The 127,728-nt window shown below is 49.9% G+C and overlaps 3 protein-coding genes and 1 long non-coding RNA gene across 14 annotated transcripts; 2 read left to right on the top strand and 2 right to left on the bottom strand.

Annotated features, from left to right (window-relative positions):
- The first annotated feature begins 65,805 nt into the window (after positions 1–65,805).
- PLEKHG6 (pleckstrin homology and RhoGEF domain containing G6) lies at positions 65,806–83,522 on the top strand. 7 transcript variants are annotated; one of them, XM_024992690.2, is made up of 16 exons: positions 66,274–66,428; positions 67,734–67,939; positions 69,099–69,254; positions 70,491–70,655; positions 71,916–72,011; positions 72,254–72,304; positions 72,566–72,715; positions 73,566–73,676; positions 73,776–73,925; positions 74,124–74,261; positions 74,524–74,643; positions 75,970–76,102; positions 76,212–76,327; positions 81,368–81,513; positions 82,171–82,866; positions 83,311–83,522. In XM_024992690.2, the coding sequence occupies exons 2-16, from the start codon at positions 67,802–67,804 to the stop codon at positions 83,318–83,320; spliced, it is 2,376 nt and encodes a 791-aa protein (XP_024848458.1). In that variant the 5' UTR covers positions 66,274–66,428; positions 67,734–67,801; the 3' UTR covers positions 83,321–83,522. The 7 variants fall into 7 exon arrangements, 6 of the variants coding, with proteins under 6 accessions (XP_059743075.1, XP_059743077.1, XP_059743079.1 ...); XM_059887092.1 differs by lacking the exon at positions 66,274–66,428 and adding an exon at positions 65,806–66,031 and having other exon boundaries at positions 73,566–73,925; XM_059887091.1 differs by having other exon boundaries at positions 66,272–66,428; positions 73,566–73,925.
- Positions 83,523–83,689: 167 nt separating this feature from the next.
- On the bottom strand, positions 83,690–96,509 carry TNFRSF1A (TNF receptor superfamily member 1A; the record flags this gene model as incomplete). The annotated part of the gene is given in 10 exon segments (NM_174674.2): positions 83,690–84,710; positions 84,849–85,191; positions 85,393–85,421; positions 85,705–85,818; positions 85,935–86,005; positions 88,173–88,251; positions 88,404–88,553; positions 88,778–88,906; positions 89,131–89,284; positions 96,220–96,509. Coding segments are annotated over 10 exon segments (1,416 nt in total). The 3' UTR covers positions 83,690–84,402.
- Positions 96,405–100,353, top strand: LOC100847453 (uncharacterized). 3 transcript variants are annotated; one of them, XR_009494642.1, is made up of 3 exons: positions 96,405–96,492; positions 96,820–96,884; positions 97,059–100,353. It is a non-coding gene; the product is annotated as an uncharacterized lncRNA (long non-coding RNA). The 3 variants fall into 3 exon arrangements; XR_139312.6 differs by having other exon boundaries at positions 96,441–96,884; positions 97,084–97,217; positions 97,952–99,091; XR_234722.5 differs by having other exon boundaries at positions 96,441–96,884; positions 97,059–97,217; positions 97,952–99,091.
- A 1,281-nt stretch (positions 100,354–101,634) lies between these two features.
- Positions 101,635–126,948, bottom strand: SCNN1A (sodium channel epithelial 1 subunit alpha). Of its 3 annotated transcripts, none has more exons than XM_024991373.2 (13): positions 126,110–126,208; positions 125,210–125,570; positions 116,905–117,172; positions 115,181–115,374; positions 109,923–110,026; positions 109,147–109,310; positions 108,630–108,728; positions 108,313–108,430; positions 104,274–104,352; positions 104,093–104,150; positions 103,908–103,963; positions 103,462–103,537; positions 101,635–103,049 (listed from the first exon to the last, which is right to left on the bottom strand). In XM_024991373.2, the coding sequence occupies exons 2-13, from the start codon at positions 125,563–125,565 to the stop codon at positions 102,669–102,671; spliced, it is 1,953 nt and encodes a 650-aa protein (XP_024847141.1). In that variant the 5' UTR covers positions 125,566–125,570; positions 126,110–126,208; the 3' UTR covers positions 101,635–102,668.
- Positions 126,949–127,728: the final 780 nt, after the last annotated feature.

Raw genomic sequence — 127,728 nt, 5'->3', positions numbered from 1 at the left:
TCCATTGAGCCGGTGAAGCCATCCAACCATCTCATCCTCTGTCGTCCCCTTCTCCTCCCACCTTCAATCTTTGCCAGCATCAGGATCTTTTCAAATGAGTCAGTTCCTTGAATTAGGTGGCCATAGTACTGGAGTTTCAGTTTCAGCATCAGTCCTTCCAATGAATATTCAGGACTGATTTCCTTTAGGATGGACTGCTTGGATCTCCTTACAGTCCAAGAGACTCTCAAGAGTCTTCTCCAACACCACAGTTCAAAAGCATCAATTCTTTGGCACTCAGCTTTCTTTATAGTCCAAATCTCACATCCATACATGACCACTGGAAAAACCATGCTGCTGCTGCTGCTGCTGCTGCTAAGTCGCTTCAGTTGTGTCTGACTCTGCGCGACACCATAGACGGCAGCCCGCCTTAGCTTTGACTAGTTGGACCTTTGTTGGCAAAGTAATCTCCCTGCTTTTTAAAATGCTGTCTAGGATGGTCATAACTTTTCTGCCCAGGAGTAAGTGTCTTAATTTCATGGCTGCAGTCATCATCTGCAGTGATTTTGGAGCCCAAAAAAACAAAGTCTCTCACTGTTTCCATTGCTTCCCCATCTATTTGCCGTGAAGTGATGGGACCAGGCAAATTTGGCCTTGGAATACGGAATGAAGCAGGGCAAAGGCTAATAGAGTTTTGCCAAGAGAACACACTGGTCATATCAAAAACCTTTTTCCAACAACACAAAAGAAGACTCTACACATGGACATCACCAGATGGTCAACACTGAAATCAGATTGATTATATTCTTTGCAGCCAAAGATGGAGAAGCTCTATACAGTCAGCAAAAACAAGACTAGGAGCTGACTGTGGCTCAGATCATGAACTCCTTATTGCCAAATTCAGACTTACATTGAAGAAAGTAGGGAAAACCACTAGACTATTCAGTTATGAGAAACAGATTTAACGGACTAGATCTGATAGATAGAGTGCCTGATGAACTATGGACAGAGGTTCATGACATTGTACAGGAGATAGGGATCAAGACCATCTCCATGGAAAAGAAATGCAAAAAAGCAAAATGGCTGTCTGGGGAGGCCTTAACAAATAGCTGTGAAAATAAGAGAAGTGAAAAGCAAAGGAGAAAAGGAAAGATAATACCCATCTGAATGCAGAGTTCCAAAGAATAGCAAGGAGAGATAAGAAACCCTTCCTCAGCGATCAATGCAAAGAATTAGAGGAAAACAACAGAATGGGAAAAACCAGAGATCTCTTCCAGAAAAGAGATACCAAGGGAATATTTCATGAAAAGATGGGCTCGATAAAGGACAGAAATGCTATGGACCTAACAGAAGCAGAAGATATTAAGGAGAGGTGGCAAGAATACACAGAAAAACTGTACAGAAAAGATCTTCATGACCAAGATAATCACGATGGTGTGATCACTCACCTAGAGCCAGAAATCCTGGAAGGTGAAGTCAAGCGGGCCTTAAAAAGCATCACTACAAACAAAGCTAATGGAGGTGATGGAATTCCAGTTGAGCTATTTCAAATCCTGAAGGTGATGCTGTAAAAGTACTGCACTAAATGTGCCAGCAAATTTGGAAAACTCAGCAGTGGCCACAGGACTGGAAAAGGTCAGTTTTCCTTCCAATCCCAAAGAAAGGCAATGCCAAAGAATGCTCAAACTACCACACAATTGCACTCATCTCACACGCTAGTAAAGTAATGCTCAAAATTCTCCAAGCCAGGCTTCAGCAATATGTTAACCATGAACTTCCAGATGTTCAAGCTGGATTTAGAAAAGGCAGAGGAACCAGAGATCAAATTGTCAACATCTGCTGGATCATCAAAAAAGCAAGAGAGTTCCAGAAAAACATCTATTTCTGCTTTATTGACTATGCCAAAGCCTTTGACTGTGTGGATCACAATAAACTGTGGAAAATTCTGAAAGACATGGGAATACCAGACCACCTGACCTGCCTCTTGAGAAACCTTGCAGGTCAGGAAGCAACAGTTAGAACTGGACATGGAGCAACAGACTGGTTTCAAATAGGAAAAGGAGTACCTCAAGGCTGTATATTGTCACTCTGCATAACTTATATGCAGAGTACATCATGAGAAACGCTGTGCTGGAAGAAGCACAAGCTGGAATCAAGATTGCCGGGAGAAATATCAATAACCTCAGATATGCAGATGACACCACTCTTATGGAAGGAAGCAAAGAAGAACTAAAGAGTCTCTTGATGAAAGTGAAAGAGGGAAGTGAAAAAGTTGGCTTAAAGCTCAACATTCAGAAAACGAAGATCATGACATCTGGTCCCATCACTTCATGGGAAATAGATGGGGAAACAGTGGAAACAGTGTCAGGCTTTATTTTGGGGGGCTCCAAAATCACTGCAGATGGTGATTGCACCCATGAAATTAAAAGACGCTTACTCCTTGGAAGGAAAGTTATGACCAACCTAGATAGCATGTTCAAAAGCAGAGACATTACTTTGCCAACAAAGGTCCATCTAGTCAAGGCTGTTTTTCCAGTAGTCATGTATGGATGTGAAAGTTGGACTGTGAAGAAAGCTGAGTGCCAAAGAATTGATGCTTTTGAACTGTGGTGTTGGAGAAGACTCTTGAGAGTCCCTTGGACTGCAAGGAGATCCAACCAGTCCTTCCTAAAGGAGATCAGTCCTGGGTATTCATTGGAAAGACTGATGCTGCACTGAAACTCCAATACTTTGGCCACTTCATGCAAAGAGTTGATTCATTGGAAAAGACTCTGATACTGGGAGGTATTGGGGGCAGGAGGAGAAGGGGACGACAGAGGATGAGATGGCTGGATGGCATGACTGACTCGATGGACGTGAGTCTCAGTGAACTCCAGGAGTTGGTGATGGACAGGGAGGCCTGGTGTGCTGCAATTCATGGGATCACAAAGAGTCAGACACGACTGAGTGACTGAACTGAACTGAACTGAACTGATGGGACCAGAGGCCATGACCTTAGTTTTCTGAATGTTGAGCTTTAAGCCAACTTTTTCACTTTCCTCTTTCACTTTCATCAAAAGATTCTTTAGTTCCTCTTCGCTTCCTGCCATAAGGGTGGTGTCATCTGCATATCTGAGGTTATTGATATTTCTCCCGGCAATCTTGATTCCAGCTTGTGCTTCTTCCAGCCCAGTGTTTCTCATGATGTACTCTGCATGTGAGTTAAATAAGCAGGGTGACAATATACAGCCTTGAGGTACTCCTTTTCCTATTTGAAACCAGTCTGTTGTTCCATGTCCAGTTCTAACTGTTGCTTCCTGACCTGCATACAGGTTTCTCAAGAGGCAGGTCAGGTGGTCTGGTATTCCCATCAATTGAGGAATTTTCCACAGTTTATTGTGATCCACACAGTCAAAGGCTTTGGGATAGTCAATAAAGCAGAAGTAGATGTTTTTCTGGCGCTCTCTTGCTTTTTCGAAGATCCAACAGATGTTGGCAATTTAATCTCTGGTTCCTTTGCCTTTTCTAAATCCAGCTTGAACATCTGGAAGTTCGTGGTTCATGTACTCTTGAAGCCTGGCTTGGAGAATTTTGAGCATTACTTTGCTAGCATGTGAGAAGAATTCAATTGTGCGGTAGTTTGAGCATTCTTTGGCATTGCCTTTCTTAGGGATTGGAATGAAAGCTGACCTTTTCCAGTCCTGTGGCCACTACTGAGTTTTCCAAATTTGCTGGCACATTTAATGCAGCACTTTCACAGCATCATCTCTTAGGATTTGAAATAGCTCAACTGGAATTCCATCACCTCCACTAGCTTTGTTTGTAGTGATGCTTCCCAAGGCCCACTTTACTTCACATTCCAGGATGTCTGGCTCTAGGTGAGTGATCACACCATTATGATTCTCTGGGTCTTGAAGATCTCTTTTGTATAGCTCTTCTGTGTATTCTTGCCAACTCTTCTTAATATCCCTGTTTCTGTTCAGTTCAGTTCAGTTCAATCTCTCAGTCGTGTCTAACTCTGTGACCCCATGAACCACAGCCTGCCAGGCCTCCCTGTCCATCACCAACTCTTGAAGTTTACTCAAACTCATGTTCATTGAGTTGGTGATGCCATTTAACCATTTTATCCTCTGTCATCCCCTTCTCCTCCTGCCTTCAATCTTTCCCAACATTAGGGTCTTTTCAAATGAGTCTGCTCTTTCTTTGCATCAGGTGGCCAAAATATAGGAGTTTCAGCTTCAACATCAGTCCTTCCAATGAACACTCAGGATTGATCTCCTTTAGGATGGACTGTTTGGATCTCCTTGTAGTCCAAGGGACTGCTTCTGTTAGGTCCATACTATTTCTGTCCTTTATTGTGCCCATCTTTGCATGAAATATTCCCTTAGTATCTCTAATTTGCTTGAAGAGATCTCTAGTCTTTCCCATTCTATTGTTTTCCTGTATTTCTTTGCATTGATCCCTGAGAAAGGCCTTCTTATCTCTCCTTGCTATTCTTGGAACTCTGCATTCAAATGGATATATCTTTCCTTTTCTCCTTTGCCTTTCACTTCTCTTATTTTCACAGCTATTTTTAAGGCCTCCTCAGACAACTATTTTGCCTTTTTGCATTTCTTTTTCTTGGAGATGGTCTTGATCACTGCCTCCTGAATGTCACAAAGCTCTATCCATAGTTCTTCAGGCATTCTATCAGATCTAATCCCTTGAATCTATTTCTCACTTCCACTGTATAATCATAAGGGATTTGACTTAGGTCATAACTGAATAGTCTAGTGGTTTTCCCTACTTTCTTCAATTTAAGTCTGAATTTGGCAATAAGGAGTTCCTGATCTGAGCCACAGTCAGCTCCCAGTCTTGTTTTTGCTGACTGTATAGAGCTTCTCCATCTTTGGCTGCAAAGAATAATCAATTGGATATCAGTATTGACCATCTGGTGATGTTTATATGTAGAGTCTTCTCTTGTGTTGTTGGAAGAGGATGTTTGCTATGACCAGTGTGTTCTCTTGGCAAAGCTCTATTAGCCTTTGCCCTGCTTCATTCTGTATTCCAAGGCCAAATTTGCCTGTTACTCCAGGTGTTTCTTGACTTCCTACCTTTGCATTCCAGTCCCCTATAATGAAAAGGCCATCATTTTGGGGTGTTAGTTCTAGAAGGTCTTGTAGGTCTTCATAGAACCGTTCAACCTCAGCTTCTTCAGCATTACTGGTCAAGGCATAGACTTGAATTACTGTGTTATTGAATGGTTTGCCTTGGAAACAAACAGAGATCATTCTGTCGTTTTTAAGATTGCATCTAAGTACTGCATCTCGGACTCTTTTGTTGACTATGATGGCTATTCCATTTCTTCTAAGGGATTCTTGCCCACAGTAGTAGATATAATGGTCATCTGATTAAATTCACCCATTCCAGTCCATTGTGATGACCTAGACAGGTGGGATGAGGGGTGGAGATGGGAGGGAGTTCCAAGAGGGAGGGCATATTTGTATGCAAATAGCTGGTTCACTTCATCTTACAACAGGAACTAACATGACATTGTAAAGCAATTACACAAAAATTAAACAAATAAAATCATAAATGTACTGACTTCCCTGATCTTGGGTGGCCTCAGCCTGCAGTGACTTGAAGCAAGATTTTGATTCCCAACCAGAGATTGAGGTCAGGCCTAGACAGTGAGAGCACCAAATCCTGGCCACTAGACCACCAGGAACCAGTGGTCAAAGACAAGGCCCTGGCCCACTAGCTGTGTACAAATGAATTTCCACACAGAGGCGGAAAGTAGTAAACCAGTAAAGTGTTTATTAGGAAGAAAAGAGTATGTGTAGATACATTCACGGGCTGGCTAAGAGAGCCACGCCCTCGTGGTGGTTTGAATCACTTTTATGGGCCATTTCTTCCACGTTTCCTTTGGCCAGTCCTCTTGCCTTGCCTGGTTCTGAGCCTGCATTTGCTTTATCTCTGGGTCTTACCATGTGTGCACTCGCATCTCTTAGCCAAGATGGATTTTAGCAAAGAGCCTTATGGGTAGGTTGACATCATTTCCCTTTTTGATCTCCAAGGAGCCTTTCTGTGCATGTGTAGTCCGGAAGGTCTCCTTGACTTCAAGAATGAGGAATTTGTGGTCCTTTATCCTAGATAAGATCTTTTATCTTGGAGTTTCTGTCCACAGGGGAGAAAACAGCTGTTTAGCCTGGGGCCATCTTATCTCCTGCCTCATGCCCCCTGCCTCTTCAGAGCAGTTTTGCTGAGCTGTGAGGCTGTCTCCCAGTTATAGTTCTCATCTGGGGCTGTAGATGAAAAATGCTGCCTGCTGTATCAGTAGACAAAGAAAATTGAGGCTAACAAGCCATCAGCCACTGCAGATGCCCCGAACTGTGCACCCTGAGGGAATTCAGGATGGAGAAAGCAGGATCTTGGCCCCAGATAACTGAGGTGCACGTCAAAACAATGATTTCAATAAGCCGAGACTCTTGCATCTTCCCAGACATAGAAAACTCCTAAATTCATTAGCTCGAGATGACTGTTTTTTCTTTAATTAACAATGATCCTTTGATATTCCAACTTTGTTGTTTTTTGGTAGCTAAGTCGTGTCTGACTCTTTGTGACCACATGGACTGTAGCCCTCTAGGCTCTTCCGTCTGTGGGATTTCCCAAGCAAGAATACTGGAGTGGGTTGCCATTTCCTTCTCCAGGGGATCTTCTCAGGCCAGAGCTCAAATCCGCATCTCCTTCATTGGCAAGTGGATTATTTACTACAAGGGAAGCCTGAAGTTCTGACTACCTGGGTTTTTAGTTTTTTGTTTGTTTGTTTGTTTTTGCGAAAGCTTATCATCTATCCTGGCTTCTCACTTACCTCTTCAGAGCAGTTGCTCAGAGATATCTGAGAGGCTGCCTTCCGAGTGTAAGTCCTCAGAAAATCCACTGAATAAAACGTGATTCTCAACTTTTTGGTTGTGCTTTTTTTCCCCTTTATTTATTTTTAACTGAAGGATAATTACAATATTGTGTTGGTTTCTGCCATACATGGATCAGTCATAAGTATACATACATCCCTTCACTCTTGAGCCCGTTGTGGGTTTTTTTTTTTCTTCTCAGTCTACAAGGAGACACATGATTATTCTACATTCTCAACATGGGGAACTCAACTGGCTAAGAAAAGACGTGGACTTGCCCAGGACCACAAAGCCCAGGCAGGCCTAGAGAAGCCCCACAACCATAGGGAGGGGGTGTCAGGGAGGAAAACCTTGTCTCTACCCTCCAGGCTCATCTGGATGATACAAGAATTAAATTTGCATGAGACAGGTTAGCAGGAGAAAATCAAACAAAAGTTTCTAACTTGTCTATGCAGGAGAGACACAGAAAACATAACTAAACTTCGCCTCAAAAACCATCCTTACAGAATGTAAAACAGAGTGCTGAGGGTGAGGAGAGCCAGTTATGGAAGGGGACCAGGGGGAAAAAGCTCAGCAAACAAGGTTAAATGTTGTGATGCAGATTAAAGTCTTTGCTTCTCCAAAGAGTTTCTAGAGATCTGGACATTCTCTTCTTGGAACAATGAGAAAGACACCCTTACAAATGGAGATTTCTCTTACAAATGTCAAGGTTTCTTACAAAAGAATGACCCTTCCTTTCATTTGCAGCATTTCTTTCAGGTCTCCAGTTTCTTAGAAAATAACAAGGTTGAAATAATTAACATGCCAATGAAACACTTTTGGAGGTGGCAAATTCTGGTCCCCCACTGGCCAGAGACATTGAAACAGATCTACATTAAAAAGACCTGACCCTGGCATTTGATTAACATGGCCCTGGGCCTTAGTTTTTTCCTGTGTAAGTTGGAGAAGTCAAAATGTATTTCAGAGAGTAGTTTTGAAAATTAAAAAGAAATGAGAGGCTTCCCTGGTATTCCAGTGGTTAAGACTCTGCCCTCCCAATGCAGTGCCCTGGGTTCAGTCCCAGGTCAGGGAACTAGATCCTACATAACCTCAACTAAAGATCCCACATACTGCAGCTAAACAGCCCAAATGCTGCAATTAAGACAAGGCACAGCCAAATAGAAAGAAAGAAAGGAAGCCTATCAAGCTGCAGAAAGACCTGGAGGGAACTTAAACGCATATTACCAAGTGAAAGAAGCCAATCCAAAAAGGGTTATCAAATATGTGATTCCAACTACATGATGTTCTGGAAAAGAAAACTGCCCCACAAGGGTCAACAGAAACTGGTAACTAAGAGAAATTCTTGAGCTTATCTTACAGAACACCAGTTAAGGGAACAGATAGTTTAAAAAAAAAAAAAAAAAAAAAAGCTCTCAGGCTGTAATTTGCCTTCAGTTACCGTTTTTTGTTTTTTGTTTTGATATTTTATTTGGCCACATTAGGGAACCTGGGCTCTTCGTTGTAGCACACAAACTCCCTAGTTTGGGGTTCTCTAAGATCCCCGTGGCATATAAGAGCTTATTTCCCTGATCAGGGATGGAACCTGTGTCCCCTGCATTGCAAGGTGGATTCTTAACCTCTGGACCACCAGGGAAGTCCCCCGTTCAATTATCTTTTGGCTCTTTAACCATCCCTACAGATGACACTTCTGACCTGTGGGTTGCTTTAGTAACGGGGTGAGAGTGGGGGTGCCTTAGGATGTTTTGATACTTGGAGTCAGCTCTTGCCCAGTAGTAGTTTGGCCCATGAATGACATTCTGGGCACATTTTGGTTTAAGCAAAAGCAGAAAAGGAGGGTCACAGCACTTCAATTAAGTACAAATCTCTCTCCCAGGGAGAGTAGTAGTTTATCCAACCCTGGCTGACATAAGCAAATATTTCATCATTTTCTTCATAAATCGCTGGCTGTTATATTTAGTATATTTTATATCTGCTTTCTTTTACTTATTGCAGCTCTCGGGCTCTAGAGCTCAGGCCTCAGTAGTTGTGGCACATGGGTTTTGTTACCCCACAGCATGTGGAATCTTCCCAGACCAGCGATCGAACCCACATCCCCTGCATTGGCAGGCAGATTCCTTACCACTGAGTCACCAGTACTCTATACCTACAGCCACTACATCTGCTCTCAATTGCGGTGGATTGGAAAGTGTTAAATAACCAATATGCAACACGGTCTGGTCAAGAAGACAGAATCCAAAATAGGTAATTCACCAGAGAGAATTTAATATAGGGAATTGGTTAAACAAGTTTTGGAGGACTGAAAAATCAAAAGAATGAGGAAATGCAGAAATAATAACCACAGGAAACAGCTACCAGTCCTAAGGCTGGGGACAGAGGGCAGAGGTAGGGTTCCCAGGCCCTCGAAGCTCAGAGGAGGGCCCAAGTCCCTACTGCCGCTGGCACCTCTGCCACCTGCCAAGAGGCTGGTTCTGTGAGTACCTTATCCTATGTATCTGACTGTCGGCGTGGCGTCTCTGAACCTTCACTAACTGGGAGCTCAGAACCAGAACTTGAGAGAGCAGAGGTGAGCTGGCCACACACCTTCCCGGGAGCAGACCCCTCGAGGACCAAGGAAAATGGTCGTAACTTCACAGTTGGAAGCCTTGGCTAATATCTGAGACTGAACGTATCCTTCTGGAATGAAGGTCCTTCTGTACCTCGAAGTCACTGTAGACTTTCCCCTGAGAGTCACCAGGGAAGTGTAGGGGCTGCCACACAGCACCACAGGGCCATGGAGAACTGCCCCATGGAGCACAGGTCAGGAATAGAGCCAACAACAGAGGGTCACTTTGTTAGGGGAAGCACACTGCCTGAAACCATCCACCTTGGCCAGGAACCATGGTCACCATTTGCATGAATTATTTTACGACAGGAGGTCTTGATAAGGAACATGGAACTAACAAGCCACCACGAACCGGAAAAATTCAGGAAAGATCAAAAAGAGACACCTCCCAGAATCCTTCTTGCTTTAGTCCATCTTAGCTGAACAATGCTTGCACCACCAGGAAGTACCCCGAGTCAGAATAATTGGCCAGAGACAACCCAGAAACTAACCCCATCATCATAAGACTTGAGGCTGACCCACATGGCAGAACCCAGGTCCTCCTGGGTTCCCTTACCCTACTGCTTGTGTCATGCTTGGGCAGCATGTGTGTCTCCTGGGACAATTCATTTCTGAGTGTTAAGACAAGAGTCCGCTTTCAGGCCCTGGAAGGGGTCTCCCTTCCTGGAACAGCTTTGACACTGCCACCCACAGGCCAGGTTCACCTACTAGGTGGAAACCTAAGGCACCCGCCCCACAGTAGACACACACTAGGTAGAATTGCTATTTTGAACCTGGGCCCCCCTGCACTGGAAGCATGGAGTCCTAGCCACTGGACCACCAGGGAAGACTAGTCATTCAAGAATTTTAAAGTTTATGCTTCAGCACTGTGGGAGAACTGGTGATACTGTGAATTATAGAAAGAGATGTACTTGATTTTCATCCTGTTTCTGTCAGAGAGCTCCGAAAACCCTTGGAATTTCCTCAGTGATAAGAACAATAAAGGTATCACTATCTTAGCCTATTTCTTTCAGCCACACCTGAGGTTAAAATGAGGTGATTTTTGGAAAGTACCTAAAGATGGGGCTGGTTGCCAGGGCAACCAACCTGATGATTGGAAGTTTGAACAGTTCAGCCCCACCCTCTGGGAAGAGGAAATGGGTTAGAGGTTGAATCTACCAATGGCCGATGTTTTAATCAACTATGTTTACATAATGAAAGAAGGAAAGAAAGAAAGTGAAGTCGCTCAGTCGTGTCCGACTCTTTGCGACCCCGTGGACTGTAGCCCACCAGGCTCCTCCATCCATGGGATTCTCCAGGCAAGAATACTGGAGTGGGTTGCCATTTCTTTCTCCAGGGGATCTTCCCGACCCAGGGATCGAAGCCAGGTCTCCCGCATTGCAGGCAGACGCTTTAACCTCTGAGCCATCAGGGAAGCCTCCATAAAAACCCGAAAGAGCGGGGTTTGGAGGGCTTCCAGCCTGGTGAACCATAATAACACATCCATGGGTACTATGCTGGCCTCAAGACTCCCCAGGAACAAAAGCTTCTGCCTTGGAGGCCTCACTTCATGCATCTCTTCATCTGGCTGTTGACTCATATCCTTTCATGCCCTTTGTAATAAACCCATAATCTAGTAAGTAAACTGGTTCCTTGAGTTCTCTGAGCCACTCTAGCAAGTTAATGGCCTACGATGGGATTGTGGGAACCTCTCATGTCTAGTTGGCCAGAGCACAGGTAACAACCTGGACATGCATGGACATCTGAAGTGGGGTGGACAGTCTTGTGGGATTGAGCCACCAACCTGTGAAATATGGTGCCATCTCTGGGCAGGTGGTGTCAGAACAGAGTTAAACTGTAGGACACCCAGCTGCTGCTGGAGAATTGGTGTCAGAGCTATAGAACACAACATCCCTGAAATGAGTGCTTTGTAGTTGTGCTGAAGCATGAAATCTGAACCTCATGCTGTGGAGATGGTCCACGGGAGTGGATCGGTCAGCTGGTAGGGGAGGTTGGAAAGTGCTTGGCAACGGCTACACCTGGGAGTGAGATGGGCCTGAGTACAAACCCTGCCTCTGATGCTAAGTGACCTTGGACAAGCCTCTCAACCTCTGGACTCCTACCCCTCCTCTATAAAACAAGAGGTAATGTGTGCCTTGGGGGGTTGCAAGAGGGGCACACAGAAGGGCTCCAAGGATGGTGACTGACCTTGACACTGTGACCAAAAGTGGGGCCTGCTCACCACTCAAACGCGAAAGGCAAGTTTGCTTTGTTTTGGATGCCAGCAACCAGAGGCAGTTGAGGGAGAGCAGACTCCTGTCTAAAGGTGACTCCCAGCTCTGACAATCAAGGGGCTAGAGCTTTTATAGATAGAGGGAGGGGGCTCCGTGCAGAAACAGCATAGTCAGCTCGACCGTCCTCTTGAAATTGGTCATCAGTGGTCCGACGAGCATCATCCAGATTGTTTTAAGTACAGTTAATCTTTGGTTCCATAGTCAGTTTGTTTTCATTTCCTTGAGGCCAATTCTCAGAATTGTGGCAGCTTATGTCATGGCAACAGCCTGGTCATTGTGTAGTTAAGTTATTTCCACCCCGTGGGGATTTCAGTATCTACAAGACAGCTCACAGGATATGGCTCAGAATATTATCTATAAACCTGGAGGAGGAACTAAGATCCTTTGACTATGCTTAATGACTAATTATTGTTATTTGGTCTCCTTTGATTGTTTTCCTGTGTTTGCATTTTCTCACTTCTCTGATTAAACTTATTGTTTGGCTAAAGTTTTTCCATAGACAAAAGGCAGGCAGAGGATATGGGGTGGCGGGTGGTAAGAGCCATAGGGTCCTACTCCATTTCAACATTGTTCTACTGTTTTCTTGATGAGCATACTTGGAAAAAGTGAGAAGTATGAGTGAGGAAACCCAGCCCAGGACCATGATCCAGCATCAGAGGCAGGTTGCTTGGATACTGAGGCAGGTTGGAATCACTGGTGGGCAAGAAGCCACCAGCCACTCTGGGCTGGAGGACCACTGGAAAGATTTAGAATAAGAAATCTTGGACAAGGAGGAAAGACCACTTTCAGACCCATGGGCATTTCTTGAAGAGTTTTGACCTTGGTAAACTATCCTCTCCAGCACTACCCTCTAGGAAGCATTGATGATTTCAAGATTCACAACAAAATCCTTCTAATCGCCTGGCCCCTGAGCTCTTCCACTTCCTCACCCACACTCAGAACCAGTGGCTTTAAATTTGTTTGTCTATGTGTGACTCAGGACACACATACACCATGTACACAACCTCAGTGAAATAAAGCTTTATCATGACACTTACCCTTCCTACACACATTGAGCTCTGCTATTTCCTCTTCTGTTCTATTTTATTTTAATAGATGTACTAACTTAGTTTGGGACCTTCACCAGAGGTTCAGATGGTAAAGAATCTGCCTGCAGTGCAGGAGGCCCAGGTCCAACCCCTGGTTGGGAAGATCCCCTGGAGAAGGGAATGGCTATCCACTCCAGTACTCTTGCCTGGAGAATTCCAAGGACAGAGGAACCTGGCAGACTGCAGTCTGTGTGGTCGCAAAGAGTCAAACACGACTGAGAAACTAACACTTTCACTAACTTAATTTTACAAGTTTTCATGACTTCACTCCAGGTCTAGAGAGGAGGAACCAGCAAAGTTTCCTGAGAAGAAGCAGCCAATGAGGCAGGAGAACAGAAAGCGTCTTCATCACTCGACCCAGGTATGCACCCTCTCATCCCCTCCTGTCTCTCCTTCCTCTAGAACCCCAAAGCCAACCATCTTCCCACTCTACCCAGGGCCTTCTGTCCCTTGACCCTGCCATCTGCTCCCTGCTTCTCGCCCCTCCTGACGTCACGTCTTCTTTGTCTGGCTTAGGTTACATAGCTCAGAACGTTCATCCGCTCATTGATTCATCCAATAAACAGCCACCCAGGACCCACACTGTGCCAAGCACCATTCTAGGTGCTGGAGATACAAAAGCCCTGCCTGTGAAGCGCTTTTTATTAAGGGAAACAGACAATAAGCACTGAATAAAGCAGAACACTGAAGCTATTTTAGTATAACAACCAGTGCAAAGTCCTGAGGCAGCAGGGTGTCGGCAGGTCCCAGGGACAGAGCAGAGGCCAGCGAGAGCAAGAGAGTCACAGAGAGCGGATCAGACAGGAAACAAGAGACAGATGGTCTCATTGGCCATTCCAAGAACGTTCCAAAGGTTTTCCTCTGAAGGAGGTGCTGCCATCCCAGGGTGTGGAGAGAGGAAGGGTCCTGGCCTGACTTGGGTCTGCAAAAGCTCCCTCTGTAGAGAAACCAAGGAAGAGGATGCAGTTTAAGTCTTCGCTGGTGGTCCTGTGGTGGGAGTCCTACCTGCCCATGCAAGGAACACGGGTTCAACCCCTGCTCTGGGAAGATTCCACAAGCTTTGGGGCAACGAAGCCTGCGTGCCACAGCTCTGGAACCTGTGCTCCAAAACAAGAGAAGCCGCTGCAACGAGAAGACCAAGCACAGCAACCGGAGAGTAGCCCCTGCTCGCCGCAACTAGAGAAAGGCCGCGCACAGCAAAGACCCAGGGCGGCCAAAAATAAATAAAAAAATTTTCAAAGAGTTGTATTTAAAAAGATACTATTGGATTAATCCTGGTGAGAGATGATGGTGCTTTAGACTAGGGTAGTAGGCAAGGAGGATCTAACTAGAAAGGGTAAGGTCAGTCTAATAGGATTCGGTGACAGTTTAGAGTCAGGAGGACACGAAGGTGTTGACCTGAGCAGCAGAAAGTATGGAGTTGCCTTTTACTGATATGTGGAGACTTTAGGACTAGACTTGTTAGTGAGGAAATCAGAAGTCAGATTTTACATCCAGCAGTCAGAAATCCAAGTGGAGGTGGAAATCCAATACGTGGTCAGAAGTTCAAGATGATGTTCATCCCAGTGATTCATCTCGTAAGTACCCCCACCCAATGGAAATGCTCACCCAGGAACACTAGGAGATGTGAAAACTGTGTTCGTAACAGCTGTTAGTAACAGCTTATTATTGCAAAGAGCAGGCCAGGAGCTTATGGAAGGAGAGTGGACAAATAGTTGTTTATTTCCCACACACACACACATATACACACGATGAAGTACTGTATAGCACTGAACACGAATAGGTCTGACTTATGCTTTTAAAAGGGCTTCCCTGGTGGCTCAGATGGTAAAGAATCTGCTTGCAATGCAGGAGACCCAGATTAGATCCCTGGGTTGGGAAAATCCCCTGGGGAAGGGAATGGCAACCCACTCAGTGTTCCTGCCTGGAGAATCCCATGGACAGAGGAGCCTGGTGGGCTATACAGTCCATGGGGCTGTAAAGAGTCAGACATGACTGAGTGACTAACACCTTCACTTTCATCCTTGGAAAAAGGTAAGTCAGATCATGTACTCCTCTGCTCAACCCCCTCAAGGGCTTTGTATCTTCCTTGAATGGAAAACCAGTCTTTTTTTTTAATGTTACTTTAAAATTTTTTATTTATTTATGGCTGTGCTGGATCTTCACTGCTACATGCGGGCTTCAGTTGCGGCGAGGCGGGGCTGCTCTCTAGTTGCGGTGCACAGGCTCTAGAGCACGCAGGCTTCAGTAGCTGTGCCACAGAGGCTTAGTTGCTCTGAGGCATGTGGAATCTTCCTGGACCAGGGATCGAACCCATGTCTCCTGCACTGCCAAGCAGATTCTTAACCACGGGACCACCAGAGAAGTCCCTGAAAGCCAATCTTTACAAGGGCTTGCAAGCTCTCTGCCCGATCTGGTCTCCACGAGCTCTCTGTCCTCATGGTTTTCCTTGTGGCTGAGTCCAAGGCAGGCAGCCACCTTCCTGTTCTCCTGTCTGAGAAACTCTCCCCCATATACACCCAGATGTGTTTCTCACTGCTCTTGAGGTGCCATCCTATCAGTGAGGACTCCCCAGCTGGCCTCCTCATGGCTGTCTACCCCCTTCAGCTGCTTGCCTTCTTTCTCTAGCCAGAGCACCCCAACTTGTCTCCCCCAAAGAGAACACAGGCTCCTGGAGGGCAGTTGTTGTTCAGTTACTCAGTCACGTCTGACTCTTTGCAACCCCATGGACTGCAGCTCGCCAGCTTTCCCTGTCCATTACCAACTCCCGGAACTTGCTCAAACTCACGTCCATTGAATCGATGATACCATCCAACCATTTCATCTTCTGTCATCCCCTTCTCCTCCTGTCTTCGATCTTTCCCAGCATCAGGGTCTTTCCTACTGAGTTGGCCCTTCACATCAGGTGGCCGAACATTGTCCGGTTGTCCTGCCACCAAGGCCACCACCAGGATGGCCAAGCCCCTGCCCAGATATTCTTTTTCTGATCTCCTGTCTAGATAGACAATTACAGTTACATTAAATCAGCATGTCAGTGTCATTCCCACAGCTCAATCTCCCGTGATCCCACATCAGCCAGCAGCACAAGCTGACTCCTGGAACTGAGGCCAGGCCACAGGACCCAGAGCTCCTGAGGTCAAGTTCAGGCAGAGGGCACAGGATCAGAGATCCCACTGAGCGGGGAGTGGGGAAATGGGGACCCAGCCCCGTTCTAAAGGTAGCACTGCCTCATACACAGAAGTTATCAAGAAAAATTGTTGTGAAAATACACTGAGCTTGACCTTTTTTTTTTTTTCCTTTTTCAGTCCTCTCCTGTCCAAGCTCTGGCTAAGACACCACAAGAATTCATTTAAACCAAGGCTGTCCACCTCAGCATGCAATCTACCAGGTCACACAGAAAGGAAGGCTCTGAGAACAGTAGCGGTGTCCCTGAGTGCCCAAGGTTGGGTCATCTGGAGGCATTATTCAGGGAAACAGAGCATCTTGACTTGCATGAATGAGGACCCCCAGGGTTCAGCTGAGCAACAGGGAACTGCTTCAGCATCATAGAACATCTCAGGATTGCAGAGGACTCCAGAGCCTGGGCATCAGAACTCCTTGGGGCTGGATGTCCAGCCTTCAATACCCACCATAGAGAACGGGGTATGTAGATTCCTGTGAGACAGAGGAGGGTCCCTGAATACAAGAGCCTGGAGTATTCCCAGTGAGTTGGGGAGAGGCCAGAGCTGGGGGACATGAATCCTGTGAACACTGTCCTGGGTGTCCACCTGAGCACAGAGTTGTCCAGACACCAGGAAGTCAAGGGCAATTTCCAGACCAGACCCTTCTGCCATCAGCCCAGGGTGCCCACTCACTGTGGACAAGCCACAGGGGTGGACGAATCACAAAGCCATGTGGGTCAGACCCGGGGGGCCTCCAGTTGGGATTGATGGGGACCTGTGCTGGTCTCAACTGGCCGGCCCTGGGAGGGGCAGCACAGGCTCCCGTGGCGGGAGGAGTCAGACCGGGAAGGGAAGAGGCCCGCCTCTCTCATGAAGACTTCTCAGAAGGCCTCTGCCCACTCCCAGGACAGCCAGGGCGAGGCCCAGAGCCAAGACAACCACTCTGGATGACAAAAGATGGAATTTCCCCATCAAGGAAACCTGGAGGAATTTAATGTTCTTTTCTGAGAGAAAGAGGATAGTGATGAGAAGGCAGAGGAAGGAAGGCGAGCAAATAGGGAGGGACAAGCAACTGGGAGCCAGAACTGGGCTGCAGAAAGGCCTCAAGAAGTTCGTTTGGCAAGAACAGGTGGGCTCCTGTCCAGCCTGGAGCCCCACTCTGTGCGTTCCCTCCATCACCCCCGCCAGGCACCTGAAAGCCGGCCACAAGTACGGATGCCTCTCGGCGGGGGCAGAGGAGTGGATTTTGAAATAACGGAAAAGCTTGCTAGGTTGGCAAACAGGAACGTCGCGGGGAGTGGTGATAAGATTGCTGTTGGCCTGAAGTGGGAAGTCAGGGCCAATTGACCAAGAGAAGCACGGGGAGGAAGATGCTAGACTTTCCACAGTAAGGTATGAAGAAATGAGGCAATCTTATCTAGATGGTGAGAGGTGTGCACTCCCAGCTGCCCAGTGTCTCCCTTCTGTTTGTCTTTTTTTTTCTCTTTAGTAACTAACATAACTGTGACTGTCTCTAATATCCACAAGCCAATGAAACCTGGGAAAACTTGTTACGTAAATAAGAAGGATTCATCCTTATTTCCACTAGGAATATTTCCAGCAGTGTAAGTGGTCTTGATGTGCTTAGCTTTTGACACGCAGAGTCCTCCCGATGAAGGATAACATGAAGCCTGTGTGCTCAGTCGTGTTCTACTCTTTGCGACCCCACAGACTATAGCCCGCCAGGCTCCTCTGTCCATGGGATTCTCCAGGCAGGAATACCAGAGTGGGTTGCCATCTCCTTCCCAGGGGAATCTTCCCGACCCAGGGATCGAACCCACATCTCCCACATTGGCAGGCGGATTCTTTACCACTTAGCCAGCAGGGAAGCCTGTAACACAATGAGCTCTTTTCCCCTCTTCACTGTGGATGCTCAGCTTTAATGCATTATGAAGCTGTAACACTATAAGGCATCAAAGCAAAATAAAATGGAGATGTTATTATTATCAATGGGTTGTTTAGTTGATTCATGATTCCCAAGCCCAGACCCTTGTCAATCCTAGAAGGAACAGAGGTATGAAGAAAAACTGAAATGGCTATCCATTTCCATCGGGTCCTGATCATGACCTCATAGGTCCCTGCTTTGGGCCCCTGGGTGCTGGTTTTCGAGTAACACCCAGGGAGCACTCTCTGTGTAGTCGTGGGAGATGCCCCTTGGTGATGGCATGCACTACAGCCCTGAGTCAACCTCATCACTGCTCTGAGCCTCCCTTTCCTAATCATCAGTGGAGACCCTAAGACCTATCTCCCAGGTTGTAGGGATTAAACAAAAAACCCTTGTGATGGTTAATGTGATATGTCACTGTGTCTAGACCCTGGTGCCCAGACATGCAGACGAACATTATTCTGGGTGTTTCTATAGGGTTGTGTTTGGATGAGATCTTAAATCTATGGACTTGAGTGAAGAGACTGCCCTCCATAATGTGGCAGGGACACGGCCCTCATTCAATCAGTTGAAGACCTGAGTGGAAGGCAAGATTGCCCTTCTCTGAGCAAGAAGACATTCTGCAGCAGGCAACCTCTGAACTTGATCCACATCAGCTCTTCCTGGGGCTCCAGGTTGGCAGCCCACCCTCTACTCAAGACTATCCCCCTCCCCACCCAGGGCTGTTGTGAAGCTGAAAGAGATAAGCTTTGCACAAAAACTGTGCGGGTTTTTTTTTTTTTTTTTTTTATCAGCTGTGGGTCTTAGCTCTTCGTGTTCAGGCACCCAGAGTCAGTGTAATTCCCAAGCAGCCCTGTGGTGTGGGCTGTTCCATCTGCATAAACAGCTTCTATAATTGCTCCTCCAGGTGGGAAGGGCTGTGCCATCTTGTGGGTGTAGGACAGTCAGGTGAAATGTCATCACCTCCTTCCTCTGGGAGAAATGTTCGTTGCTGGGTTGAACTTTCAGAGGTAAAATCTAAGTATACACGGAGGTAAGGGGGTTTGAACACGAAAATGCATTTGGAAAGAGTCTGGCCCAGGCTCTCAACTCTAAGTTGGACAACAGAGGCATGGAGATGGGGGCCATTTGCACAAGGACACCTGGGGACAGAGAAAGAGCAGAACCCTGGCCCACTGCCCTGCGGTTGCGGGTGGCTTCTGTCAATAAGAAACAAACAAACCGGTTGAGGAACTCTCTCTAGATCACACTGCAGCAGGTGGTGGGGCAGGACGTGAACACAGATCCTCCCCATTTGAACCTAGGCTCTTCCCGCCACCCTGGGAGGGGAAGATGAGACAAGCGGGGCCCAGACAAGCCTGCCCGGCTATGTGCATTTCCACGCTTCTGTGCTTCTCTTTTTGATTCTTCTCTTTCTTTTTTCAATCTTGCCAAATTGGCACACATATTTTTAGTCATACTTTATTTTCCTACAGTTCAATGAATTTCTATGGACAGCATCTATTTAGATATTTATCTTTTTTTTGCCTTCATTTTATTTTATTCTAATTGAAGGATAGTGGATTTACAATGTGTTGGTTTCAGGTGTTGGAGAAGGCAATGGCACCCCACTCCAGTGCTCTTGCCTGGAAAATCCCATGGGCAGAGGAGCCTGGTAGGCTGCAGTCCATGGGGTCGCTGAGAGTCGGTCACGACTGAGCGATTTCACTTTCACTTTTCACTTTCACGCATTGGAGAAGGAAATGGCAACCCACTCCAGTGTTCTTGCCTGGAGAATCCCGGGGCGGGGGAGCCTGGTGGGCTGCCGTCTATGGGGTCGCACAGAGTCGGACACGACTGAAGCGACTTAGCAGCAGCAGCAGCAGTTTTAGGTGTGTACCACGGAGATTCAGTTATATATATATATATATATATATACACACACATATATATTCACATATATACACACACACATATATATTCACATATATACACACACATATATATACATACATATATATATATATATACACATATATATATTCTTTTTCAAATTCTTTCCCCATTCAGGTTATTCTAGAATACTGAGTAGAGTTTCCTGTGCTATTCAGCAGGTCCTTTGGGTTTTCTCTTTTATGTATAGTATGTGTATACGTTCATTCCAAACTCCTACTTTATTCCTCCTCTCTTTAAATTATCTTTTTTTAACATTTAAATTTATTTATTTTTAATTGAAGGATAATTGCTCTACATTATTTTGCAACTTTCTATTTTCTATCGGGGTATAGCCGACTAGCAGTGTTGGGATAGTTTCAGGTGAACAGAGAAGGGACTCAGCCATCCATATACATGGATCCATTCTCCCCCAAACCCCCTCCCATTCAGGCTGGCACTTGACATTGAGCAGAGTTCTTTGTGCTTAACAATAGGTCTTTGTTGGTTATCCATTTTAAACATAGCTGTGTGGGCATGACTTTCCCAAAGTCCCTAACTTCCTATTAACAATTCTGCGTTGGTTTCTGCCATACATCAACATGAATCAGCCATAGGTATACATATGTCCCCTCCCTCTTGAACCTCCCTCTCTTTGATTTCTCTTGAACCAAACCACCACTTTGCAATTCCTTTCCCTCCCACAGCTCCAGCCAGATCCGCATCATTGAAATGTCACTCAGCACACATTTATGGAGTGCTCTCAACAGGCAAGGCATGGACCCATCAGATCTAAAAGGAAACACACTCCCCAGTCGTGGTGGGGGACAGGAAACCCTCACCCTCAAACCAGGAAATAGACAATTGCAGTCCAGAATAAGAAGCGATCTGACAGTGCCAGATGTGGATGTGAAGAGCATACAGAGAGATGGTCTTTGGAAGCCTCCTGAGAAAGTGACCTGTAGCTGAGATCCCAGGTGGTTAACTGACTGCAGCAAACAGCGCAGGACTGGAGTCTTTGTAAACCCCTAATGGAATCGAGGGGCTTCCCAGGGGGCTAAGTGGTAAAGAATCTGCCTGCTAATGCAGGAGACACGAGTTCGATCTCCGGGTTGGGAAGATCCCCTGGAGGAAGAAATGGCAACACACTCTAGTATTCTTGCCTGGGAAATCCCATGGACAGAGGAGCCTGGCAGATTATAGCTTAGGAGATCAGTGAGCACCCAGCAACCCCTGGAATGGGTGGATTCACCCAAGGAAAGGGAGAAGAAAGGAGAAGAGAAAGAGGAACACCAAGACTGAAGAAATCAAAGTGTTCCAAGCCAAGCCAAGTGTTCCAGTCACTGACAGGTGCCATTGTTTGGACAAAGAGCTGGTTGCTGACCTGGCATGAATCTGCTTCCTGGATCCATGCACATGAGAGCTAGACAGAAAGCCTGATTTTGCAACCACTCACTCCCTGGGTGTGGACTGTACTCAGCGTGACCACACTCAATCTCTCCCTCTTGGTTTCCTCATCTGTCAAATGGACTAGTAACAGTATCTACCTCTTTGACTTGTTGTTCCGGGTATTCAGTGGGTCACTACATACAAGTGCTTAGAAGAGCACCTGACAGGTAGAGCTCCATAAACATTCTATTAAAAAATATGACAGGGGAATTCCCTGGTGGTTCAGTGCTTAGGAGTCCACACTTCCTCTACACAGGGCATGGGTTCTATCCCTAGTCAGGGAACTAAGATCCCACATGTTATGCAGCATGGCCAAAAAAAATTTTTTTAATTGTGAGACTGGCTAAGAAGTGAAGGAAAGAGTAGGGTTCATGGTTTGAGGCTAAGCTCATCTTTCAAGGAATTTGACTTTGCAGTGGGGGAGAAAAACAGCAGTTTAGGGTGATGTGGGGTCAGGGGAGGGTTTGCTATGAGTGAGTGAATGTTAGTCGCTCAGTCGTATCCAACTCTTTGTAACCCCATGGACTGTAGCCTGCCAGGCTCCTCTGTCCATGGCATTTTCCAAGCAAGAATACTGGAGTGGATAGCCATTCCCTTCTCCAGGGGATCCTCCCCACCCAGGGATCGAATGCAGGTCTCCTGCATTGCAGGCAGATTCTTAACCATCTGAGCCCCAAGGGAGCCCAAGGTTACTATACCAGACGGAAAAATCTGAGCATGTTGGAATAGGGGCTGAAGCGAACCAGGAATGAGTGGAAGGTGGGAGACGTGGGGGTAGAGGGCGGAGGTAGAAAGTTTCAGGTTCCAAGAGAGGGCGGGAGAGGTGAGGTGGGGCTAAAGCCAGTCTGTGGGCAGGAAGGTGGGGGTGGGAGGCTGGGGCAAAGGCTTCTGTTGACTCCCGAGGGTGAGATGATGTCGGTTCCGGAGAAGGAGGCAGTGGGCGGGAGGCAGCAGAGAAGGGTCAAGATGCCCTTGCGGGGAAATGGAGAGCCTCTTCCAGTCTGACCAGCTGAGAATAACCCCGCACCTGGCAGGACGGTTTCCCAGCACATCCTGGTCCCACCCTCCCAACAGCCCCAAGGGGCATTCTGTCACTCCCCCTTGTCCGAAGGAAACCCAGTCTGAGGGTTAAGACAGCAGACCTAGAACCAAGTGCAGTGTGGAGCTCTGCACTAGGGCTTTCCCAAGGGCTTCCTGGGGACACGCGCACACACACACCCTCACACACATACACACTCACACACCCTCACACACACACACACTCTCACACACACACCCTCACACACAAATACACACACACCCTCACACACACACACTCACCCTCATACACACATACACACTCTCACACACATACACACACACTCACACACATACACTCTCACACACATACACCCTCACACATACATACATACTCACACACACACACACACATTCACACACCCTCACACCCTCACACACACACACTCACACACATACACACTCTCACACACATACACACTCTCACACACACACTCTCACACACATACACACACTCACCCTCATACACACATACACATTCTCACACACATACACACACACTCACACACATATACTCTCACACACATACACCCTCACACATACATACATACTCACACACACACACACACATACATACACACACTCTCACACACTCACACACCCTCACACACATACACACTCTCACACACCCTCACACACAAATACACACACACACACCCTCACACACACACACACTCACACACATACACACACTCACCCTCATACACACATACACACTCTCACACACATACACACACACTCACACACATACACCCTCACACATACATACATACTCACACACACACACACACATTCACACACCCTCCCACACTCACACACATACACACTCTCACACACCCTCACACACAAATACACACACACACCCTCACACACACACACACTCACACACATACACACACTCACCCTCATACACACATACACACTCTCACACACATACACACACACTCACACACATATACTCTCACACACATACACCCTCACACATACATACATACACACACACACACACACCCTCACACACCCTCACACACTCACACACATACACCCTCACACATACATACATACTCTCACACACACACACATACACATTCACACACCCTCACACACATACACACACACACTCTCTCACACACATACATACATACTCACACACACACACACACCCTCACACACACACACACACTCTCTCTCACATACATACACATTCACACACCCTCACACACATACACACACACACTCTCTCACACACATACATACATACTCACACACACACACACACCCTCACACACACACACACACACTCTCTCTCACATACATACACACTCATACACCCTCACACACATACACACACACTCTCTCACACACATACACACACACACACTCACACACACATACACCCTCACACACATACATGCACACTCATATACACACTCACACAACCTCACACACATACACACACACACTCACACACATACACCCTCACACACATACACATTCACACATACATACATACTCTCACACACATACACACACACATACACACTCAGACACCCTCACACACATACACCCTCACACATACATACATAGTCACACACATACACACTCACACATTCTCACACACATACACAATCACACATCCTCACACACATACACACTCACACGCCCTCACACACATACACACTCACACACCCTCACACACACACACACTCTCACACATACAAAAACATACTCACACACCCTCACACACACACACACACTCACACACGCATACACACTCTCACACACATACACAGTCACTCACACACAACCTCCCTGAGGGCTTGCCCAGAACAGGCTGCCGACCACTGTGTCCACCTTCCAGGCAGACTGCAGCTCTGTTACCTGTTCCAGGATGGCCTCTAATCTCCCCTCACTCAGGAGAACATTAGTCACTTATTCACAATGAAGAAAACCAGGCGCAGGACGATGGGAATCGTGGGCTAACATCTGTGTCATCAGGGCGCCGTGTGAGTGAGTTTGCTTCTGTGTGCGTGGAACTTTCCGGAAGGGTGAGAAAACTCTCCAGTGGTTGTCAGGGGAGGGAAGCTGCCGGCTGGGAAGGAGGGAGACTTTCAGTGCACTCCCTTCTGTGTCTTCTGAATTTTGAAACAGTTAAATGAGTCAGTACACACGTTAAAATACAAACCCGTGCCTTGACCCCATGAGGAACACACTATTTACAACACACCCCGTGGCCGAGCTCCGTGATGATGTCCTGAGTGGAAGCCACGATGCGCCCCTGGTCCCTCTGGCCCTTTCTCTCTCTCTCCTGCTGGGCTTCTAGTCCACATCTTACCCCCTTGTCAGGCTCTGGTCCTGAGGCATTCCTGTGACTCTGAACTGCAGGAACCAGGAACCCAAGTGTGGGCGACGACAGCTTCCCAAGGACGGCCAACAAGGATGTGGTGGGCAGACCACATCAGGGTCTGTGATCCGGGTCTTTCCTCATTGATCTCATTGGGTCACCACAATCTCTCTCACTCCGTTAGGTCTAAAAATGTAACTGTAAGGAATTCACAGCAAGAAGTCTTGAAGGATTCTAGGCCCTGGGAATGACCACCCTACAGGACGCCATGTAACAGGAAGGGGAGAGTGCCCAGGACCCAGGGTGCGATCACCTCTCAGGTGGGCCGCCTTTTTTTCTGCTCTTTCTGGGCCTCTTCCTGCTTCTGCACCTCAGTTATAAGGCCCAGCCCATCCCCAGCGCTCTGATGTAGCCACAGCCCTGACACCAAAGCCCATCATGGGCCCTGGCCAGCCTGTGGTGCTCAGGCTGAACCGACCATTCGTGGCCGAAGGAGGCAAGGCCACGTGGTTTGGGACAAAATCCTGCAGACGAGGTTTCGGGCCTTTGGTCCCATGTTGTTGTTCAGTCGTTCAATTGCGTCCAACTCTTTGCGATCCCATGAACTGCAGCATGCCAGGCTTCCTTGTCCTTCACCATCTTCCAGAGTTTACACAAACTCATGTCCATTGAGTCAGTGATGCCATCCAAACATCTCATCCTCTGTTGCCCCCTTCTCCTGCCTTCAGTCTTTCCCAGCATCAGGGTCTTCTCCAATGAATTGGCTCCACATCAGGTGGCCAAAGGATTGGAGCTTTAGCGTCAACATCAGTTCTTCTGATGAATATTCCTGGTTGATTTCCTTTAAGATTGATTGGTTTGATCTCCTTACTGTCCAAGGGACTCTATGGCACCCCAAGTCCCCAGGGTACCTATAATCTGGGAGCCATAGTTCACCCCCAGCTGTCCTGGCCTCACCTGACCTCTGGGTACTGCCTCTCCTGGAAGTGTTCTTATGAACAGAGGGGAGGAGACCTTGCCTGAATCTGAGAGCCAGAAGAAATACCTCTGATGTTTGTTGTGAGGGAGAAGATCCAGGTTTATAAATACCTGACACAAAGGACCCACACAGGCATACCCCGCCTCCCAGTCTCCTCTGCTGCCACAGCCCCTGGCAGCCACCCCACTGGCTGATGCTGCCAGGACTCCAGCAGTGGTGAAAATATTTGGAGCTTTGGGGCAATCCATGCACATAAAAAGAGAAAAATAAACTCCAGAAGCAGCATGGAATTTTAAATCGAAACGTTCTAGATTTTATTTCTGTATCTGCCGCTTACCAGCTATACAATCGTAGGCAAGTCCCTTAAAGTCACTGAGCCTCAGCTTCTTCATCTGTGAAGTGGGAGTAACAATACCTAATTCACAAGGTTGACAGGAGGATTAAAAGAAAGAATGTGAATGACTAAGCACATAGTAGATGCCTCGCAAAAGACTGCCTCCCCCGCCACTTTCTTCCTACCTTTCCTGCAGTAAATTCCCTCCACTTAAGTCAACCAGAGTCAGTTTCTGTTCGCTAAAACCAAGAACACGCACTGACAGAACCCGGTAGAAGCCAGAAAAGTTGCTTTCCCAGCCTCATTTTAAGCCAGGGAGCAGGCATGTGACCTAAGCTCCACCCACCCAAGGCAACCAACTGAGGTTTAAAACTGTGAGTGAAGAAAGAGTGTGAGGAGGCAGGTACTGCTACCCCAGTAGGGCTACATCTCCTGGCAACAGAGGAGACGGAGGCATGGACGTCTGGGGCTTGAGGACATGAGGTTCCTGTGTCTAGGGGACCCATGTTGGCCATATGAGATGCACTGCCCATGACTAGGGATGGGGGTGCACCTTCGCTGGCCTAGTAATAGGTCTATGTGGCTTGCAAGCTGTTCTCTTTGCTATTCCTGGAAGTTTCCTGGGGATCAAATATCTTAAAATAAATTACTTTTCTGACCAAGAGTTTTATATTTTGCAGCTACAAACACTGATACACACACTCACAGAAGCTACCTGATTTATTGTATTTCAGAGTTAAGGAGGTATAATTGACATACAAAATTGTAAGATATTTAAGGTGTACATTGTGGTTATTTGATGGACATATGCATTATGAAAAGATTACCCCACCCAGTTTATTAACATATCCATCACCTCATATATTTATCTTTTGTTTTAGGGGCTTTTTTTGCAAGAACATTTAAGTTCTATTGTCTTGACAATTACAATTATACAGTACATTGAAGTGAAGTGAAGTGTTAGTTGCTTAGTCGTGTCTGATTCTCTGCGACCCCAAGGACTATAGCCCGCCAGGCTCCACTGTTCATGGAATTCTCCAGGCAAGAATACTGGAGTGGGTTGCCATTCCTTTCTCCAGGAGATCTTCCTGACCCAGGGATCCAACCCAGGTCTCCCACATTGCAGGTGGATTCTTTACCATCTGAGCCACCAAGAAAGCCTTACAATGCATTGTTATCATCTAAAGTCACCATTAAGTCATAGCTTATTAAAAAGCAGAGACATTACTTTGCCAACAAAGGTCCATCTAGTCAAAGCTATGGTTTTTCCAGCAGTCGTGTATGGATGTGAGATTTGGACTATAAAGAAAGCTGAGCACCAAAGAAATTGATGCTTTTGAACTGTGGTGTTGGAGAAGACTCTTGAGAGTCCCTTGGACTGCAAGGAGATCCAACCAGTCCATCCTAAAGGAAATCAGTCCTGAATATTCATTGGAAGGACTGATGCTGAAGCTGAAACTCCAATACTTTGGCCACCTGATGCGAAGAACTGACTCATTTGAAAAGACCCTGATGCTGGGAAAGATTGAAGGTGGGAGGAGAAGTGGATGACAGAGGATGAGATGGTTGGATGGCATCACCAACTCAATGGACATGAGTTTGAATAAACTCTGGGAGTTGGTGATGGACAGGGAGGCCTGGCATGCTGCAGTCCGTGGGGTCGCAAAGAGTCAGACACGACTGAGCGACTGAACTGAACTGAAAGGCACCATGTTTACAGTAGATCCTCAGATCTTATTCATCTGAAAGTTTGCAAGCTTTTATCAACCTCTCCCTATTTCCCCCACCCCACCACACACACCCAGGCCCTGACAATTAATTTTCTACATTCTGTCCCTATGAGTTTAACTTTCTAAAATTCTACCTATAAGAGATAACATGGAATATTTGTCTTTGTCTGTCTTATTTCACTTAGCATAAAGCCCTCGAGTTTTGTCCATGTCATCACAAACCGTAGGATTTCCATCTTTCTCATGGCTGAAGAGTATTTCATTGTGTATATATCTTCTTTATCTATTCATCCGTTGAGGGACATTTAGGCTGTATCTGTATCATGCTGTTGTGAGTATGCTGCAGTGAACATGGGCTGCATATATTACTATTTCTCTGAGATGTTGTTTTCCTTTCCTTTGGATAAACACCCAGAAGTGGGGCTGTTGGATTATATGGTAGTTCTATTTTTAATTTTCTGAGTAAACTTCATACTAATTCTCATAATGACATATTGGGGTTTTTTGGTGGAGGAGGCCGGGTGCATAGTACACAGAACCTCTCCAGCTAGAGATTGAATCCATGACCCCTGCATTGAAAACTCAGAGTCTTCTTTTAAAAAATTTTCTTATTTATTTGGCTCTGTTGGGTCTTAGGTGTGGCATGTGGGCTCACCAGAAAGCACAGGCTCAGCTGTTCAGCACATGGACTTAGTCACTCTGAGACATGTGGGATCTTAGTTCCCTTACCAGGGTTCAAATCCATGTCCTCTGCACTGGCAGATGGATTCTTAACCACTGAACCACCAGGGAAGTCCCAGCCATTACTTTTTTGAATAAACTTTCTGTCCTTTTCTCCCTCTATTCTCCTCATGGAACTCCTATAATGTGAATATGGATCCACTTAATGGCATCTCCCAAGCTATCTTTAGGGTTTCCCTGGTAGCTCAGCTGGTAAAGAATCCACCTGCAATGCAGAAGACCCCAGTCTGATTCTTGGATCTGGAAGATCCACTGGAGAAGGGATAGTCTACCCACTCCAGTATTCTTGTGCTTCCCTGGTGGCTCAACAGGTAAAGAATCCACCTGCAACGTGGGAGGCCTGGATTCTGTCTCTGGATTGGGAAGATCCCCTGGAGAAGAGAATGGCTACCCACTCCAGTATTCTGGCCTGGAGAATTCCATAGACTATAGCCCATGGGGTCCCATGTGATCACAAAGAGTCAGACACAACTGAGCAACTTTCACTTTCACAAGCTATCTTTACCCTTTTTTTTTTTTCTCTTTGCTCCTCTAATTGGATGAATTCCACTATGGTGTCTTCAAGTTCACTAATCCTTTCTCCCACTTGATCTAGTTTGCTATGGATCCCCGTTATTGAATTTTTCAGTTCAGTAACTGAATTCTTCAGCTCTGTGATTTCTGTTTGGTACCTCCTTATATTTTTCTAACTCTGTTGAAACCCTCACTTTGTTCATGCATTGTTCTCCTGACCTCAGTGAGCATCTTTATGACCATTATCTTGAACTCTTTATCTAGTAAGTAATTTTTGTCCATTTCTTTATCTTGTTTTCTTTCTTTTTTGAAGCATATGCTTCTGTTTCTTCTTTTTCCTTTACTTTCCATGTTGTTTTCTGTGCAATAGACAAAAAAGCTACCTGTCCCAATCTTGACAGGCTGGTCTCAAGTAGCAGATGCACTTTATCATTCACCTCAGCTCAGCTCTTGACAGGCTGGTTCTTAATTATCTTTCAAGCCTCTGTGATTGTCCACGCTGCATTCTTTGTTCTCCATGGCTCCCAGTAGTTGAGGATATGCAGAGACCTGTCAGTGTCCCAAAGTCGAAGATATCTGTCTGATCTCAATCTAGATGCAGACAGATTGGAAGCCAGACTCTGAAGCAACAGTTTTTAAGTTATGCACATAGGACTCCTTCAGGAAAAGACTGAGAAAAGAACATTTCTGTCTGCTCCCTCCCCACTAAGCTTGGATGTAGGTAGCTCATTAAGAACTATTTCTTCATTTGCTATAGTCTTGGGGATCCTATGGATGCAAGCCCCATTGACTTTCAGAGCTAGGTGTTTGGGGGGGCTGATCTCAGGTGGCCTCAGCCTGCAGTGGCTTGAAATAGGGTTTCAGTTCCCAGCCAGATATGGACACCAGGTCACAGTGGTGGCCATGTGTCTATCCACGCATACTGTACTCTTCTCCTCCTAATAAGTGTTTCACTTGTTTCACTACTCTCTGTCTTTGTGGTAATTCTTTTCTGCAAAGCTGAGGAGCCAGGGCCTTGTCAGTGACCACTTGTCCAGCCTCAGAGAGGCAGTCGCTGAGTCGCACCCTCATGGAAGTTTGAATCATGTATATAGGACATTTCTTCCTGGTTTCCTCTGGCCAGACATTTTGATTGGCTTGGTTCTGAGTCCATATTTGGTACATCTCAGGGTCCTCCCATGTGTCCATGCTCATCTCTTAGCCAAGATGGAGTCTAGTGAAGAGGCCTAAGGGTAGTTGATATCACGTGGCACTCCCTCCCTTTTAAACCTCCAAGGAGCCTTTCTGGGCATATGCGGCTGAAGAGGTCTCCTTAACTTCAAGAATGAGGAATATGTGGCCTTTTATCTCTTATCTGGGCAGGGCCCAGCCTCCTCCATCATCCTGCACTTATAGAGTATCTGCTATCATGGAGTTTCTGTCCAGAGGGGAGAAACTGTTCAGCCTAGGGCCCATCTATCTCCTGTCTCAGGCCCATCCCCAAAAGTGGAAGTCCTAAAAGCTAGAGCACAAGATATTAGGTCCAAAGCCTTGGCTCCCCAGGGAGACACTGGGAGTTGAGTCCCCTCCTGACTGCATAGCACTGTGTAGGATGGGGTTTGTGTCTCAGCCTTTCTCCTCATTTTGATGTGGATTCAACAAATTCTATACATTCATCCAATGTATAGAATTCACTCAACTGATTTCTGGATTTTTTGATGGAATTTCTCCACATGTTGCTATAGATTTGCTGTGCTCATAGGAGAAGGTGAGTTCAGGAACCTCCTACGTCACCTTCTTGGATCAAGTAGTACTTGATTGCTTTTAATACAGTCATTTACACAGCATTAAGTTTCACCAGGGTGGGGTTTATTATACAACATATAACCGTAAAAACTCCCTAGTAGCCACAAGTATCTCCTTTGTTAGGAGCCTCTGCTTTCCTTGTCAACTGTCTCTGAAATAAGATACACCAAGGAAACTTGAAGAGACTGGTCTGCTTAGCCCAGGTGGTGCTAGTGGTAAAGAACCCACCCACCAAAGCAGGAGACATAAGAGACTCGGGTTCAATCCCTGGGCCAGGAAGATCCCCTGGAGAAAGGAATGGCAACTCACTCCAGTATTCTTGTCTGGAGAATGCCATGGACAGAGGAGCCTGGCAGCTATAGTCCATGGGGTCACAAAGAGCAACTTGGCACAGTCTGCTTATAGCAAAGGGGACAGAGGAAGTCTGGATGGGACTGTGGGGTTCAGTGACGTTCTTCAGAGGAGGTAGCGGGCTTTGGACACACACACACATATACATGTATGTGTGCTAAGTCACTTAAGTCGTGTCCAACTCTGTAACACTATGGACTGTAGCCCACCAGGCTCCTCTGTCTGTGGGATTCTCCAGGCAAGAATACTGGAGTGGGTTGCCATGACCTCCTCCAGTGGATCTTCCTGACCCAAAAATCAAACGTGCATCTCCCACGGCTCCTGCACTGCAGGCAGATTCTTTACCTTTGAGCCACCAAGGAAGCACCACACGTATATATATGTATATAAAATATACTGTTCATCTCTCTGCCTGAAGGGGTTCTTTATCTGTTTATTCATTAATGTATCCCAAGCATCTAGAACACCTGGAACACAGTAGGCTCTCAAGAAACATTTATTGAATGGGGAATGAATCTATTCAGCAGATTGCTTTTAAGCCTACTTTTCACCAGACCCCATGCCACCCATGTCTACACAAAGAAGATAGTCTTCGTATCTTGAAGCTTATGGTCAAGCTTCTTATCTGCTGAAACTATTACAAAATACATTGAGAAATGAATGAAAGTAATGTACTCACCTTCCCAGGGAATGTGGGATCTTTACAGAAAAACTTTTTTTGAAAAAAATTAATTTATTTTAGTTGGAAGCTAATTACTTTACAATATTGCAGTGGTTTTTGCCATACACTGATATGAATCAGCCATGGGTTTACATGTGGTCCCCATCCTGAACCCCACTTCCCACCTCCCTCCCCATCCCATCCCTCTGGGTCATCCCAGTGCACCAGCCCTGAGTACCTGTCTCATGCATCTAACCTGGACTGGCGATCTGTTTCACATATGATAATATACATCTTTCAATGCTATTCTCTCAGATCATCCCACCCTCACCTTTTCCCACAGAGTCCAAAAGACTATTCTATACATCTGTTGGTGGGAATGCAAACTAGTACAGCCACTATGGAGAACAGTGTGGAGATTCCTTAAAAAACTGGAAATAGAACTGCCATATGACCCAGCAATCCCACTGCTGGGCATACACACTGAGGAAACCAGAATTGAAAGAGACACATGTACCCAATGTTCATCGCAGCGCTGTTTATAATAGCCAGGACATGGAAGCAACCTAGATGTCCATCAGCAGATGAATGGATAAGAAAGCTGTGGTACATATACACAATGGAGTATTACTCAGCCATTAAAAAGAATACATTTGAATCAGTTCTAATGAGGTGGATGAAACTGGAGCCTATTATACAGAGTGAAGTAAGCCAGAAAGGAAAACACCAATACAGTATACTAACACATATATATGGAATTTAGAAAGATGGTAACGATAACCCTATATGCAATAGAGAAATACAGAGAAACTCTTTAATCCAGAGAATGACCCTTGGACTTCAGGATTTCAGCCGAGCTATTTCTGGGCAGGGCAGGCTTCTGGGTACAGCTCAGATTACACCTTCAAGGCTACCCCGCCCACTCGGCCAGCCTGCCAGAGCCTGATCAGAGAAAGGAGTCCTGAAGTGCCTGGCCTCTTTCATCCCTCCCTCCTTGTTAACAGGATCCCTCCAGCAGCCAGGATCCCAGCAGCAGATGGAGAGAAAGGGGTGCCCAGGGAGGGGCTAATCACAGAGGGGTAGGTGGGGGTTGAGGGAGACCAGCTAGGGATGGTGAGGCCCCCTGGGCTTGCAGAGAGCAAGAGAGCCCAGGAGGAGGGGCCCACAAAAGTGAGCCAGCTGGGGCACAGAGCGCGTGGAGAAGGCTGGAAGGTCTGCAGGGGCAGATGGAATACTCAGCACATGCTCTTTACCTTCCTTTGGCCAGGCTGGGAACCTGAGGCACAAGAGTTAAATCTGGGGGTCTGGACCCTGTCCCAGGAGGCAGCCTAAAGCTATCAGAGGAGGACAGGAAAGACACACAAGTAGCCTTCAATGCCAAGGACAGGGAACCAGTGGTGGCCTGCTTTTCTGATCATCACCAGGGCAACCGCCCTGCCCTGCCTTCCAGGCTCGCGTCCAGGCAATGGCTGGCAGTCACTTTTTCCATCACGCGCCCCTTCCAGTCCCGTCCCTCCTTCCTTCTTCCTTGGCCCCAAACAGTGATTTCCCGTGATGCACCCACTCCCAAGGAGAACAATGGATGGCAGCTCTGGGTGGAGGGTGGAGCACTCAGGCAGGGACAGAGATCGGGGAGGGGGTGATCTGACTGAGATGGCACAGGGGTGCCAGAGGACCAGGAGTGATGGGGAGAGGATTACAGGCGGTGGTAATATGCCCTGGGGGCACACAGTCCAGAACACAGGTCCCTAGACTCCTAGCCTCACACCTAACATGAGCACCAAGAAACCAGAAGAACTCACAGTAGCCAGATTCACAGGTTGGCTATCAAGCTGGGGGATGATAGATGTAACTTTACTCCAGGGCAGAAGTTGTTATTTTATTGTTGTTGTTTAGTTGCTAAGTCATGTCAGACTCTTTATGACCCCATGGACTATAGCCCACCAGGCTCCTCTGCCCATGGAATTTCCCAGACAAGAATAATGGAGTGGGTTGCCATTTCCTTTTTCAGGGGATCATCCAGACCCAGGGATCCAACTCGAGTCTCCCCGGCATTAGCAAGCGGATACTTTACCACTGAGCCACCTGGGAAGCCCTCAGGGCAGAAGACAACACTGAAAAAAGAGGGCTAAAAACACGTCCCAGAGGAAGGGGGGAGCAGTCCCTAGAGCCAGCTCACTTGTCATGACAACACTGTCTACCGAGACCTGGGGAAAGAAGATGGGCGTGAGGGTCCCTGAGGTCCTTGGGCTGTCAACACGGCTGAGCCCTCGGGGTGCAAGAGTTCCGCCTCCAGGTGACCACCAGCTCAGAGGAGCTCACCACCCTGCCCAGAACTTTTGAGCAATGAAGCTGACAGGATGGGTGAGAATGCTGGTCTGTGGTAAGGAGAGAACTCCTATAAACTAAGGTAGGGGCTTAGGAGAAGCTAAGCAGGGACCCTGCTCCCTTTCTTGCATGGGAGAATTGATGCAAAGTTTCTGAGACAACCAGTGAGGCAGTTCACATGCATAAGGCAGATAGTTCAGTTGTAAGAATCTGGGGCAGTCTTCAAAGACAATTAGAAGAAAATGTGTTCTACATCAGAGGTTGGCAAACCAGGGAGCAACCTGAAAATCACAGGAGCAGTTTCTTAAACATAGAGATTCCTAAGGCCACCTCCACCCTCCGGACTCTACCACTGGAGCAGCCATGCTCAATCTCAGCTGCACTCAAGGATCACCCCAAGACTCAGGGGGATCCCCAGATCTAATTAGAATCTCCAGGTGGGAGGACCTAGGCATAAAGTCCACTGAGCACCAACGTAAAATCAAGGCTGAGAATCACCCCTCTGCCTCTGCCAGGGCCTGGGATCTATGTGTCTAACATCCTCAAGTCGGTCTCTCTCTGTTGGCAGGTATTTGGGAAACTCTGCTAAAGGCAATGTTCCCCCAAGCAGTGAGTGTGGGCCACCAAAGGAGCCAGAAGTGGGGGCCGGAGACCAGGGAGCAGAGGGCTAGCCAGTGACCAGATGAGATGATGCCCAGTGCTTCTCTTCTGTCCTGTGGCACCTGGGAACCTGCAGAACTTGGGCCCTGGTTGGAGGGACAGAGCTCACCAGACCCCCACCCTTAGTATCTAGCTAGCTCTCAGCTTAACACTATTGCTCTTCAGACACCCTGAGAAGCAAACCACCTGCAGCATAGTCCTGCGATGAAATAAAATTCAAATTCTAAGGTAAGTCATAATTCAAACATTAATTTTTTCTTTGTCCTTTTCGGTTCCTTCCTCCCCTCTTTGCATATGTGTGTGTGTGTACATGTGTGATGTCTCTGCATTAACCCAACCTCCTCTTCGATCATGATCTTTCTTAATCTCATAAAGGGTCGCAATTCCATAAGAGATAAACTTCTTTCTTAATCTTGTAAGATGATAATCCATGACTGTGCTTTGCGCCTGTGGATCTGGATCATGTAAACTGTCAATAACCTGTCATTTAATGTGCAGCCCCCTCTCTCAAACCTTGTTACACAACCACGTGTTGACCTCTAACAGGCCAAGTGAAGTGAAGTCGCTCAGTTGTGTCCAACTCTTTGCAGCCCACGGACTAGAGCCTACCAGGTCTCCTGTCCATGGGATTTTCCAGGCAAGAGTACTGGAGAGGGTTGCCATTTGCTTCTCCAGGGGATCTTCTCCACCCAGGAATTGAACCCAGGTCTCCCACATTACATGCAGACTCTTTACCATCTGAGCCACCAGGGAAGCCCCTAACAGGGCAAACAGTTCTCAAAGCTTTCTGAGAGGCTGTTCTCAGGTTATAACCCTGCAGTTTGGCGCCAATAAAAATCTCCCATTTCTTTCTTAGATCGACTAGTTAATTTTTGTGTTAACACCTGCACCTCACCAATATTTGAAGTCAGTCTCATGCACACAGCCTCTGAATTCAAGAGGTCTGGATTTAACTCCCACACACTACTTCCTAGCTGTGTGATCTTGGGCAAGTTACCTAACTTCTCTGAGCATGTTTCCCAAACCCCCATATAAGGATAAGAATAGTGTTCATGTCTTAGTGCAGTTGTGAGAATCAAGCAATCCATGAAGAACACGTAGGGGCACACAGCAAGTACCCCACAAAGATGAGCTATTAGGCATATATATTATTTATTATACATAATGGCTGACTAGGTGCCAGGAACTGTTTTAAGCACTTTCCACGGGCTGGTGAGTAGGAGGTCCTGATTCAGGAGCTCGGTCTCCCCTCTGGGGCCTTTGGACAAATCACCTCCCTGCCTGGGCTGGATCGCCCACGCGAGGCCGCGGCCCAGGCTCCGCGAGGTCTTGGGTAGCTCTGACTCCCAAGGTCTGAGTCAGACCCTCTCCGGGCACCGGGCATCGGGCACCAGGTTAAAGAGGTGAAAACAGCCTGTGCGCCAAGGAACAGGGCAGGTTTACTGCGTGCGGCTTTGGCGGCAGGGCGGGGTGACCCGGTTCTCTGCGCCGCCGCCTGCAGCCCACCGCACCTGGAGCATCCTAGCGGACCCCACCGGCCTGGCGGGAGCGGCTCCCCAGGGAAGCCCCCTCCTCCGGCCCCGCAGGCAATACCACCGCCCACCCCGAGCCCGGGGGCAGCGCCTCTGCGGCTCCCAAGCTGGCGCCCGCCGCTCTGGATCATCAGCCCCGGTCGCGAGCGGAGTCTCCTCCCGAAGCCCCGGCCCCGAAGGAGACGACGACCAGAGGCAGGCCCAGAGCGCCCCCGCTTCTGGGAGGCGCGGGCCCTGCCGCTTGCAGGGCGGCGCCCCCGGGGCCCCTCCCTAGGGTCAGTTCCGGGCGGCTGCCGGGGCGCGGCGGGAGAGGGAAGCCGGAGGGCGGCAGACTCATCTTCCCTCCCTCCCTCCCGCCGCCGTGAGTCACCCGCCCGCCCGGAGACCCGCTCCCTCCGCCCCCGCGGCGCCCCCTCGTGGCCACCGGGAAGCCCTGCTGCCCCTGCGCCCCACTCCGCGCTCTGCGCCCCGCCCACTCCCAGCCCCTGCCCCGCCCCTCCTCACCCTAGGCGTCTCCACCAGAAGCCCTCTGTGCCAGTTCAGTTCAGTTCAACCGCTCAGTCGTGTCCACTCTTTGCGACCCCATGGACTGCAGCACGCCAGGCCTCCCTGTCCATCACCAACTCCCGGAATTTACTCAAACTTATATGCATGGGAATACCAGACCACCTGACCTGCCTCTTGAGAAACCTATATGCAGGTCAGGAAGCAACAGTTAGAACTGGACATGGAACAACAGACTGGTTCCAAGTAGGAAAAGGAGTCTGTCAAGGCTGTATATTGTCACCCTGCTTATTTAACTTATATGCAGAGTACATCATGAGAAACGCTGGGATGGAAGAAGCACAAGCTGGAATCAAGATTGCCGGGAGAAATACCAATAACTCCAGATATGCAGATGACACCACCCTTATGGCAGAAAGTGAAGAGGAACTCAAAAGCCTCTTGATGAAAGTGAAAAAGGAGAGTGAAAAAGTTGGCTTAAAGCTCAACATTCAGAAAACGAAGATCATGGCATCTGGTCCCATCACTTCATGGGAAATAGATGGGGAAACAGTGGAAACAGTGTCAGACTTTATTTTGGGGGGCTCCAAAATCACTGCAGATGGTGACTGCAGCCATGAAATTAAAAGACGCTTACTCCTTGGAAGGAAAGTTATGACCAACCTAGACAGCATATTCAAAAGCAGAGACATTTCTTTGCCAACAAAGGTCCATCTAGTCAAGGCTATGGTTTTTCCAGTAGTCAGGTATGGATGTGAGAGTTGGACAGTGAAGAAAGCTGAGTGCCGAAGAATTGATTCTTTTGAACTGTGGTGTTGGAGAAGACTCTTGAGAGTCCCTTGGACTGCAAGGAGATCCAATCAGTCCATTCTAAAGGAGATCAGTCCTGGGTATTCTTTGGAAGGACTGATGCTAAAACTGAAACTCCAATACTTTGGCCACCTCATGCAAAGAGTTGACTCATTGGAAAATGCTCTGATGCTGGGAGGAATTGGGGGCAGAAGGAGAAGGGGACAACAGAGGATGAGATGACTGGATGGCATCACTGACTCGATGGACGTGAGTTTGAGTGAACTCCAGGAGTTGGTGATGGACAGGGAGGCCTGGAGTGCTGCAATTCATGGGGTCGCAAAGAGTCGGACACGACTGAGCGGCTGAACTGAACTGATATCCACTGAGTCGGTGATGCCATCCAGCCATCTCATCTTCTGTCGCCCCTTCTCCTCCTGCCCTCAATCTTTCCCAGCATCAGGGTCTTTTCAAATGAGTCAGTTCTTTACATCAGGTAGCCAAAGTATTGGAGTTTAAGCTTCAGCGTCAGTCCTTCCAATGAATATTCAGAACTGATCTCCTTTAGGATGGACTGGTTGGATCTTCTTGCAGTCCAATGGACCCTCAAGAGTCTTCTTCAACACCACAGTTCACATCAGTTCTTCTGCGCTCAGCTTTCTTTATGGTCCAACTCTCACATCCATACATGACCACTGGAAAAACCATAGCTTTGACTAGTCAGACCTTTGTTGGCAAAGTAATGTCTCTGCTTTTGAATATGCTATCTAGGTTGGTCATAACTTTCCTTCCAAGGAGTAAATGTCTTTAAATTTCATGGCTGCAGTCACCATCTACAGTGATTTTGGAGCCCCCCCAAAATAAAGTCTACCACTGTTTCCATTGTTTCCCCATCTATTTGCCATGAAGTAATGAGACCAGATGCCATGATCTTAGTTTTCTGGTGGCTCAGCTGGTAAAGAATTTGCCTGCAATGTGGGAGACCTGGGTTCTATCCCTGGGTTGGGAAGATCCCCTGGAGAAGGGAAAGGCTACCCATTCCAGTATTCTGGCCTGGAGAATAGTCCATGGGGTCATAAAGAGCCAGACACGACTGAGCAACTCTGTGCTTAGATTATGTGTTTATTTCACACTCACAGCCGCCCTGGGGGAGGTAGGTGCCATTATGCACCCAAACTCAGAGAAGGAAAGGAAGACTTAGGTCATTGTATAATGACAATTTGTAGACCACTTATTTAAGCAACACGTTAATTCCACAACAATTGGGGAATGAGAGATAATCCCCCCCCCACCCCTTTACAGGTCAGCTAACAGGAAAAGTATCAGGAAAGATAAATGCTTACTGTCATCCTCTGGCCTCTTGGCCACTCCCCCTCCTTCCCTGAAGACCGGGCTCCTGGCTCCAGGCTTGCTCTTCCCAGAAACTACTCACTCTACCGGGCAGCATCCATGGGAAAGACCCACCCATCACCGTGGCCTCTGATCCGGGTCCTCTTCTTCCCCGATGATAAAAATTCTGATTCAGGCTACAACACAAATGAACCTTGAGGACATAATGTTACCAGAAATAAGCCAGTCACACACATGTACTGTATGATTCCACCTACATGAGGTCCCTACAGTGGTCAAATCCACAGAGACAGAAGGAGATGGAAGGCTGGTTGCCAAGGCCTGCAGGAGGTGCGGGCAGGACGACATGGGAAGTTGTTGTTCCATGGGTACAGAATTTTCGTTTTACAAAATGAAGAGTTTTGGAAATTGATTGCACAGCTATATGAAGGTACTTAACACTATTGAACTGTAAGCCTAAAAAGATGGTTCAAGTGATAAATTAGGCATTGTGTGGGAGTTTTCTACACTTAAAAACATCTCTCATTATTAGAGAAATGCAGATGAAAATTACAATGGGGTATCATCTCACACCTGTCAGAATGTCCATCATAGAAGTCTACAAACAATAAATGCTGGAGAGGGTGTGGAGAAAAGGGAACCCTCTTACACTGTCTGTGGGAATGCAAATTGATACAGCCACTGTGGAGAATGGCATGGAGATTCCTTAAAAGACTAGAAATAAAGCTACCATATGACCCAGCAATCCCACTACTGGGCATATACTCTGAGGAAACCAAAATTGAAAAAGACACGTGTACCCCAATGTTCACTGCAGCACTATTTACAATAGCTAGAACATGATGTCCATCGACAGATGAATGGATAATATCATATTATCCACAATGGGATATTACTCAGCTATGAAAAGGAACACATTCGAGTCAGTTCTACTGAGTTGAATGAAACTGGAACCTATTATACAGAGTGAAGTTAGTCAGAAAGACAAATATCATATATTAATGCATATATATGAAATCTAGAAAGATGGTACTGATGATCCAACTTGCAAGGCAGTAAAAGAGACACAGACATTTTGGACACTGCGGGAAGGAGAGGGTGAGATGATTTGCGAAAATAGCACTGAAACAAATATATCACTGTATGTAAAATAGATGGCCAGTGGGGGTTCGATCTATGATGCAGGGAGCCCAAAGTCTGTGCTCTGTGACAACCTCGAGGGGTGGGATGAGGAGGGAGGTGGGAGAGGGGTTCAAGAGGAAGGAGACATATGTATACCTAATGCTGATTCAGGGCTTCCCTGCTGGCTCAGACCCTAAAGCGTCTGCCTGCAATTAGGGAGACCCGGGTTCGATCCCTGGGTTGGGAAGATCCTCTGGAGAAGGAAACAGCAACCCACTCCAGTACTCTAGCCTGGAAAATCCCACAGACAGAGGAGCCTGGTAGGCTACAGTCCATGGTCGCAAAGAGTCGGACATGACTGAGTGACTTCACTTTCACTTTTCTAATGCTGATTCATGTTGATGTATGGCAAAAACCACCACAATATTATAAAGTAATTATCCTCTAATTAACATATATATGTATATAAAATAAAAGTAAAATAAGAAAAAACAAATTAGCTGGTATTTCTTCCCTAGAATGGCTTCCTAGTTCTCTAAGAATAGGATCTGAATTCCTTATCTGGTCTAGAAAGCCCGGATGACTTCTGCTTCTCTGTCACCCTCACCTCTGCTCTGGGTCCCCTGCTCAGCCATGTCGGACGCTTCTCATATGTGTACCCAGACCAGGCTTGTCCCTCCCTGAGAGACTCTGTCTCTACCTCTTCTCACAGCAACCTCCACCCTTTACTCTGAGCTAGCATGCTCAGGTTTCCCCTGGCCCAATTATCTGTTGCTGTTGTTCACTTGCTGAGTTGTGTCCGACCCTTTGCAACCCCGTGGACTGCAGCACACCGGGCTTCCCTATCCTTCAGCATCTCCCAGGGTTTGCTCAAGCTCCTGTCCATTGAGTCAGTGATGCCATCCAACTATCTCATCCTCTGTCACCCCCTTCTCCTCCTGCCTTCAATCTTTCCCAGCATCAGGGTCTTTTCCAGTGATTCTGTTCTTTACATCAGATGGCTAAAGTATTGCAGCTTCAGCTCCAACTATCTATAAATTTCCCCATTTTTCTATGTCTCTGTTCCTGTTGTTTCCTTCAGAATGCCTTTCTCGATTTGCAATTTACAGGCTTATTGTTTACTGCCTGTTTCCTGTTGACATGACCACCATCGCCACCATCACCTCCAGGCACTAAGCTCCAAGAAGGTTGGAAGCAGGGTTGTCCGGTTCCCCCTCTACCCCAGCACCCAGCTCAGGGTGCTGGACACACACTCAGTTTTCGCTGTGAATGAGGTGAATCTCTGGCTTCTTTTATTTCTCAGTGTAGCAACAGTGCAGTTCAAGCCAACCATTCCTGGAATTAAATTCAGCCTTGCCATTTATTAACTGTGTGATATGAGGCAAAGTACTTTCATCTCTTTGAACTTCAGGGGGTTTTGTAAGTCTTTTTTTTGGTTTTCTGAAAAATGGGGATATTTTGCAAGGAAATTTTAGAGACTGTTTTATGTTGGGTTTCCCCAATGGCTCAGGGGTAAAGAATCCACCTGCATTGTAGAAGATGTGGATTCAATCCCCGGGTTGGGAAGATCCCCTGAAGGAGGATATGGCAACCTGCTCTAGTATTCTTGTCTGGAATACCCCATGGACAGAGGAGCCTGTTGGGCTACAGTTCATGGGACCACAGGGAGCCAGACACGACTGAACATGTACTTAGCCTCTGTTACATTACATATAACAAGTGCTTACTACTGATAGATGTCAACAGTACCTAACATCATTGCATTCCGCACTCTCAAGGAGATGCTGTTGCTTTGGGGGGATGGGAAGCTCACAAATTCCTTTGAGAGTTTGATTTAAAACTATAAAACCAAAAAAAAAAAAAAAAAAAACTATAAGAAGACCTACCTCTAGGTACCTCCCTGATGGTTCAGTGAGTAATAAGACTCTCTGCGCCAATACAGCGGGGCCTGGGTTCCATCTAGTCAGGGCACTAGATCTCAAGAGTGGAAACTAATACCCAGAACAGCTTTAAAAAAAAACACTTCCCTCTAGATACAATAATGAAGCTAAACACAGGCACACATATTTTACACATAAATATTGGATGGTCACTGATGACTAGAAGACTGACCAGAGTCACCAGGTTAAGAGCCCTGAGTATAAGGGAGAAAAACAAAGCTAGAAGTTAGCTGTCAAGAATGCCTGGGGCAGGGGCTTCCCTGGTGGCTCAGTGCTAAAGAATCCACCTGCCAAAGCAAGGGACATGGGTTTGATCCCTGATCCCAGAGGATCCCACATGCCTCAGAGCAACTAAGCCGTGCACCACAGCTACGGAACCTGTGCTCTAGAGCCGACGCTCTGCAACAGGAGAAGCCACTCCAGTAAGAAGCCTGCGCGCTGCAACTCAGAGAATTGCCCTTGCAGCAATGAAGACCCAGTACAGCCGTAACTCATCTTTGGATATTCAGGGGATTTAAGCTGGCTGTGGGATGACCTGTGAAAGAAAAGAACAAAATGAAAGAACATCTAGACCATTTCATGGAAGATTTTGTCTTAAAAAAGAAAGAAAGAAAGTTTAAAAAGATCAATAATGCCTGGGGAATAACTAAAGCGACTCAGCAGGTTCAAGGCTACCATCTCTAGTTTTACAGCGCCCTCTGGTGGTGACAGAACTGTTGCATAGGATTCCCAGGCCATAGGGGAGAATTGCAAGATTCCGAGTCCCGGCTACCAGCTTCTCTCAGCACCTCGGATGGCCTTTGTCTACTTTCTTCTGTCAGCTTCCCCACAGCCTATCTCTGAGGAATTTAAAATATCTTGTCCCTTTGAAATGTTTCCAAGGCAAGTTGTATCACTGAGCCCACAGGTAGACTGGGGGTAGTTTTAGGGGAAGAGGTAATCAGCACCCCGTGTGTGTGCTAAGTCACTTCAGTCGTCTCCGACTCTTTGCGACCCATGGACTGTTGCCCGCCAGGCTCCTCTGTCCATGGGATTCTCCAGGCAAGAATACCGGAGTGGGTTGCTGTGCCCTCCTCCAGGGGATCTCCCCAACTGTACCTGTGTCTCAGGTCTGAACCTGTGTCTTAGGTCTGAACCTGTGTCTCAGGTCTCCTGAATTGGCAGGTGGATTCTTTACAGCCAGCGCCACCTGGGAAGCCCAGTAAGCACCCTAGTTCACCACTTTTCACAAATTTGAAATGTGGCATTGATTACAGCTATCACTGCGTCTCATTATGTTAATAGTTATTATGATCTTAAATATTTCATGTTCTTAAATATTTCGTCAACGGGAGTAGTTGACACTGGCAAATCATTTTTCTTTTGTATGCACATTTTTGTTTACCTTGTAGAATGTGCCTTATATGTCCCTATTGCCCTGCTGTTATAGCCCCAAATTAGAAAAAAATCACCAATGCCTCAAAAGTGCTTCCTTGACTCATAAAAGCGGCAATGAAGGTAGTAATAGGGATCTGACAGCTCAGAACAATACCATTCATAAAGTGCAAACAGCATTCAGTGGGGTATAATATGTCCAAATGGGCTGGGATGAAGGAAAATATGAGCAATTATTTCACACAATAAGAAAAAAAGAAACTGCAAATAGGAACTACCATAAACATTATCTGGAAACTGGAGGGTTTGGGAGTCTTTTTTTTTTTGGCCATACTATGTGGCATGTGGGATCTTGGTTCTCTGACCAGGAACCAAACCAGTGGAAGCCTGGAATGGAAGCATGGAGTCTTAACCACTGGATCACCAAGGAAGTCCCAGAAACTGGGTTTTGTTGATGATTCACCCCGTCCCCAGTGCATTATCAACTCTAAAATGTCAAATCAAGGCTCAAAGTCATCAAAACCTGTGTACTGGTCACAGGTAAAGCCTACTGATTTTTTTTCCAGAATAAGCCCAATATAGCGTTTCCCAGAATAAAAATTTAATTTCATAATAGAGATAGAAAAAGGCCCCCAAATAGAGCACATCACTTCTAGTTGCCCTCACTCTTCAGAGCAACAGAACAGAAAGACACAACAGAAAAGACAGACAAACCCGTTGTGGAGTTAGTGATATAAATACTTGGCAAGAAAGCAGTTTGATGAAATGCCACTGCTGGATGTCATAGAACAATGGCACGCCGAGTTCATGAGCAATCGCCATTAGGTACAGATGTCAACATTCAAGTCTCCTGGTGAAAATTTTCATATCCAGACTAGGCAATAGCTTTTAGAAAGGGGAAAACATAGACGATGGCCAAGCAGTCACTGAATTTTTGTTCCACTTATCTCTAAAATTTTCTACTGCCAGAGGAAAATATTTTGTTTTATTAGAGGTTATTTGGTAAATGAAAAAGATACCTTGGAATTCTAACAAAGGGGATTTTCCGACTCTGTGTTTCAGTTTCTCCCTCTGAAAAGTGGGAATGATGCTGTTAACAGTAATAACAATGCCTGTTTCCTACAGAGGTGCTTAAGATTAGTGAGGAACTACACATAAAGCAATGTCTGGCATATCGAAAACACTCGGTGGGGACTTCCCTGGCGGTGCAGTGGCTAAGACTCGGGCTCCCAGTGCAGGGGGCCTGGGCTGAATCCCTGTTTAAGGAACTAGATCCCACACGCTGCAACTAAGAGTTTGCATGTCACAACTAAAGATCCCGAGTGCTGCCACAAAGATCAAACATCCAGCAATTAAAAAATTAAGGAAGTACTCAATAAAGGTGAGTTATTATTCTCATTACATGAATGCTGGTTTGAACACTGCTTAATTCAGAGAACCACTGGCAGTCTTCAGTACGTGTCCTGAACCTAATTCAGTGTTGGAGGAAATAGAAAACATTTTCATCGTGAGTCAAGCTGCAGTCACGAAGGATACATTCTTTTCAACATGGTCATAGAAATAGAAGTACAGGAACCTGCTTCCTTCTGCCAAGCCCTGGGAAGTACATAGATGCTGGAGGGCAGAGGAGTTCACATCAATTCTGTTTTGTTTTAGCATTTTTACTGAGATTCAATTCACATAGCATAAAACTCACTTTTTTTTTTTTTTTAAATTTAGTGGGGTTTTTTTTGGCCACATCGCATGGCATACAGGGTCTTAGTTCCCTGACCAGGGATCATACTCATGCCCCTGCGATAGAAGTGCGGAGTCCTAACCACTGGACCACCAGGTAAGTCCCAAAATTCACCATTTTAAAGTGTATATTTTTAGTATATTCACTCTGTTGTACAACCATCAATGCTATCTAATTTCCAGAACATTCCTATCACCCTAAAAAGAAACCCCATACCTATTAGCTGTTAGTCTAAATTCTCTTCTTCCCCCAATCACTGGCAACTGCTAATCTACTTTCTGTCTTCTATGGCTTTGCCTGTTCTGGATATTTCCATATAAATGACTTCTTACACTATGTGGTCTTTTCTGTCTGATTTCCTTCACTTAGCACCATATTCTCAAAGTTCATGCATGCTGTGGCATATAATAGTACTTGACTCCTCTTTACAGCTGAATAATATTCTGCTGTACAGATAGACCCCATTTGTTTATTTATTCATCAGTAGATGGACATTGGCTTGTTTCTGGTTTGGGGCTATTTTGAGTAACGCTGCTATGAACATTCATGCACGAGCATGTGTGTGAATGAATGTTTTCAATTTTCTCAGGTATACGTGAATGAAATTGCTGAGTCAGATGGTAATTCTGTATTTTACCTCTTGAGGAACTGCCAAACTGCTTCCCACAGCAGCTGAAATATTTTACAGTCCCAGGAGCGATGTATGAGGATTCTACTTTCTCTACATTCTCACCAACACTTGTCGATGCTGTTATATTATAATTATATATTATGAATTATAATTATAATTATTATAACTATCCTAGTGGATGTGAAGTAGTATCTCATTATCGTTTTGATTTACATTTCCCCAGTAACTAATAATGTTAAAAACATCTTTCCATGTGATTTTTGGCCATTTGTTTACCTTCTTTGCAGAAATATCTATTCAAACCCTTTGCCCAATTTTTTAACTAGGTGATCTTTTTTAATATTGAGTTGTTAAGAGTTCTTTTCATAGTCTGGACACTAGCTCCCTATCTTATATATGATTTGCAAATATTTTCTCCCATCCTGTGAGCTGTATTTACATGTTCTTGTTAGTGTTCTTTGACCGCAAAATTTTTATTTTTGATGAGGTCCAATTGATTTGTATTTTTTCCTCCTTGATTGCTTGTGTTTTTGTTCTCATTTCTAAGAATCCATTGCCTAATCAAAGGCCACACAAACTTCCATATGTTTTCTTCTAAAGTTTTATAGTTTTAGCTCTTACACTTAGGTCTTTGATCTCTTTTGAGTTCAGTTCTTTTTTTAAAGATTTTTTTTTAATGTAGACCATTTTAAAGTCTTTATTGAATTTATTATATACAATACTGTTTCTGTTTTCTGTTTTGGTTTTTTGGCCTCAAGATATGTGGGTTCTTAGCTCCCGAACAAGGGACGGAACCTGCACCTCTGCATTGGAAGAGGAAGTCTTAATCACTGGACCGCCAGGGAAGTCCCTGGAGTTAAGTTTTGTTTCTGGTATGAAGGAAGGGTTCAAATTCATTCTTTTGTATGTGGATATCTACTTTTACCAGCATCTTTTGTTGAAAAAGCTAATCTTTCTCCCATTTAATCGTCTTGGCACCTTTATTGATCATAAATGTATGAGTTTGTCTCCGGACTCTCAATTCTATCCCATTCATCTATGTCTGGAAAATCCCATGGACGGAGGAGCCTGGTAGGCTACAGTCCATGGGGTTGCTAAGAGTCAGACACGACTGAGCGACTTCACTTTCACTTCTCACTTTCATGCATTGGAGAAGGAAATGGCAACCCGCTCCATTGTTCTTGCCTGGAGAATCCCAGGGACGGGGGAGCCTGGTGGGCTGCCGTCTATGGGGTCGCACAGAGTCGGACACGACTGAGGCGACTTAGCAGCAGCAGCAGCAGCAGCATCTATGTCTGTCCTTATGCTAATTTCACACTGTCTTAATTACTGTAGCTTTGTCACAAGTTTTAAAATTGGCAAGTGTGAGTCCTTCAACCTTGTCCTTCCTTCTGTTTTCAAGACTGTACTGGTTATTCCTGGTTCCTTGCAATTTTGTATGCAATTTAGGATTAGCCTGTCCATTTCTGAAAAAAAAAAAAAAACGAAAAGCAGTATTAACAGAGATTTCATTGAATCTGTAGATGGATTTGGTGAGCATTGCCATCTTAACAATATTAAGTATTCTAAACAATGAATAAGGATGTTCTTAGATTTGTCTAAATGTCCTTAATTTCTTTCAATGTTTCAGAGTGTACAAGACTTGCACTTTTTTGGTTAAATTATTCCTAAGTATTTTATTCTTTTTGATGCTATTATAAGTGGAATTGCTTTCTTCATTTCAGATTGCTCATTGCTGGCAAATAGAAATGAAACTGATGTTTATATTGATCTTACGTCCCTCAGGTTTGCTGAACTTACTTATTATCTCTAATCAGGATTGGGTTTTTGTTTTTTGTTTGGGTTTCTTTCTTCATCAGTTCTTCAGGGGATTTTTTTTTTTTTAATAAATAAGACCATATCATCTGAAAATAAAAACAGTTTTACTTCTTCCTTTTCACTATATGAATTTTTGAAATGTGGGGACTTCCCTCGTGGTCCAGTGATTAAGACTTTGCTTTACAATGTAAGGGGGCATGGGTTTGATCCCTGGTCACAGAGCTAAGATCCCACATGCCTCACAACCAAAAAAAAAAACATGAAATGTGGGATGACAATAAATAAGAATACCAATAAAGAGAATTTCTCCAATTGCATATAAAGAAAGCTGAGTGCTGAAGAATTGATGCTTTTGAACTGTGGTGTTGGAGAAGACTCTTGAGAGTCTCTTGGACTGCAAGGAGATCCAACCAGTCCATCCTAAAGTAAATCAGTCCTGAATGTTCATTGGAAGGACTGATGCTAAAGCTGAAACTCCAATACTTTGGCCACCTCATGAGAAGAGTTGACTCTTCAGGTGTAAAAGACCCTGATGCTGGGAGGGATTGGGGGCAGGAGGAGAAGAGGAAGACACAGGATGAGATGGCTGGATGGCATCACCGATTCAATGGACGTGAGTTTGAGCGAACTCCGGGAGTTGGTGATGGACAGGGAGACCTGGTGTGCTGCGATTCATGGGGTTGCAAAGAGTCGGACACAACTGAGTGACTGAACTGAACTGAAAATTGGCATAAAACATCAGGATTTCTTAAAGCTAAAACTCTGCCACAGTTGCCTCATCAAAGTTTTACTATGTCCCAATATTTGATTTCTTTGAAAAAGAAATTAAAAACATATAATTAGGAGAATTTTAAAACTACTTTGATAAAATGGTAAACAAACACACACACACACACTTGTAATTCTACATCGGAATGAGAAAGTGAAATGAAAGTTGCTCAGTTGTGCCCGACTCTTTGCGATCCCATGGCCTGTACAGTCCGTGCAATTCTCCAGGCCAGAATACTGAAGTGGGTAGCCTTTCTCTTCTCCAGGGGATCTTGCCAAACCAGGAATCAAACCAGGGTCTCCTGCATTGCAGATGGATTCTTTACCAACTGAGCTATCAGGGAAGCCCTTCAGAATAAGAAGTACTTTCCAAAGCTGAGCCAAGTCAAGGATTGGATAAGGAATCCCCAATTGCCCCCACCTTCCCTGATGGCTCAGAAGGTAAAGAATCTACCTGCAATGCAGGAGACCTGGGTTCAATTCCTGGGTAGGAAAGATCCCCTGGAAAAGGAAATGGCAACCCATTCCAGTATTCTTGCCTGGAAAATCCCCGTGGACAGAAGAGACTGGTGGGCTGCAGTCTACGGGGTCATAAGAGTTGAACACAACTAAGTGACTAAACCACCATCCAGTTAAAATAGTCTTTCAACTTGTAGACTTCGGTCCTAATTGTTCAGCAAACCGTCTTCCCTGAGAATGCTCTGCACGGTTCTGAATGTAAGTTTCATCTGTTATCAGGCCTGTCTCACGAAGCACTCAAGCTCATTCCTTAACTTGTCCTAATTGAGTGGAAACAGAACAACAAAAAAACTAGCTGGATATGACTCAAACATGAGACATGACTCAAACTGTCTGACGTCGACCTCAATATAAATTCTTTAGTGAAGGCTTCGTATATATCTTTCTCATTGATTTGTTACCTTTTTAAGTGTTCTTTTATTCTATTTTAGAGTTTGCGATCATTTTTTAAATGTGTCCAAAATGTTGGCACTTTGTGTGTTACTGGACACCCACTAAAGTGGTCTATAGACGCTGAAGCTGGAAAAGCACTGGTTTTCAAGGGCACTGGACTGGGAGCCAGGATGTCTACATCTTAGTCTTGGTTTTGACCTTGACTGAGTTAGTCAACTTCGATAAGCCTTAGTCTCCCCGTTCTGGGATAGACTGTATTTCCTGCTCTGGCTTCCTCACATGGCTCTATGGAAAGCAAATGAGAAAATGGACACGCAGGTGCTTTGTAACCTCTAGGACTGTGCAAATGTGTGCGATGAGATGGTGGGTTTTTTTGTTTTGTTTTTTAATTTTTACTGGAGTATAGTTGATTGACAATGTTGTGTTCATTTCAGGTGTATAGCAAAGTGAGTCAGTATGAAATGGTCTTGTAAAAAGACCCTCTGTCCCTTTGGCTGCCTTTCTTTTGGTTCCTTTGCGTGTGTCCTTACCAGCCGTCATCAGCCTGTTCCCACACCCCGCCCCCAGCTTTGTGTTTATAAACCCAGTCTATCATCCCCACCACCATCCTGAGGACCAGAGCCTGTTTGTCTCTGGTGAAGAAAGTACCCAGGTCTCCTGAATCTTGCTCTAACGCTTTTTTTTTTTTTACCACACTGCAGCATGTGGGATCTTAGTTCCCTGCCCAGGGATTGAACCCAAGCCCCCTGCATTGGTGGTAGGCTTAACCACTGAACCGTCAGGGAAGTCTCATTGCTCTAACTCTTCTATACCTGAAGACTCTCTCTCCATAATGATTTAGACATAGAGGGCTTCTGATAAGCTTGGGGCCACACTGTTCTTTCTGCATGAACCCCAGGCCCCAATGCAGAGACCTGTGCCTCTACCCTGCTCGGCTCCTGCCCCCCGCTTCTCTGAATCCCCTCCCAAGGACACCCACACCTGAAATTCCATAGACAAAGACTCTCCCCCAACCCCCATCATCTCTGCTATATAGTCTGGGAAATTCTGCCAGGTTCTGAGCCAGAAAAAGGAAGAGGGCAGCCCCACCCTGCGGACCCCACCCTCCAGGAATGGATTTATGCTTCATTGTTGGTGGCAGTCATAGAAACCACAGGTAAGCATGAGTCAGAAGGTAGTAAACAAGACTCTTTACCAACAGAGGTTGTCCGGGCAACCCTGGGAGGGCAGGGCCCTGGATTTCTGGATTAGTCTCTGAGAACCTCCTGAAACAGCAGACCGTGACATTTGGCAAGGCCAGCAAACACAGATAAACCATGGGCCATTCTGGAGTTCCTGCTCACAACCACCAGCATCCACTTGACCCTGAGCCCCCCATCCTGAGTTTATTTCTGTTCCCTATGCTGGAATTCCCTAGGCTGGAAAGTCTGGGCACTTGACTTTCCTACCTGAAGTCCTTACTCTATGAAATGTTCTTCCCTCATCTTCCTACTAACATATCATGGGGTTTTTGACACTTACGGAGGACACTTCCAGGGGTCAGAGAAGGCCCCAACATTTAAGGGGCCTGAGATCTAAAGGACGAATAGGTGTTTTCTGGTTTTAAACCGAGAAAAAGAGGGCAAATCACAGGTTCAATGTTTCTCATTGAGTCAGGACAAATATGAAATGTCATCATTTCTTTCATGATTATTGCTGAAAATAATTTTGTCTAATAGGGAGAGGAGGGAGCAGGTAAAAAATAATACACACCACGTGAGACACTTCAGGTGTGCCTCAGACTCTCACCCCTCCTGGATTTTTGTTACTAATTATTATTAAGTATTAATAGCTTTCCAGGTGGCTCAGAGGTTAAAGCATTTGCCTACAATGCTCATGACCCAGATAATCATGATGGTGTGATCACTCACCTAGAGCCAGACATCCTGGAGTGTGAAGTCAAGTGGGCCTTAGGAAGCATCACTACGAACAAAGCTAGTGGAGGTGATGGAATTCCAGTTGAGGTCCTTCAAATCTTAAAAGATGCTGTGAAAGTGCTGCACGCAATATGTCAGCAAATTTGGAAAACTCAGCAGTGGCCACAGGACTGGAAAAGGGCAGTTTTCATTCCAATCCCTAAGAAAGGCAATGCCAAAGAATGCTCAAACTGCCACATAATTGCACTCATCTCACACGCTAGGAAAGTAATGCTCAAAATTCTCCAAGCCAGGCTTCAGCAATACATGAACCGTGAACTTCCAGATGTTCAAGCTGGATTTAGAAAAGGCAGAGGAACCAGAGATCAAATTGCCAACATCCGCTGGATCATGGAAAAAGCAAGAGAGTTCCATATTTCTGCTTTATTGACTATGCCAAAGCCTTTGACTGTGTGGATCACAATAAACTGTGGAAAATTCTGAAAGAGATGGGAATACCAGACCACCTGACCTGCCTCTTGACCTGTATGCAGGTCAGGAAGCAACAGTTAGAACTGGACATGGAACAACAGACTGGTTCCAAATAGGAAAAGGAGTACGTCAAGGCTATATATTGTCACCTTGCTTATTTAACTTATATGCAGAGTACATCATGAGAAACGCTGGGCTGGATGAACACAAGCTGGAATCAAGATTGCCGGGAGAAATATCAATAACCTCAGATATGCAGATGACACCACCCTTATGGCAGAAAGTGAAGAGGAACTAACAAGCCTCTTGCTGAAAGTGAAAGTGGAGAGTGAAAAAGTTGGCTTAAAGCTCAACATTCAGAAAACTAAGATCATGGCATCTGATCCCATCACTTCATGGGAAATAGATGGGGAAACAGTGGAAACAGTGTCAGATTTTATTTTTGGGGGCTCCAAAATCTCTGCAGATGGTGATTGCAGCCATGAAATTAAAAGACGCTTACTCCTTGGAAGGAAAGTTATGACCAATGTAGGTAGCATATTAAAAAGCAGAGACATTATTTTGCCAACAAAGGTCCATCTAGTATGGTCATGTATGGATGTGAGAGTGGGACTATGAATAAAGCTGAGCACCAAATAAATAATTGAAGCTTTTGAACTGTGGTGTTGGAGAAGACTCTTGAGAGTCCCTTGGACTGCAAGGAGATCCAACCAGTCCATCCTAAAGGAGATCAGTCCTGGGTGTTCACTGGAAGGACTGATGCTAAAGCTGAAACTCCAATTGAGAAGAGTCGACTCATTGGAAAAGACCCTGATGCTGCGAGGGATTGGGGGCAAGAGGAGAAGGGGACGACAGAGGATGCAATGGCTGGATGGCATCACTGACTCGATGGACATGAGTTTGAGTGAACTCCGATAGTTGGTGATGGACAGGGAGGCCTGGGGTACTGGGATTCATGGGGTCGCAAAGAGTCGGACACGACTGAGTGACTGAACTGAACTGATTATATTAATGCTTGGAATGCAAAAGTTTTGTCCGAAACAAAATGACACCAAAATATCAGTTCTGATGAGTCCTCTTTTAATCGAATCACCACAAGCCTGTGACCAGCTTCATGTCTTCTCTGTCACAAATATCTTTTTGTTTTGGGCACAAGTGTTAGTCTCTCAGTCATGTCTGACTCTTTGCGACCCCATGGATTTGTGGCTCACCAGGCTCCTCTGTCCGTGGAATTCTCCAGGCAAGAATACTGGAGTGGGTCCCCATGCCCTTCTCCAATGTGACATTAAGAAGAAGATAAGTTGTGGATGGACCTAGAGATTGTCACACAGAGTGAAGTAAGTCACTTCACTTAGATAAATATAGCATGATAAATATTTATCTTAGAGAAGGATAAACATAGCATGATAGTGCTCACATGTGGAATCTAAAAAGGTGCAAATGAACTTATTTACAAAACAGAAATAGAGTCACAGATGCAGAAAACAAGCCTATGGTTACCAGGCAGTAAGGGCAGCGGGGTGGAGAGACTGGAATTGATATGCACACACTACCGTATATAAAATAGATAATAAGAACCTGCCGTATAGCACAGGGAAGTCTACTCAATACTCCGTTAATGATCTATATGGGGAAAAAAATCTAAAAAAGAGGGGATATATGTATAACTGATTTAATTTGCTCTACACCAGCAACTGGGGCTTCCTGGGTGCCATTAGTGGTAAAGAATCCACCTGCCAATGCAGGAGACATAAGAGATGCAGGTTCGATCCCTGGGTCAGGAAGATCCCCTGGAAGAGGGCATGGCAACCCACTCTAGTATTCTTGCTTGAAGAATCCCATGGACTGAGGAGCCTGGTGGGCTACAGTCCATGGGGTCATAAAGAGAAAGACACGACTGAGTGACTAAGTACAGCACATACTGCAATAAAAACTTTTTTGAGGATTTAATAGAAAATGAGTCCATAAAGCAGTGATAAATAATAAATAAAAACATACTTGGGCCCCGTTGGGGTGTTCTAGACTTGGATATATCACAGAGGGGCCACACCTTGAGGCAGGCAGAACTCCCTGGACCGATCAAACCCAAATCCCCTGCCAAGGAAGCACAGGATCTTAACCACTGGACCACTGGGAAGTCCCCATGATGCTATTCATTTCCATTTGCCCCCCATTGTCCAAGAATGCCTGATTCCTGAGGGTGAATCCCTGAGCACAAAACAGGTGAAATTCCAAGGCTGATGGTACTTTACATGATGCGGGTGATGAACTGGTGGCGCAACACCATGCCTTATCCGTCTATCTTAAAACTATTCATGATTCTTAAAGAGCATCTGGGCAATGGAGGCTTTCTGCTCTGAGGCGCACCTGCGCCCTGGCTGTTCTCAGCCTTCAAGAGCTTGGCAGGTACCCTCAGCCGTGTTGCCTGGGTCTGTTCTCCTCTGCATATTTACACGACTTCCAGGGGGAGGAAGTGAGAAGTTTCACATTTACTTTCAACAGCTGAATCCAAAAGAAAGTAAAACTGAAAATCACTCAGTCGTGTCCGACTCTTTGTGACCCCATGGACTATAGAGTCCATGGAATTCTCCAGGCCAGAATACTGGCGTGGATAGCCTTTCCCTTCTCCAGCGGCTCTTCCCGAGCCAGGAATCGAACCGAGGTCTCCTGCATTGCACGTGGATTCTTTACCAACTGAACTATTATTACTTGAGGTCTTTAAAGTAAAGGAACATGTATCAGAGGCATTTCAGTGTTTTATATTTTTACAAACATTTAATGACTTATAGAAAATTTTTTCACTAACTTTGGCCCCTAAATTATTGGATAATGGAAAATCATTCTTTTTCTTTTTTTTAACTTGGATACATGTCTCCTCCTTGCTGGATCATCTTCTGCCGGTCAATCGTCAGTCATTTCTCAGCTCATTTGTTTATTCCTACTGTGTCCTTGTTAGATTAACTTTTAACAGCACTGTGATGTAAATATTCTCCTATAAAGAATGCATTTAACAACAATCATTAAATACATATTTTGCAAGCCTGCCACTTACTAGTATTGTAGGTATCTTCTCGTTGTTAATTTGCTCTGAAGCCTAATTATTCCAACAGTAATTAATTATTTGTCCATTGCTGCATTTTATTTATATTATAAATTTGTATTGAGCATACAACGTCAGGTCACATTCTAAGTGCTTTTTAATATTAACTCACTTGGTCCCTGGTGACTCAGATGGTAAAGAATCTGCCTGCAATGCAGGAGGTCTGGGTTTGATCCCTGGGTTGGGAAGACCCTCTGGGGGAGGGTATGGCAACCCACTCCAGTATTCTTGCCTAGAGAATCCCCATGGACAGAGGAGCCTGGTGGGCTACAGTGCATGGGGTTGCAAAGAGTCAGACATGACTGAGCGACTTACACTTTCGCTTTTTCAACACTTTCGGTTGGTTCTCATACAATCATATGAGATAGATGCTTCCGTTGTCAAGATTCAGAGACACAGAGATTAAATAACTTGCCCAGGCCACATAGCCAAAGTGTCAGAATTGGGATTCAAACCAAGACTGCCTGACTCCACACCTGAGCTAGACAGCTGTGCTGTTGCTGCCTCTCTGAAGGAGTACACAGCCTAGTTAAGGAGATGCACACCCACCGTGGAAAATTTGGTAACAGTGAATGCAGGGCGAGAGGCAGGGGTGGTGAAAGCAACAGGACCCAAAGCTGGGAGAGGGCGCAGGGACTAGAGGGGTCTGATGGTTGGGCAGGAATCAATCTGAGTTGTGTAGAATATGCAGAACTGGATGAGTCAGTAAGGCCGAATGACTCCCCATTGATCCCTCCCCCAGGGACTGGAGGAGGGGAAGGAAAAGGGGGATGGGACAGAGGCCCATGAGGAAGGTAGTTCTCTAAATCCCCTCTTGGTTGGCCCCTCAGCCCGTTAGGGTTTCCCATCAGCCTCGGACGCGCCCAGAGTCCGGATACCAAGACAAGCATCTTCCGTCCTCATGGGAGTTGACTACCTGCTTTTGAGCACAGTGGCTTCCCAGAAAAATCTGCCAGAGGACCAGGGCAAGTGGCTTTATAACGGCAAGAGGATGCAGCTTCGGGACGGATGATCAGGAAGAGGGCTTTCGAGGAGACAGAGCGGAGAGGCTGAACAGATGTGAGGAGTGATATTTGGGGGATGGGGTGATATATGAAGATGATTTTTGGCTGCACCTCTCAGCATGCGGGATCTTAGTTCCCCAGCCAGGGATTGAACCCGTTTCCCCAGCAGTGGAAGCGTGGAGTCTTAACCCCTAGACTGACAGCAAAATCCCGTGAAGGTGCTTTTTTTTTTTTTTAAGGAAGCAGTGCTGGTGGTGAGCTGCAGGGCCCTGTGCCACAGGACAGCCCTGAGCAAAGGCCAGCATCACTTCTCAAGGCTTCAGGAAGGAGACTTCTGTCTCTTTGAATGCTGAGACAACCTTTCAGATGGAAACTAGGCAGGCAGTTTCCTCTGGTTTCCTAGCCCCACGGCAGGCTTTCTGTTAAGTTCAGTTCAGTCACTAAGTCACGCCCGACTCTTTGCAACCCCATGGACTGCAGCATGCCAGGCTTCCCTGTCCTTCACCATCTCACGACAGGCTTACCCACAGTAACCCATTTGTTTTCTACAGGCGAGAGGTGAGAGGTGCAGGCTTGGGGGCCAGACAACTTGAGTTCAAATCCTGGCTTCTCCTCTTGCTAACTTTGTCCTCGTGAGCATGTTATGTAACCTCTCCGAGTCTGTTTCCTCATCTGTTATAATGAGGTTAATATCTAACTCGAAGGGTTTTGGTGAGGATTAAATGAAATGACACATGTCAAGTGCTAAATTATGCCTTCACCTAGTAATTGCTTTAATAAAAAGTTAGCTGTTATTATCATAATGATCCAAAAATTAGTATTATTATCCTCATTTTATGTACAAGGATGGAGACTTGGAGAAGTCAAATTCACCTGCCCCAGAAGCCCTTGTGAAGGGCCTGCCTTTGAACAAAGATGGTAAGGAATGCATGGGGCCATGACTGAAGGTCATCTAGGCAGATGCAAAGGATCAATGCAGAATCAGGGTAGAGATGAACATAACGCTTGTGTGCCCGGTCGTGTCCAATTCTCTGCAACCCCATGGACTGCAGCCCACAAGTCTCTGTCCATGGGATTGTCCAGGCAAGAACACTGGAGTGGGTTGCCATTTCCTCCTCCAGGGGGTCCTCCTGACCCAGGATCAAGTCCGTGTCTCTTAAGTCTCCTGCATTGGCAGACGGGTTCTTTACCACAAGTGCCATATGGGACAAGCATAAAATGGGGATGAAATGAGGGCGAGGTCAGAGAAGACATCTCTCCAGAACGCTCACAGAGATCTCCTGTGAGGCTAGTGCTTGGACCAATGCCCGCCCTGAAGCCTTGTTGGACGTTCCGTGTGCTGCTCCACATAGTGGCTTCGTGTCCTTGGCCAAGGGGCTTTACTTGAGAGTTGTTTTTGTATCCATCAAGTGGGCTAATACAGGCAGCCCCATTCCACTGGGTTATGCAGGGAACAGAGCTAACTGGTCTCCACTGAACACAGTGCCAGGCACACAGGGTGGTTCTTGAGACCTAGGGGCTGCCCACATGACCCCAAACTGAGAATCTAAGTCTCTGAAGGATGGGGAGTGGATCCAAGGCTTCAGGATGCTGCTACAATGACCCGAGTATGCTTGCTAAGTCACTTCAGTCATGTCCAACTCTTTGTGACTCTATGGATTGTAGCCCGCCAGGATCTTCTGTCCATGGAACTCTCCAGGCAAGAATACTGGAGTGGGTTGCCATTTCCTTCTCCAGGAGATCTTCCCAACCCAGGAATCAAACCAGTGTCTTTTAAGTCTCCTGCATTAGCAGGTGGATTCTTTAACACTAGCGACACTTAGGAAGTCACGAACTGTGACCCAAATTGTGGCTCAATTATCCAAAAAGGGGCCCATGATACAGAGACAGGTATTCCCCTGAACATGAGGAAATTACTTTAAGCTTGAGCAGGAGGTATTTGGGTCAGAGATGAGAAAGAACTTCCTGAAATTCAGGGTTGTCAAATCAAATTATAAATAATGATTTAGGACTGTTGTGCTAGCATCTGCTTTAGGAGTGAAAGAGCTGCCCACCTTCCCAGGCTGGGCAAGATGTGTCATAATGAGATGGGCCGACAGTCAATCTCTCTGGGCAAATGAACCTCAAAATACACATATATTTTGTGTATTTCACAAGGAAGAGCTGGCTGTAAGCCTGGACTTGTGACAAGGGCCATAGTGCTCATAGAAGCTGACCGAGGTTGGGGGTCGTGAGCTACTCTCACTTTGAAAACTTTTGCAAAGACTGACCCAGAACCTTAAAATTCTTCATTCCTGTGTGCTTCTGAGTCACTGGGGCTGAGCAGGTGGACACCCACTGTCAGTGAAGACCTGAGGAAGGAAATCAAACGACTACTTGGAGGAAGGGGTTGTCACTGATCAGAGCTGCAGGAACAAAGGGACAACCTGGGCAGCGGCCTTGCTGGAGGTCATCGGGCAGCAGCGAGGACCATCTGCCAAGGACGTTAGGCAGCCTTCCTGCACGGAGTTGTGAGACCACACAGCTGCCATCTCACTGAGAAAGGCCAGGGCTTGGGGGCCTGGCCACTCCTGGCCCCGCAGACCAAGTAAAATCTAACTGCACTTCCAAGGATTGCCACTAGGGGAGACCAGGGCCCTCTGGGGAGAGGTGCGTGCGGGATGCTCAGATGTGATCAGATCATCTGCGTGATCAGATGTGTCCAGCTCTGCAACCCCATGGACTGTAGCCCATCAGCCTCCTCTGGCCATGGAATCTTCCAGGCAAGAATACTGGAGTCGTTTGCCATTTCCTTCTCCAGGAGATCCTCCCAACTCAGGGATCAAACCCATGTCTCCTGCATTAGCATGCAGATTCTTTACCACTGAGCCACCAGGGAAGCCCTGGACAAAATATTCTAGAAGACTCCACTATTAATCCATCAGAATTGGTGTGCGAGGTAAAACCTACGTGAAGTGGTTGTCTTAAGGAGCCAGGAACCTTTAGATGAGCGCCACTGAGGAAACGCTGAAGCTTCACTAATGAACCAGGAATCCCCAGTGAAATTAGGGAAGCATTCCAAGTATTTAAAAAACAAAGGTGGGGGGAAGGCGCCAAGATGGCGGAGGAGTAGGACGGGGAAAACACTTTCTCCCCCACAAATTCATCAAAAGAGCATTTAAACGTCGAGTAAATTCCACAAAACAACTTCTGAATGCCGGCAGAGGACATCAGGCACCCAGAAAAGCAACCCAACTCCTCGAAAGGAGGTAGGAAAAAATATTAAAGACAATACAAGAGACAAAAGAGGGAGGGACGGAGCTCCGTCCCGGGAAGGGAGTCTTAAAAAGAGAGAGGTTTCCAAACACCAGGAAACCTTCTCACTGCCGAATCCGTGCCGAGCTTTGGAAGCACAGAGGACAACATAACAGGGAGAAAAAATAAATAAACAATTAAAACTCGCAGATTGCGAGCCCTACGGTAACTCCTCCAGCGGAGAAGCAGCGCAGACGCCTGCATCCGCCATTAGCAAGCCGGGGCTGGGCAGGGAGGCGCGGCGCGGGCTGCATCGCTGAGAGTAAGAATCTGGCCTGAATACCCTGAGCACTATCTGAGCGAAATAATTTGGGCTAGCAAACCAGACTGTGGGATATCTACCATGCGAAAAGCCAGCCCTAACCTAAGACACCGCCAGCCCGCGCACGGAACAAAGGACTAAACAGAGGTAGCCGGCTGCAAACCTTCCCCCTCCGGTGACAGGCAGCCAGAGCCGGAAGGGGGCAATCGCAGCCCCAGAGAGACATTATCTATAAAACTGGCTTCTTTGCTAACTAAAACTTATTGGGGGTCTGGACGGTCAACATCTGCCTGAGAAGGTGCGCCGGTTTTACACCCAGATAACCAAGTGGCGGGGAGGCGATAAGTCGCAGCATTGGTGCTCGCCAAACACCTCATCACCTGAGCTGCTCGGACCTGGGAAGAGCACAAAACGCAGCCCCAACTGAGTCTGCGCCTCTGAGGACTACCTGAGTGCCTGAACCTGAGTGGCTTGGACCTGGGAGGTGCATGCAACCCAGGCCCAGCCTCGGATTGTTCCCGGCGGAACAACCTAGAGCCTGAGCAGTGTGGGCAGGGAGGCTACACGCGCCGTGAGCGGGGGCAGACCCAGTGTGGCTGAGGCACTGCGAGCGCACGCCAGTGTCATTTGTTTGCAGCATCCCTCCCTCCCTCCCCATAGTGCGACTGAACAAAGAGAAGAAATACAGCTCCACCTACCAGAACACCGACACAAGCTTCCCTAACCAGGAAACCTTGACAAGCCACCTTTACATACCTACACACAGTGAGGAAACGCCACAATAAAAGAACTCCACAAACTGCCAGAATACAGAAAGGACTCCCAAACTCAGCAATTTAAACAAGATGAAGAGACAGAGGAACACCCAGCAGATAAAGGAACAGGATAAATGCCCACCAAACCAAACAAAAGAGGAAGAGATAGGGAATCTACCTGATAAAGAATTCCAAATAATGATAGTGAAATTGATCCAAAATCTTGAAATTAAAATGGAATCACAGATAAATAGCCTGGAGACAAGGATTGAGAAGATGCAAGAAAGGTTTAACAAGGACCTAGAAGAAATAAAAAAGAGTCAATATATAATGAATAATGCAATAAATGAAATTAAAAACACTCTGGAGGCAACAAATAGTAGAATAACAGAGGCAGAAGATAGGATTAGTGAATTAGAAGATAGAATGGTAGAAATAAATGAATCAGAGAGGATAAAAGAAAAACGAATTAAAAGAAATGAGGACAACCTCAGAGACCTCCAGGACAATATTAAACGCTACAACATTCGAATCATAGGGGTTCCAGAAGAAGAAGACAAAAAGAAAGACCATGAGAAAATACTTGAGGAGATAATAGTTGAAAACTTCCCTAAAATGGGGAAGGAAATAATCACCCAAGTGCAAGAAACCCAGAGAGTCCCAAACAGGATAAACCCAAGGAGAAACACCCCAAGACACATATTAATCAAATTAACAAAGATCAAACACAAAGAACAAATATTAAAAGCAGCAAGGGAAAAACAACAAATAACACACAAGGGAATTCCCATAAGGATAACAGCTGATCTTTCAATAGAAACTCTTCAAGCCAGGAGGGAATGGCAAGACATACTTAAAATGATGAAAGAAAATAACCTACAGCCCAGATTATTGTACCCAGCAAGGATCTCATTCAAGTATGAAGGAGAAATCAAAAGTTTTTCAGACAAGCAAAAGCTGAGAGAATTCTGCACCATCAAACCAGCTCTCCAACAAATACTAAAGGATATTCTCTAGACAGGAAACACAAAAATGGTGTATAAACTCGAACCCAAAACAATAAAGTAAATGGCAACGGGATCATACTTATTAGTAATTACCTTAAACGTAAATGGGTTGAATGCCCCAACCAAAAGACAAAGACTGGCTGAATGGATACAAAAACAAGACCCCTACATATGTTGTCTACAAGAGACCCACCTCAAAACAGGGGACACATACAGACTGAAAGTGAAGGGCTGGAAAAAGATTTTCCATGCAAATTGGGACCAAAAGAAAGCAGGAGTCACAATACTCGTATCAGATAAATTAGACTTTAAAACAAAGGCTGTGAAAAGAGACAAAGAAGGTCACTACATAATGATCAAAGGATCAATCCAAGAAGAAGATATAACAATTATATAATATATATCCACCCAACATGGGAGCACCGCAGTATGTAAGACAAATTCTAACAAGTATGAAAGGAGAAATTAACAATAACACAATAATAATGGGAGACTTTAATACCCCACTCACACTTATGGATAGATCAACTAAACAGAAAATTAACAAGGAAAAAAAAAAAAAACATGTATCTATAAAGTTCACTAAAGCAAAGCACAGTAAAATGAGGTATGGCAATAAAAGGCGTTAAATTTATCAAATAAAAAAATAAATAAATAAAGTGCTGAAAAATTAAAAAAAAAAAAAGGAACAGAAGAAATAACATAAGCAATAAACTGTCTCGAGCAAACAGAAAGCATCTGTAAAAATTGCTAGACTGGATGGTGTCGACAATACAAACTATTTTTTTTTTTTTCCATCTCATGTCTTTTTCCCCTCAGTCTTCTGATCATTTCTGTTTTTCTTTATCCTGGCCTGACATTACCATCATTATAATGTCTTCAAAAGTTCAGGAATGTATCTGACAGCTTGGTGTTGAAGTGGGCATTCCAGGAAAAGATAGGTAGGATCTAGCTACTATACTGTTTTAAAGCTACTGCTATTTCACCATAAGCCAAAATACCCATATTTGGAAAGAGTTAACTTTTCATCATTATTTTAAGATTGATATTGCCAACACAACAACTGAAATAAAGGCATAAATTTTCAAAAAAAAAAAAAATAAAATAAAATTAAGCCTAAAAATAATTATTGGAGTAGGAAGATTGGGGATTGTGGTTGTAATACTATTTGAGTTCTATAATATTTCTTTAGCAACGTTTAAGGAAAACATGTGAAATAAAATTTTTTCTGATGCGTAAAAAAAAATAAAATAAAATAAATAAAATAAAAATAAAAATAAAAAACAAAGGTGGTTACTTCGGCAGGAGCAGAGATATGATATTCTACCTGCAAGTTCATTCTATCTTGGTCCTTTAGTAAGTCAAGGCCATTCAACTCCACAGACAGCGATGCTAGGCCTGCACCAGCCCCTGTGCTAGGGTGTCCCAGCCCCCAAGGAGCCAGGAGTCCAGTGAGGGCTGTGGGCACCTATGCCCACAGCAGCAAGATTAGGTGGTGCCTTTCCAAGGAGCTTGGTGGCCAAGGCATTGAAAGCAGGAAAGAAAGTGATTGCTCTGGCTGAGGAACTGTCAGGAAAATGTACTGAAGGATGCAGGATATTGAAAGAAGTGGAAGTGGAGATGCGGGGACAAGGGGTCAGAAGTGATAACTATGCCGGCCCGGGGATGTGCTTGAGCAAGTTCATGGAGCCAGGGAAGCTGATGTAGATTCAGAGGATGGGGACGGTCCAGGGACAAAGTAGAGGAGCAGCAGGTGAAAGGCAGGAAGCATAACCGGGACCATACATTTGAGGTCTTTGAACTCCAGGAAGAAGTTAGTCCTCTCAAGCCACCACCCAGAAATCGGCAGTTGGGAGGGGGCGATGTCCCCAGGAGGCCATCAGGGCAGACTCTTAGGAGGCCTTTGGGAGTCCTGCCCTTCCCCACTTTCTCTTTCTTTTTTTTTTCTGTCTGTGCTGGGTCTTCATCGCAGCTCAAGAGCGCTCTGGTTGTGGTGCAAGGGCTGAGTTGCCCAGAGACATGTGGGACCGTAGTCCCCTAATCTGAATCAGCTTCCCCTTGGAAGGAGGATTCTTAACCACTGGACCCCCAGGGAAGTCCCTTCCCCTTCCTTTCTAAACACTTTGTCTTCGTTCATGCCATTCCCTCCTCCAGAAATGCCCTTCCCTCCTACTCTACCTAGCAAACTCCTAGTTATCTTCAAAGCCCCAGCACAACGTTCGCCTCCTCTACAAAGCCTTCCCTGGCTGCCCTGTGTAGTTATTAGTCCCTCCCACAGCTCTTGGTTCATTGCTTACATGTAACTTACATACCAATGTTCCCCACTAGTCTGTGTCCCCATTCTTCTGTAATCTCCTGAAAGTCACGGACTATCTTTGTAATAGGAATGCTGCTGTGCTGTTCTTAGTTGCTGAGTCGTGTCCAACTCTTTGTGACCCCATGGACTGTAGCCTGACAGGCTCCTCTGTCCGTGAGGATTCTTCAGGCCAGAATACTGGAGTGGGTTGCCATGCCCTCCTCCAGGGGATCTTCCCAACACAGGAATCAAACCTGGATCTCCTGCATTGCAGGCAGATTCTTTACCAGCTGAACTACAGGGTAGTACAGGGAAGCCTGTACTATTCAATATGGATACTCATACTAGGAATGCGTATTCTATTTACCCCTCGCACCTTGGCACAGAGAACACTGCCAGTAAGCGGCATAGGAAGGGAGGGCATCAGTTCCCATCTAAGGCGCCGTCAGCTGTGCCCCTTGGCCTGGCCTCCTGGTTTTATCTGTCTCACGTGACTTGGTGCCTCCCAGCTGGAACCCTCAGCTCCCCCGCCCAACCTCACCCTTCCCAGCTCTGCCTAGAGAAGGACACACCTCCGATCAGCTGCCTGGCTGCCAGTGCCTGCCAGCACCTCATTAACCCAGATGGCCCCCACCCCGCCCTGAGAAGTGTGGGCTGGGCAGAGTTCAGGAATCAGGGCAATCTCCCTGACCTTCCCACCTGTGAGGAAAGGCAGGAGGGACTTGGGGTTCCCTACACCAGCCCCAGAAGTTACCCTCATGCTGTACTGGACAGACATTTTGTTCCTCAGAGCTCCGCTCCTGGACAGATGACACCTTGTTAGCTGTGGGGTCCAGCTGGGGACTTGATGGGGTCATCTGCACTGGGGCAGAAACCGAGGGTCAGAGGAGAAATGGGACTCAAGCTGGGGGACTTCTCTGGTGGTCCAGTAGTTAGGACTCTGTGCTTTCACTGCTGAGGACGCAGGTTCAATCCCTGGTCAGGGAACTGAGATGCCTAAAGCTGTGTGGTGCAGCCAAAAAAAAGAGGGAGGGGTATGAGAGAAGGCGGGGGTCTGCCAGGAAGAAAGACACTATCCAGGTGTCCCCACCCCCACCCCAGCTCCACTCAGTAGAGGCCAATCCGCCAATCTCTCAAGTCTTTAGGCTGCATTCAGCTCCCTGAGTTGTGTTCCCCTCTCAACCTATCACAGGCAGGGGTCTTTTCTCCACAGCACCGAAGGACAAGGGAGACTGTGAGAGGAACCATCTAAGGAGGCCAGAGTAGAACAAATAGAACATAGGAGTCCGACCTCCCAGCCCACACACTCCTGCCGGCCACTCCCCCAGCTTCTAGACTCCAGCTTTCCCTGGGAACCTTGCCTCCCAGAGGGGCTGAAGTCAGGCCCTGGGGCAGTGGCTGGTGGAGATTGGATCTCAGCCTAGAGGGAAGTGAAAGGGTTAACGCCCTCATGTCCACTGGGCCAGTCCAGCCAGCTCTCCCCAGAGCCTGTAAGTCCGGGCTTGCCTCTGGTCTCTCAATTTCAATTCCATTCTTACTCCCTCCACTTCCTTCCTGGAGAACTGGGAGGGCATCCTTGCCACCAGCAGTGTCTGGGGTGTCATTTAATACTGCCAGTAATCACCACCTCCTGTTTACTGGCTGTCTTTCCCTCATGGCTAGTCTTGTTATCTCTGGGTCTCTCTCTCCATCTTTCACACGCACACACACATGAATGGGAAAAAGGCTTCTCTCCATCCCAGTTCCTGCCCCATCCTACTGCTCTCCCTAAAACTGATCCGAATCAACTGGAAAGCAGGAAACAAGAAGTAAGGATGTATAGAGCTGGAGATACCAACATCTCTTCTGAACTACAAGAGCAATCACATCACAGCAAGCTCAGAACAAGAGAATACTTGGAGGGCAATAGGAGGGAGGTGGACGAAATTAGAAAGTATCAAAGGATAAAGATCCCTCTTCCACATCAAAAAGAGCCGTCACAGTCAGCGAGGACTGGAACACCTGAAATTACTGGTGGGTTCAATATGCCAGCGATACAATAAGAGAGGGAGCTTTTGAAAGCAAAGAAAGTGTCCATGTATCACCACATAGCCGACTCACAGGAGAAGACCACAGGACTCAGTGGAGGGCTGGAGCCATTGCATTCAGACCTGCTCCCACCTCCCTCCCACCCTCCACTGGGTCTTTGGCTCCCCGAGTGTGAGATGACAGTGACCGCACATCTATGGACACTCCTGATTCTTGATATCCCATGTTTCTGTCAGACTATGTGTCCTGACTTGGGAATGTGAAGTGTGCCCTTCCTTGAACAGTGTCTGTTTTATTAGTGGCCGCAGGTGCTCAGACGCCCTCCTGAAGGCGGGAGTGTGGCTGTTTGCCAGTTAAGAGTGGGGTCCGCCCACCCCCAGACTTGGTTAGTGGGAGAAGTGTTGGGCCAGCCTCAGCCTGGCATCAGGCGCCATCCCCGGAGCAAAGGTTAAGTCCAACCTTCCACCAGATGGCTGGAGCCGACAAGCAGAGATAAGGGTCACACTTTGGACTCCGCTGCCAGAAGGGGGCAGTGCCCCCGGGGTCCCTGATCCCCGAGGCCCTTTCTGCGGCCGGTCCTGCTCTCCTGCCTGGTTAAAGGAGGAAGACGAGGCCGAGGCCGGGGCACGGGGCTAGCCGGCCACTCACCGACGCGGAAAGCGAGGTGGGCACCTGCAGCGGGTCACTCGGTCGTTACCACCGCCGACCCGGAAGGCAGCGCGCGAGGGTGACAGGCCGGACTGGGTGGGTGGCGACTTCAGGGACGAGGGGAAGGGAGGAGGGAGCCCTGCGGAGCGAGGCAGAGCCGCCCGGTGCCCAGGGACCGAAGGCGCCCGCTGCGCGGCGGGTCGGATGCTGGCGGGAGAGGGAGGAGCCAGCCCGCTGCCCCGCCCCTGCCCCGCCCCCGCCCTCCCGGCCCGGCTCCACGCAGCCCCGGTCCTGCGGGTCGCTCGGTCCCAGACCCGGCCGGGCCGCGGGGCGGGTATCGCCGGGGGAGTCGTCGTCGGAGACCGCGGGGCTGGCGGCGCGGACAGAGGGCGCCGGGACACCTGCGGGCACAGGTGAACGGCAGGAGGGCGGGGCGGGACGGGAGGCGGGGGTCGCGGAGCCCAGAGGAAGGGAAGCGGGTCAAAGCTCAGAAAGGACCCGGGGCTGCGGGGAGAGGGAGGGGAGAGGGACTCGGAGCCCAAGGAGGGAGGGTTATTGGGAGGCAAGGAGCGCTGCTCTCCCCTGCTCACAAATCTGAGGAAAGGTAAGGGGAGGCGGAGCGGGGTTCCGGGGCCCACCTGGAGGGACACCAGCACTTGCTTAGGCGGTCTCTCCTCTCCAAGCCCGGCCCACCCAGAGAGCGGGGAGGCCTCTACCGAGGTTGAGGGGGAGGGGATGGAGCCCCCCGCGTGTCTCCCAGCCTCACCGAGGGGCTCCCAGAGGCTGGCCAAACCAGACAGAGCCTGCTCCCTCTCTGCTCATCTCTAAGGCCAGCAGTCTAAGACCTGCCCATGGCCTGAGGGTCCAGGTTAGGGGTGGGGCGTTCCTTTAGGTGTGTGTGTGTGTTAGTCAGTCGTGTCCCACTCTTTGCGACCCCATGGACTGTATGTAGCCTGCCAGGATCCTCTGTCCATGGAGTTCTCCAGGCAAGGATATTGGAATAGGTTGCCAGAGAGTAAATATTTCAGACTTTGAAGGCGCTGCGGTCTCTGTCATAGCTAGCAGGGAGGAAGTCACAACTGACCAAGCAGGGAACGTGTCTGTGATCCCATAGTGCTTTCTTTAGGGACATGGATATTTGAATTGAATATGATCTTCCTGTGTTGTTAACTATTCTTCTTTTTCATGATTTTATTTACTTTTTAAGTTTATTCTTCTTTTGACTTTTCCAAATATTTAAACATGTAAAACAGCCATTCTTAGCTTGTGGGCTGTGCAAAAACAGGTGGCAGATCGGGCTGTCTTCACCACCCCTGCCCACCACCCCCCCACCCCGGCAACTTCCCCCCCGCACCTCCACTCCTGTGTATTGGGGAGGGAAGGGTGTTGCTAGGTGCAAGGGGCATCCCCCTCACCTGGGGGCACCCAGGAAGCAGGGAACCTGTCTGTAACTCTTGATCCCAGCTACTCTTTAGGATGTCAGCATCCTTTGAAGCCAGTGCAGGAACTGGTATCCCAAGTATGCACATGTGAATGAGGGGGTATGTTCCAAGGGGCTTTCTGCCCAGCATGTGGGAGTGTACCCAACCCACTCCCAACAAGCAAACTGGGCTCTCCCCTTCCCTTCTTCTTCTTCCCCTCCCCCTCCACCTCTGTCTCCAGCCCTGCACCCTCCACTAACCAAGGCTGGCCCTTTGATCCTTATATTCTCTCTGCAGCCTCAGGGGGCCCCTTTCCCCTGCACAGTGGAGTGATGAGCCTTTGCAGGTGACCCAGGAGAGAAGGGATGCAGGCCTTGGGTCCTCCTGATAAGAGTCCCCTCCAAGGGCTGGTGGCCTCCCGCATTGAGACCTATGGAGGCAGGTATCGGGCCTCGGTCTCGAGTCCTCCAGGCAATGTCTATCCGCAAGGAGGTCTTTTGCTGGTGAGTCCGGGCTGTGCCCCAGAGGTGATCTGGGCGGGGCAGGCGGGAGGACACCCTGGCTTTCAAGTCTCTGTCCCCTTGCCAGGCCTTGGGTGGCACTCATCCCAGCCCACATCCCCGCCTTCTCTCCTGGATTGTGAGGGAGAGGACGGTTGTGTGGGGCCAGGGTCCCAGGACTCCACACTCACCCCAGACAGAAGGAGCAGGTGAGGCAGAGAGCCAGGAGGGGCCAGGCCCTCGGTGCTGTTGGAGGCACAGAGCTGGGGGTGGGAGGTCACCAAACCCAGGGTTCAGTGCCTCCCAGACTCCTACCTTTACTAGGGAAGAGCTTGTGAGCAGCGTCCTGAGACCTGCCCTCCTCTGAGTCAGGCCTGGAGGAAGAGCAAAGGTTCAAGGTGCCCCTATTCTACAGGTGGGGAGGGGTGTGGGGGCCTGCCTGGCTCCAGCCCGGCTCCACCCACCGGCCAGCCTCCAGCGCTGACCAAGGAAAGGGGCGTGGAGGCCCAGCGGCCTTTCCCTTGGCCTCCCTCCACCTTGAGGTCAATTCTGTTTCCAGCTGGGGATATCCCTCGTCTGACTGGAGGAGGGTTTGGCCATGGGACACCACCGAGGGTGGGAAGGGAGACTAGGAAGTCTATGGGGTAAGTGAGGCCACAGGCAGGTCAAGGAATGTGACCAGGCCTGCCCAGGAGGGACTGCTAGCCCAAGCCTCAACTTCTCCCACAGAAGGGCAGCCACTCCCAACGGGATGGGAGGGCACACATGTGTGCGTGGGTCGCAGAGTGCATGTGCACTGGGCCCTGTGCACACACACAGCCAGAGTGTAGGGAGCACACGGGAGCTGGGGACACTCGGGCACACGCAGAGCCCAGTCGAGTACGTGCCTCTGTGCCTGCTCTGCACGAGGCCGCGTCTACCCCCGGCCCCTCTGCCCTGCCCGACTGGCTCCTGCCCATCTAGGCAGCCTTCCTGGCAGCGACCACTGTGACTCAGGGCCGGAGCGGCTCACACTAAACTGGTTTTAGGGGAGCGGTGAGCCAGCCCAACTTGCAGGCAGGTGTAGGGGACGCTGTCCAGAGCTAAGCCGGGCACCACTCTGCCTCTCTGGGACCTCTGCGGGAAGAGGGCACGCCCAGAGCTCCCCCTGCTCTTCCTCCAGGATCCCAGCCGCCGACGCTTCATGGGCTATGTCCCTTTCACCACGGGTTCTGGCCCGGCCCGACGCCTTTCTCCCCTGAGGCTTCGAGAACCAGAGCCCGAGAAGACGCATGGAAGTCCCTTTGGGGTCGGGACACCTCACTCCCCCAAACTCAAGGTGAGGGGTCCCTCTTCTCCCATCACCGAGCTCCCAGCCTGAGCTGCGATCAGAGCTGAGAACACCAGAGTCCTCCAAGAAGCCAAGTGTAGCTCTAGAGACCCTCTCAGGGGAGCATCTCCCAGCCAGGCTGTCTCATAAGAATGTCCACTTTACGGGCAAGTGTCCAAATATTCCCGGGACTGCTGGTTCCCTAAGCCCCCTTCGGGCCCTCACCTGAAGGTCCCTCTGAAGGGGTCTGACTCAGGAGAGACCTGGAAGCTGTCTTTCTGATTAGGGAGCCGGGAGTCAGGGACCTTCCTGCAGACAAGGCTCCTCTCCATACGGGTTCCAGCCTTATGCCAACCCCTGTAATCCCAGCCAGGGTTGATCTTCCCCGCCCCTGCCAGGCCTCCGTGTCCCCACTCATGCTCAGGGCTGCTTGCCACCTCCCATTCACATACACACGCACACACACATATGATAACTTACAGTGAACAATGTCAGATTCAGGACCAGGGACCAGGCTTGATCACTCAAGAGCTTTTGTGTAGCAGAGTTTTATTAAAGTGAAAGGGGACAGAGAAAGCTTCTGACACAGACATCAGAACGGGGACGGAGAGTGTCCCCCTCCCTAGTCTTATCAGGGCCCTATAGAGTTTTACCAGGCCCACTCCCACAACATACAGCTTAAATTAATAAGATTAGAGCTAATGGACTTCCCTGGTGCCTTAGACGGTAAAGCGTCTGCCTACAATGGGGGAGACCTGGGTTCAATCCCTGGGTTGGGAAGATCTCCTGGAGAAGGAAATGGCAACCCACTCCAGTATTCTTGCCCAGAAAATACCATGGACAGGAGGAACCTGGTAGGCTATAGTCCATGGGGTCACAAAGAGTCGGACATGACTGAGCAACTTCACTTTCACTTTCACCAGACTCACTCCCACAATATATGTCTTAAGATAACAAGATTAGTCAGAAGGTTCTTGTTAAGGGGAAACATTCCCTCAAGCAAGATACATTGTTATATTGACTAAGTCGAAACAGTGTAAAAAGTTTGTCCTTTTCTCCTTGAGACCCCCAGACCCCTTTCTCCTTCTCAAGGGCTCTAGACTCCTTTCTCCTCAAGGGCCCCAGACTCCTTATCAACCCACCTAAAGATGAGCTCTCTCACATACACACACGTATGCACACATGCAGCCCTTCATCGGCCGGGTGGTCCAGGTGCCAGAACTAATCCCCTCTTGGCGCCCCCAGGAAGTCACCAAGGCCCACGAGCTGCAGGTGAGGCTGCATACCTTCAGCATGTTTGGGATGCCCCGCCTGCCCCGGGAGGACCGGCAGCACTGGGAGATCGGGGAGGGCAACGACAACAGCGTGGCCATTGAGAAGTCCTGGAAGGAGCTGGTGCCTGGGCACAAGGTGAGCCTGACCACGTGGGGTCCGAGACACACACACACACCCCCCTCACCTCTGACCCAGAGGAGGGAAAGGCCATGGGAAGTGGGGTCCACAGGGACAGCACTTAGAGGCATGTCACTGAAGCTTCAGATCTGGGCCCGACCACGTATTAGTGAGACCCCACAAGGTACTAGTGAGGCCCTGCCAGGTACTAGTGAGGCCCCGCCAGGTACTAATGAGACCCTGCCAGGTACTAGTGAGACCCCGCCAGGTACTAGTGAGGCCCCGACAGGTACTAGTGAGACCCCTCCCAGGTACTAGTGAGGCCCCCCCAGGTACTAGTGAGACCATGCCATGAGTGAGGCCCCACCAGGTGCTAGTGAGACTCCGCCAGGTGCTAGTGCGGCTCCGCCAGGTACTAGTGAGGCCCCCCCAGGTACTAGTGAGACCACGCCATGTACTAGTGAGGCCCCCACCAGGTACTAGTGAGAACCCGCCAGGTACTAGTGAGGCCCCGCCAGGTACTAGTGAGGCCCCGCCAGTACTAGTGAGGCCCGCCAGGCACTAGTGAGACCCCGCCAGGTACTAGTGAGGCCCCGCCATGTACTAGTGAGACCACGCCACGTACTAGTGAGGCCCCGCCATGTACTAGTGAGGCCCCGCCAGGTACTAGTGAGATCCCACCCAGGTACTAGTGAGAACCCGCCAGGTACTAGTGAGGCCCCCCCAGGTACTAGTGAGACCACGCCATGTACTAGTGAGGCCCCGCCAGGTACTAGTGAGATCCACCAGGTACTAGTGAGACCCGCCAGGTACTAGTGAGCCCCCCAGGTACTAGTGGCCCCAGGACCCCGCCATGTACTAGTGAGGCCCAGCCAGGTACTAGTGAGACCCCCCCAGGTACTAGTGAGAACCCGCCAGGTACTAGTGAGACCCAGCCTTGTACTAGTGAGGCCCCACTAGGTACTAGTGAGGCCCCGCCAGGTACTAGTGAAACCCTCACATACTAGTGAGACCCCGCCAGGTACTAGTGAGACCCAGCCCTGTACTAGTGAGGCCCCACCAGGTACTAGGTGAGGCCCCACCAGGTACTAGTGAGACCTTGGACAAGACAACAAGCCTCTCTGTGCCTCCATCGCCTCATGACATGAGGATGACAAACACCCCCTCCACACTGGAAGACGGAGAAGGTTAAAGGCTGTCTAGGACGCATGTCCGGTAGCATTTAGCAGACGGCAGCAGCTGGTCTTGTCATCGTTCACCAGCCCCATCCCCACCCAGGAGATGAGCCGGGACCTCTGCCACCAGCAGGAGGCCCTGTGGGAGCTACTGACCACGGAGCTCATCTACGTGCGGAAGCTCAAGATCATGACGGATGTGAGCCACCCCCCGCCCACCCATCGGCCCGGCCCTGGCCCTCGAATCATCCCCCATCATCCAGACCAGGACGGGGCAGGGTTGTTGGAGAGGGAGGGGCAGGATACCTAGAGCCCCCTGCCCAGGGTCTTGGGAGAGAGGTTTGTGGTACTGAAGATGGGGGTGGGGATGCTGTGAAGGGTGAGGCTGGGGTCCGAGAGGAGGAGACCAGGCACTAAGACCCTCTCTCTCCCTGCATCCAGCTCCTAGCTGCGGGTTTGCTGAACTTGCAGCGCGTGGGTCTGCTGACGGAAGTGAGTGGGCACGTGGTGTGGGGCGGGGGGACAGATTAGTGTGGGTGGACTGAGCCCAGGGCCTGGGGGGGCAAGGTCACAGAGAACTGAAATGCCACTGCCCCATCTACTAGGACCCCAACCTCCCGCCGTCCCCACTCCACTTCTTGCTCTAGACCCCAGTTCCCCGCACCCAGGCTCAGTTGGCCTGCCTGTCCGTGGCCAGTGCAGCCCGTGGGTCACCTGCCCAGACACATGGCTGAGTGCCACCCCCTCCCCCAGGTGTCAGCTGAGACCCTATTTGGAAACGTCCCCAACCTGATTCGAGCCCACCGGAGCTTCTGGGAAGAGGTGCTGGGGCCCACCCTAGAGGACACACGAGCCTCAGGCCAGCCTCTGGACCCGGTCAGCCTGCAGGATGGCTTCCTGACGGTGAGGAGGGCACAAGGGCCGCTTCCAGATGGGGTGGAACTGGGAAGGCCCTGAGGGGTCCTGTCCGCAGGGCAAGCGCTTGCCGCCGGAATCCTGCTGTAATTCAAGCAAGTCCAAAGACATGGCCCTTACCCTCAAATACCAGTTCATCTCCTGCCTTCATTTCACCAGTATGACCTCTGTCCCCAGGGCTCTTTGGGCTTCTGAACATCCCAGAGGGCAACTGTCTCAGGGAAGGGCTACACACATCATGAAATCTGATGTCCGGGACAGAGATTCAGGGACAAGCATCAGAAAACAAGACTGGGGCCTTAGTGACTTGTCCCTTGGGAGCCTGGGGGGAGGGGATGTGAAAGACCACAGGCCACTGGCAAGCAAGAGGCTGGGGATCCAACCTCTGCCCAGTTCCCCAGCCAGGGAAGCATGGCCTTGCAGGGTTGGGCTGGGGTAGAGAGGTGGGGGCACAGTCTCCTGGGGGCCTTCTGTGACCCCCTTCTCCAGGGCAGGGCTCTGGGCAAGCCTCAGGTCGCCACTCCACAGCTGGGCTGAAATGGGATCTGCAGCACCCTAACAACAGTCTGCTGAATTATTGATGGTGGGTGAAATCCAGAGCAGCAGGGCACAGCAGGGGCTGAGGATGGAGTTCAGAGGTGGAATCGGGTCGACCCCTCAGGACCTCAACTCCTCCTTGGAGTCCAGGGAGCGGGGCTGGAAGTTGAGGAGGGTCTGGATTGGCAGGCACTGGAGGAAGGGTCTAGGCCAGGCTGCTCTGCGTGTTGTGTGTGGCTGGAGCAGGTATCTCATCCCGCCTTCCCCTGCCCGCTCCCCGTCCCCACACCTGTCCCTCCAGTGCAGCCAGCGCTTCCAGCCCTACGTCCTATACTGCCTGCGAGTGAGGCAGACCATGGCCTACGCCCGGGAGCAGCAGGACCACAACCCTCTCTTCCACATCTTCGTGCAGGTGGGAGAGGACTCACTGGGGAAGGGGGACGCGGCGGACCTTGGTCCAAGGCAGGAAGGTAGCCTACAGTCCCTCACCCCTGCGCCCCTTCCCTGGCAGTGGTGTGAGAAGCACAAGCTCTCGGGAAGGCAGATGCTGGGAGACCTGCTCATCAAGCCCCACCAGCGCATCACCAAGTACCCTCTGCTGCTTCAGGCTGTGCTCAAGAGGACCCCCAAGCCCCAGGCCCGGGAGGCCCTGACCGCCATGGTAGGACCGGCAGGGCTGACCCCTGCGGGAGGCGGGGGCTGTCGGCGGCTGGTGTGTGGGGGTGCAGCTCCGGGAACCCTTGAGGTCTCCTTTCTCATGCGTATCTGCCCGTGTGGCGCTGATGTCGTCAGTGGGTGGGATGAACAGGCGAGGAGCCGCGCCATCTTCCTCCGCAGCCTTCCCCTCCCGCTCCCCCAGATCGCAGCGATGGAGTCATTCCTGCAACACATCAACAAGCAGGTGCGCCAGGGCGAAGAGCAGGAGAGCTTGGTGGCTGCAGCCCGGCGCATCGGGCCCTACGAGGTGCTGGAGCCGTCCAGCGAGGAGGTGGAGAAGGTGAGAGAGACAGAGGGAAGGGGGCTTCGGGAAAGTAAGGTCCCCAGGCCTGGAGGGAGAGGGGCAGAGGTGCCAAGGGCTCTGCGTGTGGCCATCGTTCCTCGTGGCTGGGCTGGGGACGGGGGGGGGGGGGGGGGGGGGGCGCGAGGGGAGCGGGGGGGGCGCAGGGGGCGGGCCCCGGGGCGGGCTTAGGGGGGTGAACCGGAGGCACTCCTCCAAGGGGCGGGGTTTCCGGTGCCCACTCTGCTCTCTGCACCCTCAGAACCTGCGACCCTTCTCCACCCTGGACCTGATGGCCCCCATGCTGGGGGTCGCTCCAGAGCACACCAGGCAGCTGCTGTTCGAGGGGCCCGCGCGTGTGAAGGAGGGACGTGAAGGGAAGGTGAGAAACAGGGACGATGGGAGGGAAGGGAAGAGGCTGGATCAGAGGCTGCAAATGGGAGGAGGAGGCTGTGTGTGTGTGTGTGTGTGTGTGCCTATGTGTGTGTCTGTGTGTGTATCTCTGCCAGTGTCCATGTGTCTGTGTGTGTCCATGTGTCTCTCTGTGTGTCTGTGTATATCTTTGTGTGTGTCTATGTCTGTATTCTGTGTATGTGTGTCTGTGTCTGTATGTGTGTCCATACACACAAAGATACTCTGTGTGTATCTTTGTGTGTCTGTGTGTGTCCATATGTCTCTGTGTGTGTCTATGTCTGTGTGTGTCTATGGGTTTCTGTGTTTTTGTGTGTCTTTGTGTGTGTGTCTGCATGTGCATATGTCTCTGTGTGTGTCTGTGTGTCTATGTGTGTGTCTATGTTTGTTTTCTATGTGTGTGTGTCTGTGCGTGTGTCCGCGTGTCTCTGTGTGTATCTTTGTGTGTGTCTATGTCTGTGTGTGTCCGTATGTCTCTCTCTGTGTCTCTGTGTCTATGTCTTTATTCTATGTGTGTGTGTCTGTGTGTCTATGTGTGTGTCTATGTCTTTATTCTATGTGTGTGTGTCTGTGTGTGTGTCCGCGTGTCTCTCTGTGTGTATCTTTGTGTGTGTCTATGTCTTTATTCTGTGTGTGTGTGTCTGTGTGTGTGTCCGCGTGTCTTTGTGTGTGTCTATGTCTGTGTGTGTCCGTATGTCTCTCTCTGTGTCTCTGTGTCTATGTCTTTATTCTATGTGTGTGTGTCTGTGTGTCTATGTGTGTGTCTATGTTTGTTTTCTATGTGTGTGTGTCTGTGTGTGTGTCCGCGTGTCTTTGTGTGTGTCTATGTCTGTGTGTGTCCGTATGTCTCTCTCTGTGTCTCTGTGTCTATGTCTTTATTCTATGTGTGTGTGTCTGTGTGTGTGTCCGCGTGTCTCTCTGTGTGTATCTTTGTGTGTGTCTATGTCTATGTCTGTGTGTATCCATATGTCTCTCTGTGTCTCTGTGTCTATGTCTGTATTCTATGTGTGTGTGTGTGTCCATATGTTTCTCTGTGTGTGTCTGTGTCTGTGTCTGTGTCCATGTGTCTCTCTGTGTGTGTCTGTGTGTGTTGGGAGGAGGAGATGGTTCTGGCCTTGCTCTGCTGGTTGCTGTGACTCAAGTCAGCCACTTTCTTTCCTGTAAAGAGACGTGCCCACACTGAGGGGCTCCCAGCTCTCAGTCCCGCTGCTCTGTGTTGCCCGCACACCCATGCCTGACCCCTGTCTCTCCACCCCTGCTCCAGCTGACCCTTGTCTCTCTCCTTGCACGCCCTTAGCTGGATGTGTACCTGTTCCTGTTCTCTGATGTGCTCCTGGTGACCAAGCCCCCTCGCAAGGCGGACAAAGCCAAGGTTATCCGCCCGCCCCTCATGCTGGAGAAGCTTGTGTGCCGGCCGCTCCGTGATCCCAGTAAGTCTCTCCTCTTTTCTGTCTCCCTTCCCATCGGCCACAGAAGCAGAGGTGGGGTTGGGGATCAGATAAGGTCCAGCCCTGGAAGCAGACCTTTTCCTGCCCCCAGGCAGCTTCCTGCTGATCCACCTCACTGAATTCCAGTGTGTCTCCAGCGCCCTCACCGTGCACTGTCCCAGCACTGCCAACCGGGCCCGGTGGCTGGAGAAGACCCAGCAGGCCCAGGTGTGTGATGCTGGGCGTGGGGCTGGGGAGGGCCCTGCAGCTCAGACACTAAAGGGGAGGATCAAGGAGAGGAGAGAGAAGCTAGGGGAGAAGCACTCAGCTTCAGACCAGAACTTCTGCCCCTCTGGTGTGCTCTCAGAGGAAGACACAGCCTTGACCATCAAGAAGGAATTTCCTGGTGGTCCAGTGGATAGGACTCTGTGCATTCACTGCCAAGAGCATGGGTTCAGTCCCTGGTCTGGGAACTAAAATCCCACAAGCCATGGGACACGGCTGAAAAAAAAAAAAGTATAAAAGAAAAAAGAGCCTAGAAGAAGCTTTTGGCCAGCTTGGATGCCCATTTCTGGGCCAGCCAAGACACACTTCCCTGAAGGTTTCGAGGCTGTGAAACAATTAACTGCTGAACTTGGGCTTCCAGTCAGCAGACAGGGCACCTGCTGCGTACAAAAGGCAAGGGGCTGGGGAATCAAGAAAGTATAAAATGCCATTTCTGCCCTCACGTAATACACGCTACAGCCTATCTAGACAAATGAGTGTACACGCGACAGAAGCGTGTGGAAGGGACGGAGTAGAGCGTGGCTCACTCTGTCTGGGTGTTGGTTGGGGCAGGGACTGTGCAGAGGGTAGGGATAATGAGAAGGCTTCAAAAGGAGCTACTGTCTGAGCCCAGTTGGTGGATCTCTTGGGGCACGTTGGGGGAACGAGGTGGGTGGGAAAGACATTCCAGATGGAGAGCAGAGTGTGTGAAGGTTGGAAATTGGAGGCAGTTGTGTGTGTTAAGACCATCACCAGCCTAGTGGGTGGCGTTACCAGGGCATCCAGCACAAGGGCAGCACTGCCCTGCCAGATCATGTGGTTTCCAGATGCCATGCTTGGGGCACTTGAACTTTGTCCTGTAAATGACACAGAGCTCGTGAAAATGTTAACCCGGCGAGTGACGCTGGGCAGATTCCTGCAACAAAAACTAGAGTTCAGAAGCAGCGAGACCCAAATGGAGCTATAGTTTTTAAAATATTTATTTATTTAGTTGGTTGGTTGGTTGGTTGTGCCAGTTCTTAGTTGTGGCATGGGGAATCTTTAGTTAGTTGCAGCATGTGAGTTCTAGTTCCCTGACCAGGGATTGAACCCAGATGCCCCCTGCATTGGGAGCATGGAGTCTTAGCCACTCGACCACCAACAAAGTTCCCCAAATGCAGCTGTGTTGGTTACCACTTGGTGTCTTAAAATGACAGAAATGTATTTCATCACAGCTCTGGAGGCTGGAAGTTGAAAATCGAGGTGTCCTCTCCAGGGCTCTAGGGGGCATCCTTCAATGCCTCCTCTAGCTCATAGGGGCTCCAAGTGTTCCTTAACCTATGGCAGCATCACTCCACTCTCTGCCTCTGTCTTCACGTGGTCCAGCTCTCTGTGTGTCTTTGTGTCCCAGTATCCCTCTTTTGTCTCTTAGACACTGCTCATTAGCCTCAGATCCAGGATGACCTCATCTTGAGATCCTTCACTTAGAATCTGGGCCCATCTGCAGAGACCCTTCTTCCAAACAAGGTCACCCACATTCACAGGTTCTGGGAGTCAGGACCTAGACCTGTCTGTCTGGGCCCACTATTCAACCCACTATGGGAGCATAATGTCCGAAGAAGAGGGAAGCAGGCTTCCCTGGTGGTCCAGTGGTTGAGGATTCACCTTGCAATGCTAGGGTTGTGGGTTCAATCCCTGATCCAGGAATTAAGATCTCACATGCTGCAGGGTAACTGAGCCTGAGTGTCACAGTGAAAGATCTCGAATGACACAATAAAAATCCTTCATGCTGCAACTAAGACCTGACCCAGAAATAAATAAACTTTTTTTTTTTTTTAAGAAGAGGGAAGATTTGAGTTGGACTTTAAGGATGGGAAAACCCCAGGCAGAAAACTCAAGGGAGAAATTGGGCTGGATTTATTTGAGGGGAACAGTAAGCATGCCTTCTGAGTCTGTAGAGAAGGGTTTTGTGTGGAGCCAGTGATGACGGGCCGAGTTCTACAGGGACCCCAGGGCCTGCAGAAGAGTGTGGACTGGACAAGTCTGAATTTAGTTAGCAGGCTGACACGAGAGTTGCCATAGATTCTTGAGCAAGGGAGGGCCATGGTGAAATCTGTGTGTCTGGTCTTGAATTGTTAGGTGGCCTTGTGACGGTGGGCTGAGAGAGGGAGAGACTGGTGGCAGGAGATTTACCGTAGTAGTTTGGGTATGAAACATGGAGGTTGAGTGCCATGGCCTTAGGGACATGGTGCGAAAAAGAAGAAAGGAGCTAAAGAAGAAAGAAGAGACAAGTGAGCCTTAGGGAGACTAAGAGAAGCCTATATTGAATGCATGGTTCAGACCCCAGCTCTGCCTCTTACTGAATGGGTGACCTTGGGGGAGTTATGAGGCTGATCTTCCATTTCTTCACCTGCAAAATGGATTTAAATAATAACAGTCCTTGTCTCACAGGTAAGATTCAAAGAAACCATTCAGATTAAGCAGGCAGTGTGGTGGCAGCTCGTGGTAACTCAGACCCACAAGGACAAAGGATGACTTGCTTGCAAGGTTCCTGTGTGAAAAGCTGCCTTGGCAAAGACAACTGAAATCATCAGAAAGGGAAACCTTTGGCAAAGACAACTGAAATCATCAGAAAGGGAAACCTGTTTGTTTAGTTGCTGCTTCCTGGGTGGGGTAGGGCTGCGGTAGTGAGGTTTCGTTTTAAACAGAAACCTTTGGAAATGAAGTCGTAGGAGACAGCCAAGTAGAGATCTCTTAGCAGTGCAAGTGTGCTCAGTCATGTCCAACTCTTTTTGTGACCCCATGGACTGTAGCCTGCCAGGCTCCTCTGTCCATGGGATTTTCCAGGCAAGAATACTGGGATGGGTTGCCATTTCCTTCTCTAGGGGATCTTCCCCCCCCCCCCCCAAGAGATGGAACCCACATCTCTTGCATCTTCTGCATTGGCAGGTGGATTTTTTACCACTAAGCCACCTGTGAAGACCAGAGATCTCTTAAGGGCTTTTTGGGGTTTGTGGAAATATGGAAACAGACTGGAGTTCAGGTGAGAGATAAGGATGAACTATGAAAGTTGCTAAGAGAGCAGATCCTAAAAAGTCCTTTTCTCAAGGGAAAAAAAATGTTTGTAACAACATATGGTGATGGTTATTAACTAGACTCTTTGGGGATCATTTCATAATGTTAGGTTAGGGCTAGGGTGGGCTTCCCAGGTGAATCAGTGGTAGAGAATCCACCTGCCAGTGCAGGAGATGCAAGAGATATAGGTTGGATCCCTGGGTCCCGAACATCAAGCAGGCTGCCCCAGCGCTGCCCTGACCCCAAGACCAGCTCCTCCCACCTCGTTTCCCTCACCACACTCAGGTCACAGGACCTGGCCTGGCATGGTGGTCTCCTGCCCCCAGGAACCATCACCCTGGCTCTGGCCAACATACCAAGTCTTAAGAGACTGCTGAGAATCCTCGCAGGAGACAGTGACTGGGAAGCCAGGGTGGGAAAATTGGAAATAGGAACCCGAGGTTATTTTCCTGACTCTGTTCATCCATTTTTCCAACATGTCTCTCGTACAGACCCAGGTCCCCTTTACCTCGCTGTGTTTCTAGAGAGGCTTTGGGAAGGTCCTGGTGCCTAAGAGTTGCCGGATCATGTACTTCAACTCTGGGTGGGGTGGGGCCAGAGCATATTCAAATTTCTTAATGGGAATCAACCAATCAGAGTAGAGCTTGGGGGTGTGGTCTTAGCGGCCCCCTGATGTGCCAGATGTTCTCTCTCAGCTGCTGGCCCTTGGCGAAGGAAGGCTTGAGGCTCGGGCAGGAACCGTTTGCTCACCAGCATGGAAGTCCTTCGATATTTCCACAGTGATAAGGCCATTTCAGCCTGTGCCGGTACCAGCGCTGCCTGCAGCAGCTGCCACCACAGCCTTTTTGCCAAACCTCCGCCTTTAGCCTCTCCAAGGGTTCCGCTGCCGCCTTTGCCTGCCGCCAAGAGAAAAGTTTTCCTTGGATCGTTCTTGACCCTTTAAGGCTGCCCTTTAAAAATAGTGCAGTTATTGAACTAGGACTCACAAAGGCTTCGTCACAAAGGCCTGGTTCAAGTCCACTCATCTTTCTAAGTCTTGTTTTCTCATCTGTAAAATGGGCTAACATCCATGCTTCCACTCTGCCAGGTGGTGATGTGTATCCAATATCCATATGCATGTAGAAGGGCTTTATGAACAACTTCTCAGACATCACTCTTTTATTCTGATGGTGCCCGTAGGAAAATGCTAAGGAGGACAAAATGTGGTATATCCTCTTTCCATTCCTCTTGGAACGATGTTGCTCTCATCTCTGAGGGACAGCAGAGTCTTCGGCCCAGGACAAAGCATACCCCTGCCCATTCTGCAGGTAGGAGGAAGAGTAACCTGAGGATCCAGCATCATTCAGAGCAATTATGCCACTGTCACCACCAATCAGGAATGGCTTCTTGAAGGAAAAAACAAACCAGAGAGAGGGCTTGCCAAGGGAGCATGACAGGCAGGAAGAATGGTACAGCTTGGGAAAGGGCACTTCTGTTCCCCCACCTACCCCCAGGACCAGCTCAAGAGCTCAAATCTTGGCTCCATCCCACTTTCCCAAGGCATGACCTTGGTAATTACTTAACCTCAGAGTCTCTGTTTCTCAGGAATAAAGTTGTGGTTTAGTCCTAAGTCATGTCCAACTCTTTTGCAACCCCATGGACTGTAGCCCGCCAGGCCTCTCTGTCCATGGGATTCTCCAGGCAAGAATACTGGGATGGGCTGCCATTTCCTTCTCAAGGTATCTTCCCAGCCCAGGGATCGAACCCAAGTCTCCTGCTTTGGCAGGTGGGTTCTTTACCACTGAGCCACCAGGGAAGTTCTGGGAGTAATGTAGGAGCAAAAAAAATCTGCTTCATAGGGTGGTGGAGAAGATGAAGTAAGATAATATTTGTAAAGCACTTAGCATGGTACCTGGCATACAACAGGTGCTCAGTAAAGGAGAGCTCTTAATGAAAGTTTCCACACTCCAGGCCACCCTGCAAAAGCTGAAGGCAGAGGAGTATATCCAACAGAAGAGGGAGCTCTTGGCCCTCTATCGGGACCGAGATGGGGAGTCCCCATGCACCAGGCCCTCCACGCCTTCCCAGGAGGGCTCTCAGAACAGCACGGAGGGCAGGTAAGAACCACAGGGAGCACAAGTTCTCCCAAGGTAGGGGGGCTGCCTGCTGGGAGGCAAGGAAGGGGAATCTATGAGGCTAGAAATGACAAGTTTGGCTGCGGGGGTGGGGTGGGACCTGATTGAGGAACCCAGGCTATAGTTTGGCACCAGCCCTGTAAAGGACCGCCTTTGGGTTAGCTAGCCTTGGGTGGGCACAGGGTAAAGGAAACAGACAGGAGAGGAGAAAACTCACCGAGAGGAATAGGCTCCCCAGGCCAGGGGTTTTGCAGAATGTCAGGGCTGTAGGAACCCGGCTAGTTCAAATCTGAACAGATAATGTGAGAGCTTCACCCAAAATAACACAGTTGCTGAACATCTTGGTTTGTTAAAGAGGAAAAAAAGACTCCATCCATGGTGGGTGAGAACTCAGCAGAGCTCAGGAAAGAGCAAATACTTGATAACAAGTTTCTGGACCCGAACGTAGGGGCTAAAATGCCTTAAAGAAGCTTGTGGTCTAGCCAGTGAGATGAGAAAAACAATCAATAAAGTGCAAACAGTGAGACCAAAATAAGTTTGAAGGAGGGGCCATTTCTGGATGGAGAGATCAAGGGAGATTCCCTGGACTTGAACTTGACCCCTCAGCATCTGACTCTGACCATTTGCTATTAACTGTAGGACTTGCGAGTCCTCGACTGTCATCCCCCACCTGGTGGTGACAGAAGACACAGATGATGATGCCCCCTCGGTACCAGATGACACCTCGGACTCAGGCTACGGCACTCTCATCCCAGGCTCTCCCAAAGAGTCCCACTCCTCGCTGAGCCGTCTACGTTTGAGGGCCCTTCGGCGGGACCCTCGCCTCACCTTCTCCACCCTAGAACTCCGAGATGTCCCTCTGCGTCCCCAGCCTTCTGACCCCCAGGCTCCCCAACGCCGAAGCGCCCCTGTACTGCCAGAGGAAGGTGTCCGGAAAGCAGGCAGTCTTCCCAGGGTAGATCCACCAACTTGGTCTGAGGAAGAAGACCGGACCTCAACGGGCGAGAATGTGGTGGTGGAAACATTGCAGAGGGCTCAGCTCCGGGGGCAACTGTGCCCCTCCCCAACCCACGCTGACTCTTCTGAGGAAAGCCCCTGGGAGTCCTCAGGGGATGAAGAAGAGGGGTATCTCTTCCAGGGACCTGACTACACCCCCTCCCCTCACCCACTCCGGCCCGAGGACATGCTCCGAGAGATCCGTGAGGAACTGGCCAGTCAAAGGATTGAGGGCGTCCCCGAGCCTGGAGACAGCAGGCCTCGAAAGCTGACTCGGGTCCAACTGCAGAGGATGCGAGGGTCTCATGTAGTACACCTGGACACACCCCTGTCCACATCGTAAGTGCAGAATGGAAGCCAGCTTGGGACAGAGTGGAGGGAAAGGCCAGTGTGGAACCATCGGGGATGCAAGAGGTGGTGGTTGGGTTGGGGGGGGCGGTGGTTGTGAGATGGGTCAACATAGGAGAGCTTCCCAGGTGGATCAGCAGTAAAGAATCCACCTGCCAATGCAGGAGACACGAATTTGATCCCTGGGTTGGGAAGGTCCCTTGCAGAAGGAAATGGCATCCCACTCCAGTATTCTTGCCTGGAAAATCCCATGGATAGAGGAGCCTGGTGGGCTACAGTCCATGAGGTCACAAAGAGTCAGACATGACTTAGCCACTGCGCAAAGGCAAAAAGTAAAGGAGGGCAGGAATGGGGATAGTGGTGTCGTGGCAGGGAGAGGCCTTTAGCTTCACTCTTCACCCACGTCTACCTGATACCTGCTTCTTTCCCTTTCAGAGACGTGTGAGGAACACGAAAGACCCTTAGCATTTCTCCAGGAGGAAATCTCTTCTGATGAATGCTGGTCACCACCTCCACCCTGGGACTCTACCTCAAGGACATTTCCCCAGGCATCCTGCCCCTCCTGCTCAGAGGACTTTGGGGATCAAGAACTGTACATTTATGTATCACAGATACCCCGAAACCCCACATAAAGTTGTGTGTGAAAACCACCGTCCAAGCAGCACTAGATGAGGGCGGAGCAAAGAGAACCTGGGGTGGGGGTCAGGGTGGTTGTACCAGACTGAGCACAGGTTGACTCCATCTGTGCCCCACCAGGATCAGGGCTCTGGCCTCCTCCTCCCCAGCCTCCCACAACAGCATCATCACTCAGAAAAACCAGTCCCTCCAGGGCAGAGCTTTAATTGGAAGATTTTAGTGTATTTACAGAAGTCCCTGCGATTCACAGGGTCGCAAAGAGTCGGACACGACTGAGCGACTGAACTGAACTGAACAGCTAGCTCCCTTGGGAGGCCCCATTTTTCTGTGCTCCCCCGCTGCCTGGGGACAGTTCAGCTGGTCCAGGCAGGGCAACAAAGTTTCTATTAGTGTACAGAGTGGATGAGTGGATGTGCAGAGTGGATACAAAGATGGCTTATCTACTGCGAAACCGGCTCAGGGACCGACGTAGGTTCCCCAAGTCGCCTTGCTGAGTTCTCCAAGCCCAAAAAACAGGCAATAAGGCAGGGCGCCCCTCATCTTCGCAACCGCTGCCTTGGGCTCCGGGCACACTCGGCCTCTCTCACGAGTACACACACTCCACATCACACAGACGCACATACAGAGACACAAACACACGCACTGCACGCAGACACACACTACACACAGACACACACTCAGGCAGCTGAGAAAAGCTATGTACACTGAGTGAGTAGCACCAGGTCAGTGGCTGCCAGATCGTGCCTGCTCCTCCAAGACTTCCTCTCCAGAAAAAAACAAAACAAAACAGGAGGTCCACAGGGCATCTCGCAGATCCTTCCGGGCTGCCTGGCACAGGAAGGAAGCAGCCGTCTGCAGGGCGGGGAGGCCCGCAGTCGGAGGGGCGGGGCTTCACCGGAGAAGGCGGGGCTCGGACGCGAGGCGGGCGGCGCCACCCAGCGCCTCCTCTATGTTTTCCAGGCAACCCAGCAGGTCCATGTCCCTGAGCACGCGGCCCAGCAGCTCCAGCGTGGCCTCGCGGCGCGGCGTGCGCCGCCGCCAGGCCGCCAGCATGCTGTACTGCGCCTCGCGCAGGTGGCGCCCGTTCTCCAGCTCCAGCCGCTCGATCTCGTGCTCGCTCAGTCCCAGCCGCCGCACCAATTCCTTCCAGCGCGACGGGGGCACGCCGTCCACCACCGCGTACAGGGTCGCGGGGTCGGCTGCGGGAGGCAGCGCGGTGAGCCTGGAGCGGCGGCCCTCCGGCCTGGCCCCGCACAGCGCTCGCAACTCAGGGCGCCCCGCCCACCCGCCTCCCCGGAGGGGCCGGTGTTCCCAGAGAGGATGAATGAGGAACTCACCATCCGCGAGCTGATCGGGGGCGCTGGGGGCGCTGGCTTCCCACTTCTGAACTGGGGTGCAGAGGTGGGTGGAGGCCGGAGGCCCCGGGGTACAGAGGTGGGTGGAGGCCGGAGGCCCCGGGGTACAGAGGTGGGTGGAGGCCGGAGGCCCCGGGAGGATGGGGCCAGCCTTTAGATGGGGCGGGGCCGTCTCGCTGGAGGGAGATGCGACGGCTCCGAAGTTGGACCGGTCACAGGAGATGTAAGGGGGAATGGAGACAGGACTGGAACTTGGGGTGGAGCTGAAGCAGATGGTGGTGGTGGGGTTGAAGCCTGGGGCCGGGACCAGGAGTTCTGGCTCCCCCTGAGGAAGGGACGGCACAGCATTAGCGCAAGAGGATAAACAGCCCCATAGCCCCAGTTCTTCTGGATTATGGATGGGAGCCGGGCTAGAGGGAATCAGGGGAGACCTAGGGTGAAAGGTTGATTCTGGGTGCTTTGGGTGTTACCAGGTAGTAGTGGACAATTAGGGAAGCCTGGGGGTCATTCCCCGGTATCAACTTACCTCTTTTACCAGAGTCGACTGCCCGCAAACTGAGAAAAAAAGAAACAGAGCGTCACAAATTTCACTTCCTCTCTCAGCCCTCGTGCCCATCGCAGGACTGGTGGTGGGCCCTTGTGGTGACACGCTTCAGGGCCTATGTGACCCCAGGGACGAAAGAATCACTGATGCAGTACGAGCTCTCACCAGCCATCCCGTATCAGCTCGGGCCAGCGGGGTCCTTGGCAGGGAACTAAGAGGATACCCTTAATCTCCCTCCGTGCCTGTGCACCCCACCCTCCCTTATCCCCTTGTCCTCCCAAAGTCCCCACTCACTGATGGAGTAGAGCTTGGGCTTCCACCGCTGGTAGCGACATGCTAAGACGACAGAGGCGAAGGATGCCAGGCAAAGCCCGAAGACAATCACCAGGGGTAATAGTACTGTAGTGCCTGGAGACAGAGCAGAAGGTGGTCAGAGGCGAGGGCAGGACCGGATGGATGGGGGCGGGGGCAAGACCAGGAAAGGGCCCCTGGGCTTGGTTGGGCATTAGGATAGTTCTCCTCACCTGGGTCCTGAGAGTCTTTACCAGTTGAAGGTCGGGTTGGACATAACTTCTCGCACTCCTTGTTCTTACAACTAAAAGAAGAGATAGTGCTGGTGAGTAGGGGCCCCCCATTAAGAGGAATATAGGAGGGAAAAAATAGAAAGACCCATACAGATTGTTGGAAATTCTGCCCTTTACAAATATTTAGCTATCTTGCGATAGAATGGAAATTAATCCTATCTTGGCAACAGATGCAGTGGAAGGAAAAAAAAATTAGCTGATCCCAGAATCATTTCATTTTAGAGTTGGATTTGATCTTGAAGAGGCTGTGTAGAGAAAGAGTTAAAAGTGTGTGCGTGCTCATCACATCTGACTCTTTGTGACCTCGTGGACTGTAGCCCCCCAGGCTCCTCTGTCCATGGGATTTCCCAGGCAAGAATACTAGAGTGGGTTGCCATTTCCTTCTCCAGGGGATCTTCCTGACCCAGGATTGAATGAGTGTCTCCTGTGTCTTCTGCATTGGCAGGTGAATTCTTTACCACCGAGCCACCTGTCAGAGTCAGAGTCACCAGACTGGTTGTGTGACTACAGGCACATCACTTCACCTGTAAGCCTCGGTTTTCTCATCAGTAAAACAGGGATCCTACTTGGACTAAGGATTAAGTAAAATAATTATGCCTGACATATAGTAAACGCTTATACATGCTGACTGTCATTGAACTGTTTTTGTTGTTGTTTGTTTTTAAATATTTGGCTGCAATGAGTCTTAGTTGTGGCATGTGGGATCTAGTTCCATGATCAAGGAACCCAGATTCCCTGCATTGGGAGAGAAGAATCTTAGCCACTGGACCACCAGGGAAGTCCTTTGAATTATTTTATCATTGTTTTACTGATGAGAATCCAGTGGCAGAGAGATTCAAGAACTTTTTCTCTAGATGACACTGCTGATGACAGCACCTGACTTTGAGAGGGGGTCTAGCACACGTGTGAACCATTAAAAAACACATCTTGCTGGGGGAAGCCAGAGAACACTAGAACAATTTCCCATGTTGGGAGCTGGCATCAGGCAGCACGGAAGGATGAGAACTACATCAAGGGTTTTGGAAGGAACTTGAGGAGGTGAGTTCTCCGCAGGAATCTGCAAACAAGGAGAGCTGATTTTACCCACTTCACAAGCTCACACAGAGAACCACATGGAAAGGGTGTAAAAGTGATTTTAAGAAAAAGAGACTAGTGGGAAAAAGAAACTAATTTCTCATCAGACACTTTGTAGTTATGTTTTGTGGTTCTTACAACTTTGCCAACCTGATGTCATTATCTTTACTTTAAAGGTAAAGAAGAACTAAGGCTCAGAGATGTTAAGTCACTGGCTCAAGCTCACACAGCCAATACAGTGGCTAGCCTGAGGTTTAAACCCAGGGCAATTCAACTTTAGAGCCCTCGGAGTTTCCTCTTTGGAAGCAAGTGTGCAAAGCAAGAAGGAGTGAGGAGGTGTGGTCAAAAGGACTGGGAAAGAAAGACCATGCTGTATCAAACCTAAGATCAACAATCAAAGGCATCATTTACATCTTATACACAGCTGTCACCTGTGCCATCAACTGTTGTAAGATGCAGTCTGATTTCAAAGATGTAAGCGTGTATTCCTAGAATCAATAGCAGAGCCTGTTTCCCAAGAATCTGAATGTCTTCAGAAAAAGATCTGAATGTCTAAAAGGAACTGCAAGTCCTTGAGGGTATGAGCCTCTATTCCTCAAAGACTTCATAAGATTTCTGAACATGTTGGGGGCAGGGAAGACTGGCTGGTATCTCGACATGAAGTGTCTCCCATACCAAACAGCCAGTAGCGGGCTTCCCTTGTGGTCCAGTGGTTAAGAATCTGCCTGCCAATGCAGGAGACATGGATTTGATCCCTGGGTCGGGAAGATCCCACATGCCTCAAGGCAGCTATGGCTGTGCGCCACAACGACTGAGCCCCGGCTCTCAGAGCCGCAACTCTAGCCCACGTGCCACAACTACAGAAGCTCGAGTGCCCTAGAGCCTGTGCTCTGCGACAAGAGAAGCCACCACAATGAGAAGGCCGTGCACCAAAACTAGAGGGTAGCCCCTGCTCTCCTCAATGAGAGAAAGCCCTCTCGCAGCCAATAAATAAATAAAAATTTACAAAAACAAAAAAGCATCCCGTGGGAGCAAAAGCACCCCCTAGAACCTCTCCATCCTCCCACCCCAATCCAGTGCCCAGCAGCTGGCAGAAGGACTCACTCATGACAGGAGATGCACTTGGCGCCTTTAAGAAAGAAGCCCATATGGCAGTGGCAGATGGTGTCCTGTCTCTCCTGGCCTGTGGGGAGACAAGCAGCACAGCTGAGAGAGGACGCCCCTCACCCTGAGTGCAAGAGGGAGGGCTAGGAGGGGCAGGGGTACAGCAAGGTGAGGACCCTCCTCTGGAGACGGAGATGGGGCGAGGAGCGGGGTTGGGAGAGCCATGCTTACAGGGGATATTCACTGTGCCATTGGGACAGAGGCTGCAGTTCAGACACCGGAAGCCAGTTTCACCCCAGTATTCCCGGTACTGGTTCTTCCTGCAGCCGCACACAGTGTCCCGGTCCACTACACAAGGCGAAATCTCCACCTGGAACATTTCTGGTGAGGGGAGGAGATGGGGTATGAGCCCCCATGGTCCTCATCTGGTGTGTCTCTCTGTGTAACGCGCACTCACAGCCATGCACTCAGTCACTTGTGCATGAACGTCCCTACTCACCCCCAGCAGCACACACCCGTCCCCTCCCCTAGAAACAGACCGCACACCCCTCCGAACACCCACCTGACCCAGTCTGTTCAGAGCCCTGCGCCCTCCTGAGACTCACCGTCCCGGCACCTGGAGCAGCTCAGGCATCGTCTGAGATGGTTCTCCAAGGCAGTGTAGGTGCCAGGGGCACACACCCTGCAGTCCGTGTCTCGCCCTGGACCCGGACAGTCATTGTACAGATAGGTACCTGTGATTCAGGGGCTGGAATTAGGCTGCAGCCAGGAGCTCAGGGGAGGAGCTCCAGGCCTGGGAAGATAGCCTGGGCACCTCCCAAAGTCCCTAGGAGAGGAAAGGAGGGAGAAAGCCCCAGACCAGGAGAGGCAACCAAGCCAGGTTCTAGAACATCTGGAAAATGCAAAGGAAGAAGCAGGGCCTCCTGACTGAGGAGTTCCACGGGGATCTTTCTCCTACCTTTGTGGCACTTGGTGCAGCAAATGGTGCTATTTTGCGGGTGGTTATATTTTCCTTGGGGACAGGGACTCTCTCTCTTCTCCAGGTCCCCGGGGTGAGGGACCAGCCCCTGAACCCCTGCGGGGTACACATCTGCCAACAGAGCTGGAAGCACCTGGGGAGGAGTCAGATGGAGGAGGACCCTCAGGAAAGGAAGGATGGGGATCACAGAGGTAGCAAGTCTAAAGCCTTCTCGAACCTTCTCCCTGGGACGCCCCCACCTACACTCCGCCTGAGCTACCGGCACTGTGCTGTCACCATTGTTCTCTCATTCTCCCATCCTCTTCCCTCCAACCCAAGGCTGCAAGATCCCAGGTGCGGCTTGTACTTTATCCTTGTTTCCCCAAACCAGCTCTCAGGACTGGACCAGGGCAGGTGTTCAGTTGAGGGGTTGAGAACAGGCCTTTCCTTCCAATGAGCAGCCCTAAAGGTTAAGGTGGCATTTCTCCATCTGGGTGCTGTGCTCACGGTGTATTCACTTCGTGAACATTCACAGAGGCGAACCTATAGGGTTGTGCCCTTTCCTGTATTACATTGTCATATCCGACTCTTGGCGACCCCATGGACTGTAGCCCACCAGGCTCCTCTGTCCATGGGATTCTCCAGGCAAGAATACTGGAGTGGGTTGCCATTTCCTCCTCCAGGGGATCTTCCCAACCCAGGGATCGAACCCAAGTCTTCTATGTCTACTGCACTGGCAGGCGGATTCTTTACTGCTGAGCCACCAGGGAAGCCCTGTTAAACTTTGAGAGCAACAGGCTAATCAGAGCCCAGAGACCCCAGCCAGGACAGGAGGGCTTGGCAGCCCAGAGCAGGTAAGCTATAAGCAGGTCACCACCCAGTTCCCCGCTGGGTGTCGCTGCAGCAGTTAGAAGCCCCAGCCCCAGCCCCAGCGCCAGCCAAAGGAAGCTATACTCAGAAACCCAGCTGCAATCCTGTAGGGCGCCTCCCCTACCCAGGGCCAGCACCCTTCCCTAGCCACCCCAGCCCCGTGCCACAGCCCCTGACAACAGGCCTGGGGCTTCCAGGGCAACAGGAAGAGTTTGGGGATGTTTATGGGAAGGGCTTCCCAATCCTGTATGTGCAGTTCCTTTCCCGAAGAAGGCCTCATAGCATCTAAGGTCACGGGACCTTGGAACTACATTCCAGGCGGCTGGAAGCAGAGCCAACTTGCAGAGACAGCATCAGGAAAAGGAACGGGGGCGGGGGTCCAGGTCTGGGCCAGGGTTTGAGGGGGTGGGGGTGCAGCTTTCCAGGGACTGTGGGTTGATGAGGAAATCAGCTTCCCAAGAAGGAGGGAAAGAGGCTTTCTCAGGCCACATGCCTCGTGCTGCAATCCCCAGCAATTTGGGGGTTAACTCAGATCCGGGAAAGGGAAATCTTTTCCCAGCAGCTCCGCCCAGTGACTCAGGCCAGAGGGAGGGAGGGAATCCAGGGGAGGGAGAGGGGACCCGTCGCTTCCCCCGGCTCCTCAAGGGTCATGAGTCAGCTGAAAGGCTGATGGGACCAGGACCCCGCACGCAATCTGGACCCCATCTGATTCCCTCCTCCTGGGGGCCAGGCTCTATCCCCACGCAGCGCCCCCCTTCCTCCCCTCCTCCTTCAAACAGCCAGGCCATGGGTCTCAGTCCCTCTTGGCCCACTTTTTCGGGAAATGGCTCCCTATCCCATTCCATCCCAAAGGGAAGTCTCCGGTGACCTCGGGCTTCCCCCCTCTCAGGTCACTACCCGCCCCTCCCCCTCCCGGAGGGCCACTCAGCTCCTTCCCACCCCTCAGCATCCTTCCTTTAGACTCAGCCTCACCCAGACCCCTCCTCCTCCCAGCTCTGCCTGTCCCCCGACAACGAGGGCCCCCTGACCTGCCCTAGCTCCAGAAGGGAGCGCCCTACGTCCAGAAGGGAGCGAACCAAGGCTGCCCTCCCAGCTGAGTTCACTGCCTTCCCACAGCTCAGCTGGTTCTGGCCAGCTGGGTTGGGCTTGGGGACCTCCCTGGGGTCCTTGAACAATCCTTAGGAAACAAGGCCAGTTCTGAGGCTCTTCAGCTCCTCCCGCAAGCCCACAGGCTGCACAAGAAAAACTCCAGAGCCCTGAATGCCCAGTTCCATGAGGGAGGGAGCAAGTAAGCAGGGATGGAAGACAACCAGCATCATGTCCCCAGGGGGGCCCCCCTAGTCCCCACCTGCACCCCCAGCCAGCCCACTTGGAACCTAGGAGCCAGGGCCTCAGGTCCCCCCACTAGTGGGCACCATCCCTCGGCACCGAGCACATCTTTAGCCACTGCATCTTGCAGTGTGTGTTGTGCTAAGTTGCTTCAGTCTTGTCTGACTGTTTGAGACCCTATGAACAGTAGCCTGCCAGGCTCCTCTGTCCATGGGACTCTCCAGCAAGAACACTGGAGTGGGTTGCCATGCCCTCCTGCAGAGGATCCTCCGGACCCAGGGATTGAACCCGTATTTCTTATGTCTCCTACATTGGAAGGCTTGCAGTAAAACAGTAGAAACAGAGGGTGAGCTTTGAGCGCCCAGACCCCAGTCAACCTGAGTGTCTGTGGCCTGGAGCAGGGCAAAGGCAGGAAGCTGGGGTGCCTGTGGAGAGACAGTTGAGGAGGTGGCCCAGCACCCCTCCAACTCCCCCACAACTTCCGCCTGGGGAGGCTTTTAAGTGCGACTTCCTGCGCTGGGCCTGCAGCGTGGGGGTGGAAGAGCTGACAGCAGAGCGAGACCCTGTGGTCTCGCTCTGACCAGCCGCCTCACTCTCCATCCCCCATTCACTTGTTCATTAAAGTCCGTTTTGTTCATTTGATGTCAAAATCTTTGGGGAGCTTAAGACAGCTTCTCCTCCAAGGCTCTGCTGAGGCCCGGCCTCCCTCCCCTGAAGCCCCCCATCAGCGAGGCTTCCCCCCTTCCAGCATATCCCATGCAAACCCCACCCTGTGAACTTTAAAACCATGAATTTATTATATCTATTTTGGGCTCTTACCATAACATAACAGCTTTGGGTGACTAGATAATAATCTCCCCAAGTAGACCATAAACTATGCGATGAGAGATCTGAAAGTGTTTTGGTCAGAGATACTGTCTAATCCCCCGCACACAGAACTATAGGGGCAAAATAAATGTGGTTTGATTGATTGATTTCATGACTATCTCTCTTCCACTCCAGTAAAAGCCAGTGATAACCAAAGTGGGAAGATGGGAGTCAGTGCTGGGCTATAGGAATATATTTATCTCCAGGGGAAAACTCCTCCCTCCTTCCCACACACTCGCACAGCCACTTGCACGGTCTCACAGGAGACGCTGGCAAGCCTTCCACTCCTTTTGAGCATCCCTGGTGAGTGAAGGCAGCGCTTACAGATAAGAGTCTGAACATTTCTGCCTGAACACGAGGCTGATAAGGGTGTGAGAACCTCTGCTTGAGCCTGTCAGATACGCACTTCACTTGGCAAATTCCCAGACCTTCTACATGCCCCCAAACAAAACCCATCGACCAGACAGATATCACAGCATCAACTTGTCTTGGCCACCCTTCTCTCCTCAGGGTCCCCATCCCTCCCATGCCACAATCCGGGTCCGTAGTCCATCTTGCCAGACCTCCTCCGTCATCTCTCAGCCCTCTCCATGGGATGCCTCACTCCCAGATTGTTGCCACTGTCTTCTCGCCTATTCCCTGCTCCAGTCCAGCCTACACCCTTGCTTATCTGCATTCAAGCTTCAACTTGCACCCACAGGTGTAGGAATCTTTCTCGCCTGACCCTGAACATCATTTCCGTAGGTCACTCCTTCCTTCCCTGAATGAGAACTTGAAGAGGTACCTGCTACTATTCTGGACACATTCCTGGACACAGCGGACCTGAGAGAATCATTTATGAAGAAATGAATGAATGAACGGAATTCCTCTACCAGGGATCACAGTCAAGATTCTCTCTCTGTCCCTTCCCCTACTTCCTTCAATTTTCTCTTTCTCACTTTTTCTTTTTCTTTTTACTATTTATTTTTATTTATTTATTTTGCTGTGCAGGGTCTTAGTTGTGGCATGTGGGATCTAGTTCCCCAACCAGGGATCAAAGCCAGGGCCCCAGCATTGACAGCTCAAGAGTCTTAGCCTCTGGACCACCAGGGGAGCCCCTCTCACTTTTTTTTGTACCTCAACAGAGTCTTACCCCTAACAGTCAAGACACTGAGCTTCTTGCCACCACCAACCTCCAACACACAACCCCATTGTTCTGTTCCTCCAGGCCGTGTGTGCTAAGTCGCTTCAGTCGTGTCTGACTCTTTGCGACCCCATGAACTGTGGCCCACCAGGCTCCTCTGTCCATGGGATTTTCCAGGCAAGAATACTGGAGCGGGTTGCCATTTCCTCTTCCTCCAGGAGATCTTCCCAACCCAGGGAGCGAGCCTGTGTCTCTTGTGTCTCTTGCACTGGCAGGCAGGTTCTTTACCACTAGCGTCACCAAGGAAGCCCAAAGTCTCCCTCGGACCAGTGTCCCTTTTTTCAGCCTCCTGCTTGTCTGTGACTTCAAATCTCAGCTCCAAAACCCAATTTCCAGGAGGCGTTCCCTCCCTCATTCCATCCTTTATTCATTCAACAAACCGGGGAGGAGCACCTTTGAGGTGCAGGTCCCAGAGGAATGCCAGGGAAGATGAGATGAAGACACAAAAGACTTCTTAGTTAGGTCAGAGATGGGTGACTGGGGAGGGAGCTGGGCACTGATCCGCAGACAGGACAGCACTCACCCCGCTCCTGGTTCTGCCTCCCATTGGTGTTCCAGGGCACCACATCACGCTTTTGTGGGCATTTTCCCCGAGATCGTTAAAATAATTTGTTTTTCTGTAAGCTGTCTTGGCTACAAGATTGTAAGCTCTTTGGGTGCAGCAAGATCTCGTGTGCTCCTTCACAGTGTCTCCTGCATTCTTCCCACCTCCACCACCCTCTGTCCCCTCACACACACAGTATTCCCTGCACTGCTCATTGACTGGCCCAGGGAAGCCTTACCCAGCACCGCACGCCTCCTTTGTCCCCTTCAGTTCCAGGCTAAGCTTGTTCCCTTAGCTGTCACACCCCAACCTGGGCTGGATCAGCCGCAACCCCAGGCACCTGACACCTTTCTTTATCTTTCCAGGCCCCCTGTATCTCTATTTTCCAAATGCAGAAGCCACTGAGCAATAACCACCACTACTGGCTTCCCTGGTGACTCAGACAGTAAAGAATCTGCATGCAATGCAGGAGACCCGGGTTCCATCCCTGGATCCCAAAGATCCCCTGGATCCCAAAGATCCCCTGGAGAAAGCAGTGGCTACCCACTCCAGAATTCCTGCCTGGGAAATTCCATGGACAGAGAAGCCTGGCGGGCTACAGTCCATGGGGTCACAAAGAGCTGGACATGACTAAGCAACACACACACACACACACACTATTACTACTAACAATAGAAAAGCTCTCATTAATATTGAGTGCTTTCCGTTTGCCATACTCTGTTCCTCCACTAGATCAGAAATCCCGTGAAGGCAAAGACTATGTTCACTACCAGCACCTAAAACAGTATCCAGCACCAAGCAAGCATAAAGGAATGAAATACCTGATCTATATCCATCTATGTCATCTTTGAAACGACACTATGCGGCAGAAACTAAGACAAACTGTAAAGCAATTATACCCCAATAATAAAATAAAATTAAATACAAAACAAACCAAAACAACGACATTATGAGGTGGTGACTATTCTGTCTATCTTAGAGATAAAGAAGCAAGACGTGGAGGGTTACGTAACCCATTCAAGTCCAGACAGCTAGTACCTGAGGGAGACAGGACTGGATCGGGTGGTTTGCCCCAGGAGAGAAGAGGAGTCAGGAAGGCTGCAGAGGGAAATGGGGGGAGCCTGTGAGAACAGCCAGGAAAGAAGGGAAAGGTGGGCTTGGGGGTGTGGAAGAATGGACGAAGGAGATGGGGGGGCGGAGGGGGGGGTGCTTCGTGAGGAAACTAGTGTCGGGAAAGGTGGACCAGAGCAGAGAAGAGGGAGGAACCGGAGAGAAAGGTTCAAAAAGGAGGCTCCGAGGAGTCTGACTGGTGGGGAGACTGGACAGAAAAGAAGGAATGATTAGGGCGCACAGCAGGAGATGCTGGCGGGAGGAGGGTGGGGGGAGAAGAGGTTGGGGGAGTCAAAGTGGGGAGGGGCGACTGGGCAGAGGAAGAGTGAACCAGGAGAAAGCGGCCAACGCAGCCCCCCAACTAGGCAGAGGCGAGGGACTGGGTCTCTGCCCCCAACCACTGCGGGGGGCGGGGAGGGGGGGTGTCAAGGATCCACTGAAAGAAGGCTGAGGCAAGAGAAAGGGACATTTTCCAGTGACGAAAACAAGTGTCTACCAACTTCCCCAAACTGAGCTGTGGAAGAAGAAAGCAAGTGATCTGTTGCTGGGGTCGGGGGAGGGGGCCAGGGGACAGGCCCTGGGGTTCTGCGGCCTTGGAGGGGGGTCAGTCCGACAGCCAGAGGCCACAGACCAAGGGTGAAGGGTGCCCCCCAGGGGGCCGGGAGGCCTGGGCCTGGGGAGGCCGAGGGATCTCCAGCCCCTATGTAGTTACCCACTCCCTTCCCAAATGCCCCCAACATAGCATCCCAAGCCCACCGCCCCCAGCCCAGGGCCTCTCCTGGACTCAGTTTCCCCACTTCACGAGCGGCGTCCAGCCCCTGCTTTCCATTCTCAGCCCGGCGCCCAGGTAGCCTAGCCTCTCCGCGGCCCAACACAACGACGTGCCGGGCAGAACCATCCAGATTCTGAGAGGACCCACCTTTCTCCCATTGCTTTCGATTTCCTATCAAACTGCCTCTCCTTACCCTGTGGGCACCTGCCGCCACATTCCCAGCCTGCCCAGGCCTGGGTCCATTTCCCTCCTGGCATTCCAAGCTTGTCCCCAGCTCTGGGCCGCGGGTGAATGGGGCAGTGTGTGAGGGCAGGCCCGCGCAGGCCTGAGGCTCGGCCCGGCCCTCCACCCTTTCCAGCCCCAGGCGCCCCTCGCCCGCCTGCCCACTCCTCCCTGGGCCCCTCCCCGTCTCACCAGTGGCAGCAGCAGGCCAGGCACGGTGGGGAGGCCCATGTCCGGCCAGCTGTGGCCTCTCAATCCCCCATCAGGGCTGGGGCAGTGGCGGCCCGCGACAGTGACAGCAACACGGTCCTCGCGTATGCCCAGTGGAGCCCGGGCCTCGGGTCGGGGAGTGGAGGGTTGAGACTGGGGCGGGGACACAGCCCAATCCGGAGGACCTCAAACCCGGAAGGCCAGCCCTGCGGCCCAGAGCCCGGAGAGCTCCGAGAAAACTTGAGCTGAGAGGAGGTGGGAGGGGAAGGGAGAGAGGCAGATGGGGTATTGCAACTTAGGACAGGAAGAGCCTGGGGTGGAGGCGGGAGGAGGCGGGAGGAAGGGGGGGGCCAAGGTCCATTAACCCTTTGTAGTCAGACAGAGGCAGGGCTCCGGGATCCAGCGGCCACATGCCAGGGCCTAACCACGCCCCCCCCCCAAAGAAAAACACCCAGGTGCGCCCCTCCCGGCCTTCTGCCTCCTCTCCCACAACGCCGGGCCTGTCCCAAGTGAACAGAAGGAGAAAGACAGGGCTTTGGAGTCAGATTCGCTGGGTTCCAGCTCAGAACTCTGCTTTTTTAGCTGGGTGGTCTTCTGTGATCCGGTCTGCGTAATGAAGAAACCCTCTCTCACGCTGTCGCAGTCAGGTAAGTGATGCCAGACTTGATCCCAGTCCTCAGGGCTCTTCCCCTTTTCCCAGGGTTCTCCAATGACATCCTAATGTCTCACTTTCTTGGGAATGTACACCTGCAATTCAAACCTCAGAGTAAAGCTTAACCCTCATTGGGGATCCTGACCTGCCCCACTCCCCACCCCACCAGGTCTCATTCAATCTGTGCTGGGCAGGTCCCCCAACTGCTCTTTCTGGCTGAACTTCCCAGAAGACCTCGGTCACGAAATGAGAGCCACAGTGCCTGGCCCAGCTTCCATGGAGAAGGTGACATCATGAGGCTTAATGGAATTACAGCTCACTCCATCAGGTATTGCTAGAATGTTCCTAGTGCCCTTTTCCCAAGTATTCCGATACATTGATCCAAACTGCCCTCAAAGATAATCTACTACAGCCCCCCTTATTGTTGTTGTTTTTTTAATTGATTTTTAATTGAAGGACAATTGCTTTACAATATTGTGTTGGTTTCTGCCATACATCAATGTGCATCAGCCATAAATATGCATATGTCCCCTCCCTCTTGAACCTCCCTCCCACCTCCCACCCCTTTAGGTTGTTACAGAGCCCTGGTTTGAGTTCCCTGAGTCATACAGCAAATTCCCACTGGCGGTCTATTTTACTTATGGCAGTGTGTATGTGTCCATGCTTTGCGGCCCAGAGACGTGCAGGTCATGTGCCCTTCTGGGCCAGCCCAGCCCGCAGACTCCTGACTTCGGACCAAGGGCCCTGTTATGTTGCAATAGATAATCGCCACTTCTCTATCAGTCCTTTTGAGTCAGTCAGACTCCACCCTCAACTCTTAGGATGTTTTATCCCATGCCCATCTGTGCAGGACGTCTCCCAGATGAATCCCACAGCAGAGTACAACATTCACCCAAATGGTCTCTGGATGCGATGAGCATCCGCAAGACCCAATCCAGGCCCCAAGTTCTCCAGCTGCTGAGACTGCTAGAAATACAGGGAGAACAGACAGGAGTGAGGAGGGCCTAGGGTTTTGTGACTTGGCATCGGAGCTCCTCACCCACTGATGTCTTGATCCACCAGCTAATCCTCAACCCTGGAATCCACCCTCTCTGGCCCTTCCTGGCCTCCCCTCTGTGATCCCAGGTAGGTGTGAATGGAGCCTCAATGCCCCTACTTCCGGCTGACTTCACTCCACCCCATCCTCCAGCTTCTGAGATACTAGAGGATTAAAGCTGGACCCACAGAGGATGAGGATCACCTCTACCATCACCCAGGGAGGCTCCAAGTGCGGCATGAGTGGACCCAAAGCAGAGCTCTTAAAGAAGCCGAGTCATTGAAATACAGTGCAAGAGTCAAATAGCCCATTTCCAGTGTGAAGACACTAAGAGACACCTCATGTTAAAAATGGGAAGCTTGCTGGTACCCCTCACACCGCATTCGTGGATGATAAATGACGTCAAGTGTTTAGCAAGGGTTTGACATATTCTAAGCATTCAATCAGTGGTTGTTGCGGTTGTTCAGTTGCTAAGTCATGTCTTACTCTGTGACCCCGTGAACTGCAGCGTGCCAGGCTTCCTTGTCCTTCACCATCTCCTGGAGTTTGAGCAAACTCATGTCCATTGAGTTGGTGATGCCATCCAACCATCTCACTCTCTGTCACCCCCTTCTCTCCTGCACTCAATCTCTCCCAGCATCCAAAGTACTGGAGCTTCAGCTTCAGCGTCAGTCCTTCCAACGAATATTCAGGGTTGGTTCCCTTTAGGATCAGTCAGTGGTAGCAATGTGGTTTATTCATTTATTTGGCTATGGCTTTCAGCATGTAGGATCCTAGTTCCCGGACCAGGGGTTGAACCCACACTCTTGCTTTGAAAGCACAGAGTCTCAACCACTGGACAGCTTGGGAATTCCCCAGTGACAATAATTTTAATATTTTGTATTAACACTAACAACTTTAATGTTCTGTTTTTTTTCTTCTTTTAAATTTTTTATTGAAATACGGTTGATTTACAATGTTGTGTTAGTTTCCAGTGTCAGTGTCCTATTTTTAACATTCCAAGAAATTTTCAATAGTCTGTTCCAACTGCCAATGCCATTGCACATAGGCCGGCACAAAAGGAGAATTTCTTTCATTGTTTAGGATGAATGCCTATTTACGCAGCAAGCTTAAAGCCTTGAGAAACATGGTATTCAACTGTTCAATAAAATTCTGTTTAAAAAAGATGGTGAGAGGTGGGTAGATCTAGGAATATGAACAGCTAATTAGTCTTGTGGAAGAGGTGAGAACACAAGCATAAGCCCTCCCGGGAAGAAGGAGTCATGGTGAGGGAGAGACGGAGAAACAGAGGAGGGGCAGGGGACTTCTCTGGGGCCCAGTGATTAAGAATCTGCCTTCCAATGCATGGGTTTGGTCCCTGGTCAGGGAACTAAGATCCCATAGGCCACGGGACAACTAAGCCCTCGTACTCCAGTTACTGAGCCTCCACAGCTCAACTAGAGAGCCTGTGTGCCGCAACTAAGACCCCACGCAACCAAAACTAAATAAACAAATATTAAAAAAAAAAAAAAAGAAGAGGGGGCAAACTAAGATTGGCCATTAGGGCTTGTGGAGCAAAGGATGAAGGGAAAGGAGCTTCAGATAACAGAGTCCCCTCTCTCCATAACATGTCACACACCCCACAGTAGCACAGAGTCATCGAAAGGACACTGGACTCCCAGTCGGGGTGACGTGGATCCCAGCCCCAGCCCAGTCATGCCAACCCCATGTGTCACAGGGAGACCTGGTTCTGTATTAATCATGAACTTGAACAAGTCACTTCACCTGAGAAGCTCCATAAGGAAAGTGAGACAGCGTGAACTCTGTCTCCTCTACCTGTCTGATCAACCTGAGACCTAGAAAGGAGGAAACAGACAGCACCCCTCTCCTGCATGTGCTCATTCTGGATAACTGCTCATATGATGCATATGTGTTGATCACTACCCATTTCAATGAACACTAGAGAGACTTCCCTGCTGGTCCAGTGGTTAAGACTCTGTGCTCCCAATGCAAGAGGCATGGGGTTTGATCCCTGGTTGGAGAACCAAGATCCCATATGTCGCACAGTGCGGCCAAAACATAAAAAATAAACACTCTAGAAAAATGTGTGCCCCCTGTTACTGGTACCTGCCCTAGTCCCCTCCCACATTTGCATGTTAAATCACTTCAGTCTTATCAGATTCTTTTCGACCTTGTGGACTGTAGCTCACCAAGCTTCTCTGTCCATGGGATTCTCCAGGCAAGAATACTGGAGCAGGTTGCCATTTCCTCCTCCTGAAGACCTTCCCAACCCAGGGATCAAACCTGAGTCTCCTGTGTCTCCTGCATTGGCAAGTGGGTTCTTTACCACTAGTGCCACCTGGGAAGCCCCCATAATTGGCATCTGTTTGCTTTTAAAATCAACTTTATCTTGAATCATGTCAGATGAATACATTAACATCAGTTTTTATTGAATTTGTGATGCTTTGAAGAATGGTCAGGATGTTCACGTGTGTGGGGGGAGGGGATGTTGGTGAAGAAGGAAATAAAACTATTTTTAAAGTTAAAAAAAGACCCAAAAGTTAGTGTGCAGGAGTAACACACTGATGGAAGGGAGAATGAAAGACCCTTAGGTAGACCTGTTTTTTTGGCAGGAGAAACTCAGGAGGACCCGGGGCGGCAGGGGAAGGATGGGGAGGAGGGGCTGCCTTCTGTCATCCTTAAAAGCTCCAGCTTAGTCTGACAGGCCCCGCCCACTGAGTCAGGGGAGAGGGAGGCAGGGCGGGCTGGGGCCAAAGAGCACAGGAGCAGGCTGAACCTGAGGGTTCAGAGAAGAAACTGTTGTGACACCAGCACTTTCCCCTCATCACTGTGAGTCTAGGAAAGGGAAGTCCAGAGTCATCGCATCATTTCCTCCTCACGAGCTTTACCTTCCCCCTCCCTCTGCCATCTCCCCCTTTCCCAAGATTCTCGTGGTTCCTCAGGTCAAGCAGATCACAAGGGTTGGTGGGTAGGGGGGTAAGGAGAGCCAGCAAGGCATCAGGATTCGGCCCTAAGGAGGGTGAGGAAGGGTGACGCCTGGGTCCCAGGGCTGATGCTGGTGTTGGGGGAGGAGTTGGGGGTCTGGAAACCACTCCGACATCTCTCAGCGTCTCCTTTAAAAGCTGGGAAGATGCCCGCTGCTGCTCTGTCTGTGATGATGTGAGAATGAGAATACACAGGCTTCGAGGCTCCTCAGGAAGCTGGGCTGAGTCTCATCCTCTTCCACCGGCACTGGGCAGCTGATGGAGAGGCAGGCGGGTGAGGGTGGTGCAGCTGGGTGGTGAGTGGTACTCAGCAGGAGAGGATTACAGATGGTGGTGACCAAAGTCGGGAAGGAAAGGGGTCTAGGCTGTGGACAGGGACACTTACCCCAAGCATTGCACAGCAGGACTCCTGATGGAGGGCACCTGTCTTCACCTCCCACCTGAACATGGTGATGGGCACAGAGCAGATGCTCAGCAATGCCCATGGAAGAACTAGCAAGACAGTTTGTCTCTCCCAAGGCCCCTGAAGGATGGTTATTCCCATCGTGCAGCCAGAGGAATGGGAGACTGTCCTGTGCCCCACTCCCCAACCCAGAACTGTGGGACTTGCGTGCACTCCCTGGCCCCCTCATGGTGCCATCCAGCTCTCCAGACATTTTCTTTTAGGCTACACCCTATGGCAAGGGGGATCTTAGTTCCCTGACCCACGGAAGTCCCTCCAGACATTCTTTATGCAACAACATTTATTAAGTACCTGCCTACTTGCTCCAAGCGGGACACTGGGCTAGACAGTGAGGATACATGAATGAATAAGACTCAATCCCTAACCACAGTGAGCTCGGTCATGCTGGGAACACAGACACAAATGAACAGAAAATTAAATGCAGCGTCAGCACTCCCATGGATGTGATGGTGTGTGATGGGAGTCCACGGGAGAGGGAAGTGGTAAGATCTGGGGAAGACAGGGTGGGGAAGAAGCCTTCACAGAAGTAATGGTATCCGAGCAGGGTTCTCAGGGATGCATAGGAGTTCTCCAGCAGATGGGGGCGGGGGAGGCGTCCAGGCTAAGGAAATAGCTTGAGCAAGTACGCAGAGTTACAAAGGACAAGGACACAGGGCAGAGGCGCCGGGCGAGGCTCCGTCAGGGGGATGGGGTAGTGAGGCTGACTGGGAATCCAGGTCTTTAATACATCGGGCTGCCCCAGTTCCTGCCCTGGGAGTCAGGCAAACAGAGTCGCCTAGCAACTAACCGAGGGGGCTTTTGGGGTGGGGTTCCCCACCCCAGTTCAAGAAGAGGCACAAACGCCTGTGTCACTGGAAGGCAGTGTGGAGGGCCATTCTGGGGCCGAATCCAGCCATCTTTAGGAAGGAAACCACACACGCCTTTGTGTGCCCTCGTCTGTGTTTTGTTCTGGTCGTCAGTTGTTTCCTAGGAAAGTTGTTTGTCAGAGATCCAAGTTTGGCTCAGCCGATCCAAGGAAAAAGAGGACTTGGCTGCACTGGGGTGGGGGAGAGCAAAGTGTTCTCGAGGCAAGACCAGCGGGTACGGGGAGGAACTGGGGTGATGCTGGTCGGGGGTCTCCAGGCAATTTCCACAGCCCCCTATCCATGCTGCTTCATCTCCCCGCCACCCACGCACACACCAGGGGCAGCTGGGCAGCTCTGACAGGAAGCCGCCAAACATTCTTGAATCCTGCCAAGGCTGCGTCCCTCCCACCAAGGGAAGTGCCTGCCTTGGGGAGGGGATACCGTCCTTCCCTCAGGGCTCCCCCGGAGCGTGGGCAGAGGTGCTGGCCTCTGCCAAGCCTGATGGAGCTGGGTGGGGGCCCAGGGTGGCATAGGCAGGTGGAGGGGCTGACAAGGCCGGGGAGATGGCAGGGTCTGGCGGGGATGAGGAGAAGAAAGCTGGGTGGGGGCAGAAACTGGAGGGGAGGGAGGCGGCTGGAGTGGAGGCCACCTCCTGGGTGCCCTTGCCCCCTCGGCCTGGGGACCAGTATCGGCTTCGGAACCTCCGGAGCAGCATGAGGAAGGTGATAACCAGGAGGTCAATGATGAGCTCAGCCATCTCCACCACGGACAGCACGGAGGAGCCGAACCACAGGCTCCACTGGCTGCCCAGGTTGGACAGGAGCGTGACCATCTGTGAGGGAGAGAGGCACGCTGAGCACTTGGCAGGGAGCCCAGCTCCACTCCCCTTGGCCTCTCCTGACCCCAGGGCCCCTGGCCTCTGCTCCCCTCCTCTGGAAGCACAGGACCGCTGGCTGGTTTCTTCCAGGGAAAACCAAGAATGAGGCCACTGTGGGGATGGCTAACACCCAGGCTTGTCTCGAGAGGTTTCTCCCCATCATCCAGCACTCCCCCTACCCCAGACTTCACCCCAACAGGCATCCTTCCACCCTTCTAATGCTCACCCTCTCCCCTTCCCTTGGTCCCCCACCTTCGAGGCCAAAACCCTCAGGCCCCACAGAGGTAATCCCCTGTGTTTACGGACAGCCCCCTGACTAAGACCCCCCGCCCCCAGAGAATCCCAGGCTCAGTGGGGCAGGACGCACCGTGACTGAGGGAGACTCAGAATTAGATTTGTAGTTCAGCTCCTTGAAGAAGATGTTGAGTTTGGCAACTCCATCCCTTTGGAGTAGGGGAGAGGGTGGGAAGAGACGGCCCAGGGTTAATTTCTCTGCTGCTCAAAAACACTCTCCTCCAATCAGCTGTACCCATCCCTCTTCCTCGGTCTGCTTTCCCTCCCACAGATTCCTTTCCCAGGGCTGGGACCCAGGGAAAGGAATTATTATTACTGTTTAGTCACTCAGCCGTGTCCGACTCTTTTGGGACCCCATGGACTGGAGCCCGCTGGGCTCCTCTTTCCATGGAATTCTCCAGGCAAGAATATTGGAGGGGGTTGCCATTTCCTTCTCCAGGGGATCTTCCCATCCCAGGGATCAAACCCGAGACTCCTGCATTAGCGGGCAGGGAAGCCCAGGATCAGGGTAGGACTGACCTTTTGTTCTTGATGGTGTAGTTGTTCTGTCGGGACAGCATCTGGAAGACCCAGTCCTGGGAGGGGATGAGGTATCAGTGGGGTCACCCCCGTACTCTTCAGGCTTACAGAGCTGGGGGTGGGGTCAAACACACTTATACACGTATGCCCAGAGACGACCGCAGTGCTACACACACATACTCTACCTGGGATGTCGCGGACGGCCATTGTGAGTAACTGGCAGAGAGCTTGTAGATGGTCACACTACAAGGGGATGGAGAAGGTGCTCAGTGAGGGGGGAGGGGTGGGGTCTCCCATTCAAAGTTGGACCAAGGATCCTCTGTGGTACCCAGACGACCAACCTGGGCTCCAGGAGGGGATGCTCACCTGCATGGCTTCCGGCACTTGGTGAAACAGCCCAGGCGGTCTGAGGAGAAGGCATCCTGGAGCTTATAGTAGCAGTAGCCTGAGGGTGCAGAGAGGTGCTCATTTTCCTAGGCCCCCTCCACCTTCTCCACCCACACCCTCCAGGTGTCCCAAGACCCCTGGCACCCACTGCAGAAGAGTATTATGGAGCAAAACAGGAAGGGCTCCTGACTGACAGCACCAGAACATGTTTAAGAAATAAAGCCACGTCCAGCAAAAAATAAAAACAACAGGTTACACCTTTGTTAAAGTGAAAGTGTTAGTCGCTCAGTCATGGGTCCAGCTCTTTGCCACCTCCATGCACTATAGCCACCCAGGCTTCCCTGTCCATGGGATTCTCCAGGCAAGAATACTGGAATAGGTTACCATTCCTTCTCCAGGGGATCTTCCCAACCCAGGGATTGAACATGGGTCTCCCACACTGCAGGCAAATTCTAGATACAGACAAATGTTGAAAAGTGAAAAAGAAAAGTGGGAACAATTTTTGTATAAGAATAATGAAATTAAACCACAATGAGATACCACTTCACACCCACTAAGATGGCTATTGGAGATGAAATGGCAACCCACTGCAGTGTTCTTGCCTGGGAAATCCCATGGACAGAGGGGCCTGGTGGGCTATAGTCCATGGGATCGCGAAAAGTTGGACACGACTTAGTGACTAAACCACCACCACCAAGACGTCTACAGTGAAAAAGGACAATGACAAGTGTCGATGAGGACATGAAGAAATTGGAACTCATCGCTGCTGGGAATATAAATTGGTGCCACTGTTGTGGAAAACAGTCTGGCAGTTCCTCAGAAGGTTAAACATAAAATACTATACTGCATGCATGTGTGCCCAGTTGCTCAGTCGGGTCTGACTCTAGCCTACCAGGCTCCTCTGTCCATTGGATTTCCCAGGCAAGAATACTGGAGGGGGTTGTCATGCCCTTCTCCAGGAGATCTCCCCAAGCCGGGGATCAAACCCGTGTCCCCTTCATCTCCTGCATTGCCCACAGATTCTTTATGCACTGACCCATTGGGGAAACCCTAAATCTACTAAATGACCCAGCAATTCCACACCCCAGAGAACTGAAAATTGACCACACAAAAACTTGTACACAAATGTTCATAGCAGCATTGTTCCCAACAGCTAAAAAGGGGAAACAACCCAAACGTCCATTTATTGATAAATGGATAAACAAGATACAGTCTATCCATATAATGAATATTATTCAGCCATAAAAAGGAATGAAGGACTGATATATGCTACCAGGTGGAAAGTGAAAGTGAAAGTCATTCAGTCAACTCTTTGCAACCCCATGGACTACAGTCCATGGAATTCCCCAGGCCAGAATACTGCAGTGGGTAGCCTTTCCCTTCTCCAGGGCATCTTCCCAACCCAGGTCTCCCACATTGCAGGCGGCTTCTTTACCAGCTGAGCCACCAGGGAAGCCCTGATACCAGGTGGATGAACACCTGATACCAGGTGGATGAACCTTGAAAATATTAAGGGTAAGTACAAGAAGCCAATCACAAAGGATCATATATTGTGATCTATGAAATGTCCAGGAGAGGCAAATCTATAGTAGATAGAAAGTAGTTGAGTGTTTCTGAGGGGCCGGGGCAGGGGGGTAGGGGGAGGCCCTGTGGATACAGGGAATGGCAAGCTTGGAGACCACTACGGGTACAAATTTTTTTTTTTTTTTGGAGCGGTGAGAAGGCTGTAAACTCATTACAACAATTGTCACACAGTTCCACGACTGTGCAAAAAAACTAAAACTGTATTGCCTGGAGAATCTCCACGGACAGAGGAACTGAAGGGCTACAGGTCATGGGATCACGGAGATCGGACACAACTGAGTGACTAGGCACACATAATACTAAAATTGCACTGTAAACTGTCAGTGAGTGAGTTATCCAGGAAATGAATTATCTCAATACACCTGTTACCAAAAAAAGAATAATGGGACCATGGGCTTCCCTTGTTGCACAGCTGGTAAAGAATCCATCTGCAATGCGGGAGACCTGGGTTTGATCCCTGGGTTGGAAAGATGCCCTGGAGTGGGAAAAAGCTACCCACTCCAGTATTCTGGCCTGGAGAATTCCATAGACTGTATAGTCCATGGGGTCACAAAGAGTCAGACATGACTGGGAGGCTTTCACTTTTAAGGGCTTTCCTGATAGCTCAGTTGGTAAAGAATCCACCTGCAATGCAGGAGACCTGGGTTCGATCCGTGGGTTGGGAAGATCCCCTGGAGAAGGGAACAGCTAGGCTACCCACTCCAGTATTCTGGCCTGGAGAATTCCACAGACTATACAGTGCATGGAGTCACAGAGAGTAGGACGTGAATGAGCGAGTTTCACTTTCACTTTCAATGGGACCATAGCTTCCCCCTTCACCCCTGTTTCCCAGGTTCTAAGTAAGGTTTTTTTGTTATTCTTGATACTTTCAGTCACCTGGGTCCTTCTTCATTTCTGACCCAAATCCCTCTGAATACCAGGGTATATAATTAATCACAGAATTAATCTTTAATTAGAAAGACTGGGAAGCAATTAGGCTGGGGAGCAAGCAGTCCTTAGGAAACTCAGCAGACTGTATCTTCAGCCAAGTTTCTCTCCTTTATCCTCAGAGCTTCTAGCAAATAGCAAGGTCATTTTTCTCTCAAGGATCTTTTTCAAACTCACAACCACTTAGCAATCAGCGTTTGGGGGCCCGGGGAACAGTGGGCAGAGTGCCTGCTCTGCATGTCCTGGGACATCCCGTCCTCCCTCTGGGCCTCAGCTTGCTCATCTGAGAAAGGGGCCCATCAAGCAAGACGGCCTCTGAACTTCCCTCCAGTTCAGATGCGCTGTGATTCTCCAAAGCCAGAAAGCCAGAAATCAGAGGCTGAGACTGCAGGGCACGGGTCGGGGAAGGACTGAGAGAGCAGCACCAGGAAAGAAAGCAGGCAGAGATGCACAGACAGAGGCTGCTCTCCACCCTGGGGTCCATCGTGTCCCTGCCCTGTGCCCTCGGAGGGGTCGGCTAGGCCAGATAAGGGGGTGTGGACCAAGGACGCCCGCCCTCTATGTTCTATGTCTGCCCTCTACGTTCTGTGTTCTCTTGCTGGGGACTTTCTTTCTCTCTCAGCTTCCCTGCTGAATAACTCAGCTGTAAAGAAAAGGAAGAGATTGATGTGCTCCTAGACCAGGGCCAGGAGGAGACTCTAGTGTCTTCCAGATTCTTTTGACTGCGCTCTCCTCTAGTTGTAATGTTTTAATTCTTCCACAAGTCATTTCTAAATGATACACCTGCTCCTACTGAACTGATATATTATGTGCACGATGAAACATACATAAACTGGAAGGTGTTAGGGAAAGAGGCAGATTCACACAATTTCTAGTCTTTTCTTCCTGAACCCAGCACTGTCTCACTAGCGCCCAGCAACAACCCTGCTGGTACCCTAGGGAGTGAGCAGGATGCTACCCGCAGAGCAAGGAACCCAGGGAGATCTTCCTCACATGCTCTTCTTTCCTTTTGCTGCAAGTTATTTTTATTAAAAAAAAAAATATTTGCTTATTTATTTATTTGGCTGGGTCAGGTCTTAATTGTGTCATGAGGATCTTTCCTTTTGGCACAGATTCTCTATTTACGGTTCATGGGCGCAGTAGCTTTGCAGCATGTGGGATCTTAGTTCCCCAACCAGGGATCAAACCTGCGTCCCCTTCTTTGCAAGGTGAATTCTTAACCACTGGACCACCAGGGAAGTCCCATAAGTTATTTTTAAATGGGGACATCCAATTATAAACACACAGAAGTCAAAAGAGAGAGAAAAACGGTGAGGGAGGGACAGAGAGGAGAGAGTGAGAGGAAAATGGACAGGGCAGCATCTAAGAACCGGGAAACAGGAGTCAGTGGGAGAACCGGCTGGAGAACGTGGGAGCCGGAAGCCACAGAGGGGGCACTGAGAGTGCAGGGCTCCTGGGATAGTCCTGGGCTCAGGTGGGAATGGGGGCCGGCCTCCCGCAGTCTCACCCCAGGAATTATGCTTCCTGTAGTCACAGAACTCTACGCCGTCGGGCCGCGGGTAGAAGATGTAGGCACAGCCACACTCCTTGATCATGCTCTCCTGGAAGCACGAATGGATGCACACCTGGGGGAGGGAAGCGCGAATGGGGACGGGGTCAGGCCTGCCCACCCCCACACAGCCCCACATGGCAGGGGAGGGGAGGACAAACCAGCCCCACCAGTGCGCCTCCACCCCTCTCTCCACAGTCCCCATCGCCCATCACGCACTCCTGGTGGCTACGGCTGACCTACGCTGGTTGCCATGGAAACAGGCTGGGCCTCACCTGCTGCGTGTACTTGGTATTGTAAAGGTTCTCCACTGGGACCTCGCTGCCATTCTTGGTGCAGTCGCCATAGTCACCCCCAAGTCTGTCCACAGCTTCCTAAGAACCCAGAGACACCAAGCGGTCAGAGCAAGTGGTCCAGGCCTCTTCTTGACCTCAGTCTTCCCTCAGTCCCTGGCTGTATGTCCTTCCCGCCATCTTTCCTACCTGCCTGGTCAGTTAACAACATGCCCCCACAGCTACCAAGGACACTGGGCCTGGAGCATCCCCTGGAACCCTCAGCATGTTCTGAACCCCTTCCCGGTGTTCTCATCCCATGTGTAGTCCTCAGAAACTTACTTCCTAATGCACACTCGGCCTGGCCGACCCCTCGCCCCAGATTTCTGCTCCTGAAGACGGCTACATGCTCGAAGCTCACCCAACACAACTTCTTCTGGCCCTCTAGCTGTCACCCTCTAAGCCCTCTCTCTGCCCCTCATCTGGGGTCCTCCCCAGGTCTCCCGGTCAGCATCCTTGCCTTACTCATGCTGATGGAGGTCTCCACGCCAGGCCGCAGATTAAAGCCAGCATCATCCATAAAGGCAGGCTCATCCCGTTCATGCACCATCACCCGGGCCCCGGTCACCGTGGACAGCAGTGGGATGAAGTCATTTTGCTCTGTGCGCAGTGTCAGGGACAGACCTGGGGAGAACGGGGAGAACAGAGCCAAGGGGCAGGGCACATTGGTTGAGAGAAGCATCAGGGTGTGGAAACCCATCCTCCCACCCTGCCTAGTCTCTAAGCCTCCCAGGGCAGCAAGTTAACGAAGACCTGCAAATGGATTTGGCAACCCCTGAGCTGAATTCGGGGGTTTTCCCTGGTGGTTCAGTGGTAAAGAAGCCACCTGACAATGCAGGAGACATGCGTTCGATCCCTGGGTCAGGAAGATCCCCTGGAGAAGGAAATGGCAACCCAATCCAGCATTCTGGCCTAGGAATTCCATGGACAGAGGAGCCTGACGGGCTACAGCCCATGATGTCACAAAGAGTCAGACACGACTTAGTGACCAAGCATGTACACGCACGAGCTGGATTTGGGGTGCAGGGCCAGCCAGAGCCAGGATAGGATTCCTGTCACACCTGGGATGGAATACGTGATACCCACAGGGGAGAAAAAGCAAAGAGGATTTTCCAGGATACAGAAGGGCTGTAGTGAGGCCTGGAGCATTTCTAGGACAGGAGCTCAAGGCAGGTAGATGTGGGCACACAGGGCAGCGGAGGGGATGGGGCTGGGGCTGGGGTCGGGACAGCACACCGTTGTTGACCCCGGGCATGGAGGACATCCAGAGGTTGGAGCTGTTCTTGTCGTTGAAAGTGTAGCAGTTTCCATACATCGGGTGGTGGAAATGAGAGTAATTCCTATTCAGGAGAGAGAAAGAGGGGTCAGAGGGGAAGGTGCAGGGGTCAGGGAGAGCACTTTCAGAGCCCTTTGTTTCCTGATCACCTACTATGTGTGGACGAGGTGCTGAAGCCTCACCCAGGCCCTCTCACTAGGCATCATCCCCACTTCACAAGAGAGGAGGCACGGCCTCGGAGAGGTCAAGTAGCTGCCCAAGGTGACACAAGCAGCAAGCATGAGACAGGACTCAAACCCGGGTCAGCTACCTTCTCGCCCAGGCTTGCCCCCCAGGCCACCCCACCTCATTGGCCTTGTGGCCTCTCCCATCTTGGTGCTACACTACATTATGAATTCTTGCAGCATCCCTGGCTTCTCACACGTCTATATCTTACTTCCCCACTCAGATTATAATTTCCTTGAAGACAGGAAACACATCACCTTCATGGCTGAATCATCTCTGGGTTAATGGCATGGTTCTTGGCATGTAGGAGACGCAGGAGATCGGGAACAAATAGTTGATGAATGAACAAAAGAGAAAGGAAGTGGTGGGGGAGTGGGGTGGGGCAAGACAGTGAGACCAGGAAGGTCAGATCCAAGGGCAGGAACAGGTCTTGCAATGGCATGCCTCCCACTGGGAGGTACAAAGCAGGGCTGGGACAGGCTTGGGAACAGAGAGAAAGGAGTCCCAGATTTGTGTTGCTACAATAGGAACATGATTTGACAGCAAATCACACGTCCCCCAACGGGGAGGCTGTGCAGACGCAGCCAGAGCCCACAAGGGAACAGGGGGTATCTAACTCAAAGCTATGGTTTTTCCAGTAGTCATGTATGGATGTGAGAGTTGGACTATAAAAAATGCTGAGCACCGAAGAATTTATGTTTTTGAACTGTGGTGCTGGAGAAGACTCTTCAGAGTCCCTTGGTCTTCGAGGAGATCCAAGCAGTCCATCCTAAAGGAAATCAGTCTTGAATATTCATTGGAAGGACTGATGCTGAAGCTGAAACTCCAATACTTTGGCCACCTGATTCGAAGAACTGACTCATTAGAAAAGACCCTGAAGCTGGAAAAGATTGAAGGCAGGAGGAGAAGGGGACGACAGAGGATAAGATGGTTGGATGGCATCACCAACTCAATGGACATGAGTTTGAGCAAGCTCCGGGAGTTGGTGATGGAGAGGGAAGCCTGGCGTGCTGCAGTCCATGGGGTCGCAAAGAGTCAGACACGACTAAGCAACTGAACTGAACTCCTCAGCCAACAGGGGTTATCTGTTCTAACTCCCCAGCCATGGGGGCGGGAGGGAGAAGAGGGGAACAGGTCTTTGGGCTGGGGGTGGTAGAGGAGGAAGGAAGAGAAGTAGGGGAGGGAAGCAGGCTGGACGGAGATGGGAGCGGGAGCGATGCCTATACAGCCTTAAGCAAACCATTTTCCTTAAGCTCACTGTCCTCATCTATAAAATGAGGAGATGGAGCTCAACGATCTGGAATAGTTCATTGCCCTCAAAAAGCAGGCTCAAATGTGAAATACTAGCGCACATTCTGGGAAGAGCTAGGATGGCAGCGTTTCCAGAACACAGGCTGTGCTCAAGGAGGGACGAAAGAGGAAGAGGCCAGTCCTACAAGGCCTGGGAGCCCTGCTCAGAGGGGAAGGGACAGGGACACCACAGGCTGTCCGCAGCAGGTGGAATCCATAGAGCAGACCACAGACTGAATCTTAAACTCACAGAGCTTAGTTTAAAAAGTGAAGGGCAACATGATGTACATAATACAACACCATTTATGTCCACATTACACACACACTTGGTAAAAACACATGTAAATGGAAACACATCAAGTGCATTACGAGAGTGTATGAGAAGCAGTGTGACATGATGGTGAAGAGTACGGACTCCAGGGCAAAGCTACTTGGACTTGAACCCCAGCTCTAACGACTGTCAGCTAGGGGACCAGCCCAAGCACTTGATCTCTTTGTGTCGCAGCTTCCTCACCTGTAAGTAAAATGGGGATGATACTAGTACTGACTTCATAGGGATTCTGGGAGGATTAAATGAAACCTAGAACAGTGTTTCGGAAAAGCCAACGGCACCCCACTCCAGTACTCCTGCCTGGAAAATCCCATGGACAGAGGAGCCTGGTAGGCTGCAGTCCATGGGGTCGCTAAGAGTCAGACATCACTGAGCAACTTCATTTTCACTTCTCACTTTCATGCACTGGAGAAGGAAATGGCAACCCACTCCAGTGTTCTTGCCTGGAGAATCCCAGGGACAGGGGAGCCTGGTGGGCCTCTGTTTCTGGGGTTGCACAGAGTCAGACACAACTGAAGCGACTTAGCAGCAGTAGCAGCAGAACAGTGCTTAGCACTGGGTAAGGGCTATATAAATTTTCTATTAAGAGTATAGGAAATCAGGGATTTCCCTGGTGGTCCAGCGGCCCTCAGCACTTACACGGCTATAGGCCCATGTTCAATCCCTAGTCGGGGCTAGATACTACAAGCCTCATGGTGCAGCCAAAAAAAAAAAGGGGGGGTATAGGGAATCATTAAGACAGCTAAAGCCAAAATGACAGATATAACAAGGCAAGGATGTTGAGAATTTGCAACCCTCACACACTGCTGGTAGGAATGTAAAATGGCCCAGATACCTGGAAAACAGTCTAACATTCCTCTAAATATTAAATATAGAATTACTATGTGACCCAGCAGCCCCACTCCTAGGTATCTACCTGAGAGAAATGAAAACATACATCCATACACACACGTGTACAGGAATGCTCATAGCAGCATCCAGCATTATTCGTAAGAGCCAGAAAGTGAAAGACACCCAAACGTTCATCCACCAAAGCATAGATAAACTAAATGCGGCATAAGCATACAATTGAAGACTATTTAGTGAAAAAGAGAGGTGAACTGGGGGACTTCCCTGGCAGTCCAGTGGTTAGGGCTACACACTTCCACTGCAGGGGGAACCAGGGTTGGATCCTCAGTCAGAGAACTAGGATTTGCCTTGTGACGAAGTCAAAAAAAAAGAAAAGCAGGAATTACTGATACATGCTGCAACATGGATAAACCTTACTAAGTGAAAGAAGCCAGTCACAAAAGACCCCATATTATGTGATTCCATTTATATGAAATGTCCCCAGTAGGCAATCCATAGAGACAGTGGTTAGTAGATTAGTGGTTCCCAAGGCTTGGAGGAGGAGACAACATAGGGAGACAGGAAAACATTCTAAAATTAGACAGTGTTAATAGTTGCACAATTCTGTAAATACAGTAAAAACTACTGAATTATATCCATTCAAAGGATGAATTTTGTGGTATGCGATGTACAACTCAATAAAGCTGTTATTAAAGAAAAGATCATAGAGAGAGAGGCAAGAGAATTGAACACAGAGTAGGAGAGGGCTGAGAAAGCCATGATAAAGAACTTCAACTCGATCCTGAAGGCCAGAGAGACACTGACAGATTTCACACAGGACTGTCTGGAACAGTTAAGTGCAGTGAAGTGCAGGCAGAACGCTGAAGAGTAAAGCTTCCTGCAGTCGCAGAATAAAGGAGGCTCGAGAGGTGGAGAGACAGATTGGGGGGTTATGATAACCCTGGTGAGAATCGATGAGGCTCTGCAGTGAGGAAGTGACCTAAGTGTCAAGACTGAGATGAACTATGGACTTTCCATTGATGAGAAGGCGGGAGCCTGGGGCGGGCAAAGCGAGAGGGTGACAGAGCCACTCGGTGGTAGCTGTGGGCTGCCACAGGCTCAGGTGCTGCTACTGTCTTACTTGTCCTCAAACAAACACACAAACCGGAGACAGGAACAAAGGTGTGTGTGGGCAGAGTGTGTGCTCCAGGTGAGGGGAGGGGGCGGGCAGAAGCAGGTGACACCTGGCCCTGCCAACAGTCTTCAGTGACAAGGAAGGGACAGGGTCCCTGTGGGGTGGAGATGCTGCCTCGGGCCCTTCCTCAGCTGGGTAGAGGCAGGGACACAGTGCCTGAACTTCGAGGAATACGGAAGGCAGGGTGGGGGCGGGCAGCGGCTACAGAAGGGGACCTCCCTTACTCTTAGCCTCCCCCCCAGCCCTCAGAGAGCTGGCTGCAACCATGACCTCTTTGCAAAGACATCATGGAAGGAGATGTGACTGAAAGAATGCCAGGCGGGCAGTGCAGTAGTGTGAGGGGGGCCCTAGGCTCTGGCTGTCCTAGGGCAAGTCTAGGACAAGGACAAGCCTAGGACAAGCCTAGGACAGGACAAGCCTGTCCTAGGGCAAGTCACTTCACCTGCGTGACTGTGACTTCCCACTAACAATGAGACCCACGACTCACTGCAGTGTATAAAGTGCCCTCAAACTCCTTATCTCATGTACTCAAAGACAGATGTTATCAACTTCATCGCTTAAGAAAAAGTGTCAAGGGAATTCCCTGGTGGTCCAGTGGTTAAGACTCTGAGATGCCAGTGCAGGGAGCACGGCTCAGGGAACTAAGATCCTCCTGCATGCCACCAAGTGTGGTCAAAGAAAGAAAAAGTGTCCGAAGGGCAAGGATATTTTTCTTCTTCTTTGATGTATCCCAAATGCCCAAAACAGTGACTGGCACATAGTCCAGAAAGTCAAAAATATTGGTTCAATGAACACTGAAAGAATCTCCTTTCCCTCCATTTCACAAACAAAGAAATAGGCTCTGAAGACTGGAGTGAATGCCCAGACTCACCTGGTCCAGAAGAAAGAGAGCCAGAGCAGGAACTCAGGGTTAGTCCCTGATTCAGTCCATGCTGTGTCCGCCACCCACTGCTGCCTGCGTTATCTGAGGCAGCGGAGCAGGGGCCCACACGACCTTTCAGGCATTCTCGAGTTTGATGCCAGTGAGAAAGAGGCCTCAGAAAAACAGGGAGCCATGCTTCAGTCCTTGGTTTCTCAAAGCCAGACTTCAAGCCCAGCCTTCCCAAGGCTCCCATCTGACACTGCCGCAGACCCAGGGAGCCACACGTGTCCTGCAAGGCCATTCCCCAGGCACAGGTTTGGACCTGAGGTCAATACTTTCCCTTCCTCCCCACCTGCAGGCATTGTTATTCAACCAGCACTCCAGGGTGCCTTCCATGCTGGGTCTCAGGATGGTCCAGAAAAGGAGACCAGGGGGGGAGGTGGGGGGAGGGGCAGAGCAGGAAGCCTGGCAGCGGGGAAAGACTCACGCCTCATTGCAGGAGTCCTGGTTGAAGCGGCAGGTGAAGATGAATTTGCCCAGCACGTCCTCCTCCAGCGAGGGAGAGGTGTCCTGTCTCCGTCTGGACAGAATGTTGATGTAGTGGAAGCGGTACCACTCTCTCACAGCATCCACCCCTGACGAGTACGTCTGGTAGAAGCAGTCCGATTTGTTCTGGTTGCACTGGACACAGAGACCAGAGCATCAGAGAACCAGCAGCAAGGGTAAGCAGGGCGGGGCAAGGTTAAGCAATGAATGGTCTGGGGTCCTAAAGACTGATAGATAGGGGCGGGGAGCCAGGCTGGGAGAAGCCGAAGCCTGGAAGACAGCAGACCTAGAGAGCACAGGATTGATGGAGGAGACTGGAAGTTGCACACACCTTGGGGTCATTTATGCAGCCTCTGACGGGGGTGAAGCAAGGATTCTTCTCCCCATTTCACAGATGGGAATACTGAGGGATCAAGCAGTTTGTCCCAGTATCAAAGAGGGGACTGGAACCCTGGTCACTGGGTACCGTCTCTCTGCTTCGCTCCCTTTTTTAAAAATCTTTATTATTTTTTTTATTTTAAATGGAGGATAGTTTCTTTACAATATTATGTTGGTTTCTGCCATACAACATGAATCAGCCATAAATATATATATGTGTGTATATGTATATATGTGTGTGTGTGCGCTTAGTCACTCAGTCGTGTAAGACTCTTTGCGACCCCGTGGACTGTAGCCTGCTATGCTCCTCTGTCCATGGGGATTCTCCAGGCTAGAATACTAGAGTGGGTTGCCATGCCCTCCTCCAGGGGATCTTCCTGACCCAGGGATCGAACCTAGGTCTCCCGCATTGCAGACAGATTCTTTATTGTCTGAGCCACCAGGGAGCCACCGGGGAAGCCCACGACAGAGAATAAGGAGAGGATAGCAAGAAAACTAAAAAAATAAATGGAGATGGGAGGGAGGCTTAAGAGAGAGGATATATATATGACTCGATGGACGTGAGTCTCAGTGAACTCTGGGAGTTGGTGACGGACAGGGAGGCCTGGCGTGCTGCGATTCATGGGGTCGCAAGGAGTCGGACACGACTGAGCGACTGATCTGATCTGATAGATATATGGGCTTCCCCGGTGGCTCAGTGGTAAAAAATCTGCCTATCAATGTAGGAGACCTGGGTTTGATCCCTGGTTCGGGAAGATCCCCTGGAGAAGGAAATGGCAACCCACTCCAATCTTCTTGCCTGGGAAATCCCATAGACAGAGGAGCCTGGTGAACTACAGTCTAAGAGGTCGCCAAGAGTCAGATACAACTGAGCGACTAAACAGCAACAACAATCCTGTCTTGGGCCTGCAGGAACCCCAATGCCCCATCACCCTGGAAGGTCCCAAGTGAGTCCCACACTGGGGATCAGTATTCAGAAACAGCATTTCCACAGTAGATCTGGCTTCCCATCCCCATAAACGCTCCCACAGAGGCCCCCAGCGAGGAGTCTCCACAAGCTGGCGCCCAGAGAGACGTTATTTAATTTTAATTTTCAAATTTATTAGTGTATGTAACCTATTTATCTTGCCAGCGCTCGGACTGCCGCCTCGTATCATTGGCAGCGAAGGCGGGTCGTGGAGGGCGGGGAGCTAAGCCGACTCGGGCGCGCAGGCTGGGGCGGGGAGGGGGCGGGGCCTCTGGACGGTGGCGGGGCGGGGCGGTAGCGGAGGGGTGGCGGGGCCTTACCAGCTGGAAGCCGATCTTCCAGTCCTTCCTGTTCACCTGGGGGTTGTTGTCCCGCATGCTGGAGCCGGCGCGGCGGACTCCGCGGGCCGCGTGGGGCGGAGCCGGGACGGGCAGGCGCTGAAGGGGGTGCGGCAGCGGCTCCCGCAGGTCGCGGCGGGAGCGGGCGTGGGCCACGAGGGTCTTGGAGGAGTTGTACTTGTACAGGTCGAAAAGAGTCTGCTCCGTGATGCGGTCCAGCTCCTCCAGCTCCTCTTGAATTTCCTTGTACCTGGAAGGGGCGATGGCGAAAGGTCGGACTAGGAGGTGGCGGCCTGGTAACAATCCTCGCCCCCCCCCCCCCGCCTCCCACGCCACCATCTCCCGTGCCTCAGTTTCCCCGTCTGTAACGGGTGAGATCAGTTCAGCCCAGAGAAGTCTGCGAGGAATAGCTCTGGGGTCTGCAGGGCTATCTCGGGGGCGAGGGGAGGCGCAGACAGGTGTGTCCGCCTGGTGATTGGAGGCGACAGTGAGCCCCGGCGGGGACGGCATTTATTGCCGCATGTTTCTCGTAAGGGAGAGACGGGAGGTGCTCTCTTCCCACTCGCCCTGGCCTGGAAGGGAACCCGGAACTTGTCTGCCGTTTCCCAAAGCAGGAGAGGGGGTGGGCCGGCAAGGCCCAGACACTCCCACGGACCCGAGATGCATGGGCCATCCGCCCCATCTCGGCGAGGGTGGCCTTTGACCGTCTGCCACATGACAGTTTCTAAATCAGGGAGTCTCAACTGCACTTCTAGAACCTCCGAGGAACTTTAAAAATACCGGTACCACACAGTCTCCTTTCCCCGCCCTCCTACCAAAGACTCAGTTTTAAGGAGTTTCAGGTGGGGCTCACAAACCGTGAGTTAAACACTGTCCAGTGTAAATCCTCACATTCCTTATCAATACAGGGGCCATGCCATCTCCATCATGAAAGTCCAGGCAAAGTAGCAGGGCCTTAGGGATAGAATCTACCAAAACAAAACAGACACCTAGGACCGATAAATAAACAGGGTTGCGGGATACAAAAAAAAATATGCAAAAAATGTTTCTGCATGCTAGCGATCAAAAAAATGGAAAATGAAATCAGAGCACCATATTAAATAGCATAAACAACATCAGATACTGGGAGTAAATCTGATGAAAGGTGTACAAGACCTGTACACTGAAAATCCTGCTGAAATAAAGACCAAAATAAAAGGAGGTGCAGACACAAGTAGATCAGGAACTCCTATGCCACCTTCCAGATTGCTCTCTGATTCAAGCTGTGCATGCGTGCTCAGTGGAGAAGTTGTGTGGGACTCTTTGACCCCAGGAATATAGCCCACCAGACTCCTCTGTCATGGAATTTTCCCGGCAAGAATACTGGAGTGGGTTGCCATCTTCTTCTCCAGGAGATCTTCGGACTCAGGGATTGAACCTACATCTCCTGCATTGCATGCAGGTTCATTACCACTGAACCACCCGGAAAGCCCAGATTCAAGCAAAGCCCTATCAAAATTCCAGCAGACATTTTTGAAGAAATTGACGGGTCAATTCTAAGATTGCTTTGGAAATGCAAAAATCTAGAATGGCCAAAACAAATTTGGAAAAGAACAGCGAGCGACGTTGGAGTGCTTACTCTACCTAACTTTAAGACTGTAAAGCCATGGTAATCAAAACAGTGTAGTGAAGGAAATGGCAACCCACTCCAGTGTTCTTGCCTGGAGAATCCCAGGGACGGGGGAGCCTGGTGGGCTGACGTCTATGGAGTTGCAAAGAGTCGGACACGACCCAAGCGACTTAGCAGCAGCAGCAGCAGTGCTTATGTAAGGATAAACAGATCAATAGGACAGAATAGAATCCAGAAATAAACTCAAATATATATATGGTCAACCTGATTTTTGACCAAAGCACCTGTTCAGCTCAATGAGGAAAATAATTTTTTTAAAAAAGATGATGCTGGATATTGTATGAAAAACGGGGGGAAAGAAAGAACCTCAACCTCTACCTTAGTCTGTATACAAAAATTAAGTCAAGCAACCCAAACAAAAAATTCAGAACCATAAAGATTATAGAAGGAAACATCAAAGATACCTTCACGACCTAGGGGTAGGCAAAATTTACTAGAATAAAAAATAGAAGAAATGCTGAAATATAAAAACTTCTTACAAATTAAAAAGAAAATGACATAGTTTTAAAAAGGAACCCCCCAAATATTCAAATGGTCACTAAACACATGAAAAGGCACTCAGCATCATTAGTACTTAAATGTAAATTAAAACCATAATGAGGTACCATTTAACATCCATTAGGCTCAAACCACAGAGAAGGAAATGGCACCCCACTCCAGTACTCTTGCCTGGAAAATCCCATAGACGGAGGATCCTGGTAGGCTGCAGTCCAGGGGGTCGCTAAGAGTCAGACATGACTGAGCGACTTCACTTTCACTTTTCACTTTCATGCATTGGAGAAGGAAATGGCAACCCACTCCAGTGTTCTTGCCTGGAGAATCCCAGGGACGGGGGAGCCTGGTGGGCTGCCGTCTATGGGGTCGCACAGAGTCGGACACAACTGAAGCGACTTAGCAGCAGCAGCAGCAGCAGGCTCAAAGAGACTGATGACATCAAGTATTGGTGAGAATGTGGAGCATCTGAAATTGCTGCTGGTGGGAGTCTAAAATGGTACCACCAATATGGAGGACAATCCCTGGTGGCTCAAATGGTAAAGAATCTGCCTGTAATGCAGGAGACCTGGGTTCGATCCTTGGGTTGGGAAGATCCCCTGGAGAAGGGAATGGCTACCCAGTCAAGTATTCTCGCCTGGAGAATTTCATGGACAGAGGAGCCTTTGAGTCCATGGGGTCACAAAGAGTCAGACAAAACTGAGCAACTAACACACACACAGGGCGGTCCTCATGTGCCTAGTCCAAACCTCACAGTCCTCAGCCACCATCTCCCTCATAAAAGTCTAGCAGGCTGCCCCTCATCCTCTCATAGGAGAAAAATGTAGCTCAGGTTGAAGGTGTGTGTTTGACATTCTGAGATTTGTTTGTTATTGGTCATTATAAGAACAGCTGCTGCTGCTGCTGCTGCTAAGTCTCTTCAGTCGTGTCCGACTCTGTGCGACCCCAGAGACGGCAGCCCAGCAGGCTCCCGAGAGCAGCAGTTATATTTAAATGGATAACCAACGAGAACCTACTTTATAACACAGGGAACTCTGCCCAGTGTTATGGGGCAGACTGGATTGGAGAGGAGTTTGGGGGAGAATGGATACATGTGTATGTATGGCTGAGTTGCTCTGCTGTGCAACTGAAACTATCACAACATTGTTAATCAGCTATACTCCAATATCAGAGAAGGCAATGGCACCCCACTCCAGTACTCTTGCCTGGAAAATCCCATGGATGGATGGTGGAGCCTGGTAGGCTGCAGTCCATGGGGTCGCTGAAAGTTGGACACGACTGAGTGACTTCACTTTCACTTTTCCCTTTCACGAATTGGAGAAGGAAATGGTGGCCCACTCCAGTGTTCTTGCCTGGAGAATCCCAGGGACGGGGGAGCCTGGTAAGCTTCCGTCTATGGTGTCGCACAGAGTCGGACACGACTGAAGCGACTTAGCAGCAGCATACTCCAATATAACATTAAAAGTTAAAAAAAAAAAAAAACAGTAAAAGTTACAGGAACTGAGTTCTAATCAGCTTCCCAGGTTCATTTCCTAGCCTCACCACTTACCTTCAAGGTGATAAGGATTAAGTGAATTAACATATGAGAAACATAGTGATAAAAAGAGCTGGCAGAGTGAGTACTGTCTAACTGCAGCTACTGTTTTTATGGTCACAACTGTTCTTTAATAAGAAAGAACAGTTTAATAATAGTAATAATGATAGTAAAATAATAGTAACCTATTGTTGGAGAAGAGAAGGCTGAGGAGACAGGAGAGCACTGCCTGCCACTCAACTGCCCTGTGACTTTGTGATCTTAACAGAAGTACAGGGACTTCCCTGATGGTCCAGCGGTTGAGAATCCACCTGCCAATGCAGGGGATACGGGCTAGATCTCTGGTAGGGGAAAATCCCACATGGGGCTGAGCAACTTAGCCTGTGCGCCACAACTACTGAAGCTCACGCGCCTAGAGCTGGTGCTGCACAAGAGAAGCCACGGCGATGCGAAGCCTGCGCCCCTATTCGCCACAACTAGGAAAGCCCGCACATGGCAGCGATGACCAAGCATAGCCAAAGATAAATAATTCTTTAAAAAATAAAAGTGGAGCAGAAGACCAGACTCCAATTCTGATTCGTCCACCTAAATAGTTGGGTGACCTTTGCAAAATCTGTACGTTTCTCAGAGCCTCCAACTCTGGGCTGGTAGTTTTCTCCTTATCCAGTAAGCCTGTGACGAAGATCAGATCATGATAATGGATGCTGAAAAGACAGCCTGGTGACTGCTGTCCTTGGAGTCCCTGAACAGATGACCACTGGGTAAAGAAGGAGGAGATGTCTTTAGAGCTGCTTCAAAGACAGAACCAGGGCCGGAAGGCAGAAGTTACAGTGAGGTAAGCTGCAGCTTTACCTAAGGAAGAACTTTCCATCAGCAGTTGCTGCAGAGATAAGTGACATTCCTGACACGAAGGAGTCCATCACTTCGGGGGGGGGCGGGGGGTGGGGACAGTGGCTTTTTGTCCCTGCCAGGCCTGCCAATGCAGAGCCTGCTTTCCAGATCCTGTGGGGGGAGTGGGGGGCAGTGCAGGGTCCCCCGCAGGGTCAAGGTTGGATGGCCTGGCTCAGAGCCTTCCCCTCCCTCAGTGCAGCTCTCTAAGGGGAAGGAAGATTCCATGACCTTCTTTGCTGTCCAAGAATGCCACACTCTTCCTTAAAACCAGCCTCAGTCCCCCCAAGGATTGAATGAAAAAAATACGCTCTTGGGCTCTGTTTGCCATGGATGTGGCTTTGTCTGGCCCCCTCTCTTGGGTGAAAAAAAGACCTTTGTTAACCAGAAAGTGGATGGGGATTGCTGTGGCTGACCTTTCACATTGGACTCTCAACACCTCCTGGCTTAATATGAAGGTCTTCAGCCTTATCCCCTTTCCTGGAAGTTACAGAACAGCCCAGAATACCCCTCCCCCTCTGCTGGCCACACTCCTGCCACCTGCAGTTGGGCACCTGGGCTGACTTTGCCTCCAGTTATCTCACAAGCTCCTCTATCTCTTCCAAGACTTCCACCCCTTCCCTGCTCCCCAGTCCGAGTCACCTATCTTGCCTCTGCCAGCACCCACACCAGCTAGCAGCATGAGTCACACGCAGGTCCCCACCCACCAGGCTGCATCAACCTGTCCACCCACCCCTGCCTCTCTCCTGGAACAGGAACCAATAACCCGGATGCTTCCCTTCTCCCCCTCCCTCCCTCTGGACTCCTGCTGCTCCCCACAGGCTCCCACCAGCCCCCATCCCTGGATGGCTTTGCCTGGCCCCTCCTTAAACTGCAATGGGAGAAAGAACTTTGAAAGCAAACATACTTGGTCTTGACTCAGCTACTGACCCTAGATTCACTGGCTTCTATGTGATGGGGAGGCAACGGATTTTTGAATCTGTTTCACCACCAGTTCCCTGTGTGAACTTAGGCAATTACTTAACTTCTCTGGGCCTCAGTTTCGTCATCTATAAAATGGGAGCAATACTGGTATCTACATAAGAGATCTGTTGTGAAAATTAAATCATTTATTAATATAAATTTTTGTTTGGCACATATTAAGTACTATATGTGTTAGCCATTATCATTGGTGTTTTTTCTTTCTTTTTTTTTCTTTTGGCCACACTCTATGGCATGTGAGGTCCTAGTTCCCTGACCAGGAATTGAACTGGCATCCTCTGCATTGGAAGTGCAGAGTCTTAACCATTGGACCACCAGAGACGTTCTCGTTGTTATTTTTTATTATTACTTGCAGTTTGACCCTGCTCAGTTACTTCACCTCCACTTCCTCATCTGCAAAATAGAAATAATAATGCCCGTCTCCGTGGACCGGTCAAGATTAAATGAGGTAGTGCTTAGAGAACTCCCAGCGCAGGATCGAACACACAGTAGGGGCTCCATATCCTGCCCCGGCTTTGAGGCGCCTTCTCTGACTCCCCTCCTATCCAGGGTGCTGGGTGTCTCCCCACTAACTCCTGCAGGAGGGACTGTTTTATTCGGTGAGAATACCTGCCTCCCAGCCTGCAAGCCCCAGAGGCCAGGGCCCTGGTTTTCATTCCCTGGGGCGTTTTCCTCTACTGCCCACAGCCTTGCACCCTTCGGAACCTTGGAAAATATGCAGGCCTCAACAGATTAACCTTATACTGTCCGTCTCTCACCCGCATCTTTCAACCAGTCTTTATTGAGAGCCTACTATTGGCTAGTTCCTCCTGCTTGCCTGCCCTCCCCTCCCCACTGCCCCAGGGGATGAGGGTGGGGGAAGTAGGGGAAGGAAGAGGGCTGGGAGCACTGAGGTTGGGAAGAAGAGAAGCAAAGCCGCAGGCACCAGGGGAAGAGAAAGAAGGCTGAGAGAGGGAATAAGACAAGCTCAGAAATGAGATGTAGGGACTTCCCTGGTGGTCCAGTGGTTAAGACTCTGTGCTTCCAATGCAGGGGGTGCAGGTTTGATCTCTGATCAGGGAACTAAGATCCTACATGCTGCACAAAACAAACAAAAAAACCCCCAAACAAACGAAAAAGAAATGAGATGTAGCATCTGAGCAGAAACTATTATTCCACATTCACATTTTGGGTATTAAGAAGAGACAGGGGTTTGCAATCAGGCAAACAGGGTGGAAAAGACTGATACTGGGAAAGATTGAAGGCAGGAGAAGTGGGCAACAGAGGATGAGATGGTTGGATGACATCACTGACTCGACGGACATGAGTTTGAGCAAACTCAGGGAGATAGTGAAGGACAGGCAAGCCTGGGGTGCTGCAGTTCGTGGGGTTGCAAAAGAGTCAGACACGACTTGGTGGCTGAACAACAACCACCACAAACAGGGAAAGTCACAGTGGAGTCTGTGACCGTGTGCCTTAGCGCTCTCTGCCTCAGTTTCCTCAAGCGTAACCCAGGAATAATAACAGTATCTGCCTCGGAGGATTGTTGGAAGAATTAAAGGAGCTGCCCGAGGAGTTCCTAACTGCATCCGGTGGTCTGGTGCATGAAGCAGCTTCTCAGTAACTGGCCTCTTAACCTGGGCCTCATACAGGAGTTTATCAGTGAAGTGGAAGAGCAGTGTTTTCTCTGTAGGACAGGATGTCCCAACCCTGATCAGCTCATGACACTACACCACCCCTGATATGTGACCAATCCCAGTCACTCGCAATTGCATGCACACCTCATTTGTTTCCACACACACATCCATGCGTTCACATACACTCTCACTCATAAACCTTACACTCTGACTCTAGCTCACAATTTTTATGGTACCTGTCCCAGTGCGCTGAGGTTATTTGTTTATATGCCTATCTCTTCCATCTTATCTTTCAATATGTAGCAGAGTACATGGCCTTCAGCAACGATTGTTGTAGGAATTATTGATGAACCCATTCGCTGGGTGCCTAGAGCCATATCTGGCCTGCCGGAGGTGTCCCAAGGTGTGAGGTGTGGCAGGACCGAGTGAACACACAGGTGTGTGTAAACACCCAACTCTGCCCTCCTGTCTTCTCCATGGTTACCACCATCCCCTCTGGCTTCCAAACCGAAAATTGGCAAAGAACGCTGGGTGAAACCCAAAACTTCAGGACACACCCAAACACCACACCTGGACAGGTGGACTGCACAGCGCAACAGGGCCACCTGGGCCTCTGGAGGAACAGCCTGGCCAGGGCAGCTTCCATCCTGTCCTGCTGTCCTGGCTCTGGGACTACACCCCCACTCACCCCCCAACCCCGCCTCGAGGCTCATGGAAGGCTCCATCACCACCGCTCCCCCACTTTGCTCTCTCCAACACAAACTGCCCTTCTCAAACCAGACCACCCTGCCAGGGCCCAATACCAGCCAGCTCCCACCACCACCACCACCACCGCCCCCCCTCCCCACCTGCAGTCATCTCCTTGCAGGATCTTCATCAGATTTATCTCCTGATAAGGAGGGGCTGATTCCCACCTTGCCCTTCTGAACTCATCGGCGATCCCTCCCACTTTCAGGAGGATGAAGGGGTGGAGGAGGAGACTGTAGGTACAACATGCCCACTCTGGAGAAGGCCCAGGCACTAGGAAGTCTTCCCTGGGCAGAGCGGCTGGCCCATCACGTCGAGGGCTCCCCTCTCCTGCCCAGAGGGACGTCTGACTCAGGTTACCTGTAGGGGTTTAGGGTGCAGATGGAGACCGCAGGGAAGACAAGCTTGTCCGAGTTGAGGTTGATGTTGAGGCTGACGGGGTAGCTGAAGTACTCTCCGAAGAGCTGGCCGAACTGCCAGTACATCATGCCGAAGGTGCAGAGCCAGAGCACGGCCCAGAAGACTGTCTTCATGCGATTGTGCTGCGAGCACACCAGGCGGATGGCGCCGTGGATGGTGGTGTTATTGCAGAAGAACTCGAAGAGCTCCCGGTAGGAGCGGTGGAACTCGAGCAGGGCCTCCTCCTCCTCCGTGGGCGGCGGGGGGCCCGAAGGCTCGGGACCCGGCCCCGGCTCCTCAGGCTTGTCTCCCTTCATGAGCCCTTTGGGGGGTCGGGGAGGGCGAGGGGCCGGGCTGAGTTCTGGGCTCTGGGTGCCTCCTTCATCCTCATCACCTGGGGCCCGTGCCCTCATCCCACTCTCCTCCCACCTCTTGCCCACTTTCTCCCCTTCCTCCTCGAGCCCGTCCCCGGGAGCCTGCTGACCTGCCAGTGTCTGGGCAGAAAAGCTGGAGCCAAGCCTCCCCTGAGTGGCCTCTCTGCCTCCCTGATAAAACTCCCTTTGATTTCTGTCCTAGACTCTCCTTTTCTGTCTCCTCTGTCTCCTCTGTTCAGTCAATCTCTGTCTTTGGTCTTCTTCCTCCAATATCTGTGTCTTAGCTTCTCTCTGTCTCCGTCTCTCTCTCTCTCTCTCTCTCTGTCCCTCTCTCTGCCTTTCGCTTCTCTTTGGGTCTCTCGGCTCTCTTCCTTGCCTGTTTCCTTCCAGGTGTCAGGCTCTGTGATCTTGCCCTCTTCCTCTCCCTCCCCGCCCGGCCCACTCTTCCCTGCAGTCTGGACTCTCCCCTCTGGTCCCCGGGCCTGACCTCGGGCTGTGACCTGACTCCCTCTCGGCCCCAGGGACAGCTGGGCTCCAAGAGGTCTGGGCTGCCTCCTGCTTCCCACTCCCAGGTTGTGGCTGGACTGGGACTGGTTCCTTTCCAGTTGAATCTGGCAGCCCGGCCTCTCCTCCCCCTCACCTGACAGGTGCAGCAGCCAGACCCGGGAGCCAGCCCGCCAGCCCAGGAGGGAAGCCGCAGAAGCCTCATTAGCATCTCAATTAAAGGTGAGCTGGGCAGGAGGAGGGGCCAAGGAGGAGTCAGAGCTGAGAGCTCTCCCGAGGGAGGAGGGCTCCTGAGGGCAGGTGACCTGCAGCGTCCGGACTGGAAAAGCAAGACGGTGGGGCAGAAGAAAAGTCAGGGCTGGGAGTCCTGGGGAGCCAGCAGACAGGGAGACCAGGAGATAAGAAGGCAGGCGAGGGATGGAGGTCTGGAACCAGGAGGTGATGCTGAACGCAAAGACAGGAGGGCAAAGCAAGGAAAAAGGACAAGTCAGGATGAGTGAGACTAAGGTGTGGAGACCAGGAGAACAGGGAAGGCCAGATAGTGGAGGTGGGTGGACAGAGGACAGGGGGAAGGACCGGGAGGGAGGGAGGGATGGAGGACAGGCAGAGAAGGGGGATGGTGAGGAGGAGGGAGCCAACCCCAAAAGGAGTCCCCCTCCTCCACCACTGAAGGAGAGGCAGGGGGAGGGACTGCCCCCAGTGGGCTTCCAAGAACCAGGGCCCCTCCCCGGGGAATCCTTCCAAGGGCACCCCTGGGTCAGCCTCACCCCCAGGCCTTGGGGAAGAAGGAAACAAGGCCTGCAGGCTTCCTCCCTGCTCACTAAGGTGTGAACACCTCCCGACCCGCCCAGGAGCACCCCTCTGCCCTCTTGACCCCTCACCCCCACCCCGAGCCTGTCCAGCCCAGGGAGGGGCCCAGGTGGAGCTGGGGGCTGGGCGGGGCCCTGGGACATTCTGTTCCTTTTTACACCATTGGCTGCCGGGCCAGGAATGTCCCCAGTTGTGGTCACGGGGTTGCTGGAATGTGTGCTCAGAGAAGAGGGGCCACCAGGGCACTTGGGCAGAGCCTTGGAGCCCAGGGATAGCGGGCACCGAGGAGGTAGGAGGGATTTGGCCGTGAAGAGAGAGGGGAGAAGAAGCTGAGCCTGGCCCAAGGCTGCACCAACCCTGGAAGGAAGGCAAAACTCAACGTGGGGGCCATTGTTTTCCTCCAAAATCTCTGCCCCAGACAACCCAGCAAGAGAGTGAGGGACTGAGCAGGAAAGGGGGAAGGGATCAGAGAAGGGCTCAGGAGGCACAGAGACCCAAGTGTACAGCCCAGGCCAGAGGTCTGCCACTGTGACTCTGTAGGAGGTAGCCACTGGCTCCTCTCGCCTCGCCTCCGGGAGGAGGGGGCTGGGACATGCAGACAGGCCCAGCCTGAGCCTGTATGCAGCTGGATAGGAGAAGACAGGCCCTCGAGGTCATGAAGTCAGAAGACAAGGATCCTGGTAACAGAGAGGGGAGCCAAGTGCTGAGGGAACCTGGGGGTGAGGAGGAAGGGAGAGGCAGTAACCCAGGAGATTCAGGAAGACTTCTCGGAGAAGGCAGCATCTCAGCTGG

Source organism: Bos taurus, chromosome 5, assembly GCF_002263795.3.
Source record: "Bos taurus isolate L1 Dominette 01449 registration number 42190680 breed Hereford chromosome 5, ARS-UCD2.0, whole genome shotgun sequence".
NCBI classification, from domain to species: Eukaryota; Metazoa; Chordata; class Mammalia; order Artiodactyla; family Bovidae; genus Bos; species Bos taurus.
Note: the sequence above shows the minus strand (reverse complement) of the source record. Positions and strands in the feature narration are given on the sequence as shown.

Bases quoted from the DNA above. Each gene is read 5' to 3' on its own strand.
- PLEKHG6 (XM_059887092.1), top strand. From the start codon at position 67,802: ATGCAGGCCTTGGGTCCTCCTGATAAGAGTCCCCTCCAAGGGCTGGTG. The intron at 69,255-70,490 runs GTGAGGGGTCCC...TGGCGCCCCCAG, and splicing joins CTCACTCCCCCAAACTCAAG to GAAGTCACCAAGGCCCACGA. The intron at 72,716-73,565 runs GTGAGGAGGGCA...CTGTCCCTCCAG, and splicing joins TGCAGGATGGCTTCCTGACG to TGCAGCCAGCGCTTCCAGCC.
- SCNN1A (XM_024991370.2), bottom strand. From the start codon at position 125,661: ATGAGGGCACGGGCCCCAGGTGATGAGGATGAAGGAGGCACCCAGAGC. The intron at 115,375-116,904 runs GTAAGGCCCCGC...CTCTGTGTCCAG, and splicing joins GGAAGATCGGCTTCCAGCTG to TGCAACCAGAACAAATCGGA. The intron at 103,964-104,092 runs GTAGAGTATGTG...ATCCCCTCCCAG, and splicing joins GGCCGTCCGCGACATCCCAG to GACTGGGTCTTCCAGATGCT.